Genomic DNA, 135,692 nt, shown 5'->3' with positions numbered 1-135,692 from the left:
ATGACTGTTTATTCTGCTCTGATCACATGGAAAGGTATCAAAAGGGCGCCACACACCGCAGGTACAATTTTGGGGGAAATTAAAAAAGTCGTGATTTGGGCCAAAATCGAACAAAATCATAAGGGTATAGCCTTACGAAATTGCCAAATTTCGGCCAAAAATGAAAGTTCTCAAATTTCTCTCAGGATAACTTATACGGACTCCCAGAACCCAAATAAACGCTTCTCTCGTGACAAAAGTGGAATTCGACGAAGTTTTAGTCATTTAATTTTGATATGAAATGACGTCAAGATATGGTTTTTAAATTTCATTTTTCACCGAAATATGACTGTTTATTCTGCTCTGATCACATGAAAAGGTATCAAAAGGGCGCCACACACCGCAGGTACAATTTTGGGAAGAATAAAAAAAGTCGTGATTTGGGCCAAAATCGAACAAAATCATAATGCCTTACGAAATTGCCAAATTTCGGCCAAAAATGAAAGTTCTCAAATTTCTCTCAGGATAACTTATACGAATTCCCAGAACCCAAATAAACGCTTCTCTCGTGACAAAAGTGGAATTCGACGAAGTTTTAGTCATTTAAATTTGATATGAAATGACGTCAAGATATGGTTTTTAAATTTCATTTTTCACCGAAATATGACTGTTTATTCTGCTCTGATCACATGAAAAGGTATCAAAAGGGCGCCACACACCGCAGGTACAATTTTTGGGGGAAATTAAAAAAGTCGTGATTTTGGCCAAAATCGAACAAAATCATAAGGGTATAGCCTTACGAAATTGCCAAATTTCGGCCAAAAATGAAAGTTCTCAAATATCTCTCAGGATAACTTATACGGATTCCCAGAACCCAAATAAACGCTTCTCTCGTGACCAAAGTGGAATTCGACGAAGTTTTAGTCATTTAAATTTGATATGAAATGACGTCAAGATATGGTTTTTAAATTTCATTTGTCACCGAAATATGACTGTTTATTCTGCTCTGATCACATGGAAAGGTATCAAAAGGGCGCCACACACCGCAGGTACAATTTTGGGAAGAATTAAAAAAGTCGTGATTTTGGCCAAAATCGAACAAAATCATAAGGGTATAGCCTTACGAAATTGCCAAATTTCGGCCAAAAATGAAAGTTCTCAAATTTCTCTCAGGATAACTTATACGGACTCCCAGAACCCAAATAAACGCTTCTCTCGTGACAAAAGTGGAATTCGACGAAGTTTTAGTCATTTAAATTTGATATGAAATGACGTCAAGATATGGTTTTTAAATTTCATTTTTCACCGAAATATGATTGTTTATTCTGCTCTGATCACATGAAAAGGTATCAAAAGGGCGCCACACACCGCAGGTACAATTTTGGGGAAAATTAAAAAAGTCGTGATTTGGGCCAAAATCGAACAAAATCATAAGGGTATAGCCTTACGAAATTGCCAAATTTCGGCCAAAAATGAAAGTTCTCAAATATCTCTCAGGATAACTTATACGGATTCCCAGAACCCAAATAAACGCTTCTCTCGTGACAAAAGTGGAATTCGACGAAGTTTTAGTCATTTAAATTTGATATGAAATGACGTCAAGATATGGTTTTTAAATTTCATTTGTCACCGAAATATGACTGTTTATTCTGCTCTGATCACATGGAAAGGTATCAAAAGGGCGCCACACACCGCAGGTACAATTTTGGGGAAAATTAAAAAAGTCGTGATTTGGGCCAAAATCGAACAAAATCATAATGCCTTACGAAATTGCCAAATTTCGGCCAAAAATGAAAGTTCTCAAATATCTCTCAGGATAACTTATACGAATTCCCAGAACCCAAATAAACGCTTCTCTCGTGACAAAAGTGGAATTCGACGAAGTTTTAGTCATTTAAATTTGATATGAAATGACGTCAAGATATGGTTTTTAAATTTCATTTTTCACCGAAATATGATTGTTTATTCTGCTCTGATCACATGAAAAGGTATCAAAAGGGCGCCACACACCGCAGGTACAATTTTGGGGAAAATTAAAAAAGTCGTGATTTGGGCCAAAATCGAACAAAATCATAAGGGTAATCATAACCTTACGAAATTGCCAAATTTCGGCCAAAAATGAAAGTTCTCAAATTTCTCTCAGGATAACTTATACGGACTCCCAGAACCCAAATAAACGCTTCTCTCGTGACAAAAGTGGAATTCGACGAAGTTTTAGTCATTTAAATTTGATATGAAATGACGTCAAGATATGGTTTTTAAATTTCATTTTTCACCGAAATATGACTGTTTATTCTGCTCTGATCACATGAAAAGGTATCAAAAGGGCGCCACACACCGCAGGTACAATTTTGGGAAGAATTAAAAAAGTCGTGATTTGGGCCAAAATCGAACAAAATCATAATGCCTTACGAAATTGCCAAATTTCGGCCAAAAATGAAAGTTCTCAAATTTCTCTCAGGATAACTCATACGAATTCCCAGAACCCAAATAAACGCTTCTCTCGTGACAAAAGTGGAATTCGACGAAGTTTTAGTCATTTAAATTTGATATGAAATGACGTCAAGATATGGTTTTTAAATTTCATTTTTCACCGAAATATGACTGTTTATTCTGCTCTGATCACATGGAAAGGTATCAAAAGGGCGCCACACACCGCAGGTACAATTTTGGGGGAAATTAAAAAAGTCGTGATTTTGGCCAAAATCGAACAAAATCATAAGGGTATAGCCTTACGAAATTGCCAAATTTCGGCCAAAAATGAAAGTTCTCAAATATCTCTCAGGATAACTTATACGGGATTCCCAGAACCCAAATAAACGCTTCTCTCGTGACAAAAGTGGAATTCGACGAAGTTTTAGTCATTTAAATTTGATATGAAATGACGTCAAGATATGGTTTTTAAATTTCATTTTTCACCGAAATATGATTGTTTATTCTGCTCTGATCACATGAAAAGGTATCAAAAGGGCGCCACACACCGCAGGTACAATTTTGGGGAAAATTAAAAAAGTCGTGATTTGGGCCAAAATCGAACAAAATCATAAGGGTAATCATAACCTTACGAAATTGCCAAATTTCGGCCAAAAATGAAAGTTCTCAAATTTCTCTCAGGATAACTTATACGGACTCCCAGAACCCAAATAAACGCTTCTCTCGTGACAAAAGTGGAATTCGACGAAGTTTTAGTCATTTAAATTTGATATGAAATGACGTCAAGATATGGTTTTTAAATTTCATTTTTCACCGAAATATGACTGTTTATTCTGCTCTGATCACATGAAAAGGTATCAAAAGGGCGCCACACACCGCAGGTACAATTTTGGGAAGAATTAAAAAAGTCGTGATTTGGGCCAAAATCGAACAAAATCATAATGCCTTACGAAATTGCCAAATTTCGGCCAAAAATGAAAGTTCTCAAATTTCTCTCAGGATAACTTATACGAATTCCCAGAACCCAAATAAACGCTTCTCTCGTGACAAAAGTGGAATTCGACGAAGTTTTAGTCATTTAAATTTGATATGAAATGACGTCAAGATATGGTTTTTAAATTTCATTTTTCACCGAAATATGACTGTTTATTCTGCTCTGATCACATGAAAAGGTATCAAAAGGGCGCCACACACCGCAGGTACAATTTTTGGGGGAAATTAAAAAAGTCGTGATTTTGGCCAAAATCGAACAAAATCATAAGGGTATAGCCTTACGAAATTGCCAAATTTCGGCCAAAAATGAAAGTTCTCAAATTTCTCTCAGGATAACTTATACGAATTCCCAGAACCCAAATAAACGCTTCTCTCGTGACAAAAGTGGAATTCGACGAAGTTTTAGTCATTTAAATTTGATATGAAATGACGTCAAGATATGGTTTTTAAATTTCATTTTTCACCGAAATATGACTGTTTATTCTGCTCTGATCACATGAAAAGGTATCAAAAGGGCGCCACACACCGCAGGTACAATTTTTGGGGGAAATTAAAAAAGTCGTGATTTTGGCCAAAATCGAACAAAATCATAAGGGTATAGCCTTACAAAATTGCCAAATTTCGGCCAAAAATGAAAGTTCTCAAATTTCTCTCAGGATAACTTATACGAATTCCCAGAACCCAAATAAACGCTTCTCTCGTGACAAAAGTGGAATTCGACGAAGTTTTAGTCATTTAAATTTGATATGAAATGACGTCAAGATATGGTTTTTAAATTACATTTTTCACCGAAATATGATTGTTTATTCTGCTCTGATCACATGAAAAGGTATCAAAAGGGCGCCACACACCGCAGGTACAATTTTGGGGAAAATTAAAAAAGTCGTGATTTTGGCCAAAATCGAACAAAATCATAAGGGTATAGCCTTACGAAATTGCCAAATTTCGGCCAAAAATGAAAGTTCTCAAATTTCTCTCAGGATAACTTATACGGACTCCCAGAACCCAAATAAACGCTTCTCTCGTGACAAAAGTGGAATTCGACGAAGTTTTAGTCATTTAATTTTGATATGAAATGACGTCAAGATATGGTTTTTAAATTTCATTTTTCACCGAAATATGACTGTTTATTCTGCTCTGATCACATGAAAAGGTATCAAAAGGGCGCCACACACCGCAGGTACAATTTTGGGGGAAATTAAAAAAGTCGTGATTTTGGCCAAAATCGAACAAAATCATAATGCCTTACGAAATTGCCAAATTTCGGCCAAAAATGAAAGTTCTCAAATTTCTCTCAGGATAACTTATACGAATTCCCAGAACCCAAATAAACGCTTCTCTCGTGACAAAAGTGGAATTCGACGAAGTTTTAGTCATTTAAATTTGATATGAAATGACGTCAAGATATGGTTTTTAAATTTCATTTGTCACCGAAATATGACTGTTTATTCTGCTCTGATCACATGAAAAGGTATCAAAAGGGCGCCACACACCGCAGGTACAATTTTTGGGGGAAATTAAAAAAGTCGTGATTTTGGCCAAAATCGAACAAAATCATAAGGGTATAGCCTTACGAAATTGCCAAATTTCGGCCAAAAATGAAAGTTCTCAAATATCTCTCAGGATAACTTATACGGATTCCCAGAACCCAAATAAACGCTTCTCTCGTGACCAAAGTGGAATTCGACGAAGTTTTAGTCATTTAAATTTGATATGAAATGACGTCAAGATATGGTTTTTAAATTTCATTTGTCACCGAAATATGACTGTTTATTCTGCTCTGATCACATGGAAAGGTATCAAAAGGGCGCCACACACCGCAGGTACAATTTTGGGAAGAATTCAAAAAGTCGTGATTTTGGCCAAAATCGAACAAAATCATAAGGGTATAGCCTTACGAAATTGCCAAATTTCGGCCAAAAATGAAAGTTCTCAAATTTCTCTCAGGATAACTTATACGGACTCCCAGAACCCAAATAAACGCTTCTCTCGTGACAAAAGTGGAATTCGACGAAGTTTTAGTCATTTAAATTTGATATGAAATGACGTCAAGATATGGTTTTTAAATTTCATTTTTCACCGAAATATGATTGTTTATTCTGCTCTGATCACATGAAAAGGTATCAAAAGGGCGCCACACACCGCAGGTACAATTTTGGGGAAAATTAAAAAAGTCGTGATTTTGGCCAAAATCGAACAAAATCATAAGGGTATAGCCTTACGAAATTGCCAAATTTCGGCCAAAAATGAAAGTTCTCAAATATCTCTCAGGATAACTTATACGGGATTCCCAGAACCCAAATAAACGCTTCTCTCGTGACAAAAGTGGAATTCGACGAAGTTTTAGTCATTTAAATTTGATATGAAATGACGTCAAGATATGGTTTTTAAATTTCATTTTTCACCGAAATATGACTGTTTATTCTGCTCTGATCACATGAAAAGGTATCAAAAGGGCGCCACACACCGCAGGTACAATTTTGGGGAAAATTAAAAAAGTCGTGATTTGGGCCAAAATCGAACAAAATCATAAGGGTATAGCCTTACGAAATTGCCAAATTTCGGCCAAAAATGAAAGTTCTCAAATTTCTCTCAGGATAACTTATACGGACTCCCAGAACCCAAATAAACGCTTCTCTCGTGACAAAAGTGGAATTCGACGAAGTTTTAGTCATCGAAATTTGATATGAAATGACGTCAAGATATGGTTTTTAAATTTCATTTGTCACCGAAATATGACTGTTTATTCTGCTCTGATCACATGAAAAGGTATCAAAAGGGCGCCACACACCGCAGGTACAATTTTTGGAAGAATTAAAAAAGTCGTGATTTTGGCCAAATTCGAACAGAATCATAAGTGTATAGCCTTACGAAATTGCCAAATTTCGGCCAAAAATGAAAGTTCTCAAATTTCTCTCAGGATAACTTATACGGATTCCCAGAACCCAAATAAACGCTTCTCTCGTGACCAAAGTGGAATTCGACGAAGTTTTAGTCATTTAAATTTGATATGAAATGACGTCAAGATATGGTTTTTAAATTTCATTTTTCACCGAAATATGACTGTTTATTCTGCTCTGATCACATGAAAAGGTATCAAAAGGGCGCCACACACCGCAGGTACAATTTTGGGGAAAATTAAAAAAGTCGTGATTTGGGCCAAAATCGAACAAAATCATAAGGGTATATATAGCCTTACAAAATTGCCAAATTTCGGCCAAAAATGAAAGTTCTCAGATTTCTCTCAGGATAACTTATACGGATTCCCAGAACCCAAATAAACGCTTCTCTCGTGACAAAAGTGGAATTCGACGAAGTTTTAGTCATTGAAATTTGATATGAAATGACGTCAAGATATGGTTTTTAAATTTCATTTTTCACCGAAATATGACTGTTTATTCTGCTCTGATCACATGAAAAGGTATCAAAAGGGCGCCACACACCGCAGGTACAATTTTGGGAAGAATTAAAAAAGTCGTGATTTGGGCCAAAATCGAACAAAATCATAATGCCTTACGAAATTGCCAAATTTCGGCCAAAAATGAAAGTTCTCAAATTTCTCTCAGGATAACTTATACGAATTCCCAGAACCCAAATAAACGCTTCTCTCGTGACAAAAGTGGAATTCGACGAAGTTTTAGTCATTTAAATTTGATATGAAATGACGTCAAGATATGGTTTTTAAATTTCATTTTTCACCGAAATATGACTGTTTATTCTGCTCTGATCACATGAAAAGGTATCAAAAGGGCGCCACACACCGCAGGTACAATTTTTGGGGGAAATTAAAAAAGTCGTGATTTTGGCCAAAATCGAACAAAATCATAAGGGTATAGCCTTACAAAATTGCCAAATTTCGGCCAAAAATGAAAGTTCTCAAATTTCTCTCAGGATAACTTATACGAATTCCCAGAACCCAAATAAACGCTTCTCTCGTGACAAAAGTGGAATTCGACGAAGTTTTAGTCATTTAAATTTGATATGAAATGACGTCAAGATATGGTTTTTAAATTTCATTTTTCACCGAAATATGACTGTTTATTCTGCTCTGATCACATGAAAAGGTATCAAAAGGGCGCCACACACCGCAGGTACAATTTTGGGGAAAATTAAAAAAGTCGTGATTTTGGCCAAAATCGAACAAAATCATAAGGGTATAGCCTTACGAAATTGCCAAATTTCGGCCAAAAATGAAAGTTCTCAAATTTCTCTCAGGATAACTTATACGGACTCCCAGAACCCAAATAAACGCTTCTCTCGTGACAAAAGTGGAATTCGACGAAGTTTTAGTCATTTAATTTTGATATGAAATGACGTCAAGATATGGTTTTTAAATTTCATTTTTCACCGAAATATGACTGTTTATTCTGCTCTGATCACATGAAAAGGTATCAAAAGGGCGCCACACACCGCAGGTACAATTTTGGGGGAAATTAAAAAAGTCGTGATTTTGGCCAAAATCGAACAAAATCATAATGCCTTACGAAATTGCCAAATTTCGGCCAAAAATGAAAGTTCTCAAATTTCTCTCAGGATAACTTATACGAATTCCCAGAACCCAAATAAACGCTTCTCTCGTGACAAAAGTGGAATTCGACGAAGTTTTAGTCATTTAAATTTGATATGAAATGACGTCAAGATATGGTTTTTAAATTTCATTTGTCACCGAAATATGACTGTTTATTCTGCTCTGATCACATGAAAAGGTATCAAAAGGGCGCCACACACCGCAGGTACAATTTTTGGGGGAAATTAAAAAAGTCGTGATTTGGGCCAAAATCGAACAAAATCGTAAGGGTATAGCCTTACGAAATTGCCAAATTTCGGCCAAAAATGAAAGTTCTCAAATATCTCTCAGGATAACTTATACGGATTCCCAGAACCCAAATAAACGCTTCTCTCGTGACCAAAGTGGAATTCGACGAAGTTTTAGTCATTTAAATTTGATATGAAATGACGTCAAGATATGGTTTTTAAATTTCATTTGTCACCGAAATATGACTGTTTATTCTGCTCTGATCACATGGAAAGGTATCAAAAGGGCGCCACACACCGCAGGTACAATTTTGGGAAGAATTAAAAAAGTCGTGATTTTGGCCAAAATCGAACAAAATCATAAGGGTATAGCCTTACGAAATTGCCAAATTTCGGCCAAAAATGAAAGTTCTCAAATTTCTCTCAGGATAACTTATACGGACTCCCAGAACCCAAATAAACGCTTCTCTCGTGACAAAAGTGGAATTCGACGAAGTTTTAGTCATTTAAATTTGATATGAAATGACGTCAAGATATGGTTTTTAAATTACATTTTTCACCGAAATATGATTGTTTATTCTGCTCTGATCACATGAAAAGGTATCAAAAGGGCGCCACACACCGCAGGTACAATTTTGGGAAGAATTAAAAAAGTCGTGATTTTGGCCAAAATCGAACAAAATCATAAGGGTATAGCCTTACGAAATTGCCAAATTTCGGCCAAAAATGAAAGTTCTCAAATATCTCTCAGGATAACTTATACGGGATTCCCAGAACCCAAATAAACGCTTCTCTCGTGACAAAAGTGGAATTCGACGAAGTTTTAGTCATTTAAATTTGATATGAAATGACGTCAAGATATGGTTTTTAAATTTCATTTTTCACCGAAATATGACTGTTTATTCTGCTCTGATCACATGAAAAGGTATCAAAAGGGCGCCACACACCGCAGGTACAATTTTGGGGAAAATTAAAAAAGTCGTGATTTGGGCCAAAATCGAACAAAATCATAAGGGTATAGCCTTACGAAATTGCCAAATTTCGGCCAAAAATGAAAGTTCTCAAATTTCTCTCAGGATAACTTATACGGACTCCCAGAACCCAAATAAACGCTTCTCTCGTGACAAAAGTGGAATTCGACGAAGTTTTAGTCATCGAAATTTGATATGAAATGACGTCAAGATATGGTTTTTAAATTTCATTTGTCACCGAAATATGACTGTTTATTCTGCTCTGATCACATGAAAAGGTATCAAAAGGGCGCCACACACCGCAGGTACAATTTTTGGAAGAATTAAAAAAGTCGTGATTTTGGCCAAATTCGAACAGAATCATAAGTGTATAGCCTTACGAAATTGCCAAATTTCGGCCAAAAATGAAAGTTCTCAAATTTCTCTCAGGATAACTTATACGGATTCCCAGAACCCAAATAAACGCTTCTCTCGTGACCAAAGTGGAATTCGACGAAGTTTTAGTCATTTAAATTTGATATGAAATGACGTCAAGATATGGTTTTTAAATTTCATTTTTCACCGAAATATGACTGTTTATTCTGCTCTGATCACATGAAAAGGTATCAAAAGGGCGCCACACACCGCAGGTACAATTTTGGGGAAAATTAAAAAAGTCGTGATTTGGGCCAAAATCGAACAAAATCATAAGGGTATATATAGCCTTACAAAATTGCCAAATTTCGGCCAAAAATGAAAGTTCTCAGATTTCTCTCAGGATAACTTATACGGATTCCCAGAACCCAAATAAACGCTTCTCTCGTGACAAAAGTGGAATTCGACGAAGTTTTAGTCATTGAAATTTGATATGAAATGACGTCAAGATATGGTTTTTAAATTTCATTTGTCACCGAAATATGACTGTTTATTCTGCTCTGATCACATGAAAAGGTATCAAAAGGGCGCCACACACCGCAGGTACAATTTTGGGAAGAATTAAAAAAGTCGTGATTTGGGCCAAATTCGAACAGAATCATAAGTGTATAGCCTTACGAAATTGCCAAATTTCGGCCAAAAATGAAAGTTCTCAAATTTCTCTCAGGATAACTTATACGGATTCCCAGAACCCAAATAAACGCTTCTCTCGTGACCAAAGTGGAATTCGACGAAGTTTTAGTCATTTAAATTTGATATGAAATGACGTCAAGATATGGTTTTTAAATTTCATTTTTCACCGAAATATGACTGTTTATTCTGCTCTGATCACATGAAAAGGTATCAAAAGGGCGCCACACACCGCAGGTACAATTTTGGGGAAAATTAAAAAAGTCGTGATTTGGGCCAAAATCGAACAAAATCATAAGGGTATATATAGCCTTACAAAATTGCCAAATTTCGGCCAAAAATGAAAGTTCTCAGATTTCTCTCAGGATAACTTATACGGATTCCCAGAACCCAAATAAACGCTTCTCTCGTGACAAAAGTGGAATTCGACGAAGTTTTAGTCATTGAAATTTGATATGAAATGACGTCAAGATATGGTTTTTAAATTTCATTTGTCACCGAAATATGACTGTTTATTCTGCTCTGATCACATGAAAAGGTATCAAAAGGGCGCCACACACCGCAGGTACAATTTTGGGAAGAATTAAAAAAGTCGTGATTTTGGCCAAATTCGAACAGAATCATAAGTGTATAGCCTTACGAAATTGCCAAATTTCGGCCAAAAATGAAAGTTCTCAAATATCTCTCAGGATAACTTATACGGATTCCCAGAACCCAAATAAACGCTTCTCTCGTGACAAAAGTGGAATTCGACGAAGTTTTAGTCATTTAAATTTGATATGAAATGACGTCAAGATATGGTTTTTAAATTTCATTTTTCCCCGAAATATGACTGTTTATTCTGCTCTGATCACATGAAAAGGTATCAAAAGGGCGCCACACACCGCAGGTACAATTTTGGGAAGAATTAAAAAAGTCGTGATTTGGGCCAAAATCGAGCAAAATCATAAGGGTATAGCCTTACGAAATTGCCAAATTTCGGCCAAAAATGAAAGTTCTCAGATTTCTCTCAGGATAACTTATACGGATTCCCAGAACCCAAATAAACGCTTCTCTCGTGACAAAAGTGGAATTCGACGAAGTTTTAGTCATTTAAATTTGATATGAAATGACATCAAGATATGGTTTTTAAATTTCATTTGTCACCGAAATATGACTGTTTATTCTGCTCTGATCACATGAAAAGGTATCAAAAGGGCGCCACACATCCCAGGTACAATTTTGGGAAGAATTAAAAAAGTCGTGATTTTGGCCAAAATCGAACAAAATCATAAGTGTATAGCCTTACGAAATTGCCAAATTTCGGCCAAAAATGAAAGTTCTCAAATATCTCTCAGGATAACTTATACGGATTCCCAGAACCCAAATAAACGCTTCTCTCGTGACAAAAGTGGAATTCGACGAAGTTTTAGTCATTTAAATTTGATATGAAATGACGTCAAGATATGGTTTTTAAATTTCATTTTTCACCGAAATATGACTGTTTATTCTGCTCTGATCACATGAAAAGGTATCAAAAGGGCGCCACACACCGCAGGTACAATTTTGGGGGAAATTAAAAAAGTCGTGATTTTGGCCAAAATCGAACAAAATCATAAGGGTATAGCCTTACGAAATTGCCAAATTTCGGCCAAAAATGAAAGTTCTCAAATTTCTCTCAGGATAACTTATACGGATTCCCAGAACCCAAATAAACGCTTCTCTCGTGACAAAAGTGGAATTCGACGAAGTTTTAGTCATTTAAATTTGATATGAAATGGCGTCAAGATATGGTTATAAAACGGTCAATAACTTGAGAACAAAATGTCAGTCAAGGTTGCGAGTAACGCTATTGTAATCCAATAGTCAACCTGCATTTGGGTGACCTTTGAACTCAGGTTGACCTCCAGTGACCTGTTTTAGTTTCTTTCAAGTTGTGTTGTGTGCGAAGTTATTAGAGATCAAGGTTCGTTTGGTTTTGTTAAAATTCTTAATAAGTATAGTTAGGATGATTCTGTGAGTTCTGTAAAAAAAGTCAACTCTTGCTCATATCAGTCACCTGGTCCTCAGTAGGTTCTCAAAAGGACCAACGGTTGGTTTGTGGTATTTTTGGCAATAATATTGTGTGTGTACATCGGACCACATAACAATTTTAGGACAGTGCTGCACCCTTGTCAATATTCCTTACTAGCAAGGAACCATTGTGCCCTTGGGCTCTTGTTTCCTAAGTTCTTCCATTCTGAAGTTGCTGTGGTTTGCATTTGGTAGTGCTCTGCTACTGAAAGAGTCAGGCAATCTCCTTGTCTTGAGTTCAAACCCCAGTTGAGGCATCTTATCATGAAGTTGCTATTTTCCTGTGGTTTGCATTTGGTAGTGCTCTGTTACTGAAAGAGTCGGGCAATCTCCTTGTCTTGAGTTCAAACCCCAGTTGAGGCATCTTTTTCATGAAGTTGCTAGTTTCCTAAGTTCTTTCACTCTGAAGTTGAAATATTAGAAACAAACATTATTTCTGAACAGTTGCTGTGGTGCAGTTGGTATAGTGCTTTGTAACTGAAAGAGTCAGGCCAAGGGCGGCGGAAGCACTTTTAATCTGGGGGGGCACCGACATCAAAGGGCACTTTGCAGAAATTCGATTGGACTGATGCAGCCTTATATTTAGTACCCTTGATAACTCTTATTGTATTAACTTATTTGCGTATACACATCACTCCATCAACGTCCCGCCCCCCCCCCCTCCCGCTCAAGGAAAATATGCATACTAGCACTGCAATATCCAATGTACAAATTGGGAAACAAGGAACAAGTTTTCTTTTGAGACAAAATGAGGTGAAATCATGCTAGTTGCTAATGTAGGAATCTTCCGAATTAGAGTTTATTTCTTGTTAATATCTTAACCAATTTTTTTCCATTCGAAATAGCTTTGAGTTTGACCCACATAAATTCATTAAATGTCAGGGGCGTAGCCAGGATTTTGCAAAGTTGTATGCACGACTATCTGAGCGGAGCGCCACCATCGGTTGGCGCGGAGCGTACAAGAAAATTTTTGGTTTTACAAACCCCTCAGATGGCCGGAAACGGCCCTTCCCGAGTGTTCATTCTGGTTCCCTGGCCTCTTGCTAACTTGAGACACCTCAATTTTTATGTAGAAAAAGGGCACATTTTTAACCTGAGGAAAAGTGGGGGGGCACGTGCCCCCTGTGCCCCCCCGGTTCCGCCGCCCTTGAGTCAGGCAATCTCCTTGTCTTGAGTTCAAACCCCAGTTGAGGCATCTTTTGCATTAAGTTGCTATTTTCCTAAGTTCTTCCACTCTGAAGTTGAAATATTAGAAACGAACACTATTTCTCAACAGTTGCTGTGGCGCAGTTGGTAGTGCTCTGTAACTGAGAGAGTCAGACAATCTCCTTGCCTTGAGTTCAAACCCAAGCCAGAGCCTTTTACTTTTCTGGTCACTGGAGCAAGCAGAAGTATAAATGTAAGAAACGAAGTTTATTAATTGGGAACCAAAATGGTGTCATGGGTTGTTCCGGACGCAAATCAATGTTTGTAATTTGCCCAGTTCAAGCCCTGGGTGAGCGAATGCTGCAAAAGGAGTTCGCCGGCACCCCCTCCCCCGACAAGGTTCCCACGCGGACAAGGTGAATCGCCGGCACCCCCTTCCCCCGACAAGGTCCCCTCGCGGACAAGGTGAATCGCCGGCACCCCCTCCCCCCGACAAGGTTCCCACGCGGACAAGGTGAATCGCCGGCACCCCCTCCCCCCGACAAGGTTCCCTCGCGGACAAGGTGAATCGCCGGCACCCCCTCCCCCCGACAAGGTTCCCTCGCGGACAAGGTGAATCGCCGGCACCCCCTCCCCCCGACAAGGTTCCCTCGCGGACAAGGTGAATCGCCGGCACCCCCTCCCCCCGACAAGGTTCCCACGCGGACAAGGTGAATCGCCGGCACCCCCTCCCCCCGACAAGGTTCCCTCGCGGACAAGGTGAATCGCCGGCACCCCCTCCCCCCGACAAGGTTCCCACGCGGACAAGGTGAATCGCCGGCACCCCCTCCCCCCGACAAGGTTCCCACGCGGACAAGGTGAATCGCCGGCACCCCCTCCCCCCGACAAGGTTCCCTCGCGGACAAGGTGAATCGCCGGCACCCCCTCCCCCCGACAAGGTTCCCTCGCGGACAAGGTGGATCGCCGGCACCCCCTCCCCCCGACAAGGTTCCCTCGCGGACAAGGTGAATCGCCGGCACCCCCTCCCCCCGACAAGGTTCCCACGCGGACAAGGTGAATCGCCGGCACCCCCTCCCCCCGACAAGGTTCCCTCGCGGACAAGGTGAATCGCCGGCACCCCCTCCCCCCGACAAGGTTCCCTCGCGGACAAGGTGAATCGCCGGCACCCCCTCCCCCCGACAAGGTTCCCTCGCGGACAAGGTGAATCGCCTGCCTAGGAGCAGAAGAATTATTCTTTTAAAGAAAACACCAAGTCCAAACAACTGTAACTTTAAATATTTAAAATGCTAACTAATTCAGGGTTTCACCTAATGGTCTAGTGGTAAAGAATTTTTTTTGGGAAGCACAAGGTCCCTGGTTCAAACCCAACCTCTGCATTTCCTTTCTCAGCAAAAGACATCACCCCACAAAAGGACAGAGAGAAAACAGTACAATGATGGTTCATTTTCACTTATTCTTTAGCAGCTTTCAAGAAAGAGAAAAGGGGGGGGGGGGAATTGGGACAGAAAGGGAGAAGGGGAAGGTGAAGGTGAAGGGGAAGATAAAAAAGGGGGAGATATAAAAGGGGGAGATAAAAAAGGGGCAGATAAAAAAAGGGGCAGATAAAAAAGGGGGAGATATAAAAGGGGGCGAAGAAAGGAGGCGAAGAAATGAGGCGAAGAAAGGGGAGAAAAATGCGGGAGAAAAAAGGGGGGGATAAAAAGGGGGATAAAATGGGGAGATAAAAAGTGGAGGAAAATGGTCAGTGGAGGGGGGGGGGGGTGAGAAAGGGGGAGAAAAACGGGGTGGAGAAAGGGGATGATAAAACATCAATAAAGAAAAATCAATACATGTTTAAACAAAATATTGAAAATTCATCCACTAAGAACCGCCAAATTATTGCATACATTTTAGAACCAAGCAGATCTGATAGATGAGGTTTAGTACTTATAAGCATTTCTCAGTCAGGGGGAAATATTGCTGTAGACAAATAACAACATTTGCTTTTCTTTTATAAAGGTAAATGGATACTTTGAGCATGCAAAATCCCAGTTCATTGACAGAACTTTTCTTCACCCCCCCCCCCCCCCCACTAAACACCCTTGAACTGAGCCTGCTCTAAAATAAGTTGTCCATAGTACAGACAAGTTGTGCATAGTACAGACAATGCAATTACTGTTGACTAAATTTAGGCTTACTCAAGAATCTGAGTCATATTTAAGTTGGTATAAAATACAGTTCTGTACACATTTGAACATTGCCGAACAGGCAAATAGTTATTTGATGAGATTTCTAAGGACTACTTCATTTATAAGACTGTTATTAATTACTCACAATAGCATGGAAAGTTGCAATGTCCTTGTGATGTTTGTAGGCATTATACCACTGCTAACCTTTTTAAGGCATTTAAGGGTTTCCATGTCTGAGTCTAGGCAGACATTATACTTGGTACCCCAGACCAACATTAAAAAGGGCATAAAAGTAAAAGGTTGACCGAAAATATCCAGATTAACATTGTGTCAAACTTATAACTCCCTGGCAAGGATAATGAACACAGATACAATACAGGAGTACCTGTGAGCTACCATCCCAAATAAACCCTTGCCCACTATTCTCCAGCCCACTATATTCCCCCACTCTCCAGAAGATGAAATCCCATCCTGAAAATCATTTCCTGCATGCACCTGGTACACATATATACATTCACTACACATAATCACAACTTGTACAACAATGACATCAACACATATCAAAATTTTCAAATATCACCATCATGTTCATGTACAAAAATGCGACGGCTTCTGTACGTACAAAGGTAAATAGCTCATTTACGTCCTTCGGTGGTACCTGGCTAGACAGGAAGTCGGCTCTGATTCAGAGTAAATATAGTGGCATCACCATTTGTGAATGAGTGTGTTGCACCGAAAAACCCGCCTGAAATAACTATCAAACAGTTCAGCCATTTTAGATCCATCTTTGAATAAACAACCCCCCCCCCCAAAAAAAAATATATATATAAAAAAAAAGAAATTCCCACAAAATATGGCACTAGAAATTATGTATATCTACTTCACTAGAAACATTTCATAGTATTCCTCAAACAATTTATGAATGAAGTGTTACACTGCTATCTTAATTTTCATGCAGCACTCAAAACAATTAATTGTCCTTGGATACGCAGCAGGTTTACCTAGTTCATGCCATGTCTAGAAGAAAGTTGTGTTTTGAGAGCAAACACACACAATTCTTTTTCTTAACATTCAATCTGTGTCACCAGCATGCACAGCTCATTCGATGGCTGCATTTTGCAATGTCCGATGGATCATGGCTACGATGACCACGTTTGATTACTGCTAGAGATATGTTCATTTGGCTTTACTGCATCAATAGCAAACTTGTTTGTCTGGAAAATTTAATCATTGATTATTGTGGTTGTATTGAAACATTTAGATCCAGCTGTCTGTGTGGTCCAACACGAATGCCTATAGGCCTATAGGTTTTGTGATTTCTTGCCATAAAAATTCTTAACCCAATCATGTGATTGAAATAGAGCAGGGGTACTCACAACATATGGCCTTTGGGCCAATTGGGCCTGCAAAAATTTCAATATGACATTTAAAAAAGGGTGGCCAACAAGCTGGCCACTGACCAGGTATACCAGCAATCAGGGCCCTAATCTTCAGCATACTATTCATATGTTACTGGTTACTGGAGGGGAAAACTCATGTAACTGGATTTAAGCAAATCATGTAGCACATTGAACACCCTTTAACTCCCCCTACCCCCTCATCCATCCCCCTACCCCCTCATTCATCCCCAGCCTCCCTTCTATATTTTCTTATAATCTGCTTTAATATCAGATCATGAAAATTCTTAACCCAATCATCTGATTGAAATAGAGAAGGGGTTCTCACAACAGGCAGCCTTTGGGTCTATTGGGCCTGCAAAGATTTCAATATGGCATTTAAAAAAAAATGGGGCCACAAGCTGACCACTGACCAGCATTTAGGACCCATTAAGAGACACATATGAACAGACGGTTAAATTAGATTAATGAGCAATTAATAGAGTAATATAGATACAACAAAGAAGAGGTAAGATAAATGGGAAGATTTAATTTTCTTGTGAGATCAGCTGACAATTTCGAATATCCATTACCGATTAATCTTCTAGAGGTTGTCTTCATTATCCTAAATTATACTTGGCCTCAAAAATGACAGCTAATTTTAAACTCAAGGTCTTCTTCTTATTTGGATTTCCATTCGATATCAATAAGGAACCAGCATATTAAAGCCGATTGACTTCACCCGGAGATTCCAGCATGTGTAAGGATGTTACACCTCTGTTGCTGATCTGGTCGTTAAGAAATACAGGATGTCGTGTATTTACTTAGCCTATCATGACCACTAAATGGAGATTGTAAAAACCCAATGCACGAGAAAGCTGGATATTATTGGGGCTTTTTCTATAAATAATCTTATAATAGACATTTCCCGATTATCTTACATGCTGTGACATTTAGACTGAAAACTTGCATGTTAAGAACCGACATGGACGAACAACAGATTGCATATGACATGCACATCTAAGACGGTTTGTATTCATGATGTGTGCATGGTAAAATGTTGTTACCATGGCAACTCAAAAGTTAGAATTAAGCTCTAGACAATAACTATACAGTTGCCTGACAACAATGACAAATTGTTAGCTGTTGTACATAAGAAACTTAGAGGATGCCATTGATAAAAATTTATTCAATGATTGGCCTGTAGGCAGCTATTCATATATATATATATATATATACATATATATATATATATTCATATATATATATTCATATATATATATATATATATATAAAGCAAATTAAATACAACTATCAGGCTGACTAATGTAGAGCAAGTTTGTTAAATTTGTCCAAGAATTAAGTGAGAACCAGAAAAGATTAGTAGCGACCCCTTCTGGAAACAACCATTTTATTCACTCGGAAGGATTTTACAGTATAGAATTTTAATCCAAACTGTTTTAATATCCAGAAAGAACAAGTCTTCCTATGTAAAATATAGACACATTTTTACCAATTTCTTAGCTAGCCAATCCCTTTAATAGTCATTGAGAGTTACATGACATTGTTTATACACTGTGTGATATTTTTGAGTAAATGCCAATTTTCCACCATTTGGGATAACCTTTGACCCCTTGAGCCAGTTATGTGCCCATTTGAGATAACCTCTTGACCCCTTGACGCTCTAAGGGTGAGAACTGATAGGAGGTTTAAGTGCACGTTTTAAAGCAAGATCTATCTTATCTGAATCAGATTTCGTTTAAACCTGGGTGCCAGGTATGTTTCTTTGAAGACCTATTGAGCCAATTCACAGAACTAAACTGAATTTGACCAGACTATGTTCACCAAAGAAAATCATAGCATTGGAGGATTCACAGATTAACTGAGGCGTTAATTTTGGAGTTATCATGTTTAAAATGTTTTCACACTTTGATGCCTGATGACCTCATTCCACCTTTGACCTCTACCACAGTTAACAGGATTCTTGCACCCACCAAGAGTGTGAAGTTCAAGACGGATGTACTTCTTGAGTTATCGTGTTCACAAAGTTTGCAATTGACCTCTGTTGACCCCAAATGACCACTGAACTTCACAGAAAAGTAAACTCTTCTTGTACTCAATAAGATGGATCCACATACCAAGTATAAAGTTAATCCACTATTAACTTATTGAGTTACCGTGTTTACAAGCAAGTGCCACATACATACACACACACACACCATCACCATTGCATAGATTCCTTTTGCCTATGGCAAGGAATCAAATATCCCTTTTGTAGTTATTTTCTTAAGAAAACATTAGACAATATTTCTGTTTTTCAACTTCACCAAGGACAGTTACTAAAAAAACACCTTGTACCAGATCTTTTCACCCTAAAGAATGTAATACTTTCCATCCACACAAAAAAAACTCAAGCACAACTTTACATAAACATTTGTAGTTTATACAGCAGCAGGTAGGAAGCTGACACAAGATTTCAAGGACCCTCCCCCCCCCCCAAAAAAAATAAAAAAATAAAAACATTGTTTGATGTTCTGATTTTAAAATTAGATGTCAATTTACATACATAACTTCCTGAGGAAATCATGCATGATGATGGCTGACACATTTCCTGAACCCAGACTGCTAAACTTACAAACAAATTCTATTGGCAAGCAGTAGGGTAAACCTCAAGGAACACTAACAAAGTAAGAAAGGAAATGGTTGTGTAGTTTCTTCATCGGCCATTAAAACGGCACTTAACAACAGTACTGTAGCCAGCTTTCACATTTTGGCGAGGTCACCAAAATTTGGCTGGAAATATTCTGTCACCTCCCCTCTGAGTGTTTTTTTTTAATGGGTGAATCATTCAGAAGTCGACCTGCACGATCTAAGTCTGTCCTTCTCAGAATTTTATCAGTCCGAGAACATCCACTTTCTTTCTCAATCTTTGTGATTGTCTTTGCATCTACTTGTATTTGTGGGATTGTGGGGGCCCAGTGCTAAAAACATGTTACCAATTCTGAGGGTTAGTAAGATGAAAGAAGTGGATTAGTTCATTGGGTGAGCCATGTAAGGGAGAAGTGAATTTTTCTTTTTCTTCGCAACCTCAAGAAAAATCGCACAAATACAGAGAAACTGACACAATTCAATGTTAGAATGTTAGTGATTACGTTCAGATCTTGTTAGGGGTTTGGTTTTATAACTTTGTATCTTCCAGAAACGCAGAAACCTCATCGGCTTCACGTTCCTAACCGTTTATGCCCAACTTTTCCAAGTTCATCGCTAATACAAATCTACTTTGAAAGTCAAATCACACTTGAATCAATCACATATCAATCACATATCAACAAAACATTCAATCAATTGATTAATGAGTCAAATTACATATCAAGATCATTATGTTCAAAAGGAATACATACATTACTTTCTCAATCTCAAATTATCTGGGAGACTCCATATTGCAACCATAAACAGACTTCACCTTTAACCCACACAGAAACAAATGTTGGGTACATATACTTTACTTTGATGGGGCTTTTTTTGGGGGGGGGCAATTTTAGCAAAGTCTACCTGCAACATATATAAACTTTAAAGGAATAACAGAAGGCAATTGCGAGTTAATTTAATAAATCTTTGTATTTTGACTTACTGTAACAAACATTGAACAAGAAAGTTCATGTACAATAAACTTACACTTAAATCTTTGATTTTGTGTGCAAAAAGATATAGAAAATAAACACCCCGATAATGGCTTCAAATGTGTGTAAACAAAAAGGAAGGATCACATGCTAATTAATATCAACATTAAGAAACAAAAACCATCATTGGAATATTGAAGGAGAAACAAACCCAACGGTTACCACTGATATCTATGTGATAGAGATGAACTGTCATGAACCACTTCTCCTTACAGCCCAGAAATATCTGTCATGCCACTTGGGAGATATCACACATGCAAGGCTGAAAAACTTGATCAAGTATAAATATGACATCATCACGCCACATGTTGTTCAATTGTGGTTCTACAGTATGTGATACGAGATGACTGTGATAAACAACATTCCCAATCACTGAGTAAAAGAACTCTGTACTCCATTTCGGAGATATCACATTAATAATCTGCCATCAAACATACAGAGAGCTAAAAGACTTGGGTGGCAAGTCTAAATGCACATAGGACATATCAAACCAAAAGTTGTTTTTTTGTCTTCGTGTTTTTCTGTCTTTATTCAAAGTTTGTATTTTCTTTGAGGAAGGTGGGTGTTGCCAAATGCCAAATCTAAAATATTGAAGTTTCTCAAGATGATCAGATGATGGTATCGGTTTTATTGAAATAAATGGCTGCTTTAACAATATGAAAATATGAATAGAACAAAGAGACAGTTAATGGTTCTCAGATTCTAGTGGCATTATCACATGACAGATTTTTTCTTCAAAAAATGACAGCCTAGTGAAGTAACTTTTAATCTAGGATATATCTCCCAAACCAAGCAAGGTGTTTCTGGCTGTTTGGGGCGAGTTTTTCCAACCCAAAAAATTGCTCCCAAATAAGCTAACAGAGATGATAGTTGGGTTCATGGCCCTCTTTAAGCATGGAGCTGGAAGTTGATCTAGACGCAACTACAACTCTGACGTTTGCCGTAGCTCTCTAGTAAATAATGAATATCAAAGCCTTCCTGATGAACTTCACAAAATACTTGACATTTCGAGTTCTTAAACAGAACAAAATATTTGGCGAAAGGTGGTTCAACGATGCAATTTGTTACCTGTATACAACTTGTTAACAAACTGAATATTTTATTTAAATATGTAGATTCATTTAATAATGCAACATTTATCACACAATTCACAATTAAAGAACACTTGACTGTACACAAATCCTGCACCAATTTCCAATTGTACAGTAAAGGGTCACACATATGTAGTTAATACAGGTTGAAGGCAAGACATTTGGGAATATTAAAAAAAAAAATGGAAATAACTAAACAAAACTCTTTCAAAATATGTAATAGAGGAAAAAAAATCTTCCAATATTGTGCTTACGATTTCTTGTAACATATTTAAATGCAAATGTCATATAAAAAATATATAATGTATATCAAAAACTTTATAAGTTACACTTAAGTTTTGTAGCGGATGAAAGATGATTTACAGAGATGCATAGTAAATTAATATGAAAAACTTACTGAATGCATTTTCCTTCAGGATTTTAAGTAGAAAATTATGGCCTAGAAACATGACAACACAAAACACAAACTTCCGATATGTCTGTCACATTGGTTCATAAATAAAGTGACATTAATAAAGGCACTTACATAAATAAAAAGAATTTTAAGGAGGCACTTTGTTACACTTACATTCTCAACTTTCAATAAATTTTTTTGTACAAAAACTTAAAGAACAAAAATCTGAAAGAGTCTGTTTTGGAATCTTCATTCGAAACAATACTTACAAAACTGATTCATACAATGTTGCACGAGTGCTTTCACCATTCTGAGAGGTAAAACTTCAATTTATTGTGAAGTTACACTACTCTTCAGCCTATTCTAGTTCTTAAAGCCCTTGTAAACATGCATGACATCTCATTTAACACAAATCGGTCCATTATCCAAACACCAAACATCATCTCATTACGTCACAGGAATTTTGGGAGTTAACATATACTTCGTTTAATACTTGTCAATCGTTTAAAAATTTCCCACTGTTACCTCTTTGGCTTCAACTTCGAAAAGAAATGAAATTTTGAGGTAAAGAAAATATCAAAATATACTGGTGGGAATTCACAAACATCTCCACCAGGAAAGCTAATTCCTCACACCAGCGAGCCCCTCCCACCCCTCCACCTCCCCCTCCCCCTCCCAAAACTCAAAACCCTTCTCCCCCACCAATAATGTCCAATATAAAGTTCCTCTTGAGCCTACGTATTCCGATTTCCTTCATTTACAGAAATATAGTTATTCCATTGCATCTCCATCTCAATCATCATTAAACTGATTCTCACTCCACCAAAGCCCCCCAAACCTCCCTCCCTCCCCCAACCCACTACCAGGGGCTACTCACTCCTTTCAAAACCAGGCCTCTAATGTGAATGCAATTTCTCATAAGGTCATTAAGAATTTCCTAAATTTATGGAAATACAGAGCTTTTTTACACAAAGTTTCTAATTTTCTAAGCCCTGGACCTTTTACACCGCATTCGCCGCCGTCATCTCACCCATCGTCCTCTCCGCCATCCTCTTGCTTCTTCCTGATATGAGCGTTCAGTTTGGTCTTGCCCATGTTAAACAGGGTCATGTTGATCGTGTCCTTGAAGACCAGCCGACCCATCATGTGGTGGGACGCCTCTCCGAGGGCCTTGGAGCCGATGCACATCCGATACTGTTCTGGCGCCAGGGTCGTTGGACAATCCTTCGGATGGTACGTGTGGAAGATTCCGCTGTCGGGGACCCGGATGACCTTGAGATGAGATTGCAGGTATCTCCGGTACAGTTCCACGTCCTCCATCCCCCAACCCTGGATATTTGTGTCAAAACCGCCGATGTTCAAAAAGTCCGTCCGGTACTGACAGGTCATCCCGAAGCCGAAGTCCCTCCAGAATCCGGTCTCCTTTGTGATCTTCAACTGGTCGTCTTCTGACGGCTTGGGGTCCTGATCATGGTAGACAATCTCCGGGTTGTACAGACTGAACACGACCGGATAGTACACGGTCTGCCCAGGAATGGTATAGTAGCGGCAGTGCTCTAGAAACTTCTGCGTGAAGGCAATGTCTACGTCGCAGAAGAACAGGAGGGCGTTGGACCCGTCCCAACTAGCCACGCCCTCCTGCAGACCTAACCCTCGAGAGAACTCTTGATTCAGAGAGACGACTTTGAAGTTGCGGAATGCATATTGCGTCGTCAACGAGTGCAGAATGTCTTGCAGTTCGGAGAGACCCTCTGTCCCAAAGTACACTACCGTTAAAAAGACTTCGATCGGTCCGTCTATGGCTATACTCTTAAACCGTTTGATGAAAGTTCTGAACTTGTCTAACCTGCCTTTGAGAGGCATGATGAAATTGATGGTAATTTTACTAGAATCGATGACTTGCGACTTGACCTTCTGAAGAGGTGCGAAGGGCCGCGCTAGCTGCACTGTGTAATAATAGTTGTTATCAGGGTGGCCGAACACCATATTGTAATAGGTGCCGATCAAGAAGTCCGTCCTGAATATGCCGTCCACAAAATGCTCCACAGCAAACTTATGAGAATTGGACTTGCGTTTGTTCAGGACTTCGACCGCGAAGAAGACGGCCTCCACGAGGTCGTCCTTTTGGTCGCTACGGGGATGGAGGGCGGGCTTGTGCCTGAGAGACTCCCCGAGGGTGTAGATATATTTCGAGCTCATACTACTGAACGGATTCACGTCGTACTCGTCCTTGTACACTTTCTGCATATCGATTTTGGCAACTTGTTGGATGACCGTCTTCTGCAAGGCCTGTGCCTCTTCCAGTCTCTTGGTGTCCATGGTCTCGCCCAGGATTCGACTCTTCAGCCGTAACGGCTCGTCCAGAGGCTGCATGCCGTCTCCGTACTTGGCTAGCTCCAGCTTCAGCTCGGCGATCTGCTGCTTCAGTACGGAGGACTCCGTCCGGTGCCTCTCCTCCATCTCGCTGAGCAGGGTCATGCAGTCCTCGTGCTTCTGTTGGCCGTTGGGACCCTCCGCCTGGTTGGACATGATCTCGCCCATCTTGATGCAACCCTCCAGGGAGGTGGTGCAGGTCTCCAGCTTGGCTAAGAAGATGATGAACGCCACCAGCAGGACCAGGCCCACCTTGCCCCACATCTTGACCGACAAAAACTTTATCTTACCGCTCATGACGATCATCGGCCCTACTCTTAGGGGTCCTCCTCCTCTTCAATAACTTCAGGTAATTCGACGGAACTTGAACTTAACCGTGACAGGTCTCGACCGCATAGCTGCTCACCTGGGGCTGGAACCTGGGAAAAGAACAGCCGTCAAAAAAAAGAAAATATGTTAGGATGCTTCAAGGAACGAGGGTTATTGGCATCTGATGGATGAATTGCTTATTTGGCAGCAGTAAAGTTTAATTCCAGTAAAATTAAAAAGGAGGCAGGTCTGGAATATCTTGATCAAATCTTTTAGGGACAAAGTTGCACGGCTCTTACTCAACAAGTTCAGGCATTAACTTTATGATTTCTGCTCGTTTTGCCACCGAGGAGAAGACTCAGAAGAGGTCATGTGTATAGCAGGGGTGCTGATGTGGGGGGGAGGGGGTCTTGTACTGCTTATTCAAAAACCCAACATGGGTGGCATATTTACGAACAAACAACTTTACCCGTTTCATCAACAACTTTCGTAACAACTGCACGTTTGCTCTACCCCATGTTTACAGTTCAGGAGTGTCGTTGTTGTGCAGAGACAGAGAAGTGACAGACCGTGAATTAAATACCGCACATAACCTATTGTACATACATCAATTTGTTGCAAAAGATATTTTTACTTCTTTCATGGACAACGAGAACAAATTACATGTTTGTCAGTGGACCAAAGAGGAGAAGTAGTGATAAGTGATCCCCCCACCCCACCCTCTTGTTCGAGATTATAATATTTTAGCGAGTAGCTTGTTCAGGGAACTTGAATTAATAATTAACGTACATTCCACTTACAGTGCTCAGCTGACACTTTTAACTCCTCTGTTGATGACTCAAGACAGGAAAATGTGGTTGATTTTCATCAAGCTACATCCTGATTTCTTCAAATACTTGTTCTGGCATCAAGTATTAAACTTCCTCAGGTGAAGTTTCAACATCTGGCTACAGTTATGGCTACATAAATTCGTCTATGTTTTATGTTAACTTTTAGTTACTATTCAGTTGCCAACTGCAATATTTACCTTTTGGCAGATTTTGGCATAGACTAGAATAACTTTTCCTTATCTTCCAACGTTAATAATCTCATAAACAATAACAGTGAAGTTCATTGCTCTAGCTTTCAACTAGCCAAGTTTTTTCTCTCCTTTTTGTTTCCTAATTCTTTTTTTTTTTTTGTACTTTTACATATTTCTTTACATGGGTCTTGCTGTCTTCTCAGAATCACTCAAAATGTCAAGATTTTACAACTCAGCTAAGTTGGCCCGGTCAAAATCATTCACTAATTATACATTTTTTTATTTGCAAGTTACTGTAAATAGAAGCCCAGATACAGAAGTCACAGTGCTGTTGTGTTAAATGGTCATTTCCTGCATGCTTCTTGACAATATTTTATGGGGCTTTAAGTTAAAATAAAGTTTACCAGTTGCTGGAATGGGGGAAGAATTAAATGAGGCCTTGCAGTATGATACACTATAGATAACTTTTTAGCCTATTTTTGAGATGCTGTAGTCCACTTGATTACTGTATATTGTCATTTTATGATGAATATCAATAAATTTTACTTTACTTTACTTTACTTTACAGTATAAAGTGGGTTTTGAAGTAGCTTCAGTAGTCTAGTTGTCCAAGCTCCTTTCATTGAAACGTTTTTTTTTGACATTTGCTACGAGGCCTCTAACATCAATAGTTGTGGCTACAATAACATTTTTCTTTAACATGTGGTATCCATTTTTACACAATCTATATCTACATAACCAATGCAGAAGGTATCGCTGTATGTTACCTGTAACACAAGGTTACTTACTCAAAAATCCTGTAACATAACCAAAATTGCCTGTCAAATTGTGTGATAGTTAATAAAACACAGAAGGTCCCCTGTATACATGTTTTTATAGCTGGACTACATATTACAGATTCCATAATTTATACACAAATAGTTCATGAAAGATAAACTTACAGTATTATCTGAGTGACATCTCGGTTATATGATAATGGTGTGGAAATTGTCAAAAGGGTTAAATGAGTTAGGCATTGATACTTTAGAATGATACCAAACCTGGCTATTAAAGTAGTATATTATGATATACTTTGACTGAATTTCCATCTCAAATGAGTTATTTGTGTTCCAGTGAAACTAAAAGCTGATTTGTCGACTCCCCCCCCCCCCCCACGCCAAGAAAAAAATATATAAAACAAAAATAGTCAAATCAGATAGATGAGATAACTAGATAGTTCTGGGGATTCAGCCTTTTGTTCTATTGTATTTTACTGTTATATTCACAACTCAATTGTATTGGGTCTTGTCTCTGCTTTAGTTGTACGAGAGAACTGTGCTTTCCATTTTAACATTTTCAAGTTCGTAGTCAAAGCATGGATGCAATTTTACTGAGCTGCAGTACAGTGATTAATGCATACAGTGTTCTAATATCCATACATGTGTTCTAAATCTATACATGTCTTGTTGTCAGTGTTCTTAATCTATACATGTCTTGTTGTCAGTGTTCTAAATCTATACATGTCTTGTTGTCAGTGTTCTAAATCTATACATGTCTTGTTATCAGTGTTCTAAATCTATACATTTCTTGTTGTCAGTGTTCTCAATCTGTACATGTCTTGTTGTCAGTGTTCTAAATCTATACATGTCTTGTTGTCAGTGTTCTAAATCTATACATGTCTTGTTATCAGTGTTCTTCTAAATCTATAAATGTCTTGTTGTCAGTGTTCTAAATCTATACATGTTTTATTGCCAGTGTTCTAAATCAATACATGTCTTGTTATCAGTGTTCTAAATCTATATACATGTCTTGTTGTCAGTGTTCTCAATCTATGTATGTCTTGTTGTCAGTGTTCTAAATCTATGTCTTGTTGTCAGTGTTCTAAATCTATACATGTCTTGTTGTCAGTGTTCTTAATCTATACATGTCTTGTTGTCAGTGTTCTAAATCTATACATGTCTTGTTGTCAGTGTTCTAAATCGATACATTTCTTCTTGTCAGTGTTCTTAATCTATACATGTTTTATTGCCAGTGTTCTAAATCAATACTTGTCTTGAACTCAGTGTTCTAAATCTATACATGTCTTGTTGTCAGTGTTCTAAATCTATACATGTCTTGTTGTCAGTGTTCTAATATCTATACATGTCTTGTTGTCAGTGTTCTAAATCTATACATGTCTTTTTGTAAGTGTTCTAAATCTATATACATGTCTTATTGCCAGTGTTCTTAATCTATACATTTCTTGTTGTCAGTGTTCTCAATCTATACATGTCTTGTTGTCAGTGTTCTAAATCTATACATGTCTTGTTGTCAGTGTTCTAAATCTATACATGTCTTGTTATCAGTGTTCTAAATCTATACATTTCTTGTTGTCAGTGTTCTCAATCTATACATGTCTTGTTGTCAGTGTTCCAAATCCATACATGTCTTGTTGTCAGTGTTCTTAATCTATACATGTCTTGTTGTCAGTGTTCTAAATCTATACATGTCTTGTTATCAGTGTTCTAAATCTATACATGTCTTGTTGTCAGTGTTCTAAATCTATACATGTCTTGTTGTCAGTGTTCTAATATCTACACATGTCTTGTTGTCAGTGTTCTAAATCTATACATGTCTTTTTGTAAGTGTTCTAAATCTACATACATGTCTTACTGCCAGTGTTCTAAATCTATACATTTCTTGTTGTCAGTGTTCTCAATCTATACATGTCTTGTTGTCAGTGTTCTAAATCTATACATGTCTTGTTGTCAGTGTTCTCAATCTATACATGTCTTGTTATCAGTGTTCTAAATCTATACATTTCTTGTTGTCAGTGTTCTCAATCTATACATGTCTTGTTGTCAGTGTTCCAAATCCATACATGTCTTGTATCAGTGTTCTAAATCTATACATATCTTGTTGTCAGTGTTCTAAATCTATACATGTCTTGTTGTCAGTGTTCTAAATCTATACATGTCTTATTGCCAGTGTTCTAAATCAATACATGTCTTGTTATCAGTGTTCTTAATCTATATATGTCTTGTTGTCAGTGTTCTTAATCTATACATGTCTTGTTGTCAGTGTTCTAAATCTATACATGTCTTGTTATCAGTGTTCTAAATCTATACATGTCTTGTTGTCAGTGTTCTAAATCTATACATGTCTTGTTGTCAGTGTTCTAATATCTACACATGTCTTGTTGTCAGTGTTCTAAATCTATACATGTCTTTTTGTAAGTGTTCTAAATCTATATACATGTCTTACTGCCAGTGTTCTAAATCTATACATTTCTTGTTGTCAGTGTTCTCAATCTATACATGTCTTGTTGTCAGTGTTCTAAATCTATACATGTCTTGTTGTCAGTGTTCTCAATCTATACATGTCTTGTTATCAGTGTTCTAAATCTATACATTTCTTGTTGTCAGTGTTCTCAATCTATACATGTCTTGTTGTCAGTGTTCCAAATCAATACATGTCTTGTTATCAGTGTTCTAAATCTATACATGTCTTGTTGTCAGTGTTCTAAATCTATACATGTCTTGTTGTCAGTGTTCTAAATCTATACATGTCTTGTTGTCAGTGTTCTCAATCTATACATGTCTTGTTATCAGTGTTCTAAATCTATACATGTCTTGTTGTCAAGTGTTCTAAATCTATACATGTCTTGTTGTCAGTGTTCTAAATCTATACATGTCTTGTTGTCAAGTGTTCTAAATCTATACATGTCTTGTTGTCAGTGTTCTCAATCTATACATGTCTTGTTATCAGTGTTCTAAATCTTTACATTTCTTGTTGTCAGTGTTCTCAATCTATACATGTCTTGTTGTCAGTGTTCCAAATCCATACATGTCTTGTTGTCAGTGTTCTAAATCTATACATGTCTTGTTGTCAGTGTTTTAAATCTATACATGTCTTGTTGTCAGTGTTCTCAATCTATACATGTCTTGTTATCAGTGTTCTAAATCTATACATGTCTTGTTGTCAGTGTTCTCAATCTATACATGTCTTGTTGTCAGTGTTCTCAATCTATACATGTCTTGTTATCAGTGTTCTTAATCTATACATGTCTTGTTGTCAGTGTTCTCAATCTATACATGTCTTGTTATCAGTGTTCTAAATCTATACATGTCTTTTTGTCAGTGTTCTCAATCTATACATGTCTTGTTGTCATTGTTCTAAATCTATACGTCTTATTGCCAGTGTTCTAAATCAATACATGTCTTGTTATCAGTGTTCTAAATCTATACATGTCTTGTTGTCAGTGTTCTAAATCAATACATGTCTTGTTGTCAGTGTTCTTAATCAATACATGTCTTGTTATCAGTGTTCTAAATCAATACATGTCTTGTTGTCAGTGTTCTCAATCTATACATGTCTTGTTATCAGTGTTCTAAATCTATACATGTCTTGTTGTCAGTGTTCTCAATCTATACATGTCTTGTTGTCAGTGTTCTTAATCAGTACATGTGTTGTTGTCAGTGTTCTCAATCTATACATGTCTTGTTGTCAGTGTTCTTAATCTATACATGTCTTGTTGTCAGTGTTCTAAATCTATAGATATGTAAACATGTTTTATTGCCAGTGTTCTAAATCAATACATGTCTTGTTATCAGTGTTCTAAATCTATATACATGTCTTGTTGTCAGTGTTTCCAGAAAGCGCTCAACAAGATTGAGCTTATTGACTGAATGACATGCATGGCACTGTTCATCAACATTGTCAATGGTATGTACATCACTCTCCTTTAGAACACTCCTCCATACTAGGAAAAACACAAGCTTGGTTTCAAAACTGAGAAAACTTTCTTCCAAGGATAAAGACCCCCAATATAAACACATCAACTTGTTCTATGATATCCTTCTGCTACTGTACCATGGATGATAAACAAATAACAAATTCTTCCTTACCCCTAAGACCTCCATGCCCCTGAAGATAAATATTGCCATTCATGTAAATGCTTCTAGACTAGACTATTTTGTCAGTTTGACACTCCTAGACAGCAGACTTCACAAAGTCATGCAGCAAAGTTTCAAGTTACAACTAGATTTTGTCTTTGGTCCTTCAGGCAATAATATCCTTTGTCAACTTTTCAGGAAACTTTCATTGCTCCCTGGAGAAACATTTGACCCTACAGCTCTTTACTGCTTTGTGCAGCAAAGTCTTAGTGCAGTATGCAGTGGCAGGTCACATTTTAGACCAATTTCTCAGTTATCTGTGAAAACAGTTGCCTGTAATCACAATAAGGTACTGAATGCTTGCAGACTAGTCTGCCCGCCACACCTGGCCCCCACTCCCACCTCCCCCCCAAAAAAATTGCATCTTCATCAGTTACATTACTTAGGAGAAAACTTCTGCACTGTACTGTAGGCTTGGTGGAGAGAACTACAAGCAACCCCCTGTTCCCATATTTGTAATTGATGATTCTGGCCAGCGCCAACTACTAAGATCATTATCAACATTATGGTGACCATATTTTGTTTTCTTTTCTGAAAGTCTGGATGAGTGTCCTGGGAAATCTGGGATGAGTGGTTGGCCATATTTTGTCAACATGGGCTCTAAATTTGGGTCGACCACTACGAAATTTCTTAATTATTGTGTTTTCAATATCACCCACCTTAGCCTTCTGAGAAGTTTAGGAGCGCCATAAATGCTTAATTTCAGACATGTAGGTATATAAATTTGGTTGATTTTGTAGGCGGCAAGAAAGCAAATGTTCCTTCTTTCACTTTCTCCATCAAGAGTGAAGAATTGTTGATATACCATACATCTACTCCATTTTAACAGTACCAATTTCAATTCCAGATCCATGAGATCACCAAGCTACTTGGTCTCCCCAAATGCTGTTGTACCTGTTCTGTGAGTACAGTATGGGTTGCATACCTTGAGTGACCTACTGAGTAATGTGACAGCTACCTTACTATGTTGGCCAAGTAATGTGACAGCTACCTTACTATGTTGGCCAAGTAACGTGACAGCTACCTTACTATGTTGGCCAAGTGATGTGACAGCTACCTTACTATGTTGGCCAATTATGTGACAGCTACCTTACTATGTTGGCCAATTATGTGACAGCTACATTACTATGTTGGCTGAGTAATGTGACAGCTACCTTACTATGTTGGCCAAGTGATGTGACAGCTACCTTACTATGTTGGCCAATTATGTGACAGCTACCTTACTATGTTGGCTGAGTAATGTGACAGCTACCTTACTATGTTGGCCAAGTAACGTGACAGCTATCGTACTATGTTGGCCAATTATGTGACAGCTACCTTACTATGTTGGCCAATTATGTGACAGCTACCTTACTATGTTGGCTGAGTAATGTGACCGCTACCTTACTATGTTGGCCAAGTGATGTGACAGCTACCTTACTATGTTGACCAAGTGATGTGACAGCTACCTTACTATGTTGGCCAATTATGTGACAGCTACCTTACTATGTTGGCTGAGTTATGTGACAGTTACCTTACTATGTTGGCCGAGTTATGTGACAGCTACCTTACTATGTTGGCTTTGGTACAACAGTTTAGTAACTAGTCTAAACCAGAGATCTGTCCTCTATGTCCAGTCTTGTTTCCTTATTTATTATTTATTTATAATTAATAAAAACAACCTCACCTGGTTCTCCACTGTCATCAGTTAAGTTTAGACGTCAAAACCAGAGATCTGTCCCCTTTGTCTAGTTATAGTGTCCTCATTTATTTACTATTTATTTATAATAATTAAAACAACCTCACCTGGTTCTCCACTGTAGTCACCATGTTCATACTGCATCCATGATCTGGATCCCACGAGGTGCACCTCCTCAGCTACGTAAACCTCTCCCAATAAATTCCCTCGTGTCAGCGAGTCCACCGGGCTCCTGGTAGTACGACTGATGAGTGTGGTGTGTAATATATCCGATGATCGGGGAAGGCCAGTGCAAAGAACAGTGTGGCTACATGTACTTATCAATGCTCAGCTGTTGGAATGATCTCCACGAACCCAGTGACATCAATGGCGGGTCTATTTCTTTTCCTTACATCCTGTGAAGAGTCGAAAGAGGAAATAATTACTGTGTTTGGGGTTGCCGATAGCATTCGATTGGAGACCGATTGCCAGAAAAGCGAGACAATGTGAAAGAAATCAAGCATAAAAATGAACGTCTCTTCGCATTTTCTCAGACCGTAGCAGACAAGCTACTATCCATGTTCAAGAGTAGACAACTGTAGCCTGCACAGCTGTCTGTTATTCTGATGTTTGTCACAGAAGCGTAAAAACTTAGTTTTCTCAAGAAATGCAAAGGACATAATTTAGACTTTGTATTTTAAGGAAAGATTGATATTGTTATGTAAAAACTATTTTTTATGTTTCAGAATACATCATACATTTTGGTGAGGTGAGGTGAGGCAAGGGTCACAATTATTGCTATTAAAGCTTGCCACATGTACCAGACACAGGTAAACACAAATACAGGGCTGGATGTTGAGATCCAAAATGCTAATTCAAGGCTGAGTGTTTACTTTAACCTTATAAATGTACTATGAAGGAAAATGTTTTCAAACTGATATTTTCCTCAACATGGACAATTTTTTGTTTATTGTTGTAGAAACTGGAAGACATCATCTTTGAAAGGGCAAGCTACTTCCTTGGGACAACTCCCTCTCAGAGGGCAGCTATTCCTAGGGGCACCCCCCTCTTACAGGCAGCTACTCCCTAGGGGCAGCCCCCTCTTACAGGCAGCTACTCCCTAGGGGCAGCCCCCTCTTCTTTGAAGCTACTTCCTTGGGACAACTCCCTCCTTGCAGGCAGCTACTTCTGGGCAGCTCCCTCTCGGAGGGCAGCTATTTCCTTGCGACATCACCCTCTCGGAGGGCAGCTATGCCTAGGGGCAGCTCCCTCTCTCTCGGAGGGCAGCTACATTCCTAGGTGCAGCTCCCTCTCAGAGGGCAGCTATTCCTAGGGGAAGACCCCTCTTGCAGGCAGCTACTCCCTAGGAGCACCTCCCTCTTCTAGGCAGCTACCTCCTTGCGACAACTCCCTCTCGGAGGGCAGCTTTTCCTAGGGGCAGCTCCCTCTTGTAGGCAGCTACTTTCCTGGCGCAACACCCTCTTGTGTGGCAGCTACTTCCTAGGGGCAGCTCCCTCTCGGAGGGCAGAGCTACAGTACTTCCTTGGCACAACTCCCTCTTGTAGGCAGCTACTTCCTTGGCACAATGCCCGCTTGTTTTATGGCAGCACTGTTATGAAAGCAGTTCCCTCTAACTGGCTGGTTGATAGCTGGTCAACAGTACCATCAACCAGTCACCATTTCTAAATGGCCACTTCCTTGTACCATCCAGCAAACAGACCACCAGGTGAGTCATCTTTCCAGCAAAGTTCAGCCACTGTTTCAAATTCATACTACAGTAGAAACATGTCAAAATGTTTCTGCCTGACCTCTTTTCATGAAATCTAGTTGCAAAATCTCTACAAATATTGTTACTAAATATATACTGTACACCCCACAAGATATGGGATACTGGTAGCAAAATATGAAAGTGGGTCAAATATCAATAGGAAGGTAATCAAACAATCAACACTAAATGACCTCAAAAGATGACCTTTCTAAAAGCTAATAGCTTTGATCTCTGTAACCAGGGATGCACCAGATGCACTGTAACTCAACACTACTACTCTCCCAACACTTTCCTCTCCTTCTATTGGTGTGAGAGGCTTGATATATAAAGTGTTGAAAGAATTAGTTCAGTAGAACTGACCCCTATGCAGTCATCATTAGATATATTAACTGACTATGCAGCAGCCAACAAGGAAGCCAATTTAACAACCTTGTGTTCATTATAAACTAGAATGTGCACTGTTTAAATTTTTCAATCAACATTCACAGGTTCTCCTTCCTTATCCCCTTTCTTTCCTGTTCACCTCCACTAATAATTATCTCCCATTGTTACACACACACTGTAACACCCCCTCACCCTCCCCCAGCACTGTTTCTCTATAGGCAGTTTACTATCACCTTTTCTTCGCACTCTTTTTTAAAATTTTGTTAATTTGTGATTAAATACCATTTAAACGAGAACTGTACCTTTGGTGAAACTGAGTCACCACGAGCTTAATCAACCTTTCTTTATAATTTTTCTTTTAATTTCTCCTTTGTATTCTTGTTTTCTTGTTTGTATGTACTGTACTATACTGCAATGCACTTGTCTCTGAATACATACACGTTTTGAAGTACAGCTGTATGCAGGATAATTACTGTGAAAAGCACTAGAACCAGATGCATACATGAGTAATCTCACTAGATCATTATAAGACCAGATTAGTTGTCAAGAATGTTACAATTAGAAGGCCCTCAACTTTAGAACTTCTGTCAAAAGGTTCCCGATTTATTGAGCAGCATGAAATGAAAGTTACTGAGGCTCAATGTATCTTATGTCAACAGTCAAACACTGACTGGTATAATTATTCCATTACTGAAAGTTTAAAGACATTGAAGACTCGCCCCAAACCGCGTGCGGCCATCTGAAAAGTTAACTTTCTGTTGCTTGCAAGTGACGTTTTGTGCGTGTCGCTACAAAATGCAGACCATAATGAAACCTGATACCTTGTTATCTTTAGCTAGACCTGAGATGTCCATCGCTGTATCGTTTGTATACTGTGCTGTGGGTATTGACCGCAGCTGTATGAACTGACTGTACACTAGTGTCTAATTACCGACAGTAGCAAGCTGTGTGTGTATTTCCTGGGATCGATGGTGGTGTTTAACACAATGTGTCTTATGTGAACAGTCACACACAGCTGACTGATATAAACACTACATTACTGATAAGTTTGCATTTCATATTTTTACTTTCTTATAAAAATTAGTAAAAAGTAAAATTAGAGAAATCCAGAGCCTCCATCTCATATTGCTAGGAATTACATCAGGTGAAAACCTGGCTACAGGTCTCTGTCAAACAGAAAAAAACACTATAGGACTTCTGAACTGTAGATTTGGAAGGAAGAGGAGAGGGGGGGAGGGACCTAAGATGGTCACTAGCGGGGTGGGGGGCAGTGCAAGAACTTTTACCAGTTTGTAGTCATGGGTAGATCAAAGTGCATATTGTCAGAGGGGAATGAAGTAAATTTTATACAGTATGGGTAACTACACCATACAATGGCCATATATAGTAATTTTAACCAAGAATTATGTTATTAAAAGAGAGGGCATGGGGAGGGGGGGGTGGGGGAACTCTCCATGTGCCTACTTGCTTAAAGTCCACAGTGCTCCTCTCCTACCCTAGGTGGCTCTTTCAGAAATTCACGCAGACACCGAGGATTGTGGTTTGATGGGGTGGGGGATGGATGGGGGAGGGGCATAAACTGGGAAGGAACACCCCTTTTCTTATCCTTTTGTGTTTTTGGTGTCACCTTGCATTGTCATATTTCATTATGGTGCAGTCTATTTGCATTGATCATGAGGAGCCCTACTTTTAAGAGGCATTGCATTCTCACATGTTTGCAGTTCCAACCAGCAGCTGCCCTTACATGATTATTTATGTTAATTCTGGACCACAGGTAGATCTATAAGTAAGTCTGTACTTCCTCATACAAAGGTTTTAACCCCATTGGGGGGAAACTGGAAACAGAATTTACCGGACACTGTACAGGTGAACTTTACATACACGTACAATATCTTCAAAGTTGCAACAGCTGTGGCAGCGGTAATTTGACAGTGATCAGTGATATTAATATTCGAGTAGGTCCACTATGTATTTTAGATCCTCCTGCAAGCAGGAGCTCGCGAAGAAGCCATCATTGTCTTATCAAAGCCGCAAGCTGACCGAAGTCAGTCTCCTAGATTCATAATTAACATCCATGATTATGAATTGTCAACAACTCTGTAACTGGCTGACATGTAACTGGCCTACTACAGTCATAAATTTCCAATTCAGAGTATGGCACCACCAACCTACGGAGCAGATAATCTGGATTATTTCCTTTCAGAGTTCAAAAAGGAGCTTGCACTGTGGGATAATGGAAGCCTGGAAGGAAACATATCCAATTAGTTTTTAATCCATCCAGGTTTGGGTTAATAGCAACAGACACAAAGACGATTTAAAAAGGTTTAAAAAGGTCTTCACATTTCCAGGGTCATTGATGTTGCCCCGTAATAAACATGGAATGTCTGATTATGGTAACCTCATGGTCCACAGTAGCAATGAACATTTTTGATGCCACCATGAAACAGATGTTTCCGTCCTCAGTTGTAAAGATATTACATTTTCTCACTGACTACTCCTCAATATTTCCGAATACATACATATATATCGAATATAAAAATGTACTTTTGGAATTTTTCAAGTTTTAGCAAATTTTAGCATTATCCATTCTGGGGCAAATACTGACCACCTTGAACACAACAAGCTTTTATCTCTGGAACAAGTTACCAGATCACATTCGAACATGCTCTAAATTTTCTACATTCAAAAGTCTACTTAAGACCCATCTTTTCACTTGTTCTTTTGTAAATTAATCTGCTCTCTTTGTAAAGCGCCTTGAGCAGTGACTTTTGTCTACTGATTTGGCGCTTTATAAGTCTCATTTATTATTATTATTATTATTATTATAATTATTAAATTGTAAATACTGTAACATGATCGATATAGCTGTAACTACAGTATGAAGGTCTGCATTCCTCCAAAACAATGCCATACCTGTAGGGGCCTATATATGCCATAACTGAAGGAGTATGTAACAAAGTCTGCTCCTTTCACAGGGCTTTTGAAGTCCAATTTAATGGGAAAAAACTCATAGATCTTTGTATTTGGTTAACATTTCAACAGTTATTTACAAACTAATGATACATCAAGAATGGTGTCAGCAAGTTAACGATGTCAGAGAGTTGGGACAAATTCCTAAGTATATAATAAACCCACTGTCCCCAGATATCATGCTTCAAAGCAGTCATACTAACAGTATGAACAGTTCCTAACCTTGATCTGACTCTAATGCTAATACCACTCTATACTGTCCTCCCACATCCTGCTTTGAAGCACTCTAACTAACAGTACAAACAGTTCCTAATCATTATCTGATAGAAACATCATACATGACATTCATACTACTTAAAAATTCTGTACATGAAAGTATGTATATAGAAAAGGTTTCCCAACTGGGTCATGGGAGTCTTTGGGATTTGCAACAGACATCAGATCTATCATTAATGCTCAGTAGATGACCACGATTTGTGTTTGTGACTATGTATGCAGATATTTATACTCGGGAACTGATTCACAATCTACTGTATTGCACGGTTGATAATTAAATTAGCACAGAGCTTCTCCCGAACACAAGCGCAGCTCTCCCTGTTCGTGAAACACTGAACACTTTGCAGAACAGAAGGTAGAGCTTGCCCAACATTAAGTTACTGCAGTAACAGTAAATTAGCGCCCCACCCTCCCCCCCCCCCCAAATGCTACTCAACACATGTGGAGCACAGCTACAGTATGTAACACCTGCACACTTTGCAGGCAGGAAGGAAGGGCTGTAAAATCGGCAACAAAGTACTTACAGAAAATTAGCAAAGAAACCGCTGCTCAAACGCATCAGGCACAGCTACTGTGGGAATCAACTGAACGGATCAGTTTTATTCCCTAGTTTCATGTCTGTGGGATACGGTTGCGCACCTGAAGAATTCTCCCCTTTGCCCTTTGACCTGGAGTTCAAGCCTTGTCAGTTTCACACCCCATCATTGGTAACATAAGGTACTCAAGTCCCTATCAGAGTGAAGTTAAAATTCCATCACATGAGGAACACTTGTAAATTTACCCTCCTTTCTTTTATATTTCATAACCATCTATGTTTGTTTCTGTGGTTCAGGTAACCATGGCACGTACTAAGTGTAGTCACACACAGACTCTTTATGATTATTCTATGTTGTTTTGTACAGTACAAACCTATAGTTATTACTGTACATGCAATACTCATGTAAAATGGGTGCAATTATGCTTCTGGGGAGGGAGGCTTTAGCCCGCAGAATAAACCCCCCACACCACCACCACCCTAAATTGTTAGCAGTGCAAATTAAAACCTCTATGGGTTTGACTAGTCGGTGACCAGGTTAGCATTTTAGCTGAAATAATCAAATTGATATCCTATCGATTGACTAAAAGAACTTTATAAGGCATTCCTTTTAATCGGAGATAGTGTTTGCTAATCATGTTCTGCAGACAGAACTTTTAAAAGGTTTGAAAATTGTGAAATTCTAAAAAAAATATTGGCAAATGAACAGCTGAACACAGTAGTACATGTTGGTAGGTCAAGGGCAAGTTGGACAACACATCCTGTCATGTATTATGGTACATGTGAACTCATATGTCCCGGCATGTTAATACAGAATGCCAGCTATCATATGTGATCTTACTACTGTACATAGCTACTAGTACTACATTGTAGCTACAGTACAGTATAGTACTGTAGTACATGATCATATTACTGTATAGAGCTACTAGTAAGCCCTTGTAGCTACAGTAATGTAAAACTGTACATGATCATATAGCTGTACACAGCTAGGTAGTATTACCATGTAGCTACAATACTGTAGTACATGATCAATATTATTGTACATAGCTGCTAGTACTACATTGTAGCTCCAGTACTATAGTTCTAAATACATGATCGTATTACTGTACATAGCTACTAGTACTACCGTGTAGCTACAGTAATGTAGTACATGATCATATTACTGTACTGTACATACCTAGTTACCTTGTAGCTACAGTAGTGTAATACTGTACATGATCATAGCTAAGTAGTATTACCCTGTAGCTACAATACTGTAGTACAGTACATGATCATATTACTTTACATACAGCTAGTACTACCGTGTACAGTAGCTACAGTACTATAGTACTAAATACATGATCGTATTACTGTACATAGCTACTAGTACTACCGTGTAGCTACAGTAATGTAGTACATGATCATATTACTGTACTGTACATACCTAGTTACCTTGTAGCTACAGTAGTGTAATACTGTACATGATCATAGCTAAGTAGTATTACCCTGTAGCTACAATACTGTAGTACAGTACATGATCATATTACTTTACATAGAGCTAGTACTACCGTGTACAGTAGCTACAGTACTATAGTACTAAATACATGATCATATTACTGTACACAGCTACTAGTATTACCTTGTAGCTATAGTACATGATCGTATTACTGTACATATACAGTATATGTGTTGTACATCCAGTACTGCAGTTCAGTAGTATCAAAGCTGTTATTAATTTGTTGTCAAAATGTTATCTGTCTAGCCTGCTGGAATGCTAAAGTTGATAAATGGTTGGATAAGCACCTGTCTGTTTAATTGTAATAAAGGACTTTGCCAGCAAATTCCCCCATTTCATGGGTGTCATGGGAGACCAAATAACAGCTTTTTGAGATCTCCCTGTGTGACCCCCAATCACAGAAAGTAGTACCCAAACCTCTGAACCCGCAAAATGTTATCTTGATCATTTCATAAGGTCCTGATGTAATCATATTCTTCACTCAGTACTGTACGTAATTCACACTCCATGTAACATTTTTGCAGTACAGGAGACCTTCTTGTTGGTGGTATTTTCCCACTCTGCAGTATCTGAAAGGTTTGAATTTTAATTGGCGCTTTACATCCAGCCCATCTCCAATGCCCACTCACCCACCCCCCCGCCCTCCTTCTCCCACACACTCTTATCCCAGTCCTATCTTCTATTTACATGCGCTCTAAAAGTTAAATAAAAAATTAAAAAATTGCATCGGGCATAAAAAATGAAGTAAATATCAAGCAATGTCTGGCAGAGGAAATTTTTTTTTGAAATATTTTACTTTCTTTGAAATTTCCTTGTTTCAGTCTTGAGTGACACTACAGAGTTTGCATGGCAAACATCATGTACAATGTGAATGATCGATATGAATTACAAAATATACTATGTTAAGTACAAAAAACTGATAGTCAAAGCTAGTACACCCCCCCTCCCCCCCTCCCTTTTGGAAATGGCGTAAATCTACATTAATCCTATGTTTATCAGAAATAATGATGAAGTAATCATCATAATAAATACGTCATTTATATAGCGCTTAATCACCAAAAGTATCAAAACGCTTCACAATAAACAAAAAAAGTAAGCTATTTTACCCCTCCTCCACATCCCACCCCTCTGATTTCAAGCCAAAGCAGAGCACTACTCTTTCCTCACACACTCCACATTCATATCTGAGGAATTCAGAATTTACTGGTTATAATATTATTACTGCTGTCACCAACTTGAGATTAGGGCAGTGACAAACCATGGACAAGCTTTACACGCAACCATCCTGTTATTTATCACCTTTGACATGTGGAATAGGCCTATATTTCTCAATAAAATACAGCTGGGGTCAACAGAGGTCAGAGTCATAAAACCTGGAAAAAGCAAATGTACAGTGTAATATTCCTAACAAAGGATGCTGTCTGTCCATGGGTGTAAGTTAATTCATTCTGTGGATCCAGCTTGGAGAGGGTAAAAGAGTTGTGTAGAATGTGTTCACATGGCTTTACTGGAGGTCTCACTACAACTGCCCTCTGACCTGCAATATAACCCCTTTTAAAATTTATATAGCATCGTAATTCACAATGGGCAGCTGCACATAGATGTTACTAAGTGAAAGTCACAAATTACTAATTAAAGTAACCAGGGTAGGCATTTTCCGTGGAAAAACCTGTTTTTCCCATTAAGCGGTAAAAACCAGGTAAAAACCGGGAAAAACTGGTAAATACCGGTAAAAACCGCCTCCGTCTCGAAAACTATTATTACTTGTCCGTAATATGCAGGGTCATCAGTAGGCATGATATTGTTTCATGACAGGCATATGTTATTGAATATGGGAGTTTCTTAGCTTCATTTGAGCTATTTTATCACAACCTAATTCTACTTTTTGTGGAAAAAAGAGTATTTTTCATATTGCACATGTATTCTGTCACGATCTCTTTAGAAGTATGCATTGCTTATTGCCCAAACCATTATAGGTCTACACTGGGACACTCACACCTCCTAAATTCTTCAGGCCTATTATGTGCTCAGACGGTTCATTCAATTAATACAGTAGGCAACAGTCTATTGAGGTGAACTTCAATCCAGGGGGCTCAATAGAAACTGCTTTGAAACTATGTAAGGCGCATGGGCCCAATTAAAGTATTAAACGCACAATCTACTTGGCGAGCGATTTGCAAAAGTTACACTGTGAATATGTTTGCTCACTTTCCATGTTTTTGTGATGGTGTTGCATTATATATATGTAACAAGACAATGTGACATGTATAATATGACGAACCGTAGCCCTAGGAGGCACCAACAGTTTGATACTTGTCCATTCTCTAGATTATAAATGGAATTATGCATCTCGATAGGAAATAAAGTTGGTTGATTTGAGCATCCAATATATTATTTATTTGAATAATTTATAATAGTCTAATTGGTAAACTCACAAAGTTATAGATCATGGCTGTTCTTTGGATGTAACCTAACCCCCTATCATAAGATGCCATTTTCTTGTAGTTTCTATGCTCCTCCACAAGTTCCACATGAAATTTTAGGAATTCTATATAATTTGAGGTTTTTCCCAGTTTTTCCCACTTATAGGTGGGAAAACCTCCCGGTAAAAACCTGGTTTTTACCGGGCGGTAAAAACCGCCCGGTAAAAACCGGCCAACCCTGAAAGTAACACATGTACATAACATGTACCTGTTGGACTAACCCCACACAGTACACTGTACACCTGGGTCTCGTGACTAAAGGTATATGGGACATGAAGAACTCATATATTAAACAGGGAATGTCGAGCCCCCCCCCCCCACACTAACATGCAGCAAGTTTTGCCAAGTTTCCACTCCACTTGATGTTAGTCTGACTACTGTTCCCTCTGCCCCCTTCCTACCTCTCCCATTCTCTGTACCTCTTCCTACCTCTTCCCCTACCTCTCTCCCTCTCCTACCTCCCCTAACCACATGGGAGATGAAGAAATCATTTATTAAACAGGGCCACTGACACCAGGGGAGATGAATGTCGGGGCCCCCCACCTCCCACTGTCTAGGTTTCCACACGGGCGAGGTTCCTCCAACATACAGCAAGTTTCAAGTCCACTAGATGTTAGTCTGACTTCTGTTCCCTCTGCCCCCTCCCTACCTCTCCCACTCTCTGTAACTCTTCCTACCTCCCACTGTCTCTACCTCTCCCCCTCCCTTCCTCTACCCCTCCCTACCTTCCCCCTCCACCTCCTCCCTAACTTTCCCTGCTTTCTACCTCTCCTCTTCTCCCTACCTCTCCTCTTCTCCCTACCTCTGCCCCTCTCCAAGATCCAATCGAGGGGGAAAAAATAGTAATATACTGTACCACTCATTCTGGTGTAGCTTTTATATATATTGTGCCAAGGACTGTTTAGACGACAAAAGTTAATAAGCGCTGTATTTCCATCTACAAGGTACAAGGATGTTTAATTGTACAAATTATTAAACAAGATTTTCCACAACTTCCTGTGACCTTTTGCTTCCAATGCAAAGCATTTTATGTACCAGTACTGTAGCCTCAACGTAAGCCATGTTATTATATATAAATTTGCAACATACAATACTTACATACCTTCTTCATATTGTAGTATTTCATGTAACCATGTGGCTACTAGATTTGTATGCAAGTAGACTACTGTAGTATGTGTAGGCCTGTAGGTAAACAGGGTATGATACTAACACACCACGTGGATGCACTAAATTCAGTACCAAATGCAACATTAATTAGTCTAGATAACATGCTACCTCCAATGTTCAAATCTTTAGCAAAGTCACTCCAAGAATAGTTGCAGCTATATTTCGCACACAGATACAGCATTTGTGTTGTTCTGAGCTGTTTAATACTTTGTGCTTTTAATTACATGCAACAGTCAGTCTTTTTCTTCTATTGTCCAGCCCCATCTTTCATTGTTCGACCCATTCACTTCTTGATGAAGCAGGTTGTATAGCCTGGTTGCATAGTGATTGGATTTTTAAGTAGTTGGGTTTAATACTGCACTATAACACAGTAGAAGAGAGTGAGAAGGTCTTATCTCTCTCAAAGGTCAACTTTTTATTTATGAAAGCAGCTGTCTCCTTCAGGTCACTATCTGATAAAGTTCTCTGGAAGACCCATTTGTTTGGATGGCTTGTAAAATGCTGAGGTAGTCAGAAATAGGGTCCTACAGTAAGGAGATGCAATATGTATACACACAGGGTATTAGGTATAACAAACTGTATGCAGCACAGTTCTAACTTAACTGTTGACATGGTGAAAACATCTATGTATGCGAGGTGGGGATGTTTTTAGTCTGATCGATTGTGATCTCAAATTTTGCATGAAACTTGGTTGGAAATTAATATTGCCAGAAAATTGGAAATTTATATGCAAATTTATGCTGAGGTATCACCTTTGCTAGGCAATGGTTCCTGTTTTTTCTCAAGTCTCCTAAGTGGCCTGAGGACACAGGCCATTGTAGGAATTGACCCTAACCAGTGTCTAGACCCTTGTCTACACTCTACAGAATTAATCTTATCTCCATGGCAACCGTGGCAATAGGTCAGCACATTTTGCCCATTTCCATTGAACTGTGTACTATAGTCTGGGAAACAAGAATCTATGTTAAATTGAATATATACCAAGTTTTATCTCTTCTCTGTCTGTAAATTCATTTGACTGTAGCATTGAGCCTTATGTGCACATGTATGTTATTTGCCGAATCTGTCCAAGAACTTGCATCGAGACATCACATTCATGAATGTAAACAGGCGCGTAGCCAGGAATTTGCCAAGGGAGGGGCGAAACTGTAGATTCTGCATTGCAAACTATCTAAGCGTAGCGCCACCATGGTTGGCGCGAAGCGTACAAGAAAATTTTGGCTGTAAATGCCTCCCAGATCGCCGGAAATGGCACTTCCCATGCCTTGTTAGTTGCATCTTAGCATTTTCTCTTTTGAAAATACTAGCGATATCATAAAAACCTTAAAAAATTTTGTAAAAAATATGCTCAAGGGGGGGCGGCTGCCCCCTTCGCCCCCCCCCTTGGCTACGTGCCTGAATGTAAAGTAAATACTTCTCTGGGCTGGATAGTCATTTTGTTCAGGAAATACTATTTAAGGAAATGGCATATTTGTCATTTGGGCAATCCATTATTTGCTTCTGAATAGTTTGTTTGTTCAAAGTTCACATACACTGGAAGCCTATAATGTTTTGCTGGCATCTAGGTCATTATATTCAAGGTTATAGCAAAGGGCTGTTTGTTACATTATCAAAACGTACATCACCAGCCTGTGTTTGTGTGTTTGGTCTGAAATACAAAACACAACTGACTGCAAGGCTAGGTTGAACTATGATTCAGCAGCAACTGTGAGTATGTCACACATACTCAGGTGGAACATTACTATGGGCATATATTGAACAAATTGCTGTTGGGTCTTTCATGTCAAGTTTTGGAAGTACAGTAATGTAATCTCTCCCTGGGAAGTCACATCTACATTTTCTAATATATCCCAAAACTTACCAGATTTAGATCAATATTATGAGTGACAAGCTTACCTGTCTCCTCATAACCTAAAGTACTTTATCTCTATGATTTAAGTGCACTGTAAAATGCCCAAACTAAATTGAAACAGGATACTTATTAGGCCGAGTGGGGAGGGGGGGTGGGGAGTTTCAACTTCTGGTGATTGGTGGATCCGTCCTAATGGACATCCTGGGTTGTGTGTCTAAACTTGTGCAGACCACTGCTCTAGGACGAACGTGGATTGGTGAACCACGAAGGGAGTCCTACAGTAGATCTACATACCGAACACTTTATTGACACTTTGCGTGGCAGAATAAGGAGGGCCACTTACAGGTTGGGCCTGATCACTATGGGTAATGTAGATGCGTGTACAGTGCTAATATTGTTGTACTACCTAATCACTATAGATGCAGAAGAGCGAGAGTGCTCAGATTCTGGGGAGACAGGTACTGGAAAGAGGCAGAGGAATATGTGAACCTACAAACCGTCTTTTCAATATCGTCGACAGAAGTACAGTATATCCTTAAAGTGAAATACTGCCTAGACACAAAATGTAGGTGAATGGAGGTGAATGTAGGGTTAGGGTTAGTGTAGGGAAAATGTACCTGTAGGGAAATGTAGGGAAAATGTAGGTGAATGTAAGACAACACATATGGCCTTCATTTCTAGCTGCTGAACATGATTCTAAAATGGTATGAGACTTAAAGCACTGCAACTACAAGGCTTCTACGTTTCGCTTCTATCCAAATGTTTTCTTATGATTCCTCAGGACTTCCTTTTTCTTTCTTTTTTTCCTCTTTTTCATCCAGGTAATACTCTAAGTATCAAGTCACAACCTTTGGTTGTTTAGTACATTTACTTCCTTTCACTTTATGTACTTTTTATACTTACTTTCTTTTACTCTCATAAGTGATAAAACAAATGAATGAATGAATAAATGTTCTTTAAGCAACAATTTTCTAAATTTTTACTAAAACATTTATGAAGAAAATAGAATGTTCATTTATGCTTTTACTATTTACTATGCAATTTTAGTATTAAAATTTCTCCATTGCAAGAAATTTGGATTGTAAATGTTTAAACTTCCGGTATTGTGACATTTCTGAGTGGTCTTTCTCTAAGGAAAAAATAAACAGCAGAGAAAGAGTAATGTTTATTTTGTTCTTCACAAGCACACAGAAAACACCAGTTTATTAGATAGTAGCATTAATCCAAAATTGCAATACACTTGTGGAGGCTTGAAAGCTCAGCTCTCTACAGCTACTAGGCAATGCTTTAATGTTATCAGGTGAGTGCTTCGTATGTAAGCTTGAGGTGGAGGAAGAAAGGGGGGGGGGGGAGAGGTGTGGGCACAACACGATAGCATCATATGACTTAACAAATCTGGTAGGCATTTCAGTTTCCCACATTTTCCTTTTTTTAAATTATGTAAGGCAAATTTGATTGGTCAACTATTAGACAACAGACATCATTACAGTCGCTAAGAAATGTATAAAAATAAAATAAAACTGTTAGCAAACTGCTTATCCACTAGAGAGCCTGTGTAAGAGAATGTGAGAAATGTATAAGTGTAATATGTTGCTTTTCACAATGGTTTCCAAAAAACACTCTGAGCCATGGTCAACCCCAGGCCATAGTAGGCCCTATGCTAATTTTAAAAAAATAACCAGAACCAAGAAAACAAGCTGCATTGCAGTGTTGAGGGGGCCTAATAACAGCAATACTAGTAAGCAGGCTAAACAAAGTAGACATATTATACACTAACATCAACAATAAGCTTCAATTTTCCGAGTACACTGTACAGAGTTCTGATGAGTTTCTTGTCAACTAGAAAAACCAAATCGACTGCAGACTCCGGTCAACAGTGCTACAAACCAGCTGTTTCAAATCGGTCAAGAAAATCGTAAGGAGTCTGTTTTAAGAATGCAACAGGAAGATAAACAGTTAGGCCTAGTCCCATTTAGGCCTAACATTTCCTTTTTACTGACAGTGACACTGACAGCACTCAGTTGATTGCTTGACAGTGTCACATTAAACAGGCACCACTGTCCGCTACAGTGCGATTGTGCAGGGCCTAAGACCAATTTGTTGTAAGCCCGGTCCCTAGCCTATGTGAATCCTGGAACCGCATCCAACTTCTTACCTAGCAAATAAAAGATGTAGGCCTATCCACGTATGCTCAACCACTGATAAGTCTAAACTGTGGTTTCGTGGAACCAGTCCAACTGGGTAAAGTAAACTCAAACCAAAGGACAACATCATCAAACTTTACGCACAGTGCCAGTAGCCTAAATCCTACTTCCGCCGCGGGTCTTAATGCTACGTTAGACTGCACAGGCTGCGTGCAGTGTGTATGCACTCAATAAATAGGTTAGCTAATTAGAACTTACAATAGTTATGTTGACATCTCATGAAAGTAAAGCAAGGCCGTATATTTACCCCTTCCTTTTATCCAAATCAACAGCAGTAAAACTCATCGAGTAAATATATGTCCAAATTTAACCTCAATGGAATCTTCGATTTTTTTTCCACAAGTAACAACAAGTGCATGTGGTTAGGCGAGTGACAGAAGAGGTCTGATGTGTTTGTCCATAAGGGACGTACCAATATTTTGATGGGTTTGCAAAAATATGTTCTGCTGCCAAAGCAACTTTTCGTTTAGGAACTTGTAAAAGAAGGGGCGCTGTTGTATGAAAATAAATTTATACGTGTACGCGCGTACTCGATTCGGGTTCCTACTCACGCTCCTTGGTTCGTATATGGTACTGTACGCGACATAAATAGACGAATTCTAAAGCTTTTTTTGTTACATTTGACAAGTTGCTTTTGCTATGAATTTAATGGCCTCATTCATAAAGCCAGGAGGGAGTTTTAACGGTCTTATTTAAGTGAACGAAGTTAAGTTTTTTTTTTATGCAAAATCATTTGATTGACAGCTCTTTACACAATCTTGGGTAGCGCCTTTAATTTACCTGTCTCGAAGCATGGTTACGTAGTGCGTGATATGAGTGATAAAGCTGTGATGAAGATTGCTGTTTACAACTGTACATCATCGAATCCCTTTAGTAAGCGACAGATCCCTCTCGACGATCATATATCCCATGTATCAACATTGCCATATGTTTACGTTATCAAGTTGATCCGCATGGAATACAATTGCTTTGAGTACTATACTGCTCTCCATATTGACTTGTGTCGAGAGCACTAAATAATGAAACCCTCATCATCTAGAAAGAGTGAGATTACGGACACACTTATAGCTGTGGTACAAACATCGCTTTCACTCAATACCCTCAAACATGTTTGCTCATCCTCCATATCGGAACAAAACCTCTGGCTAGTAAGCTATTTCATTTGTGCGAGACTCTTGTGAAAGTATTTGAAAATCCTCAAATCAAACAAAGGAACATGTTTATACTTACAATGGAGAGAGGAAGTGACCGATGTAGGCTCAGTGTAAATAGTTCCATTATTTTCTTGTACTTGAACATCGACATGATAGGCTACTGGCACACGACTCCTCATTGCAGTTATAATTGGAGGGGATTGCAGGCTCCGCAACTAAGAGTACAGTTCCGTAAGATAAAGTTTGGGTTTTTCGTGTCCAGGCTCTATCTTGGATGAATTCTCTTAAATATATACCGCATTAACATAAAAAATACCGCATTATGTAGTATTCTTGGTAGTTAGTATATTGTATAGTTTACATAATTTTGATCCTGCGTGTGTGCTACAATGTACAGTATCGTTACTCAGAAAAATCGTTTAGTTCAGTTAAATAATCAATTGAAATCCTCTTGGCCGAACTATTGCGAAGAAACCGCAAGATCTTAGCCAAAGAATCAGTTGCTTTGTACATAGAGCTATTTTGTTAATAGCTCCATCCTTTGGTGTAATGATAACGGAGTGTAGGATGGAAGGGTATAGGATAAGCGTTTGAAGGATAAACATTTAACCCCCCCCCATCCCCCCTCCCTGCACAGACATATGGAAAATATCAGGTTGTGTGCTATGTTGACAACTTTGCCCTTTGTGATATGGCAAAGAACTACATGTTTTGCAGGCTTACAAACTTGGGATTGAAGTAGGTAGGGGAAGGGGTGGAAGAAGAATACACATTTTAAGGGAAACGTTTGCCTGGCTAACATTTCTGTAGTACTGTACTTGAGAACTATAAGTAATAAATGAGGCTGAGTGGGTTGTTTGTTTTGTTTATGTCTCAGCGATTACTTAAGTTGCCATGTAAAGATACAAGAGTACACAGGCTTTTAATACCACATCATAAAACATCCTGTTTACATTCAATAATCATTGGTGCATAGTTCTTTATTTTGTATTTCAATAGCCTTCTCTTGTCCTTTAGTAACCGCTAAATATTCAAAATATATAACCTTTATACACAACTGTTCCTGAATCCTGAACCTCTCAAATTGGATGATGTGAGATGGGTGTGGGTAGGAAGAAGTGGGAGGGGGTGGGGGGTGTCTTGTTTAATCCAGAATAATTCATATTTTTAAGAGTGAAAGAATAGCAGCAGAAACTGGATTAGCAGAAAGGAAGATTCTAAATCCTCCAGATAAACAAAGAGAAAGAAACATAACATCTGCAAAATTATCAGAATTTAATATAATTTTCGGTACGCAAAATACATACAATTATTTTGAATACAAAAAAAGACATACATCTTTTACACTTTATACACTGAAACAGAAAAATACTTGCGTATTAACTACTTATTTGCTACCAAACTATTAGTCTGTCTATAATGCGTTTCATGCTTGCCATAAACTGCTGAGGTACAGCAAGTCTCTTTTGTTATTGATAGGGGTTTTCCGAAGGCAGTATGGGAACCTATTGAATGGAAGCATGGTGGAGTGTGTGGTGGAGCATGTGGGAGGATGTGGTGGAGCATGTGGAAGAGCATGTGAGAGGACATGGTGGAATGTGTGCGTGGTGGAGTGTGTCGGAGGATGTGGTGGAGCGTGTGGGAGGACGTGGTGGAATGTGTGGGTGGATGTGGTGGAGCGTGTGGGAGGATGTGGTGGGAGGTCGTGGTGGAATGTGTGGGAGGATATGGAGGAGTGTGTGGGAATAAAAAATTTGCTATCACACCGTAACCCACTTCCTCCTCATCGTGTACCCACTTCACTTTCAGTTGAAAACTTTTTAGTAATTGGTGACCATCCTGACGCTGCTCTAGAGTCAGTCTATAAATAATTAACTTAATTTTGCATGTTCAAAGATCCATTTCCAATGTACCCACCCTTTCCCTTCTCCAAAGTGGTTATTCCTGTTTGCCTTTTCATGATACAACCTCATTGAAAGCACATTGAAGTTCATAGGATAATAGTAACGGTATTAAGAATTAAAGATTAAGTTATTTTATCGTACAAACGGTCGTTTGCTCATTTTGCTCACCGAATATGAAATATTCATATCGACAAGCAACTAAATTTTGAGCTGAGAAATTGTTTTGCAATGTTTTCAGAAAAAGAAGGGGAAAGAAAAAAAGACAGTTTTGTATAAAGTTGGAGTCTGATATAAACTCAGCTGTTTGTTTCAAGTAAACGTTGGATACCAATCATATTTACTTCACAAATTATGTCCAAAACCAGCACGTTGAATTAAATTCAAACTTCACCAAAATGCTTAGAAATTTCACCCCTCTTCTTTCAGCATTTTGCAAGCAGAAAACTTCCAACTCATCTGTATCCTTGTAAATAGTGGATCATCTTTATTTTTTTTTTTTTGTTGTTGTAACTTTTCCAATTATGTACCCACAGTAACTCACATCTCAATCAAATCACATCACATCTCAATATGTAAACTCATTAGGCTACGTTTCTGAGAGCCAATCATAGCTTAAGAGTTAAGTCTGTCAAACAGTCCAAATCATCCACAGTAAGGGTCCCAACCTTTTTTTAATAGCGATCGTGCCTTTAAAAATTTTGGCTCTGCATATGTGGAATGATCTACCCTGTAAATGTTGCCTAAAAGCTCTTCCTTTGAAACATTTCAGATTTTAGAAGATTTTAGGTGGTTTGTTTCCCGTTTGTTTCTTACTGATTTCCACCTAATTAGTTATCTATCTATTTTTTTTCTTCTTTAGTTCCTGCCTTTTGATAATATCGTGTTTTAAGTATTGGATTTTTAACTATTTTATACAAGCTAGGTTTAGTTTTCAGTTTTATTACCTTTTTCCTTCTTCTTTTGTAGTATATAGTTTTAATTTTTTTTGTGATTTTTAATATTTTGTGATTTTTTTTATTTGATAATAGTCCCGTTGATCGTGTTTTGGAATTGTTGCACTTACTAAATACATCATATTTATTACTGATATTATTTTATAACATGAACTTTATTTACCTCATACCTAAATACTTCCTAAACCTTCACTTCCGAAATAATTTATTCCCTTTAATCTTCATTTTGCCTCCTTGGGCTGCGGTTTTGATTTTCTTAGCCGACCCACCGAGCCAGTTGGTGAGCTTTCTCTTGCCCCCTGCGGGTTCCTGTGATGATTGGTCCGGTGATTTCACTTGGCCTAATTCGGGCATGCTGTAACTCTTGACAGGTGGCGGTGGTCGGCTGACTACAGGCTGTGCTTGGAAGGACCCACCCTTCACCAAGACATTTCTTTGATTCAACTGAGGAACGCTCGTGGTCGTAGTAAATGGCTTCTTTTTGGGAATCTGTGAGAGGTTATGGCAAAATCATTGCAAAGTTAAAAAATTTCATTTTAAATTTGTTTGCTTTCATTCATATACTTCCTTAATTTAAAAAAAAAAACTGTGAAATTTTATGGACAAACGCTCATCATAGGGTGCATGACTTATAAATGATGTTATCAATATTGTACATTTGGATGCAAGAATGTACAAGAGATATGAAGGTACAAAAAAAAAACTCTTAATACCCCTTCCCTATTGATTTAACAAGTCGTTAATGAATATCATCGGGAGGTAGTCCTTGGTCACATGAATTTGATGGTGGTTCTATGGCTTCTGGCATACTGTATAGGACTAGGACTGGAGGTTGTTCTTTACTCTGTTAACCTCACTTGACAGTAGAAAACAGGACTAGGGCCGTTCTTAACTCTGTGTACCTCACTCGACAGTAGGGAACAGGACTAGAGGTTGTTCTTTACTCTGTTAACCTCACTTGACAGTAGAAAACAGGACTAGGGCCGTTCTTAACTCTGTGTACCTCACTCGACAGTAGGGAACAGGACTATAAGTCGTTCTTTACTCTGTGTACCTCACTCGACAGTAGGGAACAGGACTAGAGGTCGTTCTTTACTCTGTGTACCTCACTCGAAGGTAGGGAACAGGACTAGAGGTCGTTCTTTACTCTGTGTACCTCACTCGACAGTAGGGAACAGGACTAGAGGTCAGTCTTTATTCTGTGTACCTCACTCGACAGTAGGGAACAGGACTAGAGGTCGTTCTTTACTCTGTGTAACTCACTCGACAGAAGGGAACAGGACTAGAGGTCATTCTTTACTCTGTGTACCTCACTCGACAGTAGGGAACAGGACTAGAAGTCATTTTTTATTCTGTGTACCTAACTCGACAGTAGGGAACAGGACTAGAGGTCGTTCTTTACTCTGTGTACCTCACTCAACAGTAGGGAACAGGACTAGAGGTCGTTCTTTACTCTGTGTACCTCACTCGACAGTAGGGAACAGGACTAGAGGTCGTTCTTTACTCTGTGTACCTCACTCGACAGTAGGGAACAGGACTAGAGGTCATTCTTTATTCTGTGTACCTCACTCGACAGAAGGGAACAGGACTAGAAGTCATTCTTTATTTTGTACATACCTCTTCAACAGAACAGGACTAGAGGTTACTTCCTCTTGAAGCCAAAAACAATTTCTTTTCACTTTTTACCAGTTTTTTTCTTCTCCATCCATTCATATTTTATTTTTATCATCATATTTCTTGACAATTTCTATACTCACCTCGTGGAGGTTTATTCCCGAATATCTCTCTGACTGGGAGGTGGATGGCGGCTGTCCGTCCGTTGGTTTTGTCATGCCGTACTGAACTTTCATCACTGCCAGGGCAATCTTGATGTGATGATAGCCAATACTGTCAGGCAGCTGTTCTTTTATGGGTGTCAGACGACTAATATCTGCGATGAGGTATTAGAATAAATCAAGTTATTGACCTTATGGTGGAAGACAATCAGACACTTACGAGAGAAAACAAAATTCAATACTTTTATTTGAAAGCCTGATCTTGTTCCCTAACTCCACAAATCATCGTTCCAATGTATATTTTTTGGACCCGAAATATTCGTTCCTTAATCCAGGAGATTGAGCGAAGTTCATAGTCTGCGATATTCTCACATTAGATGTTTTTCTTCAAAAGTTTCTCATTTCATATTACACTGTCATCGCATGCTTCTCCTTGAAATGTGATAATATTTCGCATGTTTTTTGTAATAGTTGTCTATGTTCTCTGCAGCCAGCATTTCAACAAGTCAATTCGAAAATGTGCAAATATAACTGCAAGAATATTTTATCATATAATATGAAGAAAAACAAAGATTGTTTTTCCCAGCACATCACAGACACAGCTATTGCCAGATGCCTTCATAAAATTTCACAAAATTGAAAGAAAAAAAAAACATCTCTCAACGATACAAAATGCTTACTACTTAAAGGTAATGTTTTGACAGAAATATCCCCACAATTTTGCTGAACAAGGAACTTCAGCCACACGAATATCACCTCAAAAGTGCATAAAACCAAGAATAACGAGAAAACAGAAAACTTGTTTATTCCTGTAAAGAGACAGAAATACAGACCTTAAAGAAGAAAAAATGGTAACAAAATTCAATCTTACCTGAGTTGATAGGTGGAGCTCGAATTACATCTAAGATCTGGGTAAGGATTTCTGGAGTTACTCCAACTGATTGAGAAAGGTCAGAAAATCTTTTTTACATTTCAAAACTTAATGTAAAGCTCTTAACTCAGTCTTTCCACACTTTTGTAGAAGATGTCTGAAGCCGGGCCTGATTGGTATAAAAAAAAAAACCAAAGCCGAAGAATGTCATCGACAACTTGCAAGGCAACTCTGGTGCTACCACCTGGTGACACCTTCAGCCTGTTAACCAGTGGAGTAAACCCAGCCATTAATTTGAGAGGACCCTGTGGTAATTGTTAAATAACGCTAAATATTGAAGTATGACAGGTTGATTGTGTAAGTGACCAGTGTTGTATCATCATGCATATCCAGAGGCAGAACTAGCAATAACCTAATATATGTGTTTAGGCCATCAAACGGGCGGCACATTTACTGATATTGAAAGGTCCCATTTATGGCGGGACAGGATCAGCTGGAAACATTCGCTCTGATTAAATTAAATGATTAAAATCTCAAATTATGGATCACATATCGATGTAGGTTATTGGGAGGGTTATTTATCACAAAGATGTAAGACAATTTGAAAGCCATTTGAAGCTGTTGGCTTAAATTTGTGGAATGATGAAATTCCCTGCAAATGGGCGTCCAAGAAATACCCAGACTTACTTCTCGAGATATCCACAGGATAACCGGCTGCGATCGCGTCAGCTAGATGGCTCCCGATGGTCGACGTCTGTAGCCGTCTCAGACTGGCAACTTCTTCCTATTAAGGGTGAAACAACAAATTTTGTATGAGCCTGGGGTAACAAAAAAATCATGGAACTTGCAAAAATTGCGGTATAGGCTCCAGTTTGCGTATGCTACAGTGTGTTAGGATAATATTTTTTGTCCTCAAGGTAGAAAAGAAATCACGGATATTCCGCGAATTGGCAGAAAAGGCTCATGCCTGACAAAAGCCAAAAGGGTAAAACCATACATCTTTAATACATTTCATTATTCCCTATTGGTTGCACCACCAGATTGCAAAAATAATTTCAAAGTGATCAAATTTTGATGCGATCGACAAATTTGCATGAGTCTTCAAAGACGAAGTTAGCACTATACTGGAAGAAGAAGAAGAAAAGATTGATGTTACCGACTCGAGGTAGCACTTTAATGTTTATTTCTTACCAAGGATTTGCCGTCCTCCTGGAACTGCTGGTAGCTTTCACGGACTGTATCTGTTATTGCACTGACTGCTGAACTACGATGAAATACTGCACCTCTGCTTTCCTGAAAAGGAGAAAAATTCAAAGGTTAACTTTGTAAATATTATGTTAGGGTATTAAAACTTAGCGTGGAATAAATAGATTAAAAATTGTGGTATTGTTGAGTGCGAAAGAACTTTGAAGACTAAAAAAATTGCTATTCTTAAGATCCATCGTTGGATTCAGGTGGGTGGGGTTGGGTGTTCTCAGTTTGTTGTTTTTCTTTACTTTTGATATCTTGTCATGAGGGTATGTCAAATTGTCTTTGACGTTTGTCTGAGATTAATAGAACACTGAGAGTACCCCTTAGTACAGTTTCTACTGCACAGTGACAGGCAACGTCAACAAAATCTTGATCCATGGAATTTACTTTCACAAATGAGTCTTTTAAATCATATCGCTGAGACATAATTCATAACCAAACGAAGGATACTGTTTATTTCTGGTTTGCCAACCTCAATATATGCCGCTTTGCCTTCCAATTCATTTTAGGAGACGTTAACCATGTCAACTTGCATAGAAAAGTTACTTCAATTCATCTTCTTTGAGTTTAAATTTATCAAGAATCTCTCGACAAAGCATTGCATGGTACTTACAGTGGCAGCTTCAATGTGGCTAGGAACGCTGTTCGGAAATTGGTCGAGTCCGACGTCGCGTTCGCTGCAGAATTTTTGTATAGCCGCCAACAGTTGCATGCCAAACTTATCGGCTCTGGCCTGGCCGATACCATCCACTCTTAGAATTGACTGCATGCTACTAGGCCTACAAAAATTAATATAAAAAAAATATTACATGATAGAAACTTACATTTCCAATGTCTGAAACTACAGAATAAAGCCATTTTTTGATGTTTTATTACCTTTTGATATTTTTTGGTCAAAAAATAGAAAAACTTTCAAATCATCCCTCCTCCTTGACCATTTTTTAAAGGAAAATGACTATTTTGGTACTTTATTTTACTTGCAGTCCCCCTGTTCTGCGGGCTAACTTACCTGATTGTTGATAAATCTATCAAATTCTTGTTATTGGCAACCATGTACGGAGCAACTCCGATTTCCTTGGCAAGACTGTTCCTGAGTTTCACCAGCTGCGTGTACAAGAGCCCCTGTAAAACAAAGCAAACAATTATGTGTTCTATGTTGTACAAAATGCTTTCTGAATCTTTGGTATTTCAAACAGATCATAGTCCAACCACGCCTATGGTTTTTCACAAGTTCTGTTATATTAATTTGTGGATTGTTTTAGTTTGAGTATTAAGTAAGTCATCACATGAAAACTTGCTACCAGGATCGGGTTTCGGGGATCAACTGCCAGAGTAGACGACTTGCAGCAGTCTTTTTTGTCAAAATTGTCCAAGTTTGAGAACCATATTTTCTCCACTCTGCCCTGATTCTTATAAACAAATATAATAGCCGAAGAAGGACTAGATCCATCCACTGTAAAGGAAATTACAAAAACTTAGTCTTTAAGTTGTTATTTGTTTTGAAAAGTAGCTAACCGTCTTGGAGTTTTTGAAAAGTTTTTGTGGAATTAAATGGGACACGCACCCAACCATCATCTTTGGCTTATAAACAGCGATCTTTGTGAAGAACTACCCCCCCCCCCACCCTTTCATAGCTAAGAATATGTTGTTCCAAATTTGGGGGCTACCTTGTTTAAAAGTCACCCTCTGGAAATTGTCACTTTGTAAATCTGTGATGTCATAGTGCTACTAGATTCAGAAACCTTTTTTTTTTCTTTCTTTTTTTCTTTCCATATTTTTAAGGTAGAATGTTGAAGTTGTTGACACTGAAACTAATGTCATTATTTAAGTCATGTTTAGCAGTTCATTTATAAAAGCCCATCTTTATCCCAAAATACATATTGTAATATATAAGGTAAAAAATATGAAGAATTGAAACAGATGTGGTTAAATTTAGGCTTGATCAAGTCTTCCCCCATTGTGTTCGGAAAGAAACGGTTAAAACTGAGATATCTCCCAAATGGAAGAGGATTTGTCTCCGCTGTTTTGGGAAGTTGATAGTAATCGCTTCCACACAGATTCGTGTTAAAAATAATTCTGTGTGGCAGGCGGACAGAGTCATCTCACGAACACGAGCAATGATTTAAACTTCAACCTAAACCATCCAGGGATGAGCCTGTGGTAAAAAAACAATTACGGAACTTTGCAAAAATTGCGATGTAGGCTCCAGTTTGCGTATGCTACAGTGTGTTAGGATAATAGTTTTTGTCCCTGCTGTAGTAAAAAAATCACGGATATTCCGCGAATTCGCTCATGCCTGACCATCTCACCCTATTTTCCAATTCTTTTGGATCAATCTCGGGCTCTGTTTCCTCTTCCTTCCCTTCCGGATAAAATCTAGAATGTTTCCAGTCGGACGCCTTCACTTGAGGGAGGATGGTTGGTCTTTGACCAACGGCTAATACGGACGACTTGTGGTGCATTAACATCTCCTAAAACAATAACAACAATTCATGATTAATGCTTTTCTCACATTTCACTTCAAGAGGATTTCTTTTCGTGTTCTTCCTAATTGCAACATAAATGGGAAAAATTAACGAGACCAAAACTCACAACAATATTGTCAACCATTGTTAACATAACTGACCAACCGGAGCACACGCACATGGAGCTTAAGAATGAACTTGTCTACGATATTGATACGGAAATCTACATATCGTTGCAACACTAGTAAGGATCCTTCGGTTTAATTAATAGTAATCTTAGTGTGAGAACTACTGTGGTGTCTAGTACTAAAAAACTAGAAATGAATAAAATTCTCGCAAATTTTGCAACAGATTCATTCAACATGATTACTTGTAATTAGAACTCATAGCATGTCTTTGGTTCAGCAAAATAGTATACCAGTAAATTTATATCCAACATCACAACAACTACACTGTGAGTTTGGTAGAATTTCAAACGAAAAAAAAAAACATGTTTGCTTGAAAAATTTGTAAAAGAGGTTATATCCGAAACGAACCTGGTTAGGAACTATCGTAAATTCCTCCTTGATTCCGTAGTTGGTATTGCTGAGCCACTTCCTGCCTTTACCACTTAGTTCTATCACAGAGCCAAATCCATGCTGCAGTGGCTTCTCACTGAGATATCCTTCACTCATGACCATACGAGCTGAAGTCAAGAAAATAAGATTTTTTATTACAAAACCTCCCCACAATTTGTTTAGCAATGTTTTTCGTCTTTCCTACTTGTTACTAAACATAAGCATGAATTTCCCTTGTTTCATAGTTCCAAGCGCAATTTTGACACCCGATGCCTAAAGCTGGGGTTTTGCACTGTGGATGGTGGCACCATGCAGGAAGGCTAATACAAATAAACAACCTTTCAGAAAAAAATTGTTATTTTCAAAGTCGGGTGAAAGCGATGTCCATATTTATATGATTGTGTACATTGCTATTAAGCACTCCTCTATCTGCCTTATAAATGCTCAGTAAAAGTTTTGTCAATACTTTGAATTAAATTGACCTCTGAAACCCTGAAATATCAGAAAAGTATGAGATTTTTTATAAAGTATTCACTTGACAATAACAAACTTACCAAAAGCTTTCCACCATTTCTCTGATCTGTACCTTTATTGATATTTGAGGGGGACAAAAAATATAAGATGAGCATTTTACTTTTAATCATGAGAGAAATGAAAGAGAATTTATTTTAATCTCAGCAGTTTTCAATTATTATGCAAATTGCTAAACTGTTTCTATCAGGAAAGTAAGGACATAACTGTGGCAAGTGTAAAAATAAATGTTAAATGTTATGGTAAATTTTAGCAACGAAACATGTTTTGACAAGTATTCCATTTGTTTCCTAAAGTAGTCAAATTTTGCCATCATTCAGGGAGGGTTGGTGGTAAGAAATTGAAATTGACAAAAAACTTACTTCCCACATCCAAAATCTGGATCTTTTTGATGGTGTGCTTGGAGTCTCTGATTGGTCTGAAATGCCCAAAATAAAAAAGAAATCACTTTTGAGAGGAAGTATCACCAAATGGCGATACTTGCTTATTTAAGGGGAAGCTCTAAGAAGCTCCATTTTTTTTCCTTCTATGCAGCAACTTCTCGCCAGAACTTTGATTTCCCCACAAACCTGTCTTCGATCGTTCATCAATCTTTGTCCAACACTGGTCATCCTTTCACTTCAGCTACCAAAGCAAAACTGAAGCAAAACTACCAAACACAACACTAAATAAACGCACTATGTAAGTATCTATCAAAAACAGCCAGTTGGGACAATTTAAATATGCTTAATACCACTCCATTCTGTCCTCATATGATGCTTCAAAGCACTTTATACTGACAGTATGAACAGTTCCTAATCTTTATCTGATTTTAATGCTAATACCACTCTATACTGTCCTCCCGTATCATGCTTCAAAGCAGTCATACTGACAGTATGAGCAGTTCCTAATCTTTATCTGATTCTAATGGTAATACCACTCTATACTGTCCCTTCATATCATGTTTCAAAGCACTCATACTGACAGTATGAACAATTGCTTACCTTTATCTGATTCTAATGCTATATACCACTCTATACTGTCCTCCCGAATCATGCTTCAAGGTACTCGTACTGACAGTATGAACAGTTCCTAACCAATATCTGATTCTAATGCTAATACCACTTTATACTGTCCTCTCCTATCATGATTTAAGGCACTGATATTGACATTATGAACAGTTCCTAACCTTTATCTGATTCTAATGCTAATACCACTTTATACTGTCCTCCCATATCATGCTTCAAAGCACTTTTTCTGGCAGTACAAACAGTTCCTATCTTTTTTGTGATAGAAACAGGATATTGATACTATTCATACTGTCAATGAGAGTGCATTGCAGCAGGATATGAAAATAAAGCATGGAAAAGAATCCTCCCAACTCAGTGTTCAGAAATAAAACGAAGCAAAAACTACATTTTATGTCATCTTGAAATTGGCAATAGGTATGCATTGTATTCAAATCGATCGCTTGCAACTTTGGAACCAATCAGAATGCTTTATTCATTGATGATGCCGTCATGTGACAGGTAATCAGTCTTCTCGACACCAGTGAACGTTGGCAGTCGGGATGATAAGGATTTTTGTACTTACGGATCCTCTCAGGAAGTAAATTGGTACTGCGACGCCAAACCGTTCACCCGTGACGCTTATCGAGGTGAGCAAGTGACGTAGCTCTTTGGTAAAATCTTCACCAGAATCCTTGCTTTCTCGTACGGAGGCTGGCTGGCTTAATCTACGGGGGGAAAAGAAAGACGGAGGAAACGTGTCGAACGGGAACTGCTGCAACCCTTTCTGGACAGGTGTCGATCAACATCATACAAGTGCATATTTCTTTGAATGTTAGAATTATTAGAAACTTCAGTTTTGTTGTAACAAACAACTAGAGCACCAATGGTGCAGAAGCTCATACCTTTTCGAGCTGAAAAATGTAGGGCCCACAAAACCAATTTTGGGCCCGTGAGGGATACCCCCCCCCCCCTCCGTTAGCAGAATCCAGGCCACACCACTGGCTATAATTCCTATTTTCCCCTCTAAATCCTATTTTACCCACTCTCTCAAACAATACCACTGACCTACCATATTAAACTTTCTCCCCCTCTACCTTAGCAGACATAACAAGCACTCCCTACAAGTCATAACTTCACAAGCTGCCTACATACCTCAGGCTCAAAGACTTCTAAGAATCGGCAAGTGCTGATTGGCTATAGGGCTCTCATGCTTACAGTTCAACAGTTAATAACAACTCCTAGTCCTGCTTTAATTCCACTAACAGCCTCTGCAGAGCTTAACCACAAATGTAAACAAACACTGCAGACACTGGGAGACAAATTAAAGGAGCTTTGGGAAAAAGTGAAGGCTCAGATTTTTTTAAACAATGGGGATTAATTGTAATTAATTAACTTTTGACCAAAAATTTTTAGGCATCACCTTATTCATACACAATCCAACAATCATCAGTTCAACTTTGAATATGATCCATCAAAATCTTGAGGAGATAGAGATATTTAAAAATATTACAAAGAATGACCCCCGATGACCCCCTAAATGACCTCTGACCTCAATTTTCCGAACACCCCTCCTAACTCTCATCCCGAGGAACGTTGTGACCAAGTTTCATTATAATTGGCCATACACTGTACGAACAGGAGCAATTTGAAAATATAAGGCCGCGGCCCGGGCCACAAAAGACCCCTAGTTGATCTTTGATCTCAAATTCATGAACACCCTGAAGGTGAAACTACCATAGTACTATCGTGACAAACCCTCAACATTGTACCATGGAATCTGTAGGAGAAGAAGCATTTTGCGTATTTCCACAAAATGGCCCATTACGGCCCACAGATGACCTTTGACCCCAAATTTTGGACCATCTCTGATGGCCCTATACCCAATGGTCCTTGTGTCCAAGTTTCATAAAATTCCATCAAACACTGTGCGAGTGGGAGCGGTTTTACCAATCGTTGACGGATAGAGTGATAGAATGATAGAGTGATAGAGTGATAGACGCCGCACTGTAACAATAGCTCACACCAGCATGCTGGTATGAGCTAAAAATGTGTGACTTCAAATGTAATTGCTTGGAAAGTATAAGAGTTGCTCCTGTACAAAGAATTCTCTTTGAACTCGACTTTAAATTTTCAGGAGAGGGGTTATGAAACGTTATTAGCATCCAAGTATTGCAGTGCGATGAATTTACTGATGGTTAGGGGGCTTACGAATGTTACATCAGCTATTGAACTTAAAGGAATAAGAAAGGCAGGGATCAAATACAATTTATATTATTCAGTAACCTCAAAACTCTCTAATATTCGATTTTTAAGTTAACCGCTTCCTGTTTGACTGAATACGCTCGCTAATTAAATTGGCTCCTAAGGCCTCGTCACAAGGCACAGTAAGCCGTATTCAGTCCACATTCGGGTGGGGGAGGAAGGGAGGGGGCAGTGAGGGGTGACTGCCTAGACCAAAGAGAATTTGTAAGTTACCTATTTTTCTCAATTTTGCTTTAAGTATTACCAATAGTAAGATTTCACTATATTTGGTCTCGTCAGACCTTACAATCCCCTCCCCTACACAAAAAAAATCCAAATTGTCAAAAATTATCAACTGACTGAATGCTATAAGATGACAGAGAGACCAATCCATTCAGTGTTCAAGTAAAAGTGAACAATCTATACCAGGGGTTCCCTAGCTGGGGTGCACGAACCCCCAGGGGGTGCGTGAGTCCATCCCAGGGGGTTCGTGAGAAGTTTCTGAAAGTCAAAACTAGAGTACTTTTTGTTGAACTAAAATCTGGTATATCATATAATTTAGTAATATACAAAAGTTGTACCTATCGACAACCTCTACAATATTACACTTTGAACTTGATCTTTTACGAAGCACTGTTATACGTATTATAGTATAATAATGACTCAGATAGTGTCTAGAAAAGTTGGGGGTTCGTGGACAACTCTGACATCCACAGGGGGTTCTGTTCAGAAACTCGTGGGGAATCATGATCCGTTCGATTTCATTCCGTACCTTCTTTTACAATTGTCGCAGCACTTCATAGTCTCCATCACAGAGCTGTCGGGGTTCTCTTCAAAGTGAGATAATATGGCTCTGAAGAAACATGAAAATATAGAGAGAAAAAATAACAGATTTTATGAAAAAGAAAGTAAACAGGGTGCCTCAATCATCAACAGCAGGGAAAAGATTTGGTCCTTGCTCTACTCCTAAAGAGGTGTTGCCCACAATCGCCCCTGCCCCACAAATCAGAATGAAAATGTGATAGAAAACTCTATAATATAAAAGGGATATATTTACATTGCACTTTGCATAAAAGAATACCTCAAAGCACTTTACATGAGAAAAGAGCAAAAGAAAAAAATACAGATATAAGTTACATGAAAGTAATAAAAGGAATAGTGGTCAAAGCAAAATCAAATAACGTCAGTCAGTCAAGCAATCAATCAAGAGTGCTAATTCTTGACGTAAATTGCCTCTGCATTTCAGATATTTTGCTCTCATAACCTTTTGGAAATTTTTTAAACATGACTTAACACTGCATAATGCATCCCTCTTACATTAAACCCATGTGAAAGAGATATGATTAATTATTAAACAAGACTTCTTCAACGTTCATTTTCTGCGCTTGATAATTATTCTGAAATAGCGCCCTCTTAAGAAACCCTTTTTAGCTTAGGAGATCATTAATCTAACATACGGCATTATAGACCATTGGTCTGTAAATTAACACCCCCCCCCCACCTACCTTCTGTCTTTCATTAATACTTACTTTCTTCGGCATGTCGTTCTCAATAGGCACTGCTCCATTTCTGCGATCATCTTGGCTTTGTGTTCCTTGAATTTCATGTTGCTGATGTCCTTCAAGAAAAATCTACCCCAAAAAAGAAAAAAAAAGTTGAAAAAAGAAATACATAGAGAAAAGAAATGTCAAAAGGGTGAGAAAAAAAGAATCTTAAAACGTCTTTTTCAAGTAAGAAATCTGAGACTGATTTGTAACAATTTGAATATGGGTCATTCCATATCAAATCACCAGATTTTGGGGTATGTTGTAGTTCGACATTTTTGAAAAATTCCCAAATTTATTGCATGAGTGGACCACCATAAAATAAGCATATTCTGAAAATTTCAGTTGCATTGCTTTACAATTGGCCGATTTAAAATTCTTTGAAATTCCGCAATTTGTCGCCACCCTGGCAATTTGGCATTTTCTTGACTTTTGAGGTCTCATTTCTCAGCAATTACACATTCTACTACCTTTCCATTACAGATGCCTATAGAGTCTAACCCATAGAACAGGAAAATAAAAAATTAGGCTACAAAAATATTGTCTTGTGGGGTCAACTTAAAAGTGTCAAAATATTTAATTTTTGTACTTTTCACTAAAAAATGTGCTATTTTGAGTGATGAATTGCTCCTAAACCATTGCTTCAGGGTACTTGATTCTATCAGAGGTTATTATGTCTAGTACAAACATTACAAAATAATGATTACAATGCTTTCCTAAACTATGTTTGCAAGTTGTGCAACTCTAAAGTTGCTATTTCATGCTGCGATTCAGCATGAGGTAGGGGTTTTGATGCCAATTTTTTACCAAAGTAACCATGTTAGAGGTGTCAGGGTTTATACTTTATTAATAAGTATAAAGTTCTTACACATTAAGAAATTTCAGGGTTCTAGCTGTTCTCAATATTAATTTATGAAGTTGTTAAGTTGCTCCGATGTACAAAAGAGGTCGTTTTTGACGGCCAATAACTCAAAACGCGTCAAATTAAAAAAAATTGATAATTTTTTCTGGAAGAGATATAGTACCACCCTGTTTGTACAAAAAATTTCAGGAGGGTGTTTTGCCTTATTTTGAAATGAAAAATCCTCAAAGTTTGGGATTTTTACAAAAAAACGTTTTTGCCTGTTTTGATGTTCCATGAGTTTTGACCCTGGGTATTGTACTGTACTTCAAGGTCATTCAGTTCAATACTGTGCAGTTTTTAATTTCATATAACAAAATACTATTTGCAATGTACTTGTCTGCTCCTGGTTGAATTCATTTAATTAGAAGACTTATAAAATGAATTTCAACCAGTACACACATATGTATGTACAGTGTGTACAGTACATACACTGTACTGAGTGTATATGTACGGAGTGCCATGAGTGCCAGAAGACTATGTTTAAACTAACACTAATATACACACTCAACATATACAATTGGTTGAATTAGAAGACTTTACTATAGAATTAATTTCAACCAGTACATAGATGTATGTACAGTACAAAACTTTACTGGGTGTACATGTACAGTGTGTTAGTGTTGTTTTAACATAGTCTTCTGGCACTCATGGCACTCCGTACATATACACTCAGTACAGTGTATGTACTGTACACACTGTACATACATATGTGTGTACTGGTTGAAATTCATTTTATAAGTCTTCTAATTAAATGAATTCAACCAGGAGCAGACAAGTACATTGCAAATAGTATTTTGTTATATGAAATTAAAAACTGCACAGTATTGAACTGAATGACCTTGAAGTACAGTACAATACCCAGGGACAAAACTCATGGAACATCAAAACAGGCAAAAACGTTTTTTGTAAAAATCCCAAACTTTGAGGATTTTTCATTTCAAAATAAGGCAAAACACCCTCCTGAAATTTTTTGTACAAACAGGGTGGTACTATTTCTCTTCCAGAAAAAATTATCAATTTTTTTTAATTTGACGCGTTTTGAGTTAATGGCCGTCAAAAACGACCTCTTTTGTACATCGGAGCAACTTAACAACTTCATAAATTAATATTGAGAACAGCTAGAACCCTGAAATTTCTTAATGTGTAAGAACTTTATACTTATTAATAAAGTATAAACCCTGACACCTCTAACATGGTTACTTTGGTAAAAAATTGGCATCAAAACCCCTACCTCATGCTGAATCGCAGCATGAAATAGCAACTTTAGAGTTGCACAACTTGCAAACATAGTTTAGGAAAGCATTGTAATCATTATTTTGTAATATTTGTAGTAGACATAATAACCTCTGAAAGAATCAAGTACCCTGAAGCAATGGTTTAGGAGCAATTCATCACTCAAAATAGCACATTTTTTAGTGAAAAGTACAAAAATCAAATATTTTGACACTTTTAAGTTGACGTAACTCCACAAGGCAATATTTTTGTAGCCTAATTTTTTATTTTCCTGTTCTATGGGATAGACTCTTTAGGCATCTGTAATAGAAAGGTAGTAGAATGTTCAATTGCTGAGAAATGAGACCTCAAAAGTCAAGAAAATGCCAAAATGCCATGGTGGCGACAAATTGCGGAATTTCAAAGTGTGATAAATCGGCCAATTGTAAAGCAATGCAACTGAAATTTTCAGAATATGCTTATTTTATGGTGGTCCAATCATAAAATAAATTTGGGAATTTTTGGAAAGGGTGCAGCAACAGCCATCCGTGATTTGACACGGAATGACCCATATCCCCCTCTCATCCCCAAATCAACTTCTCTGCCAAGGAAACCAATCCCCCCCCTCCCCCATCCAAAAGAAACAAATTTGACCCAATCACAAAACCTTGACAGACTTTCACAAAAATACAACCAATCAAGATAACTAGGGCCACTTAAAAAATTTGTTGTGCCTTTCTTCAAGCCTAGCATTGAGCTGTTTACATAAAAAAAAAAAAAAATCCACAGAAAGTGAGGGAAAAGGGATCCTTGAGGTTCCAGTTGCCATGGTAACGACCTCTTACCTGTTTGTTGCAAAGTCTCCGTTACTGTAGAACGTGATACAGTAGCTTGGAAGGCCGTCTCGTCCAGCTCGGCCAATTTCCTGGTAGTATGACTCGATATCCTTCGGGGCTGGTTTTCAGCGTTCGAGAAAGAAAGAAAAACGTACCGTCATACGACTATACCCACGTTATTGATCATGATAAAGCACCATTTTCCATCAAGGTTTGGTTCAATATGTTTTTAACATGCATGTTTTTAACATCTTATATTTTTCAAGCAATGATTCATGTCACTGAGATTTATAGAAAGCTAACATGTTTGGACTCCTGAAAAAAAAACGTCTTCATTGGTTCAAACCGTGTAGAAAGCTCAACCGTTAAGAACAGAGGACTTGGTCGACTAGGGTCACTTCTTTGGGATTCAAAGCATGAACCGACTGACTGACTGACCGTTGGATGTTTCGTTTCATTCATTCTTGATTTGTTTTTATTGTTTTAGCCGGTCAGTTATTTGATGAAGCTCTTATTCTTCTGGTTTAAAATTTGCTATATATTTCTCTCATAACTGAGAAAATTCAAATACCAAAAACAGCTCACCTCCATAATGTATGACATTTCTGACGTCCGGTTTGTCGATGCCCATACCGAATGCGACCGTAGCTACGATACACTGATGGCCAAAAAACACATATGAAAAAGTCATAAGTATTGCACAAAGAAACCTCAAGAAGTTATCTTACTAATCAAGGCTAGGTCTGTCCTTCTGTACGTTAGTGGTTGTTTTGGATTGCTTTCTCTCTCCTTTTTTGTTGTTTTCTTTAGTTTAATATTTCCCAAAGGTTAAGAAACCAACAGAAGCTCATCTGAAACCCAATTCATCTGATAATCGTGGATGAACACCAGTTTTATAACAAGCCTCTTTGTTTAGATGAGTGTTCAGCAAGTTATATGGCGGGGGAAGGTGAAATTGTCGCACCCATTCCCCCCTCCCCAGACAGTTACTTGACTTCACCATCCAAAGAGAGTGAACCCCAGCATCTGACTGTGTTCTCAAATGCAGAGGAGGGAGACTATTACGGCGACACATTCGCCATCCATGCCATGCAGTCATGGTGAACAAATATTATTTCACGACCGAATTCTCAATTCTCCGAGCGGAAGTATTGAATCCATAGAAGACTGCTAAACGACCCAAAGCAGCGACTTTGGATAAGCCTAGAGAATCTGCTTCCTGGTGAGTTTTGAACAGGGAACCAGACGTTTACCGGGGGGGGGGGACACCTTAACCGCACCATCACGCCCTTAATACTTCGATAGAATACAGTATGTCAGATTCTGGGGTTATGAAACCAATCACCACAAACCAAAATTTTATACCTACTGTCTTGTTTTCCTTGCTTTGTGAAGAGTACTTATGAAAAGCTGAAAAACTTAAGGGGCAGTGTACCAAAAGAAAAGGAAACCTTACCTGAATTTCGTCTCGAACAAATTTGGTGTGAGCTTCCTTCCTGCTGGCACTGTCCCTCCCGGCGTGATAATAATCCACGCTAACGTGCATCCCTGAAGGAAAAAAAAGGGACACAAAATTTTGTCACAAATTGAAAAATAACAAACCTCTTGAATCTCACAAATCAAATAACAACTTAAAGTGGAGCTGGCTGTGATTTCTTTGGTAAAATTATTCAATCCAAGGTCACCCTACAAGGAAATTTTTTTATTTTTTGACTAAAATCACTGGCTAAGCATCTCTCATCTTCATAACAGGTGCAATCATTAACTAATACCTTTGTGACAATAAGAACAATCTGTCCCCATCCCTATATGCAAATAGAGCTTGGGGATTAAAAGCATACATCCATTTAATGTTACATGCCGAAGGTGGATACTGTTATTTCTTTCAGCTGATCTGACGAACTGATTTAATTTTTTTCCTTCCAAAAATGATCAAAAGTGAAAACTAATTTTGCGACAAAAAAGCTGCTGATTATCGAAATATCACTGGATGGCAAATACCAGCATTTATCTGGCCAAGAAGTTCCTATGTTTTTTGCTCAGATATTTACTGCTTTGGTAAAATGAAAAATGAAGAGGGTAATTTCCAAACTTTTGACATTTTAGTCAAGATGGTACTAGGTGTGCAACAGCATTTTGTTCAGTTTTTTAATGTTTTGAAGAGAAATTCAAATGGTAAGTTGTCAAAATTTTTTTAACAAGTGTGTTAGTAAATAATGTGATATACCCATAGGAAGATTCCACTGTAAACCCATTGCTCTAACTTTTATACTACTGAAATGTGTAAAATATTTGCAGGGAGTATGGACAACGATAAAATCACTATTATCCTAGTCCACCTCCCCCCCTCCTCTCCCCCTCCTTCCTCCTTTCCTACATGATTTCTTACTTTGAAGTTGTCCACAGACTTGTTCAGTTGCTTTCTTTGTTGGACAGTACACAATAGTAGGCCCATCAAAAAGATAAGAAAACCTGCAGAAAAGGGTTTAACATTACAGTAATATTATTGACAGTTTGACAGTATACAACAGTTTACAACAGTAAATCATTGAAATGATACAAGAGCCTGCAAAAACAGTGCAAATTCAGTGTAAAACCCTCAAAAAGTGTGCATTGCGAAAATAGCATTTTCACATGGAACAATGTAGCAAATTAATATAATTCATCTACGAAATACATGAGCAGGGATGTGCCCACGCTGGGCGGCACTGGGCGGCCCCGCCCAGCACCAAAAATTACCGCCCAGCACTGTCTTAAAAATCATGAATCCCGCCCAGCACTATTTTCATCTAAAATCCTGACATTCCTAACAATATATTCAACATAAATTGGGCCTATCGTATGCCAAAATCATACAGACTAATAATGCATCAGTAATGCATGCAAGAAACATTACTTACGACTCTCAATTGGTCCCTTGTAAAATCTCTTTGAAACAAACTAATAACTTTTACCAGGTACGTAATATATTTCACTAAAAAAAAATTTAAAAATGTAAATTGTTAGCAAAACTAGTACTTGTGTATGTGCTTATAAAGCTACACAAGTGCCAGCATTTGGCATCTGAGCACCTTCAAACATCGATAAATTTCTCAAATTTCCTTAGACCCCTCCCCCAGGACGGCGATCAGTATACCCGGCACTCAGGAAATCCTGGGCACATCCCTGCATGAGAATATAATAAACACTATCGAATGTTACGTACCAAAGCAAACTAAATCAATATCCCTGCACTGTTTTAACTGATGGTAGGGGAGGAAGATGGGGTAAATGCTGAAGGGGTAGATGAGAGGGGGTAAAATGTATTTATCAATAGGAACCATGAACTTACCTGTCACCTTTGGTCATGACTGACTGAAAGTCTTGTACAATATCTGTCTTGCATCTAACTTCCAGAAATAAATTGTGTCTGTGGAATATTACAAATTATACTTTTTCAAGTATTCTGCAAGAAATATTGATGTCACGTTAGTTGTTTATTCGGACAATATTATAACTGTTGCTGGCCGCTGTGAACTGTGTCTAAGAGTTTTACATAGGTTGAGTAGTTAAGCAAACAAAACTCAACAGGAACACAGAGAACCATATGACTTGGTAAGAATCTTTACGATATACAAGTTTTTACGAAGAAAGGAGTTGTTTGTGCTTTTATACATCAAGAGAAGAGAATATATATCTTGAGGGAGTTATTGGAATTTATCAAAATAATTCATACACAAAATAATCCATAAATAATCCATACATCATAATAATACATCCAAATAATCCATAATCATAAATAGGATTGAGAATTGCCCTTAAGGGAACATTCCACACATTTATCAATTATAACAATAAGATATTTTGAAAACAACAATAGATTAGGGAATAATTTATCCGTCTCGCATAACAAAATGCTATGGAGACTGCATAAGTTGCTATACAAGTGCAGAGATGTACAGTATATTGTTTTACAAAGGAACCATTGTATTTTGTAAAGGAATATTCACAGCCTTCAAACTTGCCATGAAAACTTCAAGCACTAAACTATTCACTGTAGATGTGAAAACATCGTCAGCATTCAAGTCGTTTAATTATTTATTAATTAATTTTAATTTTGTAATTTTTTTTGGTGGACTACGAAAAGTCAATGCTAATTTATGCATCGAGCCTTCCTTTAATTTGAAGATAAAGAGGTTAAAATCTGTCATGGGAATAAATGCCTAGGTTTTCAATTTAGATGACCTTTGACATATTTCTCTTACCTATCAAAACTGGTGCATGATAATGACGGATTCTTCAATTGCAGAGATTCACAAATATCTCTCTGGACGGATGGAGTCGCAGTTGCGGTCAACGCCATGAATGGTACCTGACAAGAAAACAGAGAAGAAAAAATACATCATGGTACAAGATGGTACAAGAATGACTGTTTAACTGGGGACAAACAAACCAGATATTGAAAGTAAACAACTTTATATCTGACTGCATCTGATAAATTGTGGAGTGTTAGCTCACTAGTGGAGTGTTATCTCACTAGTGGAGTGTTAGCTCCATAGTGGAGTGTTATAGTGGAGTGTCAATTGTGGAGTGTTATCTCAAATGGTTAATACTGGTGCCTTTCAATCATAAGGTCCCAAGTTCAAGTCACTCCAAATTAATGTATGTCATCCAGTTACAGAGTTGTTGACAATTGACAATTCATAATCATGGACGTTAAATATGAATCTAAGAGACTGACTTCAGTCAGCTTGCGGCTTTGATAAGCCAATGAGGCTTCTTCGCAACTTCCTGCTTGCAGGAGGATCTACAATACATACAAATACATACATACATAAATATTACCAGTTGTGTACATTCTGTTCCTGATTTAATTCCTTGCAATGATTTCCGTGGACCCAGAGAAAGGTAAGTGGTGGGAAAGTGTATCTAGGGGAATGGTTTTTAGCTCCAGGGTTATGGAAACAGACCGGGAAAACTGATTAAGTCATGAAAATCGCCACAAATCTCGAAAACTGTTCAACGTCCTTTTCTACCCTTCGATACACAGAACTAAAGCCTAAATCCGACCTAGTGATGCATCTACACAATTCTTTAGTATTTCCATCTACGTTAAACAAAAAAACAAAAATGCTTTGTTGCTTAAACAATAGCCTTAATGATGCCGATGTAGAAAGAAACAAAGGAACAGTTGACTTGGCATGAATGAAACTGAATGTCCCCTTTGTTCTCCTCCACTGCCCTCACCTGGGATAATCGTTTTCGTAAGTTGCCGAGCGTCCGATACGATGACCTGAAATCGTGTCCCCACTGTGACACACAATGGGCTTCATCTATGGCTACCACAGTGATACCTGGAAAGAGATGAAAAATAAAAGTCCTGTTCATGATACTTAGAAAAAAAGTGAACCAAAGTAAACTCTAAGTGGATGGAAGTTTACAACTTTCACTGTTTGTTTAAACTGTGTTTTGATTCATATTCTCCAAGTGTGAGTGCAATTACTCTTGTAGTAACTTGTAATAACATCAAGCACTTTTCTTGCATTTCATTCTTACAATTAATTAAACAACATTTCAGAGCAAGTACAAACAACTTTTGCATTAAAATTAAAATTAATAATTAGGGCCTTGTACTCAAATCAGGGTTTTGTAACTAATGATCAGGGCCTTTTACTCAAATCAGGGTTTTGTAACTAATAATCAGGGCCTTGTCCTTAAATCAGGGTTTTGTAACTAATAATCAGGGCCTTGTACTCAAATCAAGGTTTTGTACTAATAATCAGGGCCTTGCACTCAAATCAGGGTTTTGTAACTAATAATCAGGACCTTACACTCAAATCAGGGTTTTGTACTAATAATCAGGGCCTTGTACTCATAGTTGGGGTATCATATCCAAAGTCATTGTATTGTAACTCACACTGTAAGTTTGCTGCACAGCAGTACTATGTGATTCCTGGCCATATGGCAGGACCTTCCATAAAACATTAGACTTTTCAATATCCATTGATGAGGGGGCGTTATTTTCATAATTTTTGTGGGACACCAATCTCTGTTTTGCATTCCATGTTTCGCATCTTATTTATTGTCAGTATAAATCAATTGGTTTAACCATGCAGATGGCTTAGTAAGATTCAGGGGTGGCCGATACATATCGTGGTAAGGTTGGCAGAGTTACGACCCAATCAAAATATACGGCTTGACCTTACCGACTTGAATAACACTTCAAACTCATCAATTCCATTCATAACATATTTCATATAAAATAAGATGATAGTACTTATGGAAATCAAAGGAAAAATATGAAACTCACCCACTCTCGTCTGTAATTCATCTAATATTTCAGGAGCAACGGAAACAAATTCTGGAGTCATGTAGACCACTTTGTAAACACCACTATTAAGAAAAGGATAGATGTGTAAAACAAACAAAAAAGGTTACAATTACAAACACAACCATAAAGAGGTTGACATTACAATGACATAAACAGGTCATGGACATATACATGTGCCTATTGCCAATTAAGCATACAACAAGTAGAATGGGATCCTTAAAGGGGTAACCTCACACCTTTAGCTCCAACTACATCAATCCATCCGCAAACTGCCGACTTGAAGCCTGACTGCTGCAAACCTAAGTTTCGAGTCTCATAGTCGTACACATGCATAACAGCCATAACTAATGAGCGCACATAATGACTGGGTTTTTTGGGGGGGTGGGGGTTGGGGGTAACCCCTGGTGATCATTTTAGGTCACTTGCAAAAATAGTCCCCTGATATAACTACAAGTTTATGTCAAGCTTCGAAGCACTTGTACTGATAAGTATCAAGGTAAAAGATAGGAACTGTTTATACTGTCAGTACCAGTGCTTTGAAGCATGACATTAGGGGACAGTATAGAGTGGTATTAGCATGAGAATCAGATAAATGTTAGGAACTGTTTGTACTGTCAGTATGAGTCCGACCTTTAAAGCATGCTACGAGAGGACAGCATAGAATGGTATTAGCATCAGATAAAGGTAAGGAACTGTTCATACTGTCAGTACGAGTGCTTTAAACATGATATCAGGGGACAGTATAGAGTGGTATTAGCATGAGAATCAGATAAAGGTTAGGAACTGTTCATACTGTCAGTACGAGTGCTTTAAAGCATGATATCAGGGGACAGTATAAAGTGGTATTAGCACTAACAGCTGCTTTTTGAACAGTTCACAATCATGTCCACAATTGACTTGCAACAAGCTAACAAACAATGTGTTTTTATTTTTACTGGCATTCAAAGTTTTCCATTCTTTGAATTATTCTCCTTTAAGAGATCTAATAATGAGCTCAAAATTGCTAAACATGTTAAAAATTATGTAAATTTCCCCAAAAATTTGCAACACACTTTAAAAGTATCCTTTGCCATGTTCTTTTTTTAATAACGTTTTTTTTTTTTAATACTGAGTTTTGTTAATTGTATCTATACCACATGTTTATTACATATTGTCATAGCAACAAAGACTGACCACATTTTAGTTCTGAACAAGACTTGGTACCACAAAACTATGCACTCTTCTGGTTCACTATTTCCTTTCAAATGTTTCAATCTTCGGGGTGAAGTGAAAATGGTTATGAGGGGAAGGGGTGTTAGCTAAAAAAACCAAGCAAAACTTACTTGTAAAGTCCTTGTTTCACATGTGCTGTGTTCCTTTGTGCTGAACCAAGGAAACAGGCATTGATATTAGCAACTCTGAAGAATAGAAGAACAGAATAGTTTTGACAATTTCAATTGCATTAATAATTCGCTCCTTTCGATTTATGCCTTCTTTTTCCCCCCTTTTTTTTTCAGTGAAGTACCCACTTCTAACTATTGAAAGTTGGCTTTTATTATTCTGTTACTTTCCATTGTCCATTTCCTTCAACTGACCTTCGATTAAAAGAAAATCTATAATTAGCCATGCTTTCTTTCCGAAAAAGATACATAGGGCGTCAGATTAATAAGAAAACAAAGCTAAATTAGGAATATGGGGAATGTATGGAAGCTTAAAAGTGCCATCAACGTAAGAGAAACTTTGCCCCATAAATTGACATTTTACTGAAAAATGTTGACTTATTGGGGCAAAGTTTTCTTATGTTTGATGGCACTTTTAAGCTTCCGTAGGCATGGCCTGACAAGTGTAAAAACCAGGGGAAAACCCTCCTAGAAATTTATACTGGCCTTTAATAGACATTACATATACAGCGCAAGAAAAGTTTGCAAGCTAACTAAGGCCGAAGTTCATACTGCAAATGGACAGGAGAATAATTTTAATCAGTCAGTGCTTACATGGTAAGATGACAGAGAATCACATGACCAGGGATGTGCTCACACTGGGCGGCACCGGGCGGCTGGGCCCAGCAGTTCTGAATGCCGCCCAGCACAAACAATATTTTAAACATTTCTGCCCGGCACTTTTTTGATAATAATTTAACAAATTTTACCATAACGAAAATCTGGGAGAGTACATGGCACAGAATAGGAAATAGCGCCACCTAAGAATACTTTATGTGCAAAATGTGTCCAGTGGGGAGGGGGTACCCCACCCATGAGATCCCTCTCCCAGGGTGTGGATCACACTACTGCACAATCTGCCCGGCACTCAAATATTCCTGAGCACATCCCGGCATGACATAATGCCACAAGGATGAAAGAAAGACAGAGGGACATTGCCTGTTGTTGGTAATTCATTTTGCATGATCATTCTGACAACAAATGACCTTTGACCTCCACCCAAAATAATAGGGTTCTTGTACTCACTAGAAGTCACATGCCAAATATGAGCTATGTGATGTAATCTTGGGATATCATGTTTACAAGTTCGGTGTTCATGAGAATTTACAGAGTGTGACCTTAGATGACCCCAAATGATCTGTGACCTCCACCAAAACAATAAGGTTCTTGTACTCATTATAGTGAAGCAACATGCAAAATACCAGAGCCAATGACATTTCCTATCTAGAGATTTTTACAAGGATTTCAAGTTTTTGACCACCCCTGGTGACCCTTAAATGGACTACGACCTACACCAAATTGTGTAAAACTTTACACTACGTAAGGCTATCCTACCAGGCATATATCAGACCCTTTGATGTTCAGTTTCTGGGGATTTTCACAGTTTGCCCTCTGCTGACCCCCAACTGACCTTTGACCACCATCCAAACAATACGGTTCTTGTACTAATAATTGGGAAGCCACATGCCAAATATGAGAACTGCAGAGGTTACCTATCTGGGGAAATCGTGTTTACAAGCTAGGAATTTTTTTTCCCAAATTTCATCATTTTGCTACTATATTTCTTCCTCCATTTAAACTTCCACTAATCCACAAGTTTAGTTTATTTTCATTTTCATTCCATTTTAAACTCCTTCGAATGTCTCCTTAATCAATTACTTCTTGATCCATTCAAATTTTGCAAATACATAATAATATTTTTGGGGGGAATTTTCTCACTCTTATGTCAGTTCATCGCTTCCATCTTAGATTGATTGAAAAGTGGATCTCGACATATATGTTTCCTCCTCTCACTAAATTTCACCCCTTTGTTAACACTGAACTGACTGGTTCATTGATTTTCAATCAATAACATGAAATTTGAAACAATTTTGGAAATTGAAGTTGAGAAATAGTTATCCAAATATGGAGGCAGATTTAAACGATGCTACTGCAACACCATATTTCTTTTGAAAACTATTTTTGGAATTATATCAGACCCTGACTTTTCATTACCTCCCAATTTGTAGTAGCACTTCATAATTATTTTCATCCTACCCAGAAAGCAAACTTATACATCAATGTGAAAGTGAATAATAAGAGGTTATAATTTGAAGAGCAATATTATTTTGCCACTGATTGTAATTTTTTTTTTTTTTATCGCAGTAAATCTGAAGAGGTTTATGATCCACGCAAAATCTGCTGTATATCTTTGCATTAAGGTAGAAGATTGCCCACAATGCTTTGCAGTTTCCTTTTATACTATACTAGACAAATTATTATTTTATGATAGAGTTATTACAGCTATAACTTAGGTTTGTTTCATGAGATCCTTTGAAAGACCTTTACAAATGAGACATCCTGGACACTGCGAGCAAACCAGATCGGGGTAAAGAGGAGTGTTACCTCAGTGATTAATGCCAGTGCCTTTAAATCATGAGGTCCCGAGTTCGAGTCAAGATTAATGTATGTCGTCCAGTTACAGAGTTGTTGACAATTGACAATTCATAATCATGGACGTTAAATATGAATCTAAGAGACTGACTTCGGTCAGCTTGCAGCTTTGATAAGCCAATGATGGCTTCTTCGTGAGTTCCTGCTTGCAGGAGGATCTAAAATACATACAATACGTACATACATAAATGAAGTAAGTTTCTTTCACGAGATAGAGAGAACCAGCGTGGAAAGGACAGACTTACTCTAGTGCTAGGACTTGGTCTTCCATTAGAGATATCAGTGGAGAAATGACGACACTCGTGCCCTGCGCATGGACTGGCGGAAACTGGTAGCAGAGACTTTTGCCGTATCCTACGGAAAAGAAAAAAAATGCAATAATCGTTATAAATATTGTAAAACTGTTATTTTCCATCATAAGTCAGGTCGAGAGAAAAGTAAAATAGAAAAGAAAGAATATCAATAAAAGTGAAAAATTAGTCACAATTGCAGTAATGTAAAACTGATAGTACGTGTTCTCGTCAATCATATTAACAACTAAACTGGCCGCTAAAATGTTAACAAAATATTTACAAACAAAACCTAAAAAAAAACTGTTTAAGGTGCAAGAAGTTTCTTATCAATCTCACTATAAAAATAAGACCATTTTCTTACAATATTTAGTACCAATATTGTTAACACATTAATTCCATTGTATCAAGATATCATAACAATATTCAAGGAGCATACTCAAAGCATCATATTTATTTTCTCAGAACCGGTTATATCACAATGGTGGCGTAAAGTGGGACCTGAGACCTAATTTTTTCAGTGGCATATATATGAAAGGTCTTTCAGGTCCTTCCCATGCAATCTGCAAACTCAAATAGCAACATTCTGTGATCTACCATGAATATAAAAAAGCAATGAATCTAAATGAAAATGAGAGGAACACATCCTTTAGGGAGATGGCATAAAGAATAAACTCAAACATAGAAGATGGATATGAATATGCTTGTGTAATTCTTCATTTCCCATAGAAAATAATATTTCCATTTTTGTAATCAAAGTAAAAACATCCATGAGCTGGAATAGGTTTATATGTGATACTTATATTTTCTCTCTATTTATTAGAACTTTTCCCCCTTAAGTTATTCAACAAGGAGAGATCTTTAATAGCTTCATCTCTCAAATACACTGACACACAAAATGAACTTTCACCTTATTCCCAGGTGACACTTACTAACTAGCCAGTCAGCAATACCTGGAAAACTTCATGTTAACTTTTGAGTACTATTTTGCAGGAAGCAAATTGCCCTTTTCCCTGTAATCAGAGACGTAAAATTAGCTGGGGAGAGTTCTATAAAGAGGGAAGGTCAGTTTCGGCTTAGTCGTAAAAAGAAGAATAAAAAAATCCCCGGGAATCCCCCACACTTTTATAAGGGATTCTCCCAAACTTGTGAGCTCGGGTTCAATGCGAAAGTGCATCAGGATATTGAAAGTATAACCGGCTACATATTCTTGGATAAATACGACAAAAAAAAAAACTGCTCTCCGTAATTCGTGGAAGAGGCGTACCTGTTGCCATAATAACGCACTGGTCGCGTCGTTCATTGAGAACGTTGTGAATAATCTTCCACTGCATTCTGGGAAGTGAAAGCACCATTAAAGAATGAACTTTGGTCAATTGATCGTTAGAGAGATTTCTCTTGATTATTAGCGTAATATTTTATAGTTTCACAGGAAGAGACGAGCTACTCATTAATTTCAACAGTGTCAGTAGGATCATATGTCATTCATACCACATTATAATCATTTCACAGTTATTTTTTAATTAGTCGAGATAAAAATCATAGTTTCCCACACCCATTGAAGCAGGAGGAGAGGGTGAAAAGAAGGTAAGAAGTTGGAGGTAAATGGGGAGAGGGCAGAGGAGATAGGACCCATAAATTCTACCATATAAAATTTCACTATATGAATGGTAAGGCCATTAAATGTCTCTACCAATTCAAGGTTGAATAAACCCATGGAGTGAAAAATGACCCCACAAGCAAACAATTTTGTTATCAATGTCGAACCAATGACTTAAATTGGTACAAAATTACTGAATTCAATCGTTATTTTTCTAGAGAACAAGCACATGTGTATATAGGAACTGATCAAGATTTTTTTTTACCAATCATAAAAATGTACAGAGTTACATTAAAATTGAAGATTATACAATATAAAAGAAGGAAGGGCGGGGGGGGGGGGGGGACTTGATGATATCAAATATTCATAAGGCAACACAAAATTGGCAAATTTGATACAAAAATTGCAACCAATAATAAAAAATGATATGCACTGTTTTGTCAACAAAGACATTACTATGTTCTTAGGATACCGACAAACCACTTTCAAATCTAAAACAAAATGTGAACAGTAATAATTAATTCCCTGGCAATCAAGATCATTAAAAATCAGCTGTACCCCTGACATTCAAACATTTTCTAGCTCTGTGACCCCAATTTTCAATTGCATCATTTTGGTGGCCTGGGAATGTCTCTATGGGGAGGAAGTAGGCTCCCCCCTCCCCCTCCTTCTCTTTGAGAAACTTTGGTGCTTCGTTGCAAAATGGTGTTACAGTTTGAAACTTTTGAAGTAATTTTATATCTATCTTGAAGAATTTTCCGCAAAAGAGCCACAATTTCTTTATCTGTCAGAATTTTTGGAGGACCAACAAAATTATTTTGAGGGGCCCCCCAGGACATATTTCTTTATCACTGAGAAGGGTTCTTACCTTCACTGATGCATTACAACACTTAACATAAGACAAGACACATAATCGCATATTAAAACAATACAGCACACACTTGCGCATAGTTAAAATATATACGCAGCCTGTTTTTAGCTCGTTATGCAAGTAAGTTTCGGTTTTGCATCTTTTCACTCAGTCCATGTTCCACTCTTGCGTAACCCATCTAAATGAACCCATTGCAAGACCACCGAGACAATGCAACGTTAGTTTTAAGTGTCGCTTCAATAATAAATATCTCTACGATTAGTGATGCTGCATGAGTAGTAGTTCGCCTTTATACACCTACAAATGGGGTTCTTCAACTTACACCACAATGACTGGGTCATTAACCAGCTAATGCCCTCAAATGATTTCCTCTTAGTTAGCACATAACACTTCATTAACACCCTTAAATTGGTCACAAAATTTTTTGACTGGGTCATTAACCAGCTAATGCCCTCAAATGATTTCCTCTTAGTTAGCACATAACACTTCATTAACACCCTTAAATTGGTCACAAAATTTTTTACTTACATAACATTTTGCAAGTAAGTAAAGGTCTTCACACAACAAAACAGAGGATAGGCTAATTTGTAATTTTGTTTAGAAATTTCTGGGTTTTTGTTTTCTTTTAGGCATTGGATTTTAGTGCAATAAAGATGAATTATTTGTTCAAAGTCAATGATATTTGGATGCAAGGACTGGACTGAACTCAGGCTTAATATTTTTAAGAAGAATTTGAAGACTTATTTTTTTAAATGCTTAGAGTGATTTATTCTTTTATTTTTTTTATTATCGTACCTCTCTTCATGCTATTGTGCATTTTTATTATAATTTTAAGCTTTAACATTTTATGCTGTACAGCGCTTTGAGATTTCATGGAAAGCGCTTTATAAGAAGTTTATATTATTATTATTATTATTAAACGCAAGTACATTACGTTATTCTACCAGCGTTAAGGTCTGTTGGATATAAAAGCTGTTGGCACTAGAGCAGTGAAAGCTATAATCTGCAACATCATAGATTTGAACCATGGTCGGATAAAGTACAGATATAATTAGAGAATTTTTTTGCATGGTGAATAATGCCACAATATTCCACCCTTCCCAACCCCCCCCCTCATCATACATACGTACATGCATACATACATCCCCCCTCCACCCCCCTCATGATCATCCTCCAAATTCAGAGTAACACCAAATGACTCAAGTTTGTTTGACAGTTGCTATTCTCATCCAATGTAGGAAACTGTCTCACTGTAATCTCCAGGTTAAACATTGACACACAGAAACTTGCCAATGTTTTCCCAGTAGAGCTACTGTCCCTGTAACCAACTTTATTACACAATTATGCAACAAGACTTGACAATTCGGTTAAACTGAGTCACAGACAACAGGCAAGATGGATGACTTACTTTCGAAATGATGAATGGCCAAAGTATGTCTTCAGAGTGTTGATGTAGACAGCTGATGGAGGAGGGATTGACGAATCTGCAAAGAGGGGAGATTACACGCCCAAAATATGATAAAAATAGTTTTTGAAAAATAAATGGTGAACGGCTGACATATTTTAGCTCTCTATGATATCTCCCTGAGGTATGGAATACGTAAGTACAAACTAAGGATATAAGGCATGTTTTGTTGCTATAAAAAATATCAAATAAACTGATATTTGAAACAAACAGGGCAAGTTTTAAAGGGTCTTTTCTGGTTGTCCAAACAGTATATTTGGTATTTTGCTTGTCTGAACAAAATGTACCAAAATAATACAGAATGATCAAAGTGTACACTGTAGGATAGATTTAAAGGGTTTGGTGGATAGAACAGCAATGTACACAATGTAGGATAGATGTGTAGGGTTTGGTGGATAGAACACCAGCTTTGGCCCTGTAAAACACCCCTTGGTGTGGATCATAGGCTTACCGCTTCTTTACTTCCAGTATCTCTAAAGTGATGGATAGTGATTTCAATTGATCATTTTACTTAAATTTGGGGCATATCCACTTACAGATGCTATATGAATTTGATTTAACCAACTAGTTGGTTGCCAGATAAACTTTCTTAGCTAATGTTTTGGTTGTTTGAACAGCAATTTGCCCTGACAAACCATTTTCTACTGGTTTACAAAAAAAATCATGACAGGCATGTGAGAGGGAGTCCCACTACAACATTAGAGTTCACTTCCACAGTTTTTTACCTTCGTCCCTTCTCTTTAACCCTTTGGAAGATATTTCTCCATCTTCTGGTCTTTCTTCTTGCGATGACGACCTTGTGGCTTCCTCGCACAGAGCATCTATCTCCTAGCGATATATAATTCAGAGAGTTTAATATAGAAATTGTAAGAGTTTGACAACTCATTTCAATTAAAGGAAAGAAAATCTGACAAAATATGACACAAATTTAATCGCCATAAAAGTAAGACATACTTCTAATTTTGCTTAAAAATTAGCTAACTTTGATTGTAAACTAAATGCACAATTTGTTTCTACTTTTAAGGACTCTAGATGACTTCACTTACATCTAAGATGCTTTCGTCCATAAAATCATCATCTTCATCTTCAAAGAGGTCAGTGCTCTCCTCCAACCTGCTTTCTCCATCTCTAATGCTTTCCGGTGATGGGTCTGACTTTGGTGGTGTGATTATTACAGAAGACTATGGGCGGAAAAGAATACACACACACACTCAAACACAAAAAATATCATTCACTGTTTTATAATTATTAAATCAACAATTTAAGAATGGCCAGAGAGGATGCATATGAGTAGATCTGACTTTGGTGATGAGTTGTAAAGCGAGGCAAATACTTTGTTTTAACTTCAAGGTTATTTCAGAGTTTCCTGAGAGAGTTGAGAGGAATCCAAGATCGTGCTTTCATTCTCCGTCTCAAACGCAATATCTGTTCTTTGTGAACATTACGCAAGTGTCGTAACGTACATTGTACAATTTGGAGATCTGGAGAAGTTAATTTGGATTAAGACTGAAAGATCCCTCATTTACACAACAGCTTGACCCTACAATTTCAACATTTGCCACAGTAGTAGAAAGTGAATCTTATGGCATGTACATAATTTGCCTGTAAGGTTCTGACAATTATTTTTTCATCATGAAGTCGAGATACTTGTTGATTCCAGAATTATTGAGTGAGAAGTTACTTCATATTCTCTTTCATGGCAAATCTGGAAATCCACTTGACTCTGACTGAAACTACATTCTTGTCATTGACTTGGTCAAGTTTGGTAAACAAATAACAGCAGTAGGTCTTCCGTAGGTCTACATCCAAATAAATTTGTGTGGTCTCTTGAACATTTAAACCTCTTTTATCACCACACACAGAGAAGACTTTTTCTTTCTCTTTTTTGTCATAGAAATATTTTATGCCCTTATCTGAGACTTCCATTTCCAAGCGAATTTCTATGCGAATGGACAAACCATCAGGGAAGTAAACAGTTGGAATCCTCTATCAATTTTGCATATATATTAAACATGTGGAAACAATTCAACTGCTTCTTAAAACTTGCTTATTAATTCCAATTATCACTTAATATATATTCAAGCATACATTTTACAATGCATTGTGAACCTTTCTTACATGGAAGACAAGAAAAATATACCTTGCTATGAGCAGGAGGTGTTCTGTCCAAAGGTTTAGTAGAAGGCATTTTGTCTAGGAGAGTACCAAACTGCTTTAATAGATCAAAAGTCTGCTGAAGTACTACGACCCCTCCCGAAACCCAGTCTGGTGACGACTTTCCAGGTTTTGAGACACCATTATCATCAATTCTGTCCAAAAGATTTGATGAAAGTTTGTTGATTTGGACGAGTTTTGCTTGTACTTTATCCATCTTTCAATCAATAATTTGTAAATTTCTATTATCTGCTGTCAGTGATGTGAGACGCTGTCAAGCTAGCTGGATTGGCCTTTGCAAGCTACGTAGGACTGGGCTGTCTAGAAGAGCAAATTGCTGGAATTGAAAATGTTATGAAAAAAATAAGGTCATTGTCATTTCCAGGTATTATTGTGAATGTTGGAGAAAGGGTAATGTTTAAAACCAATCAAAAGTGTGGTATGGAGGTAAAGTTGCTTGGAAATTTTTTAAATATTTTAACTTTCCTAGGCCTATTGTAAGCTAGGATGTACACATCGTCTAACTTGAATGATGGGTCAATTGTGAAATAACAGGGATATTTGGCTGATAGTACTAGGCTGTATATTCATATCTCTTATTTTATACATATTGTAGGCCTAACAGGAAAGATAAATAAAGATAATATTAAGAGTATCTTTCACTTTGTGCATTTGAATAGCCAAGTGAGGATTAAGTTTCTTGATTTCCTGCTTGAATTGTTCCATTAATTTGTAGGGGGTATTTTACAGCAACAAAGTTGAATGTCCTTTGAAAAGTCAGCTAACTATTGTAATTGTGTAAAAATCTGTTACTTACATCAATTCAAATTAATAACAATAAGTGAGGGATGTGAAGTGTCGTACTCAATATGATTTGAGAATGGCATACAATTTTGTTGTTTTAAAATACCCTAATTAATAATGGAACAATGCTTTGGTAGCGATAAGAGACTTGATTCGCTGTAACTAAGATAGGCTAAGCCTAACTTAGGCCTATGACATTTTTTAAATGTCTGTCAATGTCACATTGTAATGTCACACATCTAGGCCAACATTGTCTTCTCAGCTTATCTTGGAGCAATTGCAGAATACCCCACAAGTACTACTCACACACATAGGGCTTCTTGAGAACATTTACAACCTAGGCTATACTTAGCCTAGACCTACTGTACTTCAAAGTTCCAGTCATAATCTGTGATATTCAGGAATTGTGGGCTATTCTGCTTCAGCACTGATCTTCCCTACAATTCTGTCTAGCAGCATTCCTGTAACGAATAAGTTAGACTAACTTAGCCAAGCCTTAGTTTCGCCTTAGGCCTAGGCTTACAACTTAAACATACAACTACAAACATACAGTATCTACTGCTAAATACATGTTGACAAATCAACATCGCGAAATTGGTACTCAGCACACAATGATAGTCATAAAACAAACTTGTACTGCCTTGCTTGAAATCGTGTCAAAAGCAATGAGTAAATGCCATTATATAAATATTTTCCTTCTAAAAATGTGCTAGAAAGACCGAGAAATTGGCTCACTTATAACACATTACAATGTTGCGTGTCTGTTTTCCTCATTCTCATAGTCATCCTCGTCATACCAATGTCGTAATTTTGCCGCCAGAATGTGCTTTTGAAGTTGACAGGGAGTAACCAGAAAATGGGACTTAAACCAGCCAAACGTGAAATGCTAAGTGTGGAAGCAAATCCTTGCTCCATTGAACCAGTGAGTCATCGAGCAATCATTTCTTAATAAATATATTTTTTGTTTTCCCTTTTTCTCTTTATCCCGGAATCAAATCAATTGATATCGAATTTAACCTGTTGTGTAATGAGTCAGCTAGAGTCGAGTCTTCACGTTGGTCAATCCTACAGTAAGCGAGTAAAAAATCAAATCCCAGACTACTAGTTGTAAAGTAATGTCAAATTTAATCAACGTAATAATCGAGTCAAGTCAAGTAAATACAAATAACCAGTCCGAGTCACACTGGAGTCAGTTATTGACTAACAAGTCACCATGAGTCACTTTATAGTGATAAATTGATAACAGAGAAGAAACATTACATAAGTACTGAACTATGCATGCTTTACCAAGACCGGCCCTTTATCATAGTTGAGTGTCAGAAGTGTTAAACTATCGTTCAATTCGTTCCATCACGTTAATATAATTTCTTGTGCGCCACAGACTAACATTTATATTCTTCCAACAACTAATTGAGCTTTTCGATTGGAATATGTTTCCGGTTTGAGTACCATTGTTGGCGGCTTTCAATTACTTCCCCTCAGTTGCAAAAACAAGAAGAAGATATACGAGTCCTTTCTTTGACTCGAGTCGTTGCCTTGACTTGAGTCACTCTCAGGTCACTCTCAGGTGCATGACAAGAGTCACCTTAATTGATTTGGGGGTTGCCAACTCGAGTCATCAATAATCATTAATTCATTTTGGGTTCAAAATTTCGGAGTCAATTCACAGAAACGGGCTGAACTTCGACTCTCTCCTTTACAGGATTGGAGTGGATGATCCCTCCCTCTCATATTGTCGGTGACCCGAGGGCATGCAATCATATTCATTTGCGGAAGGCTGATGGGAGGAGGGCTATAGATTCACAATCAGTTCGTTCATGTTGACCTGTGACATCTGCCATAATAGTACATGCAAATCAAAATAAATAGTTCCTGAAGAAGAAAAAAGTAGAGAAAAAAAAGAAAACGTGTCACCAGGAAGTATCATGTTATTTTAAAATAATTTTTTACATCTTTAAAACGCAGAATTGATAACAATGATGATTTATTAGAAGCTCCATGCCTATGGGACATCACCACGATAAATTTTCGTCTGGACAAGTATTCTTATTGACCGTTTATCCAGAACAGTCACTTTGACGAAGCCACAGACAAACAATCGGACGAGATTGGTTAAAAGTCACGATTTAGTTCGTCCATGAGAATTGAACGTCAGACATTTAAAGAAATTATACTTTAGGCGCCATGACCTACTTATCGTGGTTTAATATTTATTTTAATCTCGACTTTTTCATAACTATATAGTCAATAAATGTAATGTCAATAAGGTGTTGTGTTCTTAGTGCTCTCCGAATTCAAACCACGATATTATATTGCCAGAGATTATATATGACCCGCCGTAATATATACGTAATTTATGACGCATTTTGGGTCATTTTTAGGAATTGCCAAAAAATTCACTGACTTCATTTTTAAAAAGGGTGAAGAAAGAACGATAAATCATGTTATAACAACAACAAATGTGGTTTACTTTTCTTGACACATAATAACAAATAAAAATTTGGGGCACTCTGATATATTCCAAAGTTTTAAGGAGACACAAAACCAACGGTCATCTTTATCTTATATGACAGCCTGAGATCGTTATGATGAACAACCTTCCCCAATTAGCGAAGAAAAATGTTGCTACGTTTCGGATATATATTATATTTTAAAAATAACGTCTACAGGCTGTCATTTTGTAAATCTGTGACGTCATGGTGCCACTAGGCTCTAACGTTTTACTATCTCTTCGTCAAGTTTCTTTTCATGTTAGCAAGAATTTTTTTTAACTTAACAGTGTTGACATTTTCTTGAAATATAACATATATCACAGGGCTACTAAATTGTGTCTACAGTCTTTCATTTTTTTTTTTTTGGGGGGGGGGGGGTTAAAAGTTCTCGCAGAACTGACTGAGCAGCTTGCTGTACACATAACTTCGCATATATGAAGGCCTAGAAGTATATTCATTGCTCGAGTAACCCTGAGTGTGGTAAGTCTAGCTAGATGAGTCTAGACTCTAGATATACGGTTTAAAATACCCTTGCAATGACTCATCCTTTACTAGTATCTTCTTATTCATCATCGCTGAGGGTCTCTCTATTAGTGTCTTTAAGCTACCTGTTGGGTCTGCCTCAATTTCTCGCACTTTAAATCACGGTTAATATATCTCCGTGGAGACAAATCGCAGATAAACCTATTACCGTGTATTCAATTTTCTCTACACCAAGGCCAACAATGGTGTCTCCAACACTTGTAAGTTATCCCTGATTACAAGATTATATACCGGGTTATATTGTTCTGGTTGATTCAAAGCCGATCTATCGATTATTCGAGGGTAATATCCGTGTGAGTTATCATCCTATCGCATAATTTTGGAAGACGAAAGAAGAGAAGGCCTCCATTTGTAACAAAAATGACCTAAGCTTAAAATCTCCACATACTTGTACGTACATGCTCGTGCGATGAGTGTTTCCCGCGTTGATAGGGTGTCGTCTGGAAAATGCCGAGTCTAATATTACCCAAAAACTAAAGAAGGGAAATTCAATAATTTATAGAAACACCTCGAACCCATGGAGCTGCAACGTGTAGAAGAAGGCAGCTCGCTGCTCTAACTTCCAGGGAGTTGTTCAGTTTAGAGCCGCCTTATATTGCTGGGGATGGGTTGGGGGGGGGGGTGGGCGGGGGCTGGGATAGAACCTTGCGAGGCACCAATTGTACAGATTGCCAAGGGAACATATCTCTGGTATTTGCTGTTAAGACCATTTGTCACACCTAGAATTGGTTTGAGGAAGGGTAGGCATAGGTAGGGTTCAACTTGTACTTTGCTTTGGGCCTTACATTGCATACCAGCCCTGACTGGGCTATTTCAAATTGATTAATACATAATAGTGATACCCTCCTATACCTGCTCCTAATTAGCCACCTATATAGCTACTGAATTCAATGCAAATTAAATTTTTGTGTCCCACAAATATAAATATCTTCAAACCTTATGTCTGCATTCAATAACGGGGATAAATAAAGATTTGAAAATGTATACACAGAAAGTGTTTTCTATAATTGCTCTTATTATTTATTAGTACGTAGTTTACGGTAGTTGCATGACTGATATGAGATAGCATATACCAATACAGAAGCCTGTTTATGATACGACTTTAAGTATATAGTCTATATAGGGTCAGCGTTCCGTTGCGATTTTCCATATCTATATATGTATATAAACATTTTGGTTCTCACAAATAAAATTATTATTTAAAAAAAAACACTTCTTCATATCATATACCGGTATACCGAAAGTCACGCCGATTTTCAATCGGCAAAATTCAATGAGCTGTCCCCATTGCAAACACAATGTAACTTAGGTTAGAAGTATCAGGGTCAATTAAGAGACACGAACCGTATTTGACCCCAGTTTCTTATTTGTGACAATCCATCTATCCAACCAACTTATAGGAACGGAAGGAACTCGTCTCTAATAAATGCAATATCAAGCCACACAAACGAAATTACGACGCCAGCTAAAAAAATAACTGAAAATTCGTGATTTTCATTTTTTGTCAGCAAAATATGTGATACATTACAAAAATTAATAAATTGAATTGATCTTATTTGTAAAATGACTTTTTTCCACTTATTTTTCCCCTACTGTTTTCGTTCGTAATCGTCAGTTAACACATCGCTATTGACCATAACAACTCTTTGGTCAAACCATCTGTTGATAGCTCAATGGTCAAACGATCATTCATATCGGCAGCAAAAAGTTGGTATATCGCCGACATTTGTAATATCGCAACAAAACATTACGCAAGTGGGGAAAAGCCGAATGGCTGGAACCTTAAATATTAACATATCGTGGCCAAATGAGATCCATTTTTGGAGGAGAGGAGTGGGGTGGGAGGGGTGGGAGGGGTGGGGAATGTTGGTGAGCCGAGTCGGGCCTCGGGGACAATCATGTCTACGGAGCCCCCTTGTTTCACTATTAATATATTCCATATGATATTGCCGGCCCCTCCATAATTTGGGTCACCGAATTGACCGAGTTTTTATAACTCCTCTACCCCCCCCCCCGCCCCTCTCTATGTTTAGGCACGCCGGCGGTCGTTGAACGGGTTATTCTCTTAATTCGCTTTACCAATTCGAATCACCTTTTCAGATGTAAGAAAACCGTATCTTGCGTCTGAGTAAAAAGTAGGTCAAAAGGACCGGGGTGAGTCACGAACTCCCGCCATCCTGTAAAAATTCCTTTCTTTTAATATATCTCTTTGTCTTGTTGTCTTTATCCGCTCTGTCATAGCACTGTATTTAAATATAGATACCGTGAAACTGAAACAACATGTTGTTTTGTTTTTGTTATAGATAGCCAATAATATTTTGTGTCCAATCTGTGGTTTCTTTAAAAAAGTTTTTAATAAATTTACCTATAAGTTCACATGCTATTTACAACAATCAATTTTGATTACAACTTATAATACACACCACAGTCTTGTCTGGTCAACCGTTATTACGTTAACTTGTACTTACATCGGAAGCTACTTGACGTCATAAACGGAGGAAGTGACGTAATGGTTCAAACGGTATGGTTCAAGGTTGAATGACCCATTGGAGGTTATTCGCATTTTCAGTTTGAAAATATCCTAGTTTTTGTTTTCCTTTTTTTAAACTGAAGCTATATAGTCTTTCTTATTTATATGTTTCTTGGTATAGTTTAAAGGAAGTTCATAGTCAATTTTTTACATTATGTTATAGTGTCTACACACGTATGGGGGATGGGGGGAGGGGGTCACAGGAAAGGTAAGTTTACATCAGAAGCAAAGAATATTACCGTCCCAAAAATATCAAGGGGATAATGACTCTTGGCACTCAGAAGGGGTGGGACGAGATTGGGATGGGATGGGGGGGGGGGGGGCTGTGAGACCATGCATCGCCGAAGGCTGTAGCCTATACAGTTTTGTTTCAATCTGTAGAACTGTGGTTTTGATACCTTGTTCATATATGTTGCTAGGTTGCCAAATAATATGAGGTGAATTTGTGGGAAGGGGGCGGGTAGAGGGAGCGAGGAAATACAATGAATAAACATTCGACCTTCTCCTGTTTTAGTATAAGAAGCAGAGTAATACAATCTCCTTTGGTTTTATCTTATAGACACAACTTTACATAAAGCCAATGCTTCGGTTTAGAAAATACCGTTGGCATAGCAACAATGCAACTTCTTTGACGATATTACCGAGTTGTGGTCATCAAGATATTTTGGAAAACCGTGACCGTGAACCGACCTTCATATTGGAAGTGTTAACGAACACGAGATATAGGAATAGAATGAATAGTATTCGACAGAACACTATAATTATATATGCTTATTCTAAAGCAGGTGTTCCCTAACTGGGGTGCATGAACCCCCAGGGGGTGCGTGAGTCCATCCCAGAGGATTCGTGAGACGTTTCTGAAAATCAAAACTAGAGTACTTTTTGTTGAACTAAAATCTGATATATCATGTAATTTAGTAATGTACAAAAGTTGTACCTATCGACAACCTCTTCAATATTATACTATGAACTTGATCATTTACGAAGCACTGGTTATACGTATTATAGTATAATAATGACTCAGATCGTGTCTCGAAAAGTTGGGGGTTCGTGGACAACTCTGACATCCACAGGGGGTTCGTGAGGGGGATAAAGTTAGGGAAACCCTGGTCCACAGCCCTTCAAAATGCTAGCGTAAAGCCTGACGAAATGACAAGAAAGGAAAGAAAGAGACTGAATTGAACATAAATTCCTGTACCAGTATCAACAATTAGCACTGAACGTTGCAAGCTGTAACATTTCAACAAAGTTGTATACCGGTATACATATACCTGGAAATATTCCTGCATAAATAAGGGTTTGTTTCTAAATTGTTACAAGTAAAAGTTCGCTGAGTGTTTGCTTCTCCACAGCCACCCCTCCCCTCCCCTCGTTAGTTTTCATAGTTTTGTAGAACATAGACGATAAGGGATATAAAGGTTTCCAAGTTTTCAGGGGATAGACTATATTGATTTGTCAGGTAATAACATATATTCTCCATTCGGTGTAGTTCAATGCGTCATCTGGCTATGGAACTTGAAGGCATTGAAGACTGGCCCAAACCGCTGCTTATGTACACTATGCTGTATGTATTGACCGTAGCTGCATGTATTGACTGTACACTAGTGTCTAATTACCGACGGTAGCAAGCTGTGTGTGTATTTTGTGGGATCGATGGTGGTGTCTAACACTTCTGTGACACCTCATTCGAAACTAGGTCCGATTACCGGCATCAGACGTTTCTTTGTGCGCGAGTCTTCGCTCCCTCTAATACTTTAACTTAGCGACGCGACGATATTGACGGGGGCATGAGCAGAGGAGGTGGTTGTGGGGAGAGGCGGGTGGGGGGGGTGACGATTTCATCGGAAAGAATGGGAAATTAGTAGTTTGTAAATCAGAACGGAGGGTGGGTAATTTCTCCTTATACACGGGAAGCTTTCGATACGAAACACGGGCTGTGGTTGGTAGTTTTTTTTTGGGGGGGGGGGGGAGAGAAGGATGACACCCCTGTCAGCTTCTTTTGACAATGTCGATAACAGTTTTTCAAACTATGTCATTTGCACGTGTTATCAAATTAATACGTAGTTAAAACAATAAATTATATGCATCGAATTATAATTAGGATGAACTCAGAATATAAATAAACACAGCAACACAAGTAATGTGCAATTTTCGGTTTTTTATTTATTTATAACTTACTGAATTTTCATGACTGCTGAAAATCGAAGGCAACAAATAGATTAAATATTGACACAGACTGACAGACAACCACACATACAGACATTCCACACAATCCTAATTCAATGATAACGGTATATATATATATATATATATATATATATATATATATATATATATGAAACACTTCATACGAAGGTAATGCGAAGATAATTGCGGTAACGCAATAAAACAAAAGGAAAAATAATTTACTGATTTACTAATAAACTGATTTTATTTTTTTAAATAATAGATCGCAATTTTAATCCTTAGAGTAAATAATTTTATAATAATTATTGACCGGAAGTACCGGTGAGTTGCTAGAATATCTCCACGGCGGACTGTTTCAAATAATTATATATTTTTTTATGAATCTGCGAGTCAGACACAGTCGGCAATAGTTTTTCACCGGTTAAGTACGGTATCTCATTACGATTAAAACTAATTCATTTTACCTTGTTCTTTTATAATAAAAATCGCTTAATCAATACTGTGCCTATACCTCTTTTAGGGTATTGTAGGAACACCTTATAATATACATTTAAATAAAACTTGGCATATACCTAAATTAAACCCGGGAATGACCCATTCCAATTAATACACTTTTATAGTCATACCATGGGTGCCAATGTTAGATAGGGCATACGTCCGATAAGTTAAGTATCTCGAATCATTAGCTTAAACAAAAATTGGGGTCTTGGGTCAATTCCTGTACTATACATTTGACAAAATCTCATCGGATGAGGCCCTTCCTTTAAAGCACTATATTGTTCCAGACGTTTCCGATGTTTAACCATCCAGCATCTGCAAAATGGTGTGGCCTTATAGTTTTGAAAATAAATATAGAAAAAACCTTGCATGTGTGCAAATGATAAATATGACAATATTTAATGGTTTAAGGCACTCCTTTTAAGGCACTGCGTATAAGATCATTTTATTTTAGACGGCAAGGTGTTTTTAAAAAATCACCAAGTTCCATTAATCTGCAAAATGGCGCCGTTGTTGAAATAAGAACAAATAATAAAAAAGAACATTTGTACAATATAAATATGAAAATATTCCTTAATATCTTGTAAATAAATACTGTTGGTCATGACTTGTTTTTTTGGTAAAATTAAGATATTTATATACAAAATGTTACAAGTATATTTCAGGTAAATAAAAACTATACATATTATTATGAAGTACAAACGATTAATTCATAAAGAAATAAATTAAAATACCGTCGTCATTTAGGTAGAAGGCATGAATTTTGAGCGATGAAATTGTCAAAACAAATTTTTTTAAATATATAATATTTACAGTATCGTTACACAGTCGGAAGGCCATCTTTGAGTCTCAAAATGATATTAGAATAAGCAAACGAACATAACAAAAGTATTATAATACATTTGATCAAAGTACAGATCTTTACGTTACAACAAGTGACTGGACTTCTAATTCTAAGCCTTGGTAAATCTGACGAATAAAGAAAAACCACTACTATGTTGTCACATGATTTTATTGCTTAACAAATTTGAAAGAAATTAAAAACAAAACCACTTCTCTCTTTCTTCGGAGCATCTAAAATGTAAAACGACTTAAAAGCAAGCTTGAATTAACAACTTTGGTGTTACCTTTCTATAGTGTTTTTCAATAAATACTTTGTTACGATTTTTTTTTCATTTATTAGGCTTCAATATATTAACTAAACAATCTTAATGTGATGAAACTGACAATCCAAATGTGGTTTTATACTTGAACTTTTGACTTACTTATTTAACATATATATGTTTCGTTTGTTTGATAATTTCTTAAAAGAAATGTTATTTTCATAATTTACTTAATAATATTTGGCAACGCTTCCTTCTAGATAGTTGCAGCCGTCCAAATATAGAAACAAAACCACTGGACAGTTTCCCGCGCGTTGCTTATTTACACTATCGTCTGATTTACACTGTCGTCTGCCTTTCCAAGCTGGGCTGGCTGGAGGCGACTTCCGTTTCAGCTGACCTTTCACCCTCAGCCTGTGGTAAAGGCACGTTGGAGATTTTATCAGTGACTATTTCCTCTGAGCACTGTTCAGTCGACGAAAACAAAGTTTTGTGCTGCCTTTGAGGCTGCGACAGTACAACTCGATCTGTGTTGACTGTTTCTGATTGCGATGACTTGTACGGGGTGTTACAGTGCGGACACTGCTGCGCATGATGTGAAATTTCACCATCTGATTCAGTTCTGCGCAGTTCGTCACTGGTATCCTTGGTAACATGAAAGTCGTCAAATCCGCATTTTCTGGTAAATTCATTGTCAAAGATACCTGCTTGGTTAAACAGCAAATAGACCTGTTGCCATTGGTCGAGATTCGGGTACAGGTTCTTCACTCGGTTAATCGTCAGGAAGTTATTTTTCGCCCAGTGAGGGCGGGCTTTATACTTATCGTACAAGAATTCCTCCAGTTTTTTGTGAAATTCGTCGATGCCATATGCTCCCGGCAAAAATGGAACCTGAGTAACATAAAAGAGAAAGGAATACGTGTTTATAGAAACTATTAAGAAATAAACACACCGACCAAAAAATACAAAAACAGAATCGTTTGATCCCGTCCTCGTGTCTATGGTAACCATCTCGAACATGGTATTAACAGATGAAAGCTAAAAGTGCTTCGAAATAATACCCAAAAAAGCAAGTGTAATAAAAACATTGGCATTTTGAAATTGAAGCCGGTTTCGGCAAAGTATTACCATATTGAATGCACACCTAACATCCTTGTGTAAGACACGAGAGAAGTTAAAAAAGGCGCATTGTGTCTCGGAACCAATCAAGTTCACAAGCCGTGTTATACCATATAGGATTACCACGCCAACGACAACAGACGGAATTGATTAAAATCCCTCAATCACGAGCAGAGTGAGTCACTCGAGGGTGACAACAAAATGGAACCATAGTCCATAACCATCTTCCTCTTCCTGGTGGAATACACCGCCGCGTGAGACTATAGCCGGTTTCACAAATTCATGCTCTATTGAAATGGCATTTCGACGAATGCGTCGATCTAAAGTTAGCGTACATGTACATACATCTATAAACACCCCAAATTCCCTTGACCAATTGAACAGAAGGGATTACTTGGTAGAATTGATTCAGAGCAGGATGATTTGAGCAGTGGGTGAGCGAAAGGGGGGGGGGGGCACAGGCGAAGAAATATTTTGTAGGGTAATTCAAAGTTATGGAATATACTGCAGAATAACAAAGAAATATTTATAGCCATAAAAATAAACGCTCAATTGATTTTTTTTTGATAACTGTATTCATGAATCGATGTCAATTTCAGGATAGCTAATAATAGCTAATTGGAGTGTGTATACTATATAACCTAGCAATAAGCTACGCGTGTATGATCAATTAAAGTAGTAACAATTTGCAGGACTCTTTCAACACAGACGAAGAAGATGAGCAAGTTAATTTGATGAAAAGAATCGACAAAACCCGCTTTAGACAAATCATCTCGCCAACGCGTAAACAAGGTTGTAGTTGTGGTGAGGTTAGGGGTAGACGAGACGTTCTAAAGAGGAGAATAGATGGGGGGAGGCGGAACGGAAGGAATGGGGGTGGGTGTGGTTAAGACAAGTAAGGTAAGACATAATATTCACCTCAATGTAACAGTATCGGTCAACTCGTTTGCCGTCCGGACTCTCTCCATTTGCAGGACTTAGGTAAAGATCGTCCGACTTGACCATTCTGACGTACACCGGTAAGAAACTGTTGATGTCGTAGTTTTGGCCATACTCTTGCATAATGTTAATCGTATCTCTCAGTGCGTTGTCCAAATGTTCGATGGGAATGCAATATTCGGCAGTCTTGATGCTGTGAAGGGGAAGAACAAAACAAATTGAAATAATATACAATCTTTAAAGATATCGTTACTTACATCATGTAAGGTTATAGTGGAGATGGTATATTATTCTTATTATTAACGATAGTGCTGATACAAAAGGTTTACCTCAGCTACCTCTACTTCCACATCCCCTACACCTTCCACCCCTACCCCCATCCCCCACCCTACCCCCTACCCCCATCCCCCACCCTACCCCCTTATCCACCAACCATAGTCCTGTGTGGAACGTTTGTGAAGTTGCCTTATACACTGTCACTAACATAGTCAATTGTTCAGCGCAAAGCATCAAGTCAATACCAAACAACAAAACCATCAACAGATAAAATAAACATTACTACTTTACTTTTTGTTTTTGTAGTCTTAGACTATCAGTTGACATATTTAGGCTCCCATTCGATTACTCCGGTTATCTATTTCACAACTTTCAACGTCGTCTCAGTAACATATCAGTCAATATTTTGTTATATCTTGACATCTAGTATATAATATTGGTAAAGTTTCTCTCCGCATGTAAAAAAAATATGTATTTTTTCCCCTCCCTTGCTTCGGGAGGCAAAACGCGTAAGTTAATTTCTTTATAATGGATTCTGGCACACTAAGTAACAACATTGTTGAGCAGTTGGCGCCTGGAAATCTTCTTTGCACAGCAAGATAGACCAAACTTGGCACGGTTTTCTCGCCTCTATTTTTTTTCTTTCGCAAAGTGATCATTCGCACCGCTTCGTATTAATCAACACAGACAGTTACCTTCAATTTTGTGGTGACTTAAGCTATTGCTTTGTAAACGGATATCTGTTTTCCATTTTTTTACTTCTTTTTGTGCCCTTCTCTTCTTTATGAAAATCCTCGTAAGTTTATAAAATTAAACCATATATGAGCAGTTAGTTATAAATGCGCTCGGAAAGAGCCCCAAACGACGCAGCAAAACTTGTAAGAGTTTCCATATTTGTTATGACTGCTTCCAAACTTGTTATCATTGCACGCGGTTTTCCTCAGTTTCAAAATTGTGACTTGGCGTGGTATGTTGGGAGGGCGGGAGGGGGAAGATAGCGGGAAGGGTGGGGAAGTTAATGCAGATATTGACTATAAATTAGACTGAATGAATAAGGTTGTTTACAATTTTTGAGATCGTTGAACGTCCATTTTTATTTCCAGCGCCGTTTGCTATCCTAAATTGTGTTCATTTAAAGCGATCGGTACTTTTCTAGACTGCGTGTTAGCAAGTCATGACTTTCATAAGTCTACGATGGAAGTATTAATACAGTCATATGTCTATACCAAGACTATAGGACACTATATGAAAATAACAGTCTCCCAAACACCATGACCTTTTTTCTTATTGGCTTTTGAACAGAGAAATTCTATGTCGATCTTTCTACTTTTGTAATTACCGTTAGATTTTTACCCTGCTGGGAGACCCTAGTCAAATTTCAAGGCGACATTTTCTTCGTTTTGAAAGTTAGAAAGCGGTCAGGGTCACCCTACAGTCAAGGGTAAACTAAAATTGATTATTAAAGTCGGGAATGTTTGACAGAAAGTCTTCTTGACGTCAAGTTTTGTTCGTTTTTTCCCAAACATAACAATTTTTGGGGGGTGTTAAGAATCGTAATTTGCAGCCGGCATATCCCACGAGAAATCTCAATCAAGTTTAACATAGGCTAGTAGTCATCAGTTTTGTAATGTCTCTAAAATTGGTATAATTGTCATGAGAATGCCAGTTATGTACCAGTTTTCAATCATCTCAATACACGTGACAAGTTAGTACGCCACATCATGGTAACCTTTCACGGTGTACTTTTTTTTACATTTGGAAAACCTATTTAGCTGACGTAGCCTATATAAAGTTTGTCTAGCCTATATAAAGTTTGTCTAGCCTATATAATGCTTTTGTAGGTTCTATATATTCGCGCACCCTAAATGTAGCACATGTAGCCTACCGTATTAGGCTTATGTAGCCTATGTAGTGTGTATAACCTACGTTATGTAGCTTGTGTACGCTACTTTTTGTAGCTTGTGTAGCCTATGCAGGGTGTGTAGCCTACTTTATGTAGCCGTAGCATACTATGTGAAGCTTGTGTAGCATATTATATGTAGATTGTGTAAAGCCTATAGATATATAGCTCATGTGTACCCTATCAGTAGCTTGTGTAGCTTAATTTATGCAGCTTGTGTAGCCTACCGTATCAGCTTGTGTAGCCCCTATGTAGCTTGTGTAGCCTACTATAAGAGGTAGCTTGTGTAGCCTACATGTAGCCAATGGATTGTAACTTGCCTGTGTGCAGCTTGTGTATACCCAGATGTATAACTTAGTTGTGTAGCCACTATAGCCAACATGTAATTTGTGTAACCCTACTGTAGCTAATCTAGCCTACGTGCAACGTATGTATAACCTATAATGGGCTTATATAGCTTGTTTGGCCTCTGTGAAGCTTGCAGCATGTATCTTCTATATAGGCCTATGTAACTTGTGCATCCAGAGCCTTGTGTTGTCTTCGATGTCATTTACAAAGCGGCAATAAAATTAATAAACTTACAAAAACAGAAATAACAACGTGTACTTTTCCAATCATACGATATTTGGGCCTAAATATCTTGTTTACCGTTAAGTTACACACATGTTAAATTCATTAGCAATAAAGAAGGAAGGTTAATAGTCAGTTACATTCAAACTTAACAGATACATATCAACTTGTTTAACGTCTGTATGATGATACAGGTGATGTAATATTGGCCCTGTTTATTTGGTAGCACATGCACGGTAACTTAGCAACGGGAGGTGCGTCATAGTCGATATCACACAGTAGCTACATATGAGAATACGTGCGTGAATGCAACGGTTTAAAATTGTTTCCTATATAGCTGCCAAGAATTCTATGATAGTCTCAACTTTCTCAGTAGTTTGATTGAACAGTTTGAATTCATCAATAGGTTATTGCTAAACGTTGAAAAACTCAACACACGCTAGTATGAAGCATAGCCTACATATCTGCGCGATAGTTGTTTTTTTTGGGGGGGGGGGGAGGGGGGTTGAAGGTTCGGAGGTTTTGGAGGAGGTACCGCCTCCCAAAATTTCTTTAAATATTTATTTTGTTTTCTTAAATAGATAAACCACATATTCAACACTTGTTAAAAAATAAAATTCCTAGCTTAAAGAAACGGCTGGTTTGCAAGGTTAAATCAATCAATGTTACTTACTGGATATTTCCGTTGGTGAATGTGAGGACGTTGTACCATTTCTGAATGTATGGTTTCTTTCTTCTGAACGGCATCATTCCACAATCGTAGAGACAAGGAAGGGAGCTCGAAGGTAAAATGTTAGCCCCTATCTGAATACATGACGCCGAACAGTCGGTCTGGAGGAAAGAAAAAAATACATGTTCCAATGAATGTATAAAGAAGTTGAATTGTCTGCTCAAAGATGAAATAATTGATAACCTGTGGCATTAAGAACACAAGGACCCGGATCTCCCCACCCCCTCACTCTCGCACCCTCCCCCTGCCCCACCCTCACCCCCCATAAAACTAAGGTGTTATTACTCTAAAACAGTTTCATGTAGAGTCGCATTCTGGAGTCTATACGCCCCACTAAAATTGGTATTCCCTCCACCCATCCTTACTTTCTTTCCCGACCCCTTACAAAAGAGATACAAGAATATTAAATAAACCGTGAAGTTAATAATCAATTTGAAGGATTTACTTGCCAGTAATATCGTACAAGCTATTATATCCTTACAACTATAATGTATTCAATATGTTTTCCCCAATCATTGCATCATAACAACCGTTATTAAGGTGGTAGCAGAAGTCCTTGTACTGATTCGAGGACAAGAGATGCGCATGGTCAAACTTGATGCGGTGTTTAACTTCCGGTGTCTCATTCTACAACTGTAACACTTTAAAAAAGGCTAATTTTCCAATTTGTGACAACTATTTACAGAATTAATCGCATATATATAACATAAATTGTATACAGCGACCTTGTTGGTTTATACGGTGAACCTTGACCTAGTATTCGAAACATCACAAAGTGAGGACAAAAAACAATTTTTGAGGTGTAGGCCTATTATTTACTTGTTTTTTTTTACAGAGAAAATGTTTCAAGGAAAAACAAATTGAATAAGTTTGTTTTCGTGAAGATTGTTGAATAATTTGGTCAAAAGGCTGTTAAAAGTTTCAATTCACTGTGGAAGTTGCTCTAATTTGCCAACATCTCAACAAAAATTACTACGATATGAATTAGGCGTCAAATTCATAGGAAAGAAAATGAAACATTGCATGAAGTACGGGAAATAAAATGTTTTTTGTTTAACTTTCTTTTTTTAGGAGAAGCTAAAATATTGTAATCACGTATCCCTTGTAAATAGTTATAAAATGGAATCCAAGTATAGTTGTTTATATTGTGTATAGTTTCATTGTTTTTCCACAAATGATTATGAAAGACAAATTGTTTGATATCGTCTGATGCGATGCGTAAAATCCTATATACGCATACAAAATAAAAACAAAATATTTCTTTTCAAGAAAAGGAAGACTTAAACATTCTTTAAAGTTCGGATAAGCATCTGATCAATATTATAATACAACGACACATTTTTATCGTTAACATTTGAATGGAATCGTTAAATTTGTGTTTGACAGTCTTTTGAGAATATAAGGGTTAACCATAAGAGCACAAACCCGTTCGTCTAGGGAGCCAGACAATTATGTACAAAGGGATTCATTGTTTTAGCATGATCTGAACTTCGCCAATCTTTTCTCAAATTCTGTCATTCTGTCATATATATATACATATACGATTTCAATTATTTATATATATATATATATATATCAATGAAAATCGTAATGAGTTGGAAAATCAAGAACAGTGAAAAAACTTTCAGCCTCCACCGGGATTCGAACCACGGGCCTTCTGCTGTAAGTCCAGAGGTTCGAAACCGGTAAGGGAGGTCGTAATTCCACTGTAGGCGTTTGTCACCTGTATCGAACAATACTAGTTCTGTTTTTGGTGACATATTTTGCCTTACTCTAGAGATCAAACATGATGCTAACCAACTCGAAATCATTTGTGATTCCTAAAGCCGGATCTCGAAAGAGATACTTTGAACAGACTTTATGTTAATGCAATGGAGGCTGAAAGTTTTTTCACTGTTCTTGATTACGATTTTCATTTATATATATTCATTTGCCTCCATTGCATTAACATAAAATATATATATATATATATATATAAACATATATATAAACATATATATAAACATATATAGATATATATTTCCCGGGAACAAACGTTAGAATGGGGAAAATTTGTAAACTAACTTCCCTGAAAAACAAATGCTATCGACGAAGTATAGATAAAGGGCATAGCTATATTTATCTCCTTCCTGCATTAGTTATATAGGTTAGTAGTGCACTTATATAACTTAATGAATAGAACAAAACGAAAATAGGCCTCATTTCAGTTTCATTTTTGCCTTCCTTTGAATAGTTTTGTGAATGTAAAGTGTTTGGTTTTTCGTAGAAAAGTGAACAGTCTATTCACACACACTTCGCAGAAGACCAATTATGGTCGCGGTAAATTCAAATTATATATACTATAGACTATACTATACTATATAGACTATACTATGTTATGTTGAACGGTTGAGGAGGTTTTTAAGGGAACATACATCATGTTAAAATGTATGAAAACGAGCACAGCGTACGACATACATAGAACAAAGCCGAATTATAGAGTGGGTGGGGTGGGGGGGGGGGGGTCGTAGCCAGTACCACCCCTAATCCACGATTGCGTAAAGGTAACACAGTGAGATTTGAAAATGTGCGCCAGTCAAAAAGCACATGTAGGTAACTGCAAATAGACATAACATTAGCCCTTCAAATTTTTAGAACATCGAGGAGGGAATGTGCTTGAAAAGCAAAGAGGGATGTCGAGAGAGGGGAGCAGTAAGGGGCGGGTGGGGGAGGGGTGATGGGAGAGGCTGATAAAGAGTGGTATGAAATAATATCAAATTATGTCACAGTTAACTATAGCTATTAGCCAACATTTTCGGGGGAAAAAATAATAATCGAACGATTTCTTACAAATGAAAAAAGAAATATCACCCAAAATAATATCACATATCGCATATCACATATCACAATCCATCCATTCATTCATTCATTCATTCATTCATTCATTCTTTTTATATTATATCAAATACCTTCCCAGTTCGAATTTGTTCTCATAAGTTTTTTTCCCTCTCAAAATCGAAACTATACTTTGAAATTTTCTCACGAAAGTGAGCAAGGAACCATTCCCCAGATGGTGTAAAATTGCCATTCCAAAGTAAAACTGTTTATGGTCTTGCTAATTTTGCGGCGTGACTTAAACAGGTTTGGGATAATTGCAACCGGCGGCAAATTAAACATTAATGGTTCTGTTAAAGGGATTTATTCAGGGCAATATTAGTCCTTCGGATTTACCCCAAAGTCAAAGTTACCTGTCAAGCGTCACATGAATGAATTAAAATTTGGGGAAAATAAAATAAATAGTTGCATGTTATTAAACCTTTAAAAAAATCTCATCCTTGTTACTTTAATAGTAATATAGGCATAACTATATTCTTTTCGTTGAAACGTTATTACTTATTAATTAATTATTTTTATCTTTGATTGCAAAGTGTCTATATTTGTCTTTTGTCTTTTAATTTTAAATTAAAATTTGCGAAATGAATATTTAATTATTTCCTTGGAAAACAACGAGATTTTGTTAGTATTATTATCATCATTATTATTATAATGAGTATTTCCAGATGATTCGGACGAAATTTGTATGAATTGTTTAGTTAGCGTAAACCTTTCAAGAATAATTCAAATTATTAATTGAGAAACCTATTTTTAATTTGGATCTTCGTTCGGTTTGGATTGCATTTTATTAACAATTACGGTATGTCACGAAAATATGACTCTGCGAGTCTCAAAAGGAATCGCAAAATACTTAATATATTGTAATTTAGTTAAATGAGCTCTATGAATAATAATTAGCTGTTATTATTCACAAGGCCCCTATATTATTTTCACTAACATTTATCTAAACTTTGGCGACCACAAAATGACACTTAAACCCCAGGACTATAACTACATCGCTTTTAATTCGAAGAATTTACACATACAAAAATCGTTGATTCTTCAAAGGCTCGTCGGAGACTACAACTTTAAGAAATTGGAGAGGAGTTTCCTTGATTGGACAGACTTGGCTGACATCACGTACAGAAATACCACAGATATTACCGAAGAGGAGAGAAAAGTTCTATCGCCCCCAAAATGTACTTTCCCAAAACTTTTTACTCGGTTGAGCTTTTTCTCGCCTGCGGTCCATGGAGGGTTAAAGCCTCGACATGTGAAGAGCACGCTTTTGTGGCGAAATGGGGACCGAAGGTCAACGAAATTGACCTTGAAAATATTAGTAATCTTGTCTTAGCCTGGGGGTACCCTTTTTATTCTCTATCCCTCTCTCTGTCTCCACCTCGTCACGGTATTACGTTCTCTGTGTGTACCCTGACATGGATTACAACACTCAAAAACTATATAATTTCGTCTCCAACACCTGTGAACACATCGAAGAATGATATAACAGAAAGAAAAAAAAAGGAACAATTCGGGCTCTCAGATATAACTAATCAATCGTACCGCGCCAAAGTGATTTCCCTTGGGATGTAGGGGAAGCTCAATACATCGTTTTTGTGAAATGGGTTCTCAATATTTATTTTGTGACACGACTCCCAAAACGACAGCGCCAAAAACACATCCATTATACTATTTTTTTTTTTTTTGTCTTCTCTCGAATAGATTGTCATAACTCTTCTTCTCCCTCCAAGACTACAAAAGGGGATTCAAACAACGCAACTTAAGCAAACCAATATTCGGGGACCATATGGTTAGAATAAAAGGCGATAGAAATTGAAGGGAAAAAAGGTAACCTTTATTGACGCGTTTTTTTTTCCATTCAAATCTTTTTTAATGCGCAATCATTCTCAGTTGAAAAGGGCAGAGAGATCGAGAGAGAAAAAAAGTAGATAAACTTGCCACTTTTTTTTCGATTTAAGGGCTGACAGAATCACGCTCCCCGGAGACTTATGGACATAAAAAAAATAGAAAACTGGTAACAGAGGGTATAAAATAGGGTAACGTGCAAATATATGCGGGGACCTAGTTCACGGTTATAAATTCACACTTGTCTATTAAGAAATTTACACCGCCCCGGAAATCAACATATCTTGCACTTTTTGTCGCGATACTAACTTTTGTTTCTCTTCTAAAATATCAACGTGGAATTTTGTTTCCTTCTACTTTCTTGTTGTTATTTAGCCCACGGTTTTCTGTTACCCTGGCACGAAGGTTCGCGTTTGGGTCAAGGTTAACTTGTGTTTATCGGATTTTTTTGGCGTTTGAGTTATGTTACCGAAGCGCACCTCGGTGTTTTACCCAATCCATTACAGAGTCAGAGATGTTACCCGCATATACAAGGTAACCCGGCTTTTATAACAGATCCAATTGAATACGTAAAGTTTGGGGGGGGGGGTGGGGGAAACAAACGTTCTGCACCATAATTTTTGTCGGTAGTTTGATTTATATATATATAGGTTATATATATAAGTTATATATAGGTCATATATATAGGCTATATATGTAAGTTATATATATAACCTATATACATATATTACCTGTGTAGGCTATAAGCACATATATATATATATATATATATATATATATAAATATATTTATGTATAAATATATATGTTTGTTTATATTTATGCATGTATATATGTATGTATGCGTGGGTGTGTGGGTGTTTGTATATATCCCCAGAGTTCGCTTGCTTCTGTAGCAGATGTTGTACGAAGTATACCTATCGCTACACAAGAAGTTAGGTCAATATATTCATCCTATTACATGCAGAAAATCACCAAATCACATGATAAAAGAAATAAGAAAAGAAAAGAAAAGAAAAGAAAAGAAAAGAAAAGAAAAGAAAAGAAAAGAAAAAAGCCATAACAATAGGCTTTTATCTCGCATACCTGAATGAGTTGGCAAGCGCTCTTTCCTCTGCACCCTGTACAAGCACAACACTGGAGGTCCATGCACATCCCACATTGGCAACTTCCTTCATCCGTTGTCCGTTCACCAGATAAATATAATCCCGTAAGAACCATTTTCCCTGGATTATCCTTACTTTTCCTGGGGCATGGATTAACGAAGAAGGAGAAATATTTCCCTTTTCCGGCAGATAGTGCACGAAGTTCGTCTGGAATTTTGAATGCCTCGGATTCATCTTTTGGCCAAACAATATCTATCGACTTTCGAGTTTCGACGATATTATAAACCGGCTCGCAGCGTAATGTCACGCTGTATATGACCCCCAGAGAGCCGAATCCGACTGCGACTGCGCGAAACACGTCACGACTTCTAATCACGAGGGCCGGATCACCATATTTCGCCGATTTGAATCTCTGCTTGACAGAGTCGAAACATTCATCTGTTTCTCCATCTTCTGGGATTTGAATTTTGACATGAATTCCACCCGATACAACCATGTGGACGGCAACCACGAAATTTGACTATACGAATAAGAATAGGGAAAAAAAAACATCATAAAAGAGGAAAGGGTAAATAAATTAAGTCACGTGATGGGAAGATGACATAGGCCTATCTGGCAACAGAAAAGTACAATAAGCAAACAACTATCAACTGATCATTCACAAGCCCTCCCACGGGGGGGGGGGGACATAAATACAAAAGTTACAATTCAATATGCATTGACGCGAGCACTCTGAATCGGGGTATGTCTATACCCCTTTGTAGGCCTATACTCTAGGTAGATGTAACCAATATTTACGCAATTTCTGTAGTTATAACGGAGTCTTCTTAAGCCATAATGCTTCGTTATTATGCTCCCCACCATCTCTGCCTCTCTCCCAGAGGTTAAACCTTGATGCCCCCACTTTGTCATCCCGTTAAAGTATGCTGCCTATTTGGATTGAGTCGAAAAGCTGTTATATTATTTGATATGCCATGTGTGCTTCAACCTACCATAGTCGGGTAATCTTGCCCAGTACCGTGCGTTGATGTGCTGATAATACCGGCCAATGTTTGGCCAGCATAATTGCCCATGCACGGCAAACTTAAATCGTACTTTGCGTCGATTTCTCGAACGAAGTCATGAAGTGTTTTACCGCCTTCTACCTCGACATAATAAATTGAGCCTTCCTTTGTCTGTTGTTTGACACCGAGAATCCTATCTAGATCTGTCATATCTGTGGGAAGAGACAAGTTTATTCAAAGTACAATTTTATATTTACATGATATTTGTGGTAACATACAAACGTGATATTGGAAATGCAGACATGGATATTGACCAAGCTTAGAAAGAAGTATCCATGATGAATTTAGTGACGTAACATTTTGTCCCATTCTCGCAGAACTAAGTATAGAGCATGTATAAGCTATAGTGTACATTGCTATAGGTATCACAAATAGTAATCAGCAGTAAAATGTTAGAAACTTCGTGAATATAACAACCAAATCCCTTCCCTCACAGCTATTCCCTTTAGACATTTTACACCCCTCTCCCCTCGCCCCCCCCCCTTGGGGCAAAACGTAAATATTATATGACTCACTCTATCCGTTGAACTATTATTACGTATAGCTTTTCACCAAGCTCAATCATATTGTAGCTTACAAGACTTAAGAAAAATAAATCATTCTCCGAAAGAGTAAATCATAAGTTTACCTATTAGGATATCTCGGACATTGGTCAGCTTTGACCAGCTTGACCCAGTTCCAACCGCTCTGACCCGGAGGTTTTCGTTGCTGGCGTGATGGACAACGGCTGCTATCTGCTGCACCGCGTTCAACCCTTCCTTCTTCTCCGTGTCAGATAATTTCATACCTATAGGTTTCAAATAAAAACAAAATCGTAAGAAACGACTGAAATTTGCGAGTCTTTTAAAGCCATTGAAGACTCGCCCAAAACAGCGTGCCTCCAGCTTTAAAAGTTAACTTTTCGTTGCTTGCAAGTGAAGTTTTTCTCTTGTCGCTACAAAATGCAGACAGTAATGAAACGTGATACCTTGTTATCTTTAGCTGGACCTGAGATGTCCATCGCTGTATCGTTTGTACACTATGCTGTGGGTATTGACCGCAGCTGTGTGTACTGACTGTACACTATTGTCTAATTACCGACGGTAGCAAGCTGTGTGTGTATTTTCTGGGATCGATAGTGGTGTCCTACACTTCTGTTACACCTCATTCCAAACTAGGTCAGATTACCGGCATTAGACGTTTCTTTTTGCACGAGTCTTCACACCCTTTAAAAACATTCATATCATATTATAATGTTTGCTATTATTGTCCGGAACTTCCAAGAGACTAGAGAGTTGTCAGGAAAACAAAACGTTGGGGAAAGGGAGGCATTTGGAAGGCATCCTTTTCCATTTCAATTTACAAAGAAACCACCCTGCATGGAAGATTTTATTAGGTTTTACAAGTTTAAGGACTTTATTAACTACTACACCATGTTAAATATCTTTCATTTTAAACCGGGGCTTTCCGTTTATAAACTTTACCAATCAGAGTTTTCTTACCTCTTATGACACTTTTCCTCAGTAAGCTGTGTGAGGGTTTTAAGTACCCAACAAGTGGTTCCACCGCCTCTGTACCATCATAATTATAGAACACTTTACGGCCAGTGTAAGAGCAACCTTTGATGCAGGGAAACATGAACTGGTGACAACATCTAGCACCAGAACAGCAATCGACCATGTTACATGATCCGAACATGGACATTAACCCCTTACCTATAAAAGGACCAAAAAAATATTAAAAATTAAAATACATGAAATGTCCAATGAAATATAATCAGTCAAAAGAGATATTAATCTTCAGGGTTGAAAAAAACACCACCGAAAGATAAGTAGAGTGCAGAATAGTATGCAGTGGCATGTGGGCCAGATTTTTAGATCATATACGGGCCGGGGATAAGAATCCAATATGATTAAGTTTAAGTCAAGGGAAGGGGGGGAGAGGTTAGAGTCAAGGGGTGGGGAGTTGAAATAAGCCTATTGCTTCATACAGGGAAAATAGTGGTCAAACAGAACAAAGCTCTTCCTTAACACTGTCTCTGTAGGAATGCTTTATATATTGCTTATCGATCGTTTTGAAGAGGTTATGACAGACAAATTTTTATCTGAGTTGTGGTCAATGAGTGACTAAGTTGGGGGGGGGGGGGGCGGGGTTGGAGGCGGAAGGATGCCCTATATAAAGACCCTTATTTTCTCAACAATTACAACATCGCATATATACATACACCAGATACACATAAAGTAATTGCATGTGAAGTCTGTGTATGCACTATGGAATTTTCAAAATTGCTTATGAAGGGAAAAATGAACGGCGAAAAGAAGGGAAAATCCCTCGACCAATTAAAACAATGTATAGTAGCTTTATAGAAGAGCATTGAATGACACACGAGCTAAAAACAATTCACGTGAAACGAAGCGAAAGTGTATAGCCACTATATAATATATTTATATCTATATATATAGGCCTATATATATTCGTAGTAACGAAGTCTTTACAATTTGTGGAAACGGACACTTAGTAAAAGGCGGCTTTTTAAAAAAAACGAAAAGTTTCACTCAAGTGTGTTATATATGCATGCACAGTATATTACTATACAGAGTAGCCTTTAGTGTTAACTGTTATATAGTAAATATTATTAGAACCCACATGGGTATAAAATGCCTCCCATACAAGTAGTATAGTCTCTTTGCGTAGTCTAGGCAAAATAGTTTTTAACTTATCCGTTAGGAACTCGTGATACCCCCCCCCCCCGCCCTCCTCCTCCACTTAACGGGAAATCGTCTAGATCACGTGGTTACAGTCTCAATGTAGAGGGCTAGGGTCGAGAGGATAACTTTGTTTATGGTTTATAGTGCCCAGGATCTATCTTGTGTGACTTTCGGGAATAAATAGATAAATGAATATAAGATCGAAGTTAGTGAAACGAAAGAAAACATGATCATCTCGAAATGTTTCCAAAATCTGCCAATCACGGGCAATGATCACTATTTATACACAGGCAGTCTATTATTTGGTGTAGTCGATCGACGGAAGTATTGTGTGGTGGGGTGGTGGTGGTGTCAGGGAGGGGTGGGGCAGGGGTGGCATGAGTTAAGCTGCGCAACCTGGTCACGTCGGTTCCGTAACGGCTAAAATTGGGAAGGTATCATGGTTATTAAGCTAAAAAGCCTGTCCTAAGTAGGCCTAAACGTACACACACCATCCTGTCACACAGGCAGGCCTGGACTTGATGAGATAAATCCCTTTACTTTTTTGAAAGAATTTTGTGAATGAATGGTGAATGAATCTTTGTGTACTTTCAAATACGTTTGTTGTAAAGAAGGGCTGGGGGAAGGAAAAAATGGGTTAATTAATTCCTCTTGATAAAGCCGCGTGCTGCATCTTCAAAACCGGGTTAAATAAGAAAAAAATTAATAAAAAAAATCAACTCAGAGTAAAAAGGAGAACATAATAGGAAAGATGAGGCATATCAAAGAGGGGGTCGAAATTATTATGGAATGTACTCCTTAGTCATGCCAATTCGCGCGGGTTCGACATTTTGAGATGGTATATTTTTATAAGAGATGGGGCCTACCCATCGGTTGTCACCTCAACGGAGCCCCGAGGCGGCAGCATACAACTAGTTTGTTTACCGTCTCCTCCGCGTGCGTGCGAAATTTAAATTTCTCGAAATTTCAAAGTCGCCTTTTTTTTCTTGCCATGTTCCCCCGCCGCTAAAAGATTTCGGCGTCAGGTTCTGTACGAAATGTTGATTCAACAAGCGTTTTTCGACCAATTGGCACGTTGTGGTTCTACCGTTGACAGTAATTACGAAAATAGAAAATGAAAATGTAGAGTAAAGTGAACTATGGTGTACTTTTGATATTTTCGAAGTATTTATGAAAAATAAAAAAAATTGTATAAAAAAAAAGAAAGTACAAAGGCGACAGGGGAATTTGGTCTAAGACTTCCGAATTTTATGCATATATATTTTTCTCAGCGACGAACAGGAAAAGTAGAAAAATAATCGCAACAGAACCAAGCGACTTATTGACTGTTTCAATCGAGAATGTGGAATCTGTTTCATATATTCACATACAAACACCAACTTTACACCATATCGACCCATGCGCATCATTTACACCACACTAAAATCACATATACACACCACATTTGCACCATATCGACACATGCACATCATTTACACCACACTAAAATCACATATACACACCACCTTGGCACCATATCGACCCAGACACCACTTATCACCACACTTAAATCACATATATCCACACCACCTTTACACCATTCGACCCAGACGCACCAATGACACCACACTCAAATCACACGAATCTTTGTAGATTCCAACCAAGCTTATTGAGTTTAACCGATGGTGGGACACACTTCACTATCATCTACACATGTTGTATAGGCTACACCAAACTCACGTCACAGCCATTTTGATAGCAGTCTAAGTATTATAGACAAACCACACGGACGCTATAACCATCAACATGATTTACACCATACTTACACCATACCGACACCATACCTGTAGATCATACTATACCATATTTGACATCATATTATACGGTTTGTTTATGATGTATGCCATTACATAATATGATCACTTTTAAACTTGCATAAAATTGTCAACTCTAGAAACAACTTTGCAAAACGACATTACTATAAATTCAAGTTTCACTAAAAAATAAAGAACAAAACTTTTGAGAGCTGTTTGATTGACATGTTCACACAAACATGATTTTGATATGTCTTAAAAAGAATACGTTGGCCTCGTTATAAAGCTATTACCGCGGAAATACGTTCCAAGGTATATGGCAGGAATATAATTCATCACACAGCCCTTAGGCGTTTCCAGAATAGAGAGGGATGGGGGGGGGGGGGGAATAATAGTTTCGATGATTATGATTTGTAGTATTGTTAAGGTTAGGGTTAAGGTTGAATCAGTCTGGGAACTACATCGCGGAAATGTGAGAAAATTCTTACAAGAAGAATATTAAGATGATACTCTCAGGGAGGATAAAAAAGTACGATACAGCACCCTGGGGATATGATGGTGTTATCTTCACACCACCCTGGGGAATATACAGGTTATCTGAACTTTTGATGAAAGCCAAAGAAGGTAAAAAAAAAAAGACGAGATTTCGAGTGAGGAATGATCATCTTCTCATGGAACTTTTGAAACATGAGAGGAAAAAATGCAAACGTTTTTTTCCCCCCTTATTTTCGTTTTTTTTTTCCAATAAAATAAAGCAAAACTGAATCAGGATGCTCACAGCAAGGAGGAAATTAGTTAAAATTTGTTCGTTTATAGAGCTCGACGGGCGAAATTTTGACAAGCACTACAGATTCTCTCCGTTGGGAACTGAGACAGACATATCGTGTAGTTATTGTTACTAGTAACCGTCATCATTATAAAATATCAGGAACTGCTTAGAGACAGACTGGAAGCAAAAAACGCATGGTCACGTGTAAATATGTTAATCAGAATGCTTATATCATGATGACGTCGGAAAATATGCATGGGTTGCATGGTTGATAACCGGAAGTGTCTGACGTGCGCGCATCATGTGCGCATGCATATAGTTGAATGGCTGGGGGGGGTCACGTGACACCTACGGATCTGTTGATATTCATTCATCAAAGCCAGTACTGTCTGAGGGGAGGGGCAGGGGCAGGGGGTAAGGGGGGTAGGTAAGGTGGAATGCTTATCTTTTTAGTTAAGTGCTTTCTACGAGCTTGGTGTCCCATAGTAACAGAGAGAGAGTGAGGTACCTATGAGATACTACAAAACCCCTGACTCAAAACATACATATGTTAACGATGATCGCCACGTATTTATTATAAATTATAAATATGCGAATTATGTGATATCGACACAGTCCAATGGACAAAACCAACCAACCACACATACACATACACACACACAAACATTATAAAAATTATAAAAATATTTGACTTTGACAATTATAACATATAACCTAACGGATAGACCAAGTGTTCATTCAGGAAAGAATTTGTTGGCTAAAACAAGTATTAGTTTTTCAAGTATTGGCCCTTTATTGGATCAATAAGATTACCCTCCCAGGGGTAAGCTATTTTTCCTCTCTCTCTCAACATCAGACCTACTTTATGACACGGAGGCAATGTATTCATATACTTTCATGTCATAGACGTGATAGATATATACTGAATTATTTAGCTATTTCATTCTTAGTTTTAAGTTCTGACTTGCTGAGACGACGCCGTCTATTTCCCTTCATTTCGCAAGGATAACTTCCGGCCGGAACTAGACACTTTGTTTTTTGGGTGTAAAAACTTTTGGAATGGTGACAATACAGTTCAACTATTTTCTGCACAAAACAGAACGATCGCTATAAGAAAATATAACATTCAGGACAACTACATGTATATTTTTGGCGTCAATATAGTTCTCCACTTTCGAAGGAAATATAGTGGTTATATTTATAAGGTAATTATTACAAACAATTTATCATCGATCGTTCAATCAATCAATCAACTAATCAATCGATCGAGTGTGCAATGCTATCGTATGACAACATATATCTATGCAGGGTTTTATGCATTATGGCTGAACATCGGTCTAATGATGCATATGAAATCAAATCAAACAAAGTGCCAAATATAGAAACATTTCCTTTAAAAAGTTGAACCCATATATAGTTATGACTCGACAAACTAGGAAAGCCGTATTACGGAATTGCAATTATTATGACCAAAAATTATTTTTATAACCTTTCGGTGGTACATTTTACTACTCATTTCTGGTGAGTTGTGTATACTTCTTTTCTCGATTTCCGTCTGATAAGGCCTATAACCGGATTGGTAGTAATAAACGCAAATCCTGATCCAAACTGCAGTTCCTTTTATTCAATATATATATATAACTTGTGACATCGCCAAAAGGCAGGGGGGACATGGGGACACCCCCAAATATTGCTTTCATTTTGCATTTTTCTAAATGTCTATAGCGACACCACAGCTTGTATATACTTTTCTTGCTCAATATCACAAAGTGACTCTTGTTACACAGTACCAAATCCAATCTATATTAAAAGTCTAATAAGTGTAATAAATTAAGAGCAACCATACACCCCACCGGTCTCAGCGACTTTTACGGCTAATTAGCCTCTTCCATCGTCTACTGTCAAGATGCTGTTACAAAATAATTCTCAGTCGGCCGTATCAAGGTTAAATTTGCAATAGGCTCCACAGTTCAGCAATAGTCACCTATAACGTTCCCCCTCCCTCATTCCCCTCTCCTGCACTCCCTCACCCTCCCCTCGCATGCCCCTTACCTCTCCCACTCGAGTGGTTCATACCTTCTAACCCAGGAGTATACTCCTTGTTAACTTAGTTAAAAGTTAACTTAGTTAAAAGTCATGGAAATTGTTTTACGCTACCAAAATGATTACATGGTTACAAAATCGTAACGGCCCTATCTGCTATGGTCTTGATTATGTAACGCTATGTGACGCGATTACAGTTAGGGGGGGGGGGGGGTGGTTAAACTTCTATTTTTATAACTAAAACGAGCCTTAAACCTGTGAAGGACAGTTTTCATCTTGTTGCAGCGCAAACGCAGTTAAATGTTTATGACGTCAGGGTTTCTCCATTCCTATCTTCACCTTTCCTTCCCGACGTCAGTCCTATATTAGAACCTCTTACTTACACCTAAATAACTTTCTATATAAGTAAAGATTCAGAGCGTATCTACGTAACAAGTATAGTAGAGCGCAATTAATTTAGATTGCATGAGTGCAAGATGTTGCATAATATCAACGTATAGTTAATTTAGAACTACTGTGCTCACTAGAATGTCAGCCCACGTAGCAACCCCTCACATGACATACCAGGAATAACCCCTTACCTGGTATGTCACAGACGTAAAGGGGGGGGGGGGTCCTAGATTGTGCTTATATCTATACCCTGATTGTAGATTTAGGGGGGAAAGATCCAAATATAAATATTCACAAAAAAAAAGAAACTTACCTATCGCCTCCATAGCCATTATATACTATAGCTTCTTCAACCGAGCGTGAAACTAATTTTTCCTCTCTCCTATCTTGCAAAATGAAAATTCCGAAAACGTATCACAAAACTGCGGACTCCACCAAAAATTCACGTTCCACATGTAACTGAAAATATAACGTCTATCGTCAAATCAATGTTAGAGCTCATGAAAAAGTGTTCTTTACGCCTGTGTAGGTCATAGCGTGAATGAGACTGCTAAAGTTTACGAACGATATTTATGCGAGCCGCCACAGTCATGACGTCACATTTGTCACTTAGGCTGTTGTATGTCACGGCAGCTTGAAAGTGCCATATAAATATCTTTTCACTAATAATTTGACAATATTCTTTAGCAAAAATATTCAGATAACAAGATAATATCTTGTCAAAAGAAAACAGAAAAATTATGATTAATAGCAGGGGGAGGGGGTGGGGTGGGTCTTTCAATAGTTTTCTGCAAAATGTTAAATTGTTGACTTTTGTTCCAATTGCAAGTTGATAATATTCTGAAATTGCTGAAATGACAACATTTCAACAATATTCTGCAAAATATTAAATTTTTCACTGCTTTCGAAACCTGAAATTCAATACTTTTTCTGAAAAAAATGCCTCAAAATGGCAACTTATTACATCTCGATATTTTCATGACAATTTCCCCGAAATCATTAGGGTTATAGGGATAGGCTTATCTTGATGGCACCTTAAAGCTGCCGTAATGTGTGCCTCCACCTTACGTGCGGGGTGTCTGTATGTTTGTATGATCTGCAGCCATACATGTGGATGGTTCAGTACAGTATGTTTGTAACCCTAAAAATATCCTAGTTATTTAGACCACCCAAAATAATTAGAAATTATTTGGGACAAAGCATGTTTTCATCAGAAATTTTTTTTTTTCGTCAAATAAACTGAACTTGTTAAGTTTTAAAACCATGAAACAATGCTTCTCTTGAGATGTATTGCAGTGCGGCGCCGGGGTTTGTATACCTGTTTTGTAAGACAGGATGTTGTACTAAACGTGTGTAGAGTTTATGTTACCTTCTTTGGGTGTTTCATCTTTGCTATGTTCTGAGGAACAGAAGTATTTCCTTGTTTGTTCCGGACTATAGTTCCGGTAGCGTATATTTACTTCTGGAGGAAGTCTTTGATAGTATACATAACACTAGTCAGAGATACCCACCCGCTGCAACACAGAGCATTGAGTCACGATATTTTTCAAGCTGGGAGTTTCGTAGAGATTTGACTTGAAGGGAACTACCGTCTAATGCGTATATATATATATATACCTCGGTGCAAATCCTTCCGGGCACATCTTTTCCTTTTAGTTTATTGTTTAGGAAAGGCGGCCACCAATACTAGGCAGGGGGTAGTTAATTACAGTGAATTCGATTGACATCAACTCTTTTGAAATAGAATTTGTCTGAAATGACTTCCTCTCAATTGTTTTACTAGAGAATATGTCAGGATGTTGCAAATAACCGACACAGCTCTTTTTTTAAATTAAATACATGACTGAGCCGCTATTTTTCTTTCGGGCAATTCTAAGGAGGAGTGGGGGGGGGGGGGGCGTGGGTGAGCCAATATAGCAGTAACAGACGCGTTCCTCCTTTGGTATACTGTATAGGCAAACGGTACGCGTACAGAAGACTAAAGCTTCTAACAAGCAAAAGAGAAATATTGTTATAGTTTTATCATTTCAGCCGAGGGCAGATGCATGGCTGAGTTAAATTAATATTGATCATTTGTATTGCTCATCAAAGAACACAATAATAACATAGCCCCCCCCCCAACCCCCCTGAACCAAAGTATAAAACTTGAATAAAAAGCTTAATTAAAAAATGATAATCTTTTACCCGTGATTACATATTAAAAAAAAAAATTGTCGGGAGGAAATAATCTTGTGCTTTGTTTTTTTGTTTATTCAATTGTCATCTCATCTTTATTAAACTTTAATTTTTTAAGTATTTTTAATGACTTTGAATTTTTTCTTTACCCTGCCGGTTATGTCATTCGTCAGCCTTGCATGGTTGTGATGACACAGTCACATTTTTTACATCTCAATAAAATTTGACAACTTGAATAATCCAAATTTTTTACAAGTAGCGAGGTGGTTTTCTTTAAATTGTTAAAGGGTTTCCATTTACCAAACAACGACGACAAACTCCAAAAGTAGATAATATAATTGTTTTATGAATGAAATCATCCCAAACTTGACGGGGCAGTATAGAATTACAGTCGGTAAAATATACATAACATATATTTATACAAAAGTTATGAATTTTATACCAAGTGAGTTCTCCAACCGGTTTTTATTATTCAACTCAGTTTTCTATCGGATTCTTCACTAATATTTGATATGTTTTCCGTGTTATTAAACCCACGCATTTGTACTTAATATAGAGGTAAAGCAGAGGCCAAGCCGAAGTCAACCAACATGAGTGAGTGAGTATACAGGCCGATCGGTTTTCGGGTTTATGCATTATGACATGTCCGTTACTCATCGCGACATAATATACGTATAGGACTATAGGATCATGTAGACAAGCATGTAGATTGCTGTGCCGTTTACAAACAATCAACACGGTTTTTTATTGTATTGGAACTTCCCTTGTTTAGATACCACTCCATCCACCCACCTGTACGTTGGGTGAGAGAAAGACACCTTTGAAGGGGGCCGTATCACCCACCAACCCTGATTCACTGTCTGTTTATGTTGTGGTAGACAGAAACAAAATGGTCGGGGAAGAAAAAAGCACATCACAATGAACACTTTAAACTATTTTTATAGATGTAGGTTGCATGAAAAAGAAGCAAAAGTTATTGTATCGTGTGAAAATTAACAATTTTGCGGTAGAGTTTATCAGCGAGTCATGAAACCCCAGAAACTTGTTTGAGCTTCTGTAATAACTTGGTGTTTTCTATTATTTTATTGTTTTTATTTTGTCTCTTGCTCTTCTTTGGCTTTGCCTAAAAATAGCATCGGATACGAGCCGCACGGAATTCTTTGCGTTTATAATTACACATGCAACATTTCTTGAGGTTAAAGTTAAGGTTAACTTGGCCTTATAGCGGGGTTCAAAACCGGGTCAGGATATGGGCCAGAAGGGGGATAAGGGCGAGTTTTTTCTTCCTCGTTAAAATAAAAAAACACACACTATTGGGATGTTAAAAGCAAAGTGGCCCTCTACCGTACAAGTGTAATGGCACTTTCTTACTACCGATCATACTGACCATCAGTGACCGGCGTAAAGGACAGCAATACAGTAATCGACAACTAACCCACCCACCCTCCCTCACCCACCACCCCAACCCTACCCCCAACCCACCCAAAATAATTTCCATTCTCTTTCCCTTGCAGCTTCATAAATTCTGAGGGAATATAGCCTAATACACCCAATAGAAAATTCACTTGTCAAACGATATTCATGGAGGTGAATGAACCATCGTTCAAAAACCTGTAACTGAAAGTTCCGATAAAGGGTTCTGTTAGTTTAGAAATACATCACAAGTTTACTTTCTGTGTGTGCCGTGTGTGTGTGTGTGTGTATGCGTAGATTAGATCACGTGGGTTGCGCAGTGTTAAGTCTCACTACATAATCATCATGTTTAGTATAGCACGTGCCATGGTACCCTGTAATAACTATGCCTCTTTGCCGCTATTATCAGCTTATCGAAAGTGAATTCGACTAATTTATAAGTGATTCATTTATGAGCCTATTCGTATCCCAGAGAACAAGTGGAACAATAGCTATTCACAGAAGATATATCAGTTTCAAAGAAATCCATTTCAGTGATTTAGTCAAAACCTAAAACAAAAAGCGTTAGTGATCCTTTATCTATAGCTTTTTAGCTTGTTCTAATCTATGTGAAACTTATGATTCTTTGAAAGAGGATACAGGAAAAAAATCCCGTGCTCTTTATAGAGTTTTTCAACCATTGTTCAAAATACCCTCCGACTGAAATTTTTCTCTGAGAATTATCCTGCAAAGCAGATTCACAGAAAGAATACCCCATCGTCATGCAAATGAACTTACTAATTAAAGATTTGCTATTGAATGCCGCATTGAGACTGTCGTCTTTCACACAAAAATGTACTATAGGCCTATTTATGAATGTATGACCCGAGGTTTATGACATGAACTTAGTGTGAACTTTCTAGGTAATGTTATACCTATAATAGAGAACAGAAGTGAAATCATAAAACATATTCCTTATAAATCATTTTTTTTACAAGCGCGTAAAGAAAATCAAACAGCTTTTGATGATGTGTGTCAGTTTCCTTTTGAACATAACATGGATATTCCGATGTGTTTTTATTATTATGAATATAATTATTATTATTATTATGATTATGATTATTATTTTAGTTTGTATCAGGTTTAATTCTTATTCTTTTGTATGTCAGAAAGTCGTACTAAAGTTATCAGTGCTATCCGCCCATTCGCTGGCATTGGCCACGCACGGAACTAGGAAATGATGCTGTGTTTCAGTGACGTGTGCAGGTTTCTCGTGAATGGAGGTCATCTGATACCTATGTTAATAGGAAAATAGCTCTTCGTAACTAGGCATGGATACTGGAATGATGCGAAGTGGTCGTTAAGTTGCGAAATATACTCAACTCTAAATCATATCCATGATATTTCTCTTGATCTGTGTTCTTGATGGGGTGGGGGAGGGGGGTACAGTGGGAATGGTGCAACCACCTTGATTGTACTGGAGGAGGGGCAGATAAGATATTATGTCGTTTAGGGGAGGGGTCTAAGGAGAATTTTTTTTTATAAAATGAACGGTGCTTACAGATGCAACATGCATGGTATTATTTTTTTCAACTTGTGTGAAATTATGTTGAAGAATATTCGACTGTTTAGATTTGTATCGCAAAAACATGGCATTTGTTTATGAACTGTAGGCTACGATTTTTTGTATATAATATTCAGTCTACCTGTGCAGGGTGGGGTGGGGTGGGGGAGGGGACTCCTGATTTTCTGGGGTAGGGAGCTTAATCCCCCCCAGAAGTGCGGTTGGACCCCTCAAACGTGGTCATTAACGATTGTTTTCATATATTCCCTGAATCAAGTATCTACAAAAAACGCTCTCTTGAATTTGTATCGTTATGACGCGGATAAAGGTTTCTTTCCTATGTAAATACACATTTTTATATACAATAGCGAATTAACATTTACGACAAAAGTCAGAAGTCCGTTCAATCAGCTATAGCTAAAAACGTATTCAAATTATTGTAGATTTCTGTTATCCAATACCCCTCCCCCTCCCTCCCCACCCCTCCGTCTTCCGGCTTTCATCTCCGGAATATATCTAACATTAAAAAAAAAAACACATAAGTACATTTACTGTCGCTTTTATGGTTCGTGTTTCAACATCATAATTCTAAAGTTTACAATAACTATTGAGGGTCTGAATTTCAATAAAAAAGAACTAACGGGGTGCATTTTCTGGTTACATGGCATGGAAAGGAAAGGGGAATTCTTCACCCCCAAAAAAAGCGTTAAAAACAGGAATCAGCACCAACTCGTGATTGGATTAATCACTAGATAGATTGTAGGAATTGCAATTTTTGTGTTAGTGGTATACAATTCCCGTTCTTATAATTTCGTTAGGTGCCAGGTAGCGGTAGGTTTCTAGTATAATTTTAGAACGTTTCAGATGAAATGCTTTCAGAACTTTTAGCCTGGTGATATCTGCAGGAGTATAAATCACACATACTGCAGAACTGATACTCTCGGTTGGAAAAATATGAAATTAATTTAAATTTAAGCACCAGTTATTTAAACATAAGTAAGGAAGTTGCCAATCTTATATAGGTGGAAACTCATGATATAGGCCTATAGATGTATGTATAACAATACCATGTATTAAAAGTCTGATCAAGTTACAAGTTTCCTTGTTTCCTTGTGATTCGATGTCTCTGTGTAATACAATCCTAATGTCATGCGATTCACCACGTTATGTATTTATTTACGGTCATACGACTGTCATGAAACGCATAGCGTCCTCATATACAAAAACGAATTGAAGTACTTCCGGGAAAGCGTTATTTCACAATAAGTATCTTCTCCCGTGCACTTTTGAAAAATGGTCAAGGCCTTCTATTTGATTCCTCCACCCCCACCCCCACCCACCCCACTCATCACCATCCCTTCTCCGGCCGGAACATATGTGCAAACCATTTTCATTGCGAATTGACAATTCCTCACTCAGAACTTCAAGTCCATATTATATGATTAATCATATGCGCGAATAAATGCTATATGAAAAATGTCAATTGGTTTAAGTAATATTTTTGAGATGAAATTTTCTCTCAAATATTAATAAAGATACTTTGTCATATGATGTGAGTGTGTTGATCACACAGTATTGCAATTTTACCAGAGAAAAAGAGAAAAAAGAAGAAGCTTGTTTAAAAACTAAGATTGGCTAGGAAGTTATTTAGGACCGAGGTCCAGTGTTGAAAACAATGTGGGTCAAGCGTGGGTGTATATACTAAAACCCCGAATTTTCCTTGGAAAAAATATCGCCTGGAGAGTACAGCAAATTATAATGTTATTGGTGAAAAGACACCCATTTATCTTGTTGTATTTTTAAAAAGAAAAGGAAAAAATGTCTCTTTTCTTTGTCTATCTGTAAACCTTCCCCTATTTGTCCTGGACATTCCTCACCTAAAGGTTTCATTTACCAAGGCCTGCAATATTAGTTTACGTCTTAAAGAGCAAAAAGTTGTTGAATGTTAATAAAAGGAATCACGATAAGGTGAGCAACAAACACCATTGTATAGGCTGGAATTGTTATTACTAACGTAACACAAGAACTAATTAACTTAACTACAGTTACAAAAGGTCGGCGTGGAAATTTCCCCGATCGTGGGAAATATTCCACGCGACAGACCAGGGGCCCCGTCTCGGTTGACCTGGCCCAACGGAAAATATTAGCAGTCCGTTACCTCGTGGAAAGGAAGGAAGGAAATATTTCGAAAAACATGAAGGAAAAAATGGGGGGGGGGGTGGGAACAGGTCATGCATGGGTCCTGTTTTGCAATAGAATAACCGGTCCTTCTCGATGAATTGGCAGATTTTGGTCCTTCGAATAACAAAAATAATGCGAAATTAAAATATTTTTTTATTATTTTCAGAAGTACCTGCTCCATCTCTTGCGAAGGACATAGTTTCTCGTCACGACAAGTACAATTCAGTCTGTACAGACATGTTCAGTGCATAATGTTCTCATACCCAATCTGGAGAATGAAGAAAGGGGCATGGACGGGGCGGGTCGGGAGGGGAGTGGATGGGCAGGGGAAGATGCAGAAAGAGGGAAACGCATAGGGGAGGCGTCTGGCGTCATGATCCCGAAAGTTATCATGGTTATTATATGCTAACACGTCAGATTTAGTTTAATCTGTTGCCGGTGGGGAGGGGGGGGGTGTGACACGTTCAGCCGGGGATATTTACGGTCGGTGAAGAGTTAGGCCACTTCTCTGGGCCAATAGGATGCCCTCAGTCGGGGAAACAGGAGGTGTGAGGCTGTACACCCCACTACTTTTTAATCTAACAGAAAAATTAGAAATTGGTAAAAGTTACAATATTAGACGTAATTTTATAAGCCTTAACCTACAAATTTACGTTGTGTGCATGCGTCCTTAGTTGGCCCGGAAGCAGGTTAAGTCGCCGTATTTTGTAGAATTACTGCTATTGATAGAGAGAGCAGATTTGAGTGATCTGTTACTTCAAAAACAAACAAAACAATCACACAAACAAAGAATAGAAAGGAATAACTTAATGCAAGAAATAACACTAAAGTAAATGGGAAATAAATCGATCTCTTCTCAACCAATCAAGATGCAAGGAGAATCATGAGTCAGTTTTGTCAGCCGTTTTGCCCCCGACGGACGGCCACTGCTTCCATTTTCAAAACAGATAAGGTGGCACAGCTCATTTATGTACTCTTTACGTGGTCGTTTGTATAATTGTATCTACATACAATAGCCGTCTTTTCGGAGTTCACTTTTCCAATGTTTAATTCGTTCTCAAGTGGAGTTTACTCATGCTTAATAACGAGTCGTGTAACTGGTTTATTATACCATTTACATACACAGTACTTAACAGTTATCTGTCACGGTGGCCTTTCTACTGCGATTAAATTAACTAGCCTTTTATAAGTCGTTCCATTTAACGGCAATTGTGTCCTTTGATTGTACTTTATGACAGAGGGGCTTTTATCGTTACTGATAAAATCGAAATCTTTGTTGAACGTATATTATAGAACTATACATTAAAGTACTTGATGTTTCCCTTTCTTTTCTAAATAAATCCTCTTAGCTGCTTTATTCCTGTAAAGCAGAGGGGATGAGGGGTAGCCTATAGTTACCTACTCCCCAGCTCTGTCAAGAATAAAGTCTACTACATCATTTTGTGGGTTTATAGAATCACAGACGTTCTAAGCCGCTCGTCTTGTCTGTGACATTTTGAAGCCGAAAGTGTATTCTTGTCCAGGTGGGTCCCTACAAGTTCTTTGATAACCCACAAGATTTACCCTATGATTCACCGGATATATCGGGATCAGGGTGTAACAATTGGCCGGCCATAAGCTTATTGGTCAATTACGGAACGACCAGTAGTATGGGATGCAGATAACTATAGTATCTCCTAATTACCTCGTAAGCACTCCATTGAAGTAAAACCACACAGACTAGCTATATCAGAGTCTATTTGTTGCGCAGCGTGTCTGCTCTTGTAACCAGGCCAGTGTCAGTATAGAATTGCACAATGTTTGCTGAAGAGGGGATGATTAAAGTAATATAGTGGGTAAGATATGGTTAGTACTTGTACACACTAGATTGATGACCAAACTGTTAACCTGATCATGTGTTGTGCCGATCATTGTCATTTCCAAGAGTCCCGAGATACTCATTTGACGTATACACGTAATGTCGCCATGATCAGAGGGGTGGGAAGCTTCCAAAAAGTTGGGGGGGGGGGGCACAACATCAGAGGGGCACTTTCTCATTCCACAACCACCACTCGTTATGCTATAAACCGATACACACCGGCCATATCACTTAAATATATATGATGTGTTAGTATGCTATCAATACTATTTATTGAGATTGTTTATTGTTAACCGTGCTACAAAAAGATATTGGATGCCATTTTAAAAGTAGCATGTACAGCCTAAAAATAAATAATTAAAATAAAATATTAAAATTAACAAAGGCTTAAGATATCCAAAAGACAGTTCTTCATAAGAGGGGCACATTTTATTTGCCAGTAGGGCACATTTGCTATTTTGGAAAAAAAAAGTAGGGGCACGTGCCCCCAGTCCCCCCGGCTCCTATCCCCTGGCCATGATCATACGGTATCAATCTCGAGATCAAGGGGGGGGCCTGGGGTTGACTGATTGATCAAGTTATTTAGGTTTCGTGCCCAGGCTCTATAGTTGTGTGACTTTTCTTGAAAAAAAAAATAACCCTGACGCATGAAGTGCTCGCTGCTTGTTTGGGCTTCGGTTATCGTACATGGATGAAATGTGAACAGCATACATGATCAATGTGAAATGTTAGACAATAATGACGAAAGTTCATGTCAGTGTACTAACACAATAGTCTAGTATGCAACCCAAGTTGTTATAATCTGCCCGCGGGTGCGTTTCTTTCATATTTAACAATTCTAATGAATGCCTACGTAGGCCTATACATTAGGGTACAATTAAACATGTCGGTATCGTTCAGTGAGTTAGAATGAGCACATTGCTGATAAGTAAAGTAAGTAAAGTAAGAGAAATATAAGTTTGCCATCAAGTAATCGTTTTTTTTTCTTGGGTGGGGTGGGGTCGGGGTGGTGGGGTAGGGATGAGAGGGCAATGTTGATAGCCATGGGGTCTGGATTCTAACATATAATTGTTAGGATGCAATAATGATTCGAGTTTACACGTCTATCGGTGCATATCAATACACGGCAAACAACACGCACAAAATCATGTGCATGTGATAACAAATTCACTGAACTATACGAAAGTAAAAAGAGCTTTAATAAACACGGAAGCCACATTTAATCAAACTTGAAGACGTTAGAGTTTTACAGGAAAGCGAAAAAAAAACCTACTTCAGGAAGTGTATTATAAATTTGTATACTACAATCACATTTCGTTTTACATATTTGAATTAAACATATAACTTTAAGACACCGGTTGTTATATGCGCTTCTTTTCTCTTTGTATGAATGTGTGTGTGATAATAGAACCGTTGTTCGATCAAAAGGTAACCAAATATTCTTTAATCGAAATAAGGTCCCCCTTTTATCCCTCAATCAAGTACTATTTCACGTCGTCGGAAATGTTAAAGATGATTACCATACATTTTGATTGCCGGTTGTACTTTCCAATTCTTCCCGATCTGTAAGCTTATACTGCTGGGAATTGCTCGCGTCTCGGTCCGCGTGCTTTCTGTGGTGTGAAGGCCTCTGTCGGTTCTGTAAGCCTCTTCGATCTCAGAAAAGATCTTTATCCCAAATGGTTTAGGTTGAATGGAACAGGACAACACTGGATTACTGTTAGTTTATTTTGGCGTATTTTTACGTGATATTGAGTGTTCGTCTTCGGTTTCTCAGATTTGTTGCAAATTTGACCTATTTATGACAAAATGAAATGTCCTTTATAATACCAAAGGCTGGCGGAGATTTAAGAGACGGGCAACTTTCTTCCTTTTCGCTTTTTTTTTTTGAAATCTTTTTTTCTTCTTTTGCGTCACGGTCGCAGCACTACGGATGTTTGTAAGGAGCTCAAGTGCACTGTCCATAATATTATAGTACTCTTGCAACAAAATGTTATCAGTTTCATTGATTGGTGGAGACCATGATTGTCGAGAAGAGATGGAGGGAAGGGGAATGGAGGGGAGGTGACGGGGGCGGTATAAAACTCTAGGGCCCGTGTTCAATTAGGTGAAACATGAGACAAAAATGAGGTATTTCTCATATTATACTTATAGAAGAAATAAAGGTCAAATAGGAAACCCTGTGACATAATTGTCCCCGGTGCCCCTAACCGACTCTCGACGCAATTTGCTTGGAGCCAAGATGTTATTCTTATAGGTACCATAACACAATTACAATTATGTACATAATCCACTCGAAAGGTTAACCTTTGTCTGAAAAAAACTAATATGACCTAATGTGATACTTCTTTTGGCATATTAACAGTTATTAAACTTGCTCCTCTTCTATAGCTCAAAATCTAAACGGTCATGATATGGAAATTTGCATGTTCCATGATAGGCCAAGATGTCAGCTATCAAGTTGTGGGTATAGGATATGCCAGTTGAAAAATTATTAGTATCTATGCTTTGGCGGGTCTTGAAAGTGACGAGTTTAGTGTGTATACACATCATCTGTACTTTAAATTATGCTCATCCATATAAAGGCATGAGAAGCAACAAAAACAATGATGATAATTGATAACATGCTAAAACAAGCATTACATTAGGTCATATTAGCTCTCCTTTTTCGACAATGGTTAACTTTTCTAGCGGATGCATACACTATATATACTCTGATTGTGGTACGGTACCTAAACAGGCCGTGGGGTTTATTCAAAACCCAGGTGTATACAATACAATCCAGAATGAGGTCGATCGTAACCCGACTAACTCATTCGTCTGAGTTTTAACTTCATTCCACGATGAAATCGGTAAAAAACATTCCCAATAAAAACATCTATAAACTAGCTCTTAGGAACATCACGTCTTTTGCAATGAAAAGTATACGCGCCGCACGAATTGTATTGTTATAGCTCGGCAATGCGTTATTGTTAAAACTAGTTCTTCAAATGTTTTCTCAAGACAATATTGTTATGTCAATACATACCGTAGTCCTACCACACATTCAAGCAGAAGTACCGAGCCTAAGCTATAGTTATATATGTGTACCATTATAACGATACAATGGTCTCGAATAACATGTTTATATAATGCATATCAAGATTGCTAAGAGCGATGATTGCATTGCATGTCATCATTGGATAAATGAATTGTTTTACATTAAGCAAAGGTATGAACAGATTGATTATCTTTAAAGAAACAGATTCTGATCAACAAAGAAGTATGAAGTACTGAGAGCTGACGTCATCACCAAGGGTCATCATGTGTAACATTTTAAGACATATACCAAGAATTTGAAGTTATTTAAGAAGATCTAAACTCGGCCTATTTTTGTTTTGCTTTCAGATTATGGTTGTTTTCATTACGTATCAAGAATAAACCTCTTTCTAAATTTATTCTTCACTTAATTTACATAAATCAGGTGTAGAAATATTTTGACTTACACCGAAGTGGAATGTCCATATAGTAAGCTACACAAAGTCATTCTTAAAATACCTTATCGAGGCTCAATCTCGACATAGCTCTTTTGTAGAGAGTTGTGATCAAGTGGTTAAGGCAGTGGACTGGTGATCTAAGGATTGTAGGTTCGAGTCCTGGTCAGATCATTGCGTTGTGTCCTTGGGGCAAAACACTATTTCTCCATTGTCTCTCTTCACCCAGGTGTATAACAATGGCCGGGGACTTGCGAGGTAACTTGTAAATATAGTTGTATGCGCCGGTTTGTGGCTGCACCCTATGGGTAGTCCTCCGGGGGCACGTGGAAATGATGCACTGTGGTGCCCAGAGAATTGTTTGAATTGTGCACACTTTGGTGTGTGGGTGTAAAAAGTGACCAATGACCAGGGGTTAAGTTGTAAAGTCGTGTGAGGAGGCCTTATAGTCTCAAACAATACTGTTAACCTTCAACTTTTCTTCAAAAACTTCACCTGGCGGATAGTAAGGACTGGCAGTATTCACCCCTCCCTCTCCCTCTCCTACACCTGTATAACCCTCTCCCCCCCCCCCCCGGCACACAATGTTGCACTGCTAATATCTCATTTATTAAAACATGCTCGGCAGAATCTGTCGGAAGTCATCAAATGTTTGCAAGATCACCGTGTATAGGCTGCTTTGCTGCGTAATCATCGGTAAGTTGCGTGTATCCACCCACGTGTGAAGGCGTCAATACATTAAAAGCAAATACGCAGGTTATCTGTGTTGATATGAAAGTGAAGTCAACCCCTTAAATCATTTCGTTGAAAAGCCTTAAAAACGAAGGAAAGAAAAGGAGAAACCGCTTCATGAAAAGAGATATTGTTTGTCCCGGATTTCCTCAGGCTGTTGTCTCACTATAATATCCATTGTTTTAATTATTTTAATTGGAGTAATGATCCCATGCGGCCACTTACAGCAATCACGTTGTGATGACGTTAAGAAATTATTTTTTATGGCTATTTAAAAAATGTAACGTATGCACGTAGGCTACAGTGTATATGTTATTTATAGCACATGACTAATATTTGAATAATGAAAAATAAGTGGCATTTTCTCCTTGCAATAACCATATCTGGTACATATCTTTATTTACAATGGGATGTAAATAGGTTGTAAGGCTATAGGAAAACAATGTTGAAAATATGTCGAATATTAGGTAAATGATTCATTCAAGTGCAAGAATTTACAGAAGGGGCAAGGGTGGAAGGGGCAAGGGTGGAAGGGGAAAGGGTGGGGGAGAGCTGGTAAAGGCGAGTTGAAGATTAAACGTATTTCAATGAATCCACCGCATAAGCTGTCTAAAATATACGAAGTTTGTTAGAGTCCAAGAATCATACATTTCAAGTTATAGTGCTCCCCGTGGGACCCCTTATGCAGAAACGTTGATACTGTTCAACCCCTTGCACCCCTGCCCCTCCCTTATTGAGTCCCTCACAACAGTACATGTTAATGTTTGGGACAAATAGATCGAATCAGATGAAATTGGTCAAAATACAAATTCGACAGTCAGGCGGCGTAGCCAGGAATTTGCCAAAAGAGGGGCGAAAATGTAGGCAAACTATCAGAGCCGTAGATACGGCAGTGCAAACTATCTAAGCGTTGCGCCAACATGATTGGCACGAAGCGTTCAAGAAAATTTTGGCTGAAAATGCCTTCCAGATCGCTGGAAATGGTACTTCCCAGGCCTTGTAAGCTGCATCTTAGCATCTTCTCTTTTGAAATTACTAGCGATATCATGAAAACATTTAAAACAAATTTAAAAAATATGCTCAAGGGGCGGGGTGCGGCTGCCCCCTTCGCCCCCCCCCCTTGGCTACACGTCTGTCGACAGTTGAGGTTTAGTCATCATTGCAAATTAACGAGCGAATTAATTTCGATCACAAGAAGCGATAAAGGTGTCAATAGACGTAGTATTTCACTGGAGTCAATAGCTGTAAAATGAAGGAGCCATTTAGTGTTTCGTTATTGCGAAATATGTCAGCCTCTTCGAGAAACGAAACCGTCATAGTGTATAAAGTAACGTTTTGAATTTGACTCCCAAACTTCCGTCACATGATTTAAAGTAAGAATGATCAAATTGAATAGAATAACGTACTGATCGAACTAATTGATCAAAACTATGACTCATCAATTGATCAATTGACTTATTTGATGAATCAATTATTTGATGAATTGGTCAATCACATGATCAATCGGTTAACATACAGAAAACTATACGACTCATCAATTGATTGATCAATCGGAGAACGTTATGATGATTGAAATGGATCATACTGCGATTCATCGATTGATTATAATTTGATGTATCGATTGAATGATCAATAATTTATCAAACTATATGACTCCTTCTTATTGCTTTTACCAAGTAAATGGTAATTAGTAATAACTACAGTATTAATCACATGAACAAGAAAAACAAACCCAGCATGTCGTGATCGTCAGAACTGCTTCCTTTTTATTTTCTTCAAAACTTTGCTATTTAAAGCCATGAAATTTAATTGTTAGGAGTTTTAGTATCGATTACTATACAGTGTCTAACACGCGCACATATGCTGTAACATCAGGAATTCTTGTCATATATAGGCCTACTATAGGCCTACTATAGTTTTAGCACTAATCTACATGCGCGTACGTGTATAACTTATACTGAATCATTATAGTATAGAACAAAGTGAAACAATCGCGTTTAAGAATGTCATTAATAAGTCACTATGTTAACTTCATTAGTAATTAATTTTTTCTCCAATAAACAAAGGAAAAGGGAAATTGAGAAACGCTTCAATTGCCACGTCAGCATCAAGTTTAATTAAAAAAGAATTGACATTCCTTAACCGTTTGAAATTATGTCTTTATTATTTCCCAGATTTCTGATAAAAAAAAAAATAATAATTTAATCCCAATATTTTATTCGCCTTTTGATGACGTAAAACATAGACGAAGTGAAACGAGAAAATAATAATAATAATAAAGTTTTCTTGTAATCTAAATTAATGTCAGCTTCGTCACGAGCTGTTTATGTTCAGTTCATGTGATGACGTCATACTCGGAAGTTTTAAGTCTATCCAAAACAACCGTCACGTGTCAATTAGTCATGCCTATTGAAGATTGTGGTAATAAAGCGCCGCGAGGTAAGATAAAATTGAGGGGGGGGGGGATGAAAATCTAAAAAGACGGGAGGGGTGCTGGAGATGAAGTGAATAATTGTCTTAACATGCTTTAACCCTGTAGGGTATCTGTTATATTGTGCAGGGGGAGGATGGTCGGGTGGAGTGATGGGGAGGGGAGGAGGGGGTCGTGGAAGGGAAATATTTTCATTTGAAAAGGATGGGGATGATGGGGGGGGGCGAGGGTGTTCGATAAGAGTTTCTGTTCCTCGATTCCTTTAGGGGAAGAGAAAATTCACATTGCGAACCCCATATCATACATTTAGAGGTTTAAAAAGAAGGCGAAGGTGAAAAAAGAAAGAAACGGACGTGCTTGAATTATCAGAAAATTTCTGTATAATGACGAATTATATATACATTTGACTCATGTACAAAACTCACGTATACTACATTATCCGGGTAACCAGGTAAATGGGTGACGTTATGAAATATAACAAAATCTTTGTTAACATCATAAATATCCGAGTCTGTGGTCAGATTTGGTGAGGTCACGCCTATATACAAAATAGGTTTCAATTACTGAAGTACAGTATCCGAAGTAAAACACTTCCCGTTATCAAGCGGTTATGTATTACGTTGTCACACTTGGCTTATTTTATACACAGTAACCCTTGTCCAACAGGAAAGGACTGATATTTTTTGTATAGCTCCGTTTCCTGGCTAAATTCACACCCTTTGTAATCCTTTCAAGTTGCTATTTGCTCATTTACGATCGACCATTTAATAGTCAACCAGGTGAGACCTCATTTAGTATAAAATTGCCAGCGACTACACTACGACACCAAACTCGATTTGGCGACTAAACAAAAGTTATTATTATTATTATTATTTTATTTTATTAAATTACATTTATATAGCACTTATTCTTAGAGTCAGCTCGAAGTGCTTTATACCAATAAAAGCAACTTCAAAACTTTATGAAAGAAAATAACAATGCAATTAATTAGATAAATCAATAAACAACTTTAACTATAAACAATAAAAAGTTCAGAAAATCAAAGCAAACAGAGAAACACAACAAGGGAGTGGAACAAAGTCAGCAGAGATCATTAAAAAATTGCCTAAAAGTAAGTTTTTAAGTCACGTTTAAAAGAACAAAGAGCAGGGGTTCGGGGGAGGGCTGATTCCATTCTATAGGGGCATAAACTTTAGAGGACCGATCTCCTATCTTAGTGGAGTTTCAAAATTTGCTCATGTTTCCAAACATTGTTGGAAATGAAATAACATCGTTAAAGGGTTTTTTCAAATCCATTGTTATATGAGATATTTATTCATCGAGTAATGTCGAAACTTGTCCAAAATCAACACAAAATGCTTGTATACGAAAAAAAAAATCTTATAAATGTACGTTCATTGTTGTAAGCTTATTATTATTTTTCAGTGGAATTTACGTCTAAAAGTTCAAACCAAAACAGGGACAACCCAGTAAAGGAATCAAGATGTAGACATGTGTGGGTCGTCTTCATTTATCTGTGACCCCATTTTCTTGGTCAAATTGGGATTTTTCTGGTCAATTAGTCAACGAATTTGGTAAAATTATTGTCAACAACGCGAAGGCGTTCCTCAAGTTCAGAGGAATGGGTTTTTCTACGTCTCGGGGGTTTCGATTGGTAGATTTATTGCTTACGTCATAAGTCTAACCGCACGTGATGAGCAACACGGATAGAACACTGCAGATCTTAACATTAACTTGTTACAACATCCACCTACCTTTCAACGTTTCAGCTAACAAGTCGGAAGTCTTTACGTTGCGGGTTTTAGTGGTCAGCTTTTCGGTCAGTCAATACATATGAGATTTGGCGGTCTGTCTGCCAACTAAACTTGAGAGCGCCTTGGTGATCGGAAACGAAATTCTTGTTGTGGTCAAATTCTCAACTTTCAGACTCCATTGTCAAAAAAAGAAAACAATCACTAAGATTATGGTGAAAGAGGAAACTTGTTTCTTATTTTATTCTTTTTTCGTTCTCATGACGAAGGCTTTCAGTATTTAGGGTAATACCAAGATTTGACAGTGACTAATAGTTGAATAAGTAGTGTATTGTTAATCAACTATATCGTTACATCAGCGAAGGTCGGGAATTTCCATATGACGTCACGGTCAGATTTACGGATGCTTTTAGTGACCATTAGTATTTATTGTAGTCAGACATTAAAGGGCCATGTTTCTGCGTATGGTTTTTGTATTTATTTCCTGCAGGGTGCATGGATATCAATCAGTGTTTTGGAAGTCAAGGGTGGGGTACGTGAATGTTGGAAGCAAGTATTTATCCCTTTTGATGTGATGCGGTGGGTAGAATAGTTGACGCATGCCTATGATCACACACGTCTTCCCAATGTGAGACGTGATAATTTCTTTCTTTATTTATTTGTTTGCCACAAAAGTACAAAGTGGAGGGAAGTCTTCCATAAAGCTTAAAAGCTTAACAATGTGGAAGACGTGATAATCAAGAAGTAGGTGTAAATTGAATGGACTATATGGACAGAAAAAAGTCGTTAAATTACGGTACGGTACTCCACGTTTCATTCTTGTTAAGCCAGGGGTTCCCAACTTGTGGCGGGGGAGGGGGCGTCTGGGGTGAAGGTATTCCTGATTACAGCTAAAATATATTGTATCAACCAATGGTCAATTCATTGGTAACGGCCTGTGTGAACCCGTTTTTATTTTTCAACCGGGCTTATTAACGTTTTTACATAGATAGGATAGACAGGTGGGGGGGGGGGTGGCGGTAACGGGTCAGGGAGGAGAGGAGAGGGCGTTTTGGGTAGCCGTTGCAATAAGATTAATTGGGAACCACTGTGTCAATCAGTCACAACATTTCGATCCAACGGCAACTGAGGCCTGATTCACTACGGACTCTGTTTATGACAGCTCGATGCAGACATGAGCATAGCATGAGAATATCTCTGGCTACAACACTATACATTTGGTCAATCTTCACCATCCGTTATCTTGATTTTAATTAACTTTAACTGCATCAATTATCGCGTTTTCGTCGCCAAAATAAAAAAAGAGTCTTTCTTTCAAATTTTCCTTTCAAATATGGACGTGCAGTTGTTGCCCGGTTTTGTCTTGAGAGCTAAGTTTCACTGACCTAAGCAAATCAAATTAGTTAGTAAAAATGAAATTCGGCATTGGGAATCTAGATGATAGTCTGAGCTGCCCAGGTGATATATGTAGGTCGACAGTAGTTAATTCGATCTCTACATGAAGGACCTAGATATTGCTTCGATTCCCTTTAGGCTCAGGTGTCCCTTAATGCTAAATATGCACATCTTCTGTAGTAATTTTCATTACGCTGATAGACTTGTATGAGTACGCCGAGTACAACAGTATAAAAGTACTCGTAGAAGTAGACTTGTACTTGGTGTAAGTACGATTATGCGTACAAGGCTATATAAACGAGTACGAATACGTAACTTTTACACTAGTACGTAAGTTTTGCTACTAGTACTCAGTATTTCCGCGTGTATGAGTACAAAGCCATGCATGCAGAACGAGTACAGGTATATATGCTAGACTATATATGAGTACACGTACAGAATCAATACAACCCCGATGGTGGATTGGATACTCTTAACATTAAATGAAAGTTAGGGGCTCATGAAAAATTTTATCTGCTTGACAGGTTAGTTCAACAAGGTCGCGGAATCAGAAATGATTGTAATTATGGAAATAATTAAGATAAATAGCATGAGGTTAAAATGTTTTAGACATTAGGCAAAGTATTGGTGTATTAATCTAAGGGGTCGTAATTATCTAGTTGATCTAAAGAAGACACAAACCCACCAATCATTATTGGTCTATGTGATAGAGATAACTGTCATGACAACTCCCCTCCGCCCGCCCTCCCTCCCCACCTCCCCACCTCCCCACCTCCACATCCAAGGAGACACAAACCTAACTATCATTGGTCTATGTGATAGAGATGACTGCCATGAACAACTCCCCACCCCACCCCACCCACCCCCGCCATCCCTACCCACCTCCACAGCCAAGAAGACAAACCCACCAATCATTATTGGTCTATGTGATAGAGAAAACTGTTATGAACAACTCCCCTCCCTCCCTCCCCACCTCCCCACCTCCACATCCAAGGAGACACAAACCTAACTATCATTGGTCTATGTGATAGAGATGACTGCCATGAACAACTCCCCACCCCACCCCTCCGCCCTCCCTACCCACCTCCACAGCCAAGAAGACACAAACCCACCAATCATTATTGGTCTATGTGATAGAGAAAACTGTTATGAACAACTCCCCTCCCTCCCTCCCCACCTCCCCACCTCCACATCCAAGGAGACACAAACCTAACTATCATTGGTCTATGTGACAGAGATGACTGCCATGAACAACTCCCCACCCCACCCCCCCCCCCTCCCGCCCTCCCTACCCACCTCCACAGCCAAGGAGACACAAACCCACAACTCATTATTGGTCTATGTGATAGAGATAACTGTCATGAACAACTCCCTCCCCCCGCCCCCGTCCCACCCTGCCCACCTCCATAGCCAAGGAGACACAAACCCACCTATTATTATTGGTCTATTCCTTCCCCAAACAACAGTAGGCTTTGGTAAGCACACTTTCTAAAAATTATATTAAGTTAAACTCACAGGAAAAAAGAAGGAATATACCCTCTTCCAAGTGTGAATTTTCCTCTTTTATGAATAATAATTGTAACTTGTCACGCTAACATTCAACAGATAACCCCAAACGTCATGGTATATATAAATAAGTCTACATATTTTTGTGTTTCCTTCGCCCTGTCAAACCCTCATTCGAAGGTACCTTTTCTACCAAACAGAAGCAAATACTTGTACGGACAGAAATGTTGACAGACACTTTCAGTGATCTTAGTCCTTTACAAGGATGACCCATATGTGAATGTTAGGTTTTATCGCGGTTTTTTCGCTGTTGGGAATCTAATCTCGCAACACGCTTCAATCTTTATTGGTTATCTCTGTCGCATCGTACGCACTTTTTCTTTCCCTCTCCACTGTGAGGAATTGACACCAGGAAGTTTCTTGGAAAATCAGTTCGTAAAGAAAGAAAAAAGATACATGAAAAAATGGGAGCAAAAAATAGGTCTTAATTTCAAAAATGCGAGGGACATTTATCCTTCTGATATTTGGGAAAGATACTTAAAAATGTCGAATTTTTCGAATCAATTCAGAGTAAAACAATTATTGCACTGTATAGGCGGTTTAATTAAATGTCTAGTTTGGTTCGCAAGATACTCGTGTTCGAGCTGTGTTTAACACAATGAATAATGCATGACCCAACTTGAATATTTATTATATGCAAATATGGTATAAATAAACTATTATAGTATTACACCATTGTTATCATAGGGTATCGACGGCTGTGTTCTCCTAAATAGATACCCCCCCCCCCCCCTCCCATTGCACACCGCTGCGTAGTCGATAATTTCATAACGGCTAGTATATGAAATCCTGTAATAATTGGCACACCATTTTCAGAATTTCATAGTTACATTTGATTAGAAAACGTGGTCCATGTACACATATACCCCAATATTTAACAAAGCAACGATATGTTTTCGCCGGTATGGCGGCGCCATTTGCGAAACTGTTCCCAAGGACACTATTGTCTGACTCCTCGCACTGCCCCCTCCCAACCACAGATACAAGTCGGTGTCGCGGAGCTAGAATTGCACACGCCTTCGATGGTTTTTCCTTTTCTAGTTTTGACGTATCATATACAGAACACCCAACGCACTCGCTACCATCACCAATTCCCCAGCCCCACTCACGTCCTTCAACAATTCGCTCTTTATTAATCGTTCACATGTTCAGCGGATGGCGCAGCGCGACGGCGGTTCGCATAGCTCTGGTCGTCCTTCAACCTGATGTAAATTCCTTCCTAGATTTCCCATTAACACTGCCGAGTGTTTCGGTTATAGTAACGACTTTGAAAAAGAGCTTTTGGGATTGAACTTGACCCCTCTGACCTCACGATCATCCTTAATCTGTCAATATTATTTTGATGTTTATCTGACGTGTACCAAGAACATGTTAAAGAAAAGGAAAGGAAAATGTCCATGAGGAATACATACATGGTCTGTGAATTAGCCACACTAGAAAAATGAATGCCCCGGGGCCAATACCAGTGAGCTCATTGCCCAGTTTTTGTAAGTTGGTCCACAACAACAAGGGGGAGTGTTTACATTCAGGGATTATTGGACAAACTGTGTACATGCCGCCGGGAAGTGTCATATATGGTAGTACATGCATGCACTCGTACAAACATGTTCCCTCAAAATCAAGTTACAACGTGAAACGTACAGTTGCTTCTTGCTTTGAAGAAGAAAACAAAGAAGCAACTTGACATTGCAATAGT

The 135,692-nt window shown here is 38.0% G+C and overlaps 3 protein-coding genes across 8 annotated transcripts; all 3 read right to left on the bottom strand.

Moving 5' to 3' along the window:
- Positions 1–20,516: 20,516 nt before the first annotated feature.
- On the bottom strand, positions 20,517–47,902 carry LOC139969172 (chondroitin sulfate N-acetylgalactosaminyltransferase 1-like). 4 transcript variants are annotated; one of them, XM_071974016.1, is made up of 3 exons: positions 47,688–47,902; positions 32,484–32,771; positions 20,517–24,874 (listed from the first exon to the last, which is right to left on the bottom strand). In XM_071974016.1, the coding sequence occupies exon 3, from the start codon at positions 24,759–24,761 to the stop codon at positions 23,109–23,111; it is 1,653 nt and encodes a 550-aa protein (XP_071830117.1). In that variant the 5' UTR covers positions 24,762–24,874; positions 32,484–32,771; positions 47,688–47,902; the 3' UTR covers positions 20,517–23,108. The 4 variants fall into 4 exon arrangements, with proteins under 4 accessions (XP_071830117.1, XP_071830116.1, XP_071830118.1 ...); XM_071974015.1 differs by having other exon boundaries at positions 47,737–47,902; XM_071974017.1 differs by lacking the exon at positions 47,688–47,902 and adding an exon at positions 47,441–47,583.
- A 3,537-nt stretch (positions 47,903–51,439) lies between these two features.
- Positions 51,440–84,875, bottom strand: LOC139969173 (bifunctional 3'-5' exonuclease/ATP-dependent helicase WRN-like). 3 transcript variants are annotated; one of them, XM_071974019.1, is made up of 30 exons: positions 84,757–84,875; positions 83,204–83,554; positions 82,110–82,244; positions 81,789–81,891; positions 81,007–81,082; positions 78,395–78,462; positions 77,083–77,191; positions 74,309–74,383; positions 72,966–73,048; positions 71,903–72,009; positions 70,921–71,027; positions 70,008–70,085; positions 69,066–69,148; positions 68,133–68,224; positions 67,262–67,334; positions 66,686–66,794; positions 63,710–63,811; positions 62,953–63,033; positions 60,523–60,664; positions 59,313–59,368; positions 58,974–59,005; positions 58,399–58,547; positions 57,707–57,868; positions 56,407–56,519; positions 56,011–56,176; positions 55,338–55,439; positions 54,834–54,930; positions 54,147–54,212; positions 53,258–53,430; positions 51,440–51,989 (listed from the first exon to the last, which is right to left on the bottom strand). In XM_071974019.1, exons 2-30 carry the CDS (start codon positions 83,432–83,434, stop codon positions 51,690–51,692), a joined length of 3,270 nt encoding a protein of 1,089 aa, XP_071830120.1. In that variant the 5' UTR covers positions 83,435–83,554; positions 84,757–84,875; the 3' UTR covers positions 51,440–51,689. The 3 variants fall into 3 exon arrangements, with proteins under 3 accessions (XP_071830120.1, XP_071830121.1, XP_071830122.1); XM_071974020.1 differs by having other exon boundaries at positions 84,771–84,862; XM_071974021.1 differs by having other exon boundaries at positions 83,204–83,372; positions 84,757–84,861.
- An 8,018-nt stretch (positions 84,876–92,893) lies between these two features.
- LOC139969171 (L-gulono-1,4-lactone dehydrogenase-like) lies at positions 92,894–114,012 on the bottom strand. Its single transcript, XM_071974014.1, has 8 exons — positions 113,792–114,012; positions 107,278–107,490; positions 106,425–106,583; positions 105,725–105,948; positions 104,713–105,252; positions 98,852–99,009; positions 95,412–95,625; positions 92,894–94,265 (listed from the first exon to the last, which is right to left on the bottom strand). Exons 1-8 carry the CDS (start codon positions 113,808–113,810, stop codon positions 93,714–93,716), a joined length of 2,079 nt encoding a protein of 692 aa, XP_071830115.1. The 5' UTR covers positions 113,811–114,012; the 3' UTR covers positions 92,894–93,713.
- Between the last annotated feature and the right edge of the window lie 21,680 nt (positions 114,013–135,692).

This window comes from Apostichopus japonicus, chromosome 6 (genome assembly GCF_037975245.1).
Source record: "Apostichopus japonicus isolate 1M-3 chromosome 6, ASM3797524v1, whole genome shotgun sequence".
NCBI lineage: Eukaryota > Metazoa > Echinodermata > Holothuroidea > Aspidochirotida > Stichopodidae > Apostichopus > Apostichopus japonicus.
Note: the sequence above shows the minus strand (reverse complement) of the source record. Positions and strands in the feature narration are given on the sequence as shown.

What these genes read in the sequence shown, in the direction of transcription:
- LOC139969172 (XM_071974016.1), bottom strand. Translation starts at nt 24,761, where the DNA reads ATGATCGTCATGAGCGGTAAGATAAAGTTTTTGTCGGTCAAGATGTGG.
- LOC139969171 (XM_071974014.1), bottom strand. An exon ending in TGTCCGAGATATCCTAATAG is followed by an intron (nt 105,949 to 106,424) that starts GTAAACTTATGA and finishes CTCTTCCCACAG; the next exon opens with ATATGACAGATCTAGATAGG. An exon ending in GCGCTTGCCAACTCATTCAG is followed by an intron (nt 99,010 to 104,712) that starts GTATGCGAGATA and finishes TCTTTCCTCCAG; the next exon opens with ACCGACTGTTCGGCGTCATG.
- LOC139969173 (XM_071974019.1), bottom strand. Translation starts at nt 83,434, where the DNA reads ATGGATAAAGTACAAGCAAAACTCGTCCAAATCAACAAACTTTCATCA. An exon ending in GTGAAACAAGGACTTTACAA is followed by an intron (nt 73,049 to 74,308) that starts GTAAGTTTTGCT and finishes TTTTCTTAATAG; the next exon opens with TGGTGTTTACAAAGTGGTCT. An exon ending in CGGGAATAAACCTCCACGAG is followed by an intron (nt 51,990 to 53,257) that starts GTGAGTATAGAA and finishes AACCTCTCACAG; the next exon opens with ATTCCCAAAAAGAAGCCATT.